Raw genomic sequence first — 113,059 nt, 5'->3', positions numbered from 1 at the left:
ACAGAGACATAGGGGAGGTGCGGGGCCAGGTGCGAGGAGAGGATGTGATAACCCGGAATTTGGGTGATAAAAGGAGGAATTGGGGACAGTTCCTGTAATTCTGTTCTGGAGTGACTGAGTGTCCTTCGAAAAATGGAAAACAGCCAAAACCGGTTTGGCTCAATGGATAGAGCGTCAGCTTGGGGACTGAAGGGTCCCGGGTTCAATTCCGGGCAAGGGCATGTACCTTAGTTGCAGGTACTTTGGTTGCAGGCACATACCCAGTAGGGAGTGTGCAGGAGGAGGCTGATCGATGTTTCTAACTCTCTACCCCTCTCTCTTCCTCTCTGTAAAGTCAATTAAATATATATTTTGTTTTAAAAAAAAGAATTTATTGCCAAGACCGGTTTGGCTCAATGGATAGAGCGTTGGCTTGGGGACTGAAAGGTCCCGGGTTCGATTCCGGTCAAGGGAATGTACCTTGGTTGCGGGCATATCCCCAGTAGGGGGTGTGCAAGAGGCAGCTGATCCGATGTCTATCTCTCATCGATGTTTCTAACTCTCTATCTCTCTCCCTTCCTCTCTGTACAAAATCAATAAAATATATTTTTTAAAAAGAATTTATTGTTATTTGTAGGATTATTAAGCTGCCAGTGCCTCAGTCTCCTCATCTGTAAAATGGGAAGAATAACATTCATCTCACGAGTTTGAGGATTATCTGAGGTGACACTTGGAATCCGTCATCACCAAAATAGTTACTAAAGTCACCTGGCCAGGTGGCTCAGCTGGCTGAAGCGCCATTGCGCACACCCAAAGGCTTCCAGTTCGGTTCTGTATGCCTAGGCGGCAGGTCTGATCCCCTCCAACCCCCCTGCCCCCTCCATCTCTCTCCCTCTCTGTCTAAAAAGAGTCAATACAGGTATATCCTCGGGTGAGGATTAAAAAGGAAACATTTGGGCTACTCTCCTGTTTTCTCTTCCTTTGCTTTTTAGTTCAACTTACATGTTTTCAATTCCCCAGTAAAGGGTGAGCCCATGGAGCCCTAGGCCCCTCTCTCTCTCTCTCTCTCTCTCTCTCTCTCTCTCTCTCTCTCTCTCTCTCTCTCTCTTTCACTTTCCCCTCCCTCTCCCCCACGACTTTGCTGTGTGGCAGGTGTCCTATGTAATTCCCAGGCCTTGTACCGTGTTTCCCCGAAAATAAAACATCCTCTGAAAATAAGACCTACTTACAGGTTTCCTTCTGAGTGAAATATAAGGCATCCCCCCGAAAATAAGCCCCCCCCCCAGGCTCTGTCTCAGAATGAAAATTAATTTACCGTAAACTGGTCGCTAGAGCCGCCCAACTGGCGTCCAGCAACCATTGAAAATAGAATGGAGAGAAATCAGCGTGGAAACTTTGTGAAACCTAAACGGCAAGAAGTTGTGACTTGGGTGAAGAATTCATGGGAGAAAAATCACTGACCGTTGCATTGCAAATGCACTGCGGGCAGGCTGCCTTGACAAGAAGTGCTCATTTAAAGACAGTGCTAAACATGAGAGATTTGGTCCACTGATTCTGAAAGAAATGGAGTCACAAGAAATTCACCAGGAAATTCAGGAACTGGATCGTTAGGATGATGTTCCAGAAGATGATGACATGATTGTCATTGAATAAATGAGTAAATTCTTGATACTGTAGGATTCACAGCTTGGCTGGTTTGTGTTGACAACTACCATACTACCATACCGTATACAGGTAATAAATTTCCTTTATTTTCATTTAACAATAAATGTGTACCATATTCTTCTTCATGGAAAAATAAGACATCCCCTGAAAATAAGACCTAGCGCATCTTTGGGAGCAAAAATTAATATAAGACACTGTCTTATTTTCGGGGAAACAAGATAAGTAATAAACCTGTATCTTATTCCTGGTGGTTATTGCTGAAGGGTCCCTTCCAATCATAATAAGCACCCAAAGGGCTGGTCCAGTGCCAACATTGGTTGTTGATAGGCTTGTTGTGGGGTCGAATCCTGGAGTCAGAACAAGACCACCAGAGGCTGATGATTGATTTAAAAAAAAAAAAAAAAAAAAAAAAAAAAAGCAGGCAAGGATTTACTGAAAAACTGGCCAGGACGGCCGAGAGAGCACCACACGCAGGTGGAGTGTTACGCCCAGATTTGTGATCCCCAAGGACCACCAGGGAGCCGAGTCCGATGCAATTGCAGAAAGCCTGAATTCCACGCTAGCATGGGCTCTGTCCCACCCACGCCGACAGTGTGGTGGAAGAGAGGCCGAACTTCCACAGGTCAAGGGGTTTTATAGGGGCAGTGATGTCACTGCTTTGGCTGACCCCGATTGGTTGGGTGAGGGCTAGGCTCCAGTTACACAAAATGGAGGATAGCCCTACCCTGCCCCACAGTACAAAATGGAGTCAGGAATTAGCCTTGCCCCGCCCTGCCCTCTCAGAGTCCACAGGACTGTGCCATTTAGACCTTTAAAAGGACTGTAGACAGTCCTTTTAAATATCTAAACCACAAGAATGTTCCTTTGTTCTAAATTCTAAATTCTAAAGGCTGAGAATATCCCGCACATTCTGTTGGACGTTGGAATGTGGCCCTGTCTTGCGAAAGCAGATAGCACAGAAGCAGAGCTGAGCGGTTAATCTCTAAAGGTTATCTACAGTGTCTACCCCTGAAGCCACTGAGTCCGTGGGAATCCATCTCCGGTGGTCCTGGTCCACGGGCACAGGAAAACTGCCTTAGCCTCCAGGTCTCCATCTGGAAACTGAGGCAACTACCCTATTGTTTAAGCAAGTGAGCGAGTGCCGAAGCCGGAATAGCAGGGTTAAAATTCAAATGGCAGTTTTTACCCAAGTATGGTTGCTACCATACTTCAAGGCTGAGACCAACAAACATCTCTTGACAGGTATCCATGGCATTGTGCCCTTGTACCCACAACCAGGACACTGGATTCATGAACATGGTATAGATTTGGGTTTTTTGTTTGTTTGTTTGTTTTTATGTTTTGAGAGAGAGGAAGAGAGAAGGACAGAGACAGAAACATAGATGAGAAACATTGATTGATGGCCTCCTGCACGTCCCTCGAACTGGGGATCGAGCCCGAAACCCGGGCCGGTGGCCTGACCAGGAACTGAACAGCTGACCTCTTGGTTCATGAATCGATGCTCACTTCTGGGCCACTGCCCACTTTTTTTTTTTTTTTATATATATATTTTATTGATTTTGTACAGAGAGAAAGGGAGAGGGACAGAGAGCCAGAAACATCGATGAGAGAGAATCATCGATCAGCTGCCTCTTGCACACCCCCTACTGGGGATGTGCCCACAACCAAGGTACATTCCCTTGACCGGAATCGAACCTGGGTCCCTTCAGTCCCCAAGCCGACGCTCTATCCATTGAGCCACACCGGTCTCAGCAGCTGCCCACTTTTTCATTGGAGTACTGGCTGTGGTTGTTTTGTGGGAGTTTTTTTGGTGTTGAGTTGTACGAATTCTTTATCAATGGTGGATATTCACTCCCCTTGGGTGTGTTGTTGATGAAAATCTTCTCTCGTCCAGTGGGCTGTCTTTTCATTTTGTTGATGACCAGGCATTGTCGCCTGGACTTTCGAACTCACGGGCTGTAAATCAGAGGCCCCCACAGCTCCCTCCTCGGGTTCCATTCATTTGCTGGAGTGTGACGCGCCAGCATGGCCAAGGGAGACCCTGAGAGAGGGCGGCCGAACGGCTTAGGAAAGACGGACGAGAGGAGGAGAGCTGAGTCTGCGTGGGTCACTGCTTCCTGAGAGACGGCGCCAGCGCCCGCACGCCGCGTCTGTATTTCACAGCAGGTGCCTCGCGGCAAAGGAGGGCTGGCCACCATGTTCACAGCGTTCTCGTGGTTTCCATCCTCCTCAGCCACGTGCCCCTGACCTCTGCCAGGCCCACGTCACTGCGGCGCCCGGGGCCACGCGCTCGGACCAGAGGCTCACGCTGGCAGCCCAGCTGCTGGCTGTGGTTGTGCTGAGGGCCCTGCCCTCCACGCTGGACTCACACGTGGCCAGGAGGCCTGTGCCCTCTCCTCAGTCCGAGGCTTGTGAAAGATGAGACAGAGGGCAGAAAACCAGGACACAGGCTTTATTAAAGGAGAAGGACCCAAAAGTTCAGGAACTGTGCCCAAATGGTGTGGTCCAGGGTGACTACCGCTGCCTCTGCCTCGTCTGGGGATGATGGCAGCACTGGGTCACCTCCATGCTGCCACGAATGGGCTCCTCTGGACCATCATCCGGAAGCAGGCGGGCAGGGCTGACGGCCAGTGTAGCTCCTGCCCCAGAGTCTGCTTATCTGCCTCCTTCACCAGCAATGCTGTGGTGGCCACTGCTCGGAGGCACGCTGGCCACCCTGCTGCCACAGGGTCCAGTCTCTTAGCAACAGGTCTCTTCCAGGGACCTAGACCTTTGGCAATGCCCCTTACCTCCCTCATTTAGAGGTGGGACGGCTTAGCGACGTCTGGCAAGGCTAGGGCAGGTGCTGAGACAACAGCCTTCTTTCCATTCATTTGGGGGCAAGAAAAAGAGGGAGAGAGAGAGAGAGAGAGAGAGAGAGAGAGAGAGAGAGAGAGAGAGAGGGAGAGAGAGAGAGACTCATTTGTTGTTCCTCTTGTTTATGCATTCATAGGTTGCCTTTTTTTTTTTTGTCACAAGAAACAAATCTGTATTTTCTCTTACCATGGACACTTCAACAGTGAGTTAGCACAGTTCTGAAAGATGGCGTCCCATCAAACATACACTGCGACCCTGCATCACATGGTTCTACAGTCATAAATACAAGTCACAGCATACATCCGCTACCACTTTTTTAAAGAATTGTTTTAACAGTCAATGTTTTCATTAAATCAAAAGTGGCCCCAGATGTTCTGTCCTCAGAAGAAAAAGTGGAGAATGAAGGTGTCTGCAGTGGGCAGACTGTGTCCCTCCGCGTTCTCACCTCCTCACGTTTGTGCTGCTGCGCGGAGCTTCTGGCTGCGCAGCACTCCGTGTGCGTGTCTCTGGTTATGAAGTGCTTCTGTTGCTTCTTGCTTGTGCCCTGATCGGGGCTCGAACCTGCAACCTTGGGGCATCGAGATGAAGCTCAAACCAACTGAGCCACCTGGCCAGGCCCCATTTGTGATTTCTTGTGAAATATAGTGGCAACCATACTTTGGTAAAAACTGCTGTTTGAATTTTAACCCTGCTAAGTCTGGCTCCTGCCTGATTAAACACGGAATACTTACCTCAGCTTCCAGGTGGAGACCTGGAGGCTAAGGCAATTTTCCCTTGCCTGGGACCAGGCCCACAGGAGAATGATTCCCACTGACTCAGTAGCTTCAGGAGTAGAAACTATAGATAACCTTTAGAGTCTAACCGCTGAGCTCTGCTTCTGTGTTATCCGCTATCGCAAGATAGGGCCACATTCCAATGTCCAGCAGGATGTGACTAGCAACGACCCTTGGGGCTGACCCCAGTCTTTAGAATGTAGTCTTTAGGATTTAGAATTTAGAACAAAGGAAAATTCCTATGGTTTGAACCTTTAAAAGTGGCTGCCTACCCCTGAAACGGTGCAGTCGTGTGGAGTGCACCTGCGTGTGGTGCTCTCGCAGCTGTCCTGGCCAGATATTTCAATAAATCCTTGAATGCTTTTTTTTTTTTTTTTTTTTTTTTTTTTTTTTTTAGAGGATTGCAGGTATTTTAATCTTCTGGAGGGTTCACAGAATTTAGGTATGCAGAACATCTGCATCTCATTTTCATAGGAGTTACATATATGATGAGGTTCAACACAGATCAGCTGAGACTTAGAATGTAGGACTATTTTTTAAGTAAATAAAACAAATTTTCTTTGCAGTATAAAAAAGGAACATAAGCCCCAGCTGGTTGGGCTCAGTGGATGGAGCATTGGCCTGTGGACTGAAGGGTCCCAGGTTCAATTCCAATCAAGGGCATATACCTTGGTTGTGTGCATGAGGCAGCTAATTGATGTTTCTCTCTCAACGATGTTTCGAACTCTCTATTTCTCTCCCTTCTCTCTGTGGGAGAATCAGTAAAATATATTTAACAAAAAGAGCATGAACAAATCCTCATCACATTCTGATGCAATAACAATATTATGAGGAGTACAGAAAAACTGTTTCAAATATTCAGTGATGGGTGGGTTGGCCATATGCCCTGCTTTATCTGGAAAGCCTAGGTTTATGTCTGTTGTCCTGATATGATTGCCCCCTTTTGCTCTTAAAAGTGTCTTGGTTTAGCCGAAACTGGTTTGGCTCAGTGGTAGAGCGTAGGTCTGCGGATTGAACAGTCCCAGGTTCGATTCGGGTCAGGGGCATGCACGTTGGTTGCGGGCACATCCCCGGTACGGGATGTGCAAGAGGCAGCTGGTCGCTGTTCCTCTCTCATTGACGTTTCTAGCTCTCTATCTCTCTCCCTTCCTCTCTTTAAAAAATCAATAAAACATATTTTTTTAAAAAGTGTCTTAGTTTAAATGATAAATTTCATGTTCACCCTATCTATGTTAAATTAGATACGCATCATCTTATATATTGACTGATTAAAATGCTTATTTGCCTGATATACAAAAGCAGAGCTCTAACAAACTATCTGCTTCATTGGAAACTCATTTACCTTTTTAAAGCAGGGCTGCCAGGCCCAAAGCAGCCAGGCCCAGAGCAGCTTGCATGCTTTTTTTAAATTAATCATCAGCCTCTGGTGGTCTTATTTTGAACTCAGGATTCAACCCCACAACACTTGAACCATTTTCCCATGTTGAAGAGGAAAATTGTTAACTTTAAAAAGAAAATTTTTTTGGAAAAAAACAACATTGAAACCTGTAAAGAATTTTTGTGAGTTTATTTGAGTCAAACTGTCAACATATGGCGGTAAGCAGAACCTCAAGTAATTGAGAGAATGCTCCGGAGAATGGCGGGTTACATCGGTATTTATACATTGTAATGGAAGGAGGGACATAGGTGGGTTACATGAAATCCATTGGTGATAGATTAAGGAGGTGGGATAAAGCAAAGCGGAAGATAGGATAAAAAGTAATACGATAAGTAAAAAGTAAATAGATAAAAGTTAAAAAAAAAGTAAAAGGATAAAAAGTAAAAGGAAAATTAGCATGATAATGAAGGGATTAGTGGTATCTGTCCCGGCGCCCAGCACATTAGGTTGCGCCCCAGGCTCTCCAGGAAAAGGGAAGTGACTTTTTTTTATATATATATTTTATTGATTTCTTACAGAGAAGAAGAGAGAAGGATAGAGAGTTAGAAACATCGATGAGAGAGAATCATCGATCAGCTGCCTTTTGCACGTCTCCTACCAGGATGTGCCCGCAACCCAGGTACATGCCCTTGACCAGAATCAAACCTTGGACCTTTCAGTCCACGGACCGATGCTCTATCCACTGAGCCAGACCCGTTTCGGCGAGAAGCGACTTTCATAGATAGGTGCAAAAACACAGACAGGCTCAGTGAAGGTAAAGCTTGACCTTGTCAGTGGAGACACCGGCCTAGGCGTAACTGCCCACGTTCAGTTAAAGTTTATTTTCAGACCACCCTCTGTGGTTCCTTTAGGTCTGAGTTTGCAGGACAGACCGCCATGCAGGCCTCCCCTGAGCTGGTCAGGTCCGCCTGTGGCCCCCTTTTGTCCACAAAATCCTGTCTTCCTCTGAGGCTGGGCGTCTGGGGCCTATGAGTGAAACGCACAAAAAACAGTGAACAGGAGGACAGGCGCACACTTTTTAGTCACAGGTACATGTTCAGGAGTCACAAAGAAGACGCTGTGACAAAGGAAAGAGGTCTGGGCCTCGAGGAACGGGAGCCCGGGAGGGATGGCGGGGCGGGTGAAAGACACAGTCAATTTTATCGAGGTCAGTTCCTACAGGAAATTCAGGCAGAAGTTTCTCCTTCTGGGTACTGAATTGGGGATGGGCACCTTCTTTAAAGAGAAGGCGAGGCTAGCAAACGTCCTGCATCTCGATTCTCACTTGCTGTCAGCTCATAATAATCCTTTGGACATCTTTTTGGGGTGGCATATACTTGTAAAAATTATATATATATTTCTATTGATTTCAGAGAGGAAGGGAGAGATAGAAACATCGATGATAAGAGACCATTGATTGGCTGCCTCCTGCACGCCCCCCACCTGGGGATCAAGCCCGCAACCTGGGCACATGCTCTTGACCATAATCGAACCTGGAACCCTTCAGTCCCAAGGCTGACGCTCTATCCCCTGAGCCAAACAGGCCAGGGCAGCCTATCCTGTTTTTCTCCCCGGTTTTACTGAGGTATTACTGACAGATAAGATATGTACCTTTAAGATGCCGGGTGTGGTGATTTGTTACGCGTATCTGTTGCAAAATTATTACGGGATGGTGTTTTCCCGTCCTCTTGGCCCACGAGCCAGCCAAAGTCGAGTCTTCTTGTAGTCTAGAGCACATGTGTCAAACACAAGGCCCGCGGGCCAAATCCGTCCCGCCAGGCCTTGCAATGTGGCCCGCACCGCGCTGTCATCACTGCACTCCGCTGCGTTTCCATCACAATGACAGTTTATGACTGTTCAGTAAACCATTCGGCCCGCGATTTAGGCTGGATTTTAGATTTTGGCCCCTTCTCTGATTGAGTTCGACACCCCTAGTCTAGAGACTCGGTGGATGAAATTCATGCACGGGCGGGGTGGACGGGGGGGGGGGGGGGGTGTCCCCTCAGCCCAGCCTGTACCAAATCCAATCTGGGACCCCTCAGGGGATATCTGACTGCCAGTTTAGGCCTGATCCCAATCTCTAGATCCAAGACAAATAGTTGTGGATTAGGATCAAAGATCTGACCAATCAAAGATAAGGGGCAGAGCCTCTCGGCTATATAAGTCAACTCAGGGAGAGCACTTTCTCTCTTTGCCCAAGACTGGAGCAGCCTTGGTTCTCAGGGAGAAAGACTGAAGACCTTGGTTCTCAGGGAGACCACCCCAAGGTAAGTTATGGATGTGGTGTGATTATGATGTGTCAGTGTAGGTTCATCTCTGGTTAGGAGGAGGAGGAGGAGGAGGAAGAGGAGGAGGAGGAGGAGGAGGAGGAGGAGGAGGAGGAGGAGGAGGAGGAGAAGGAGGGGGAAGAGGAGAAGCAGGAGGAGGAGGAGAAGGAGCAGGAGGAGCAGGAGGAGGAAGAGGAGGACAACTGCAATGAGGAGGAGGAGTGGAAGAAGAAGAAGAAGAAGAAGAAGAAGAAGAAGAAGAAGAAGAAGAGGAGGAGGAGGAGGAGGAGGAGAAAAGGAGGAGGAAAAGAAGGAGGAGGAGGAGGAGAAGAAGAACAACAACAACAATGACTATGACTATGATGATGATGATGAGGAGGAGGAGGGGCATTTTGATGAGTGATGTTGGTCAGTGGGGAGCCTATGCCTGTGTGAGGGTAGGAAGTATAACTGAAGTCAGCCTACACGAGCCTCCAGTTCCTTTGCCTGCTGCCATGATGCCAAACACAGCACCCAGGTGTGACGGAAGGAAAGTGGTTTATTCGGGTGCCGAAAACCTGAGAGGATGGCAGGCTCATGCCTAAACCATCTCAGCATCTCAGGGCAGGCAAAGGCGTTTCTAAGGGGATCGTGGGAAGAGGGGAACTAAGGAATTCTGGTGACGAGCCGCTTCCCACTTCAGCTCTCCGGGGGTTTGATAATTCTCTTTCCTGTGTGTCAGTGTCTGGCGCTTTTGTCCCTCTGTGGGTTTCCTTGCTGACGCCTGGGGACAGGATGTTGGAGGCCTTGTCTGCCTCGGCTTCTGCTTCACTCCTGTGGTTGGGACCGGCTACAAGGAGAACTGAAACTGCCTCTGCCTGTAACACGCTTAACTACAAAACAATATTTTTAGACTCTAAGTTTTGTTAGGATATTCTTATTTTTAATTCTTGGTAGTTAATGAAATGTTTTTAAAATATATTGTTACTGATTTCAGAGAGGAAGAGAGAGGGAGAGAGGTACAGAAACATCAATGTTAAGAGGGAATAATTGATTGGCTGCCTCCTGGGGAGCAAGCCCACATCGCAGGCATGTGCCCTTGACTGCAATCCAACCCAGGACCCTTCTGGTTGAAGCTCTATCCACTGAGCCAAATAAGCTAGGGCGTGTGAGCTGTTTTTGTTTGTTTGTTTGTTTGTTTGTTTTAATATCCTGTACCCTGTTATGTAATTTCTTCGTTACCACCCTCTTTTTGCCTTTATAATTTTTTTAGTTGCTAGATCAGATGAATAGCTTATTTTAAGCCAATTAGGTCTTCAAATTTATTTGGTTGGATTTTGTTTATTTGTTTTGTGTGTGTATGTGTGTGCATATGTTGCTGTTAATTCTCACCTAAGGATATTTTCCATTGATTTTTAGAGAGTGGGAGGGGGGAGAGACAGAAAACATCGATTGGTTGCCTCCTGCATGTACCTGCGGACTATGCTCTATCCACTGAGCCAAACCAACGAGGGCTGAACTTTGTTTACTAACAAGGTATATATCAATATTAGACAACATGAGCTTTAAGGCAGAATTGCATTAGTAGAAATGAAGAGACATTTCATTGTCTCAAAAAACGTGTATTGGTTTGATATGATCCAAATCCACTTATTTAAGACAAAAACCACGTCTTTAAGAATAAGATTGCTCCCCCTAGCCGGTGTGGCTCAGTGGATAGAGTTTCGCCTGCGGACTGAAGGGTCCCAGGTTTGATTCCGGTCAAGGGCTCATGCCTGGGCTGTGAGCTCTATCCCTAGTAGGCGGCGTTCAGAAGGCAGCTGATCCATGATTCTCTCTCATCATTGATGTTTCTTTTTTTTTTTAAATATATTTATTGATTTTTATACAGAGAGAAAGGGAGAGAGTTAGAAACATCAATGAGAGAGAGTCATCGATCAGCTGCCTCTTGCACACCCCCTACTGGGGATGTGCCCGCCACCAAGGTACATGCCCTTGACCAGAATCGAACCCGGGACCCTTCAGTCCCCAAGCCCACGCTCTATCTATCCATTGAGCCAAACCGGTCCCGGCTCATCATTGATGTTTCTGTCTCTTCCTCTCCCTTCTCTGAAGTCAATAAAAAAATATTTTTTTAAAAATAAAAGAATAAGGTTGCTTTGCTGTCAAAGACAAGGTGTGTCATCTGCTGTCCCAGATGAAGTCTGAGCAGCTCTTGCTGAGCGACTTATCTGGGTTCTTAACTAAAATCCCTGCAGAAGCAGCCACGCCCACCATGCATTCTGGCTGCAGGGACCGAAAATTGGGGAGGACAGGGCTTCTGGGGCCTGAGACTGGGATGGTCACCCGGAGGCAGGGAAGAAGTGGGAGCGCCGAGGGCCTGCGATAGGCAAATCTTCTGGGGCGGGGCTAGGCCCTGCGCTCCCGGAGGTCAAGTCCACGGGGAGGGCAGAGGTGCAGTCCCGGGGGACCCCCTTCCTGCGTGGCTCCTCCTCCCCTTCACCCCTAACCTGTCCGCCTGGAGGAAGGGGGTGGGAAGCAGGTGCGGGGCGGGGAGGGGTGTTTGTACCGGTTTTTTATTTGATTCTTTTGGTTGGTTCGGTTCCAGGGCTCCGGTTCGCCGCTCCGCAACCCTCCGAGGCCGGTGCTGCGCAATGGTGAGTGCGCGGGGCGGGGCGGGCCGGGAGCCGGGTCCCCGAAGCCCGGGAGACCCGAGGGAGCCGGAGCGGCCCACGTGCTGCGCCCGGACCCCCTCTCCTTGGGGCAGGGCGGGGGTGCCACCACCGCGCAAAGCGCCCTTGACCCGGGGAGACCCCGAGGGCCGGGCCGCGGAGCCGGGCGGCTGGGATCCGAACCCTTGGCCCGCGCTGGAGCCGGGTGAGGGCGGCGAGCTGGGCGGCTCCCGGCTCCTCCAGGGACCCGGCTTCGGGTTTGAGTTCGGTCAGACAGGCACGTCCTTCCTTCGGGGGAACGGAGACCCCCGCGGAGGGAGTTTGTAAAAGGACACCCTGAGCGAGGGAGGGCCTGGTTCCGTGGTCAGCAAACTGCGGCTCTTTGGCCCCTTGAGGGTGGCTCTTCCACAAAGCACCTCGGCCTGGGCGAGTCTATGCTGAAGAAGTGGCGTTAGAAGAAGTTTAAGTTTAAAATATTGGCTCTCCAGAGAGATTTCAGTCGTTGTCCTGTTGATATCTGGCTCTGCTGACTAATGAGTTTGCCGACCACTGCCTGCCCCGGTTGCATTGCGCTATTGCGCTCCACAGGAACCCCCTGGCCCAGGGGGCCGGGTCCATCCCTGCCGGGAAGGCTGAAGCCGCTGCTTAGGGTTTATCATCGCGTCTGGCCGTTTCCTTGGAAACCACCAACTCCAGATAGCAGTGGAATGCCGTCCCTTATCTGAAACCTCTGGGCTGGTACTTAGATGCCCGAGGCACGGGTGGTGGGGTGTGGGGTGTCCCTTTCTTACTGATAGGATGGCACCGGGTTTTTATTATATATATGAGAGAGAGAGAGAGAGAGGAGAGCGGAGTCGTGAGGACTACAGGTAGCCATTGACCGACTAGCAGGTTTATTAACTGTCCAATACTTTTTTAAAAATATATTTTATCGATTTTTCACAGAGAGGAAGGGAGAGAGATAGAGTGTCAGAAACATCGATGAGAGAGAGACATCGACCAGCTGCCTCTTGCACACCCCCTTACTGGGGATGTGCCTGCAACCAAGGTACATGCACTGGACCAGAATCCAACCCGGAACCATCCAGTCCGCAGACCGAAGCTCTATCCACTGAGCCACACCGGTTTCAGCAGCACACACAATGCTTTTTATACACAAAACACTGAGTAGGAGGGCTGTCAAGGGGAATGCATTCTTTGTTCCTCTTAATCTCTAAGGGAGAGACGGCAGAAGGACAGATTCTCAGCACAACAAACCTCAGTAAATGGTTACAGACTTCTTGGCAGGCCATGAAAGGTGGCTCTCATCTACTGATAGTCGCCATCCAAACCAGCCTGGGAACGCGGTGTGGGGTAGGGGGCCGGCCTCGTTAGCCCCCTCGAATGGAAGGACCCTGTCAGCTCGCACCCTGTCTCCAACCACCGGCTGCCTCCTGCACACCCCACCCTGGGTGTGGGCCCCACCACCCGGGCCTGTGCCCTGACTGGAAATCAGACCTTGACCTCCTGTTCCTAGGCCAACCCTCAACCCCAGAGCCACGCCTGGCAGGCGGTCTCTTCGCCCTCTTCCTAGGATGTTTCTTTGTCTTCCAGAACTTCAAGACACCTCAGACACCCGTTTGGTGTATGTCCTGCTCCTGGGCCAGCCTTTTCTCTTTGCTTCCTGCTTATTCATTCTCCTAACCATCGTCTCTTCCCGGGAGCGTGGGGGGTTGTGTGCCCATTTCCTTCAGCCAAACGTGTCACATGTCGGGGGAGGGAGATCTGGAGCGCTCCCTCCGAGCCATCTTCTTTGCAGAGACTGGCGGAGTGCTGATGCTGACTGAAAGATGGTAGCAGCCATACTTGGGTAAAAACTGCCATTTGAATTTTAACCCTGCTCTTCCGGCTTCGGCACTCGCTCACTTGCTTAAACAATAGGGTAGTTACCTCAGCTTCCAGATGGAGACCTGGAGGCTGAGGAAATTTTCCTGAGCCTGTGGACCAGAACTACAGCAGATTGATTCCCACGGACTCAGTAGCTTCAGGGGTAGAAACTGTAGATAACTGCTCAGTTCTACTTCTGTACTATCTGCTTTCACAAGACGGGGCCACATTCCAATGTCCCCAGCCTTTAGGATTTAGAACAAAGGAATATTCCTGTGGTTCGGACCTTTAAGAGGACCGCCTACCCCTGGAATGGCGCCGTAGTGAGTGTGGACTCCACCTGCGTGTTTAAAAAATGTGGCTCTCAAAAGGTATTTCAATCGTTGTACTGTTGATACTTGGCTCTGTTGACTAATGAGTTTGCCGACCGACCACTGGGCTAGGGCAAAAAAATATTTAAAAAAAAATATATATATATATATATATAATTTATTTTATTTTTATACTTTTTGTCAATGCCTGTTTTCAAAGTGGCGACCTTCTGGTTCACGCTCTGCTGGCAACTCGAAGCAGTGGAATCGCTAACATCCAGAATCATTCTGTTGGGCGAATGTGCGCCCTCAATTCCTACACTGCTGCCAATTTTGTGCCTTAAACTTTTTCTTTGATGTATCCCCATTAAAAAGTCTATTAGATAAATGATCCTTGTTTCAAGTTGAGTCTGGCTTCACCCATTTTTTTAAATCAGGTAAACCTGAAAAGGAGTGAAAAAAAATTTAATAAATTTTTATTGTTCATATTATTACAAATGTTCCTTCCCCCCACCCCCCCTCATTGCTCTCCTCCACCAGGTTCCCATCCCACCTTCTGCCCTTTCCCCACCCCCCATTGTCCTCATCCATAGGTGCACAGTTTATGTTCAGTCTCTTCCCACACCCCCCTCTCCCCTTTTCCCCAAGATTGTCAGTTCACTCCCCTTCCATACCGCTGATTCTATTATATTCACCAGTTAATATTGTTCATCAGATTTTTTTTAATTTCCTTGGTTTTTAGATTCACTTGTTGATAGTTACGTATTTGTTGTTCATAGTTTTTATCTTTATTTACTTTCTCTTCTGAAAGAACCCCTTCAGCAATTCATATAATTCTGGTTTGGTAGTGATGAAGTCCTTTAGCTTTTTTTTTTATTAGTGAAGCTCTTTATCTGGCCTTCGATTCTGAGTGATAGCTTTGCTGGGTAGATTATCTTTGGCTGTAGGTTCTTACTATTCATCACCTTGAATATTTCTTGCCATTCCCATCTGGCCTGCATGGTTTCTATTGAGAAATCAGCTGACAATCATATAGGTGCTTCTTTATAGGTAACTTTGCTCTTGCTGCTTTTAATATTCTCTCTGTCTTTTGCTCTTGGAATTTTAATTAAGATTTGTCTTGGTGTGGTCCTCTTTGGATTCCTTTTATTTGGAGTTCTGTGTGCTTCTGTAAGTCTAATTCTTTCACCACGTGGGGTTAGTTTTCTGTCACTATTTCTTCCAGTATGTTTTCGGTATTTTGCTGTCTCTCTTCTTCTGCGACCCCCATAATTCTGATGTTGGTTCGCTTGTAGTTGTCCCAGAGGTTTCTTACATTATCTTCAATTTTCTGGGTTCTCTTGCCTTCTTGCTTCTGCAGAGCAGTGTCTTCTGACTCTTTATGTTCCAAATCTTTGACTTGATTCTTGTGATCTTCCATTCTGTTTTTAGGACTCTGTATAATATTTTTTATTTCAGACAATGTATTCTTTATTTCTTGTTGATCCCTTATCATTTCTTGTTTATTCCTTATTAATTCTAGTTGATCCCTTTTCATATCCTCATAGGTCTTATTGACCTTTTCTAGGAAATTCCTGAAAAACCTTATAAGTGTGGATTTGAACTCTATATCCAGGCGCTTTTTGTCCTCCATTTCTTTCGTTTGTGATCTATTTCGTTGTCTCGGCATTTTTGCAGCTTCCCTGATGGGGCGGAGTTTCAGGGTGGAGCCTACAGCCTTGGCTTCCATCAGCCATGCCCTATGTGGTTCCTGAGTCTCAGAAATCCCCAGGGTCCTTCAGTACTCACTGCAAGCACCTCTGGGAGAAAGGTGCCCTCGATTTTTGCCTGCTACCAAACAATCTAGGCTCTCCCCCAATGAGCCCGGAACTGGGGTTCAGTTCAGTTGGAAGTGGAGTTGGAGGTGGCGTACAGAGCAGTCTGTCTCCTTCCCGCCAGGGCAATCCCGAGGCACAGCCAACTGTCCCTTCTCTGCGCCCAATGTGCGAGCCTCCGGGACCTCCTTTCACTGCTCCCCCGGGGTTCCGCCTTACAGCCCAGCTCCCTCTGGATGAGCCTGGGTCCCCTGAGTCTGGCCTAGAACTGGGGTTAAGCGCTGTTGGGTCTGGGGCTCAGCACAGTCTGGAGCTTTTATCTCCTTCCCGCTGGGGAACGCCAGCCAGGCACTCAGCTGCCCCCTCCTCTCCGGCTCCGTCCTCTCCGTGCGCCACGTGTCTCCGTACCTTAGGCTTTTACAGCTCCTCCGCGCCTCCTTCTGGTTTTCTCCTTGCTTCTCGTTGTAGAATTTCCAGTCAGTCCACTTTCCTGTAGTTCTGGGCAATGTCCATTTTATATTTTAGTTGTATGTTATTGAAATTGTTGTGTGCAGCTGCGGCTAGGTGTCTACCTGTGCAGCCATCTTGGATCCTCCCTAGGAGTGAAAATTAAGTGCGTTATCAGCCGCTGAGGTGTGTACACACACCTGGAATAATTACAGAGGCATTATGGGTACTTCAACTGCATTTTCAAGCTTCCAGGAGCATTTTTAGGATGAACTTCCTTTGCACCAAGCTCAGTCTGGCTGAAAGGAAAGAGCCCTCCCCTGAGCTACCAGCTGGGGACGCCTTGTGTGCAGTGGACGGACCTTGCACCCCCGTCTGCACTTCCGTCGTCCTGTGACGCCTTCCCTCTGTGGGTCTGTCCAGGTTTCCCCGTCCCAGGAGCCCACCCTGCTCCCGGGTGACCTCCATCTTAGTTCCTTTGTCTCTGCAAAGCTCCTGTTTGCAAATCAGCTCACATTGAAGGCCCGGGGGCTAGGATGGCAGCATGTCTTTGGGAGGGGACACAGTGCCACCTGTAAGGCCCCCCGGGGAGCCAACGCCAGTGTTTCCTTCCAGGACGAGGTCACCTTCGCGGACGTGGCCTTGAACTTCACCAAGGAGGAGTGGGCCCTGCTGGCCCCGGAGCAGAGGGACCTCTACCGTGACGTGATGCTGGAGAACCTCCGGAACCTGGCCTCCGTGGGTGAGGGGCCCCTCCTGTGCCCGGAGGGGAGGGGGGGGAGGGGATGGGGGCGGGCCCTCCCGGGTTCAGGAGGCAGCTGGAAGGGGCCCGGCTGGTGACCGTCCAGAGACACGGCTGCTGCCGGTAGGCCAGGTCGCCCCGGAGGAACTGGAAATCTGGTCTGCGATGATCAGAGACCGCGCTCTGCGTCCTCAGTCCTTGTCTTCTCGTACAAAAGCATTCAAGCAAGAGATAAATAGCAGCCACAGCTGGTGAGAACTTATTTGCGGGAAAGAAATGCACCCAGAGAGAGTCTATGTGGGGAGACTCAGACAGCCAAAAGCAAACCTAGGGGCCCGCTGAGGCCCTTCTGTTGGCAGGCAATGCTCTAACCACTGAGCAACACCAGCCAGGGCTGAAATCAATTAAAATATATATATATTTTTTTTTTTTCATTGATTTTTACAGAGAGGAAGGGAGATGGGACAGACAGTTAGAAACATTGATGAGAGAGAAACATTGATCAGCTTCCTCCTACATGCTCTTGCCTGGAATCGAACCTGGGAACCTTCAGTCCACAGGCCGACACTCTATCCACTGAGCCAAACTGGTTAGGGCTGAAATCAATTTTTTTTAAGCATGTTAGCCTGGCTAGTGTGGCTCAGTGGTTGAGAGTTGTCAGCCCATGAACTAGGACAGTGGTCGGCACACCACGGCTCTGTTGACTAATGAGTTTGCCGACCACTGTCCTAGTCTGCCCTTTACCTCTTTGCACACAATATGCCACAACTGCCTACTCCTCACAGCTGCCCACTACACGGTAACATTTAGCCTAGCCCACTGGTTGGCAAACTCATTAGGTTAACAGCGGTTTGCCATTCACTGAACTAGGAGGTCGTGGTTCAGTTCCCAGTCAGGGCACATGTCTGGGTTTTGAGCTGAATCCCCAGTAGGGGGCCTGCAGGAGGCAGCCCATCGATGTTTCTCTCACAGATGTGTCTACCCCTCTCTCTTCCTCTCTCTAAAGTCAATAAAAATAACTTGAACGCTTCTTAGGAAAGGAAAGAAGCCCGCACGGCCATTTACCTGTTCGACCCTCTCCAGCCCATCTTTACTTTCAACAAAGAGCGTAGCTTCTGCCAAAACCGGTGTGGCTCAGTGGATAGAGCGTCGGCCTGCGGACTGAAAGGTCCCAGGTTCGATTCCGTCAAGGGCATGTACCTTGGTTGCGGGCACATCCCCAGTGGGGAGCTTGCAACAGGCAGCTGACCGATGATTCTCTCTCATCGATGTGTCTAACTCTATCCCTCTCTCTTCCTCTCTGTAAAAAAATGAATAAAATATATATATTTTAAAAAAAAGAACTTAACTTCTGTGCCCTGTGTTTTAGGCAAGGTGATTGGACAGAAAACCAAAGACACAGCCCCCCAGCAGGACAGTCTTGCTAAGAACACACTTTGTGAAGCCAGCGGAGTGTGTTTGACAAGGGACAATCCCACATCAGGAGGAGTCCGCGCAGAGGAGCCGCACCGGCGGAGGGGGCCGGAGGCGGGGCGCGTGGCGGCTGCCCACGAGGGAGACGGCCGCCTGGTGCAGGTCCCTGAGGCCGGGGAGGACCCTGAACCCAGCTCAGAGTGGGTGCCGTCACAGGGAGACTCCCCAAGAAGACACACCCCTCCAAATACTTCCCCCCCAAATACTTCGGATCCACATTGCGCCTTCAGGAGGAATCGCAAAACCTCTGGGAACAGCCAGGACGACAGAGGACGGTGGCAGGGCATCCGGTCAGCTCCACGGGTGAGAACTCCGACAGGGCGGCCATCGGTCACACGGGCCAAGGATCGCAATCACGTGCTTCCTGCGCCTGATAAAGCATTTCGGGGGGTCCCTGTCTGCGAATGGGGCCTGCCGGGGAACGTCCTCCCGGAAGGCTGCGTCCTTGGGGCGCACGAGACTCGCGTTCAAGAGCAAGCGTTCAAGGCCGAGGAGCTTGCAAACATCCCCCGGGGGACCTCCACGCCCGCCGGGCAGGTGCAACCTGGCACAGCGCCGACCAAGACCCAGGATAATCACGGCGGGAAAAGCTTGGCCCGCGGTCCGCACGGTGCCGGGCCCCGCAGCAGCACGCAGATGGGAGAGAAAAACTACAAATGCCGGGATTGTGGGAAGTCCTACATTTACCGCGCCTTCTTCCTGAGACACCTGAGCCTCCACACCGGAGAGAAGCCCCACGTGTGCCAGGAATGCGGGCAAGCCTTCCGCCACTCCCTGCACCGCGACCGGCACGCCCGCAGGCACCTCGCGGAGAAGGCCCACGCGTGCGCGGAGTGCGGGAGGGCCTTCCACAAGGCCTGGAAGCTGGCCGTGCACACGAGGCTGCACACGGGAGAGAGGCCCTACCGGTGTGCGGAGTGCGGGCAGGGCTACACCAATAGCACGTCCCTCCGGTGCCACCTGAAGAAGCACCGCAGAGAGAGGCCGTGCTCGGAAGGACAGGGCCGTGCAGAAGGCTTTGCTTTTCTCAAAATCCTGAAAGAGCCCTGACCCGTGTGCCTCCGTGGATAGAGGCGTCGGTCTGCGGACTGAAGGGTCCCGGGTTCAATTCCGGTCAAGGGCACGCACCTTGGTTGCAGGCACATCCCTGGTGGGGGGTGTGCAGGAGGCGGCTGATCAGTGTTTCTCTCTCATCGATGTTTCTAACTCTCTCTCCCTCTCCATTCCTCTCAGTAAAAAGTCAATAAAATATATATATATATTTTTTTTAAATCCTGAATGAGTGGGGAGGACATATTGGAAGGGAGCTCAACAAGTTAACGGATAGGGGAAAGTCTTCCGTTGGCTCTTGCATCGTACAGACATGGGGAGTTTCACACTGGAAAGAAAGCCTGTGAAGATACGATACTGAAAGCTTTTAACCTTCATCTTTTCCCCCCAGTTGTTGACACCACTGTGTTTCTCTGAAAATAAGACATCCTCCGAAAATAAGACCTACTTACAGGTTTCCTTCTGAGTGAAATATAAGGCATTCCCTCGAAAATAAGCCCCCCCCCAGGCTAAACATGAGAGATTTGGTCCACTGATTCTGAAAGAAATGGAGTCACAAGAAATTCAACAGGAAATTCAGGAATCGGATTGTTATGATGATGTTCCAGAAGATGAGGACATGATTGTCATTGAATAAATGAGTAAATTCTTGATACTGTAGGATTCACAGCTTGGCTGGTTTGTGTTGACAACTACCGTACTACCGTACCGTATACAGGAAATAGCTTTCCTTTATTTTCATTTAACAATAAATGTGTACCATATTCTTCATGGGAAAATAAGACATCCCCTGAAAATAAGACCTAGCGCATCTTTGGGAGCAAAAATTAATATAAGACACTGTCTTATTTTCGGGGAAACAGGGTATTACAGATGTCTCCCCTTTGCTCCCCTCTACCCACCAGTCCCTGGTCCTCCCCCAACTCCCACCCCAGCCTTCACCACATTGAATCCATGGTCTGTGCCCATGTACATAAATGTTCTTTGGCTAATTTCTTCCAGTGCCCCCACCTCCATCCCCTCTGGAGATCTGTCCATCTATTCCGTGCACCCATGCCTCTGGCCCTCTTTTGTTTGCTGGTTTATTTTGTTCATCAACTTCCACGTATAAGAGAGATCACACAGTGTTTGTCTTTCTCTGACTGGTTTATTTCGCTTAACAATCATCTCCAAGTTCCTGCAAGCTGTCATAAATAAGATTTCCTTTTTTACAGCTGCATAGTATTCCACTGAGTACGTGTACCACAGCTTTTTTATCCACGCACCTACTGATGGGCACTTGGGCTGTTTGCAGATCTTGGCTATTGCAGATAGTGCTGCAGTGGACAGGGGTGCATGCTTTCTTTTGAATTAGCGTTTCAGGTTTCTTTGGCTATATTCCCACAAGTGGATTCGCTGAGTCATAAAGCAGTTCTATTTTTTAAAGAATATATATTTTATTGATTTTTTTTATAGAGAGGAAGGGAAAGGGAGAGAGTCAGAAACATCGATGAGAGTCGTCGATCAGCTGGAAGGAGGGGGGTTGGCAGGGTTACTTGTTCTTTTTTGCTGCCCTGTGGGTCACCTTATATATATATATATATATATATATATATATATATATATATATATATATATATATTTGATATTTTACAGAGAGGAAGTGAAAGCGATAGAAAGTTAGAAACATCGATGAGAGAGAAACATTGATCAGCTGCCTCCTGCACACCTCCCACTGGGGATGTGCCCACAACCAAGGTACATGCCCTTGACCGGAATTGAACCTGGGACCTTTCAGTCCGCAGGCCGACGCTCTATCCACTGAGCCACACCGGTTTCAGCTGTGGGTTACCTTTTAGTTAAGTTTCCTGTAAGAGAGCCTTGTGTACTCACTGTAGATACTGCAGACACTGCCGATAAAACCACCATTTCTCCTGATGGGAACTATCGAAGTGGAATCGCTGGATTGTACGATGCACATTGTGTGATCCGTACAAGAGTATTTTGCACAAACCCGGATTGTATGATTCCATTTCTACGGAATTTTCAGGAAAAGGCACATCTTCAGAGATGAAGACAGAGCAGAACCCGCTCAGGGCGGGACACGGGCGCCACCTGGCGGCGGATCGCTGTAGGCCAGCGCGGCCGGAACCGGAAATATTTGCTTTAGGACAAAGGGAGTGACTCCCCGAGGTGAAAGGCCAGTTATCTGGAAATCAGGGTACCAAGCGGGGAGCCCTGGACCAGCGGCTTCCAAACTGTCCTGAGGAACATCCCGAAGTCATTTCCCATCAGCAACACGGTTTCGTGAAATGCCACCCTGCCCTGCATCATGCTTTTTTAATTCTATTTCTATTTTTATTTGTTTATTTTAAAATACATATCTGCCCGAAACCGGTTTGGCTCAGTGGATAGAGCGTCGGCCTGCAGACTGGAGGGTCCCAGGTTCGATTCCGGTCAAGGGCAGGTACCTTGGTTGTGGGCACATCCCCAGTGGGTGGTGTGGAGGCGGCAGCTGTTGGATGATTCTCTCTCATCGATGTTTCTCTATCCCTCTCTTCCTTTCTGTAAAAAATCTATATATTTATATTGATTTATAAAATAAATTTATATTTATAAAATAAAATACATATCTTCATTGATTTCAGAGAGGAAGGGGGAGGGAAAGAGTGATAGAAACATCAATGATGAGAATCATTGATTGGCTGCCTCCTGTACGTCCCCTATTGGAGATCAAGCCAGCAACCCAGCCATGTGCCCTTGACCAGAATCGAACCTGGGACCTTTCAGTCCACAGGCCAATGCTCTTTCCATTGAGCCAAACCAGTTAGGGTTCTATTTCTATTTTTAAATGCTGGCTAGCTGAGTCTCCACTGAAAAGGCAAGATAGTTTCCATTGTCCTAGATCATCCCTGCTCACAAATGATGGAAAAGGGCTGGTACTCAGACCACGCCCCCATGACATTTCTCAGGATTCACTGCCAGCTCTGATTTCCGAAAGAGGAACTGAGCTCAGAAAGGTGAAGACACTCAGCCAAGGCCACACAGCGTGCATGTCGCAGTGCCTGTCAGCCTCCTTCCCAGGGAAATCACGAAATTCTCTAGGTTTTAGTGCTATTGAGTATAATTTAAGTCAGTCTTTTCTCCACTTTTGCCAATAAGATTGCATTGTGTGGGTCAGCTGTTTTCTTACACTGTATATATATATATAAACTAACTAGAGGCCCCAGTGCACCGATTTGTGCACATTGAAAGGAAACTAACTCGAAGAAATATTTTAGAGGCCGGGGTGGGACGGAGGGAGATTGGCTGGCCGCTGGGGAGGAACCATGATATGTTGGCACCAGGCCATCTCGCTCAGTCCTGACCAGCCAGACCCCAGCAGCAAGCTAACCTACCGGCTGGAGCATCTGCCCCCTGGTGGTCAGTGCACATCATAGCGACTGGTCAGATGGTCGAACGAACAGTTGGACACTTAGCATATTAGGCTTTTATTATATAGGATGGCGTTCCAGAGGTCCGGTTCGAAAATGCAGGTCTTCGCGAGGAACAAAAGGAATGGGAGGTGGCTACTGTTACACCCCAGGAACGGGTCCACACTACAAATCAGGACTTTTCCCCAAAGAGCCCGTTGTTACGCATTTACCGGCAGACCACTGGATAAGCTTTACCTGGTCGGAGGGTCAGGTGAAGGGAGAGCAACCCGTTTGTCTGACAGGTGAGGAAACACTGCTTAATTTGTTGTCATCACACTCAGAATCACAGACGTGTTAGCATTTACTGCGTGCACCGATTCTTTTCATTTTCAAAAAAATTCCTCGGAGGTACGGACTGTTATGGACCCACTGGAGGAGAAGGGGACCCGGAGCATTACCTCCTGGATTGGGATGGGTTCTCCGTCTTGATTTGGTGGCGTTACATGTCCACAGGGTGTCCTGGCAGGTGTGGCTGTTGGTTGGGTGTTGTCTGGTGCCAGTTCGGTTCCCGGCCAGGGCCCATGCCTGGGTTACATGCTTGACCCCAGTGGGGGAAGGGGGTGTGCAGGAGGCAACCAATTGATGTTTCTCTACCACATCAATGTTTCTCTCTCTCTCCCTTCCTCTCTCTCTAAAAATCAAAACTATTTTTTAAAAATGTGTGACAGGACATCTGACAATGGCAGGAAAGCGTTACCTGTGACGTTGGAATCCTCACTCCCAAACCGGCCCACAGCAGGCAAGGGACACAATCTACCTTCTCTGTGACCCGGGGGCAGGCCCAGGGCATCCACAAACATCCATTTTCCTCTCCTTCCAAACAGCACTTCCCACCACCCTTCGGAGTGGTGTGGTCACCTGACCTGCTGGGGTCAATACCTGTGGGCGGACGTGATATGTGTGGTGTCCAGGCCGGAGACTGAGAAGTCATGGCAGCTTTGTCGTTTTCTCTTTCCCAGCGACAGCCATTGGGACACCAGATGGGAGGAGCAGAGCCCTGAGCTGACCCCCAATAGGCCACCAACTCTGGCCAGTAGTAAACCTTTGTTGCTTTAAGCCACTGAGATGCTGGGGTTGTTTGTTACTGCAGCAAAACAGCCTATCCTGACTGATACAGTGCCCAGCTCTCAGGAGAGCCTGAAATGGGGAGGCCTCAACAAAATGAATGAATGAATGAATGAATAGGGCCATGAGTTTCCCCCTGGGCTGGAGCTCAAGAAACAGCCGTGTCTAGATTCCTCTCTCGCACAGACACTTGTTACCAGGCTGGGGTAAAGTTGGGCTCTGCCCTTTATTTCCTGAACTTTCTGCCCCGGTTGATTCTTTCCTCGGGCTGGGTACTGGGGGCTCACGGGAAGGGCGAGGAATGGGGAGCTACCGAGACAGGGACCTCGGCCGGGAGAGCCTGGGGAATGGAGATGAGAAGGAACTAGAAACAGGGAAGCAGAAACAGGAGGAGGGAGGAGAACCGGAGAAGTCGGCAGAGATGGGGAGAGGGGCGGACTTTGGAGGAGACAGACACACTGCGAATGGGAAACCATTGCGAACAGGAGCCGGGGAGACAGAGAGGGAAGGCAGAGCGGGAACAGAGAGAGAAACCGGGAGGCAGAGGAGGTGAGGGAGAGCCGGTGGCAAAGGGCCGGGTGGACACGAGCAGAGGTGGAGCTGGGAGAGGAAGGTGGAGTCGCAGGCACAATGGCGGCGGAGGGGGGCAACAGGGGGCAGAAACGCTCGGGTCGCCCTGCAGAGAGCAGGGAGGGGGTGGGTGGCCGGCTGCAGCCTCAGGACTCCTGGCTGACCGCGCTGGAGGCGGGGCCCGGGCTGGAGGCGGGGCCCGGGCTGGACTCGGAGCCGGTGCCCCTGCTGGGCAGGCCGCCCGCGCTCTCGGCGCCGCCGCCGCTGGAGCCCAGGTAGCCGCTGGAGCCCAGGTAGCTGCTGGAGCTGACGGGCCGGAAGGCCACGCGGCCGCCGCTGGAGGCCTGGCTGGCGGGGCCCGCCCCGCCCGGCTCGCCGAAGGTGACGTGGCCCACGTTGGAGCTGGGGGGGCGGCTGGACACCAGGATGCCGTTGGCCCGGTGGCCCAGGCCCGACGGGGGCCCGGTGCTCGGGCTCCGGGAGAGGGCCAGCGGGGTGCCCGAGCTGGCCCTGTGGGTGGCCGGGAGCGGGAGGGGCGGGCTGCTGTCCATCTTCTTGGCCATCTCCATCATCTCCTTCTGGTGCTGCTCCCGCACCAGCTCCCGCGCCTCCATCTGGGGCGGGGCGGGGGGGGGGGGGGGGTGAGTGAGGCCCCAGGAGGCTGAGCCCCGCCCTCGCCAGCTCAGGCGGCCCGTTCGTTCTCAGTTCTCACCGACTTCGTCACGTAGCTCAGCAGCTCCTCCTTGCTCAGGGGATAGTCCTCTTTGCCCTCAAAGCCCGGGGGCTCCTCCCTAAAGTAGGGGCGCGGCAGGAAGGGGCTGCGTTCTGCACCCACACGGGGCGGACGGCGTGACCCGTGGCCGCGCTCTGTCCGCGGGACGGCCCTCCTCACCCCCCCTCTGGTCCCCGAAGCGCCCATCCCATCCATCACCTGCTCCCCCAGAGCCACAGCCTCCCTCTGGTCCCAAAGAGCCCCCTCTGCACCCCCCCCCCCCAGGCTCCTGCTCGCCGTCGGTCCCGTTCCCCCCCCCCCCCCCCCGGCGCTTACAGGTTGTCGGGGAGCTGGGGCGGGGCCACCTTCTTGGGCTGGTCCTCGGGGCTCTGGCCCAGCACCGTGAGGGCGGCGATGGACAAGCTGGACACGGTGAAGCTCTGGAGGGGGGAGCGGGGGTGAGCCCAGGCCCGCCCCCGCCCCCGCCCCCCCCCCCCGCCCCCCGCCCCCCCCCCCCCCCCCCCCCCCCCCCGCCCCCCCCCCCCCGCCCCCGGGCTGGGGCTCCCGGCCCCACCTGGGCGTTCTGGTAGGCCTGCACCGTCAGCAGCTCCACCAGCCGCTTCTCGATGAGGCCCAGGAAGAGGCCGATGTCGCGGTCCCGCATGTAGGTCTTGACCCCGAGGAGGTCGTTGATGATGGTGCTGTCGCAGCGGGCCTTGGCGAAGAGCTGCTGGATGGCTGCGGGGGGCAGGGGGCGGGGGACAGGCTGTCCAATCCGGTGCCCGCCGGGGCCAGCCCTCTCCCCGCCCCAGTCCCCAGGCCTCTTCTGTGGAACCGCAGCTGGAAGGCGTCCCCACGGGCTGGGCGCCGCGGAAGGCGGACCGAGAGGGAGGCAGGGACAAGCGGAAGGCACCCTCCCGGGGAGACCCCCACACACAGCTCAGGGACGGCCCAGCCCCCATCGGTTCAGAAGCTCAGGGCCTCTCCAAAGAAACGCCCGCAGGCGGCCGGCTCTGTTTTCTTTTTCTTTTCTTTTTTCTTTTTTTAATTTCTTCTTTTTTAAAATTTTATCTTGGCTTTGTTTTCACACCCAGGTGCCTGAGACCGCTGGGGTGAGCCATTATCATGACCCACCGGGAGGAGGGCGGTGCGGGGTGCTATGTCCCGTAGTTAACTGCTGCTCTGCTGTTCATGAAGGCACCGAGGCTCAGCGAGAAAGTCTGCACCGGCCCTGGCCGGGTGGTCCCATGGTTAGCACACCGTCCCACACACCATGAGGTTTTGAGTTTGAGCCCGGCCGGCCGGCGGGCCAGCCTGCTGGGGAGGTTGAGGATTGGCCTATGAACCAGCAGGTTATGGTTGTATTCCCAGCCAGGGCACAGGCCCGGGTTGCAGGCTTGATTCCCAGTGGGGGGCATGCAGGAGGCAACCAATCTTCTCCCTTCCTCTCTGTAAAAATCAATAAAATATATATATATATATATATATATATATATATATTGATTTTTTACAGAGAGGAAAGGGAGAGGGATAGAGAGTTAGAAACATCGATGAGAGAGAATCATCGATCAGCTGCCTCTTGCACACTCCCCACTGGGGATGTGCTCGCAACCCAGGTACGTGCCCTTGACCGGAATCGAACCCGGGACCCTTCAGTCCCCAGGCCGACGCTCATTCCACTGAGCCAAACCGGTTTCGGCAACATACAATATATATATATGGTTGCAATTTGATCCCTGGTCAGGGTGTGTATGGGTGATGATCACTAGATGGATGGGTGGATGGATAGATGAATACTAGTTGAGTGGATGGATGGATCAATACTAGATGATGGATGGATGGATGGATGGATGGATAGATGGATGAATACTAGATGGATGGATGGATGGAAGGATGAATGGATATTAGATGGATGGATGGATGGATACTATAGATGGATGATGGATGGATGGCTGGATCAATACTAGAGGGATGGATGGATAGATGGATGAATACTAGATGGATGGATGGAAGGATGAATGGATACTAGATGGATGGATGGATGGATGGATGGATACTATAGATGGATGATGGATGGATGGATCAATACTGGTGGATGGATGGATACTGGATGGATGGATAGATGGATGAATACTGGATGGAAGGATGGATGGATGGATGGATGATGGATGGATACCAGATGGATGGAAGGATGGATGGATGGACGGATGGATGATGGATGGGTGGATGATGGATGGTTGGATGGATGGATGGATGATGGATGGGTGGATGAATGAATACTGGATGGATGGATACCGGATGGATGGATGGATGGATGGATGATGGATGGGTGGATGATAGATGATGGATGGATGGGTACTAGATGGATGGATGATGGATGGATGATGGATGGATGGATGGTGGATATGCGGAGAGTGAGTGAGTGCACAGGGTAACACCTGGAACTCTCCCAATGGCCAGCAGAGGCCTGGCCCCGCCGCGTGCTCATCGCGTGCGCCCCGGTGAAGAGGCGGCGCAGGTGCTCACCGGTCTTGAACTTCTCCACCTGCTCCCTCAGCTTCTGGGCGCGGGCCTCCAGGCTGTCGGCGTCAGAGCGCAGCTCCGCTATTTGCTCCAGCACCGAAGCCTGCAGCTCCTGTTTCAGCGAGCGGCGGGCGAGGTGGCCAGTGTGCACCGTCTTCATGGCCTCCCGCATCTGCGGGCGAGGGCGAAGCTGGGCCGGCTGCCCGCGGAGGAGGGGGCGGGGCCGAGGCCAGGGGCAGGGCTCCGGACGGACAGGCGGACGCGCGGGCCTTACCCCCCGGATCTCCTCCCGCAGACGCTCCAGCTCCGAGTTCTGCTCGTTGATGAAGTTGAACTCGGCGAAGTTGCGCTCCTCCACTGGGCGGGGAGGGGGGGTCCGGGACACAGAGTCAGAGGCGCGGGAGATACAGAACCAGAAGCGAAGAGGAGCGGGGCTCCGGACAGAGAGGGGGGTGCTGAGAAAGACAGCACGGAGGCGAGACGGAGAGACAGAGATGGAGAGACACAGATAGAGACAGAGAGACACAGACAGAGAAAGGGGACGCAGAGAATCAAACGGAGAGCCAGAGCGAGAGAAAGAGCCGCAGAGAGAGACACAAAGACCCAGAGTAGATGTGAGGGAGACAGGCAGGCAGCGGCGGGGACACAGGGGAGAATCAGGGTGAAGGGGGCTGGGGAGATTCGGAGAGCGAGGCCCGGGCCCAGGAGCAGGGCATGGGGGAGGCAGGAGACAGGCCAAGCCCAGAGAAACCCAACAGAAACAAAAAGACAGCCGCCACACAGTCCCCGGTTTGATCCTGGCCAAGGGCACATGCCCAGGTTGTGGGCTCCATCCCCAGTCGTGGGGGGGGGGGGGGGGGGTGCCCGAGGCAGCCGATCCATGATTCTCTCTCATCATGGATGTTTCTATATCTCTCTCATTTCTTCTCTGAAATCAGTAAAAATATATTTAAAACAAAAACAAGACAAAAAATAAAAAATAAAAAAGACAGCTGCCGAAACCGGCGTGGCTCAGTGGATAGAGCGTCAGCTTGCGGACTGAAAGGTCCCGGGTTCGATTCCGGTCAAGGACATGTACCTTGGTTGCGGGCACATCCCCAGTAGGGGGTGTGCAGGAGGCAGCTGATCAATGATTCTCTCTCATCGATGTTTCTAACTCTCTATCTATCTCTCTCTCTTCCTCTCTGTGAAAAATCAATAAAATAAAAATAACAAATAACAAAGACAGCGATACAGCCACGGAAGGGACAGAGATGCAGAGGCGAGGGGACAGGCAGAAGCAAGAGGAGTGGGGTGGCGCAGAGGCGGCCACAGGAGGAGGTTGTGGGAGCGCCCGCTCCTCCCCGCGGCGGGCGGAGGGTCCCAGGGCCGTCGGGGACCAGGCACAGCGGGGTGCGCGGGCCGCGACCGCCCCCTCCCGGCAGCGCGGGCACTCACTCTCCAGGTACTTGTTCACCAGCAGCTCCGGGTCGCTCTCCCCCGTCAGGTGGTACAGTTTGCTCAGGGTGTCCTCGTACCGCAGCACCAGCCTCTCCTGCGACGTCTTCCGCAGGCTCTCGGCTGGGGGCACGGGGCCGTGAAGGTGAGCGCCCCCCCCCCCCCGCGGCCACTAGCCCCAGGGCCCCTGCTCCCCGGCGCCCCCTGCAGGCCCGGGCCGTGCGCCCTGAGAACCGGAGACGGGCGCCCGCCCCGCCCTCTCCGCGGCCCGGCCTGGGGGGAGGGGGGGAGGGGGGCGCAGAGCGGGCGGCGGCCTCACCGCGCTTCTCGCGCTTCTCCAGGACCACCGGGTCCGCCTGCCGGTCGTGGTTCTTGAGCTGCAGGAAGCTGTGCAGCTGGTCCAGGTGCGCGATCTGGCGCTGCAGGATCTGCACCTCCGTCTCGTTCTGGACGCCCTCCTTGTCGGCGCGCTCCCGCAGCATGCTCATCTTGCTCTTGGCCTCCTCCCTGCGCGGGGTGGGGGGTTCAGAGGCGGGGTTAGAATCAACCTGGGGTCCCGGGGACCGGTGGGTGGGCGCAGTCTGGGGATAGGCGGGGTCCACCTGGGGTCCCAGGGGTGGGTGGGCGCAGTCTGGGGTGCGGGGTGGATGGGCGGGGTTCCACCTGGGTCGCAGGGGGGGTGGGCGCAGTCTGGGGTGCGGGGTGGAAGTGGGCGGGATCCACCTGGGGTCGCAGGTGTTGGGTGGTCGCAGTTGGGATGCGGAGGTGGATGGGCGGGGTCCACCTGGGGTCGCAGGGGTGGGTGGGCGCAGGCCCTGGGATGCGGGTGGATGGCGGTCCCCACCAGGGGTCCCGGGGTGGGTGGGCGCAGTCCTGGGATGCGGTGGATGGGCGGGGTCCACGCAGGGGTCCCAGGGGTGGGTGGGCGCAAGTCTGGATTGCGGGGATGGGCGGGGTCCACCTGGGTCCCAGGGGTGGGGTGGGCGCAGTCCTGGGAGTGCGGGGTGGATGGGCGGGGTCCACCTGGGGTCGCAGGGGTGGGTGGGCGCAGTCTGGGATGCGGGGTGGATGGGCGGGATCCACCTGGGGTCGCAGGGGTGGGTGGGCGCAGTCTGGGATGCGGGGTGGATGGGCGGGGTCCACCTGGGGTCGCAGGGGTGGGTGGGCGCAGTCTGGGGTGCGGGGTGGATGGGCGGGGTCCACCTGGGGTCGCAGGGGTGGGCGGGGCAGACTCAGTGTACTGTTCCCCTGAGGTCACAAAAGACAGAGAACTTTCTAGGTTCCCGAGGAGGGGCAGGAGTCGGGCCCGGGGGTGCCAGGCCCGGTAAGGGGCTGACGGCCTTGCCCACGAGCTGACCGTGGAGACAGTGACGTGAGTGGAACCGGCGTGGCTCGGGGAGCCGCTCACGTCGGCTCTGAGGCTATGGGGCGGGGCGGGCGCCTCTGCCTCGGTCCCGGGGCGGCTGTTAAGCTGCTAAACGGGGTCGGAGGCCGAGCCTGAGGCCGCCCGGAGCCGCGCGGGCTTCCAGGCGCAGGGACCGGGCGTCCCCTCCCCGCCGCGCCGGGAGCCCAGCCCCCGGCCTCTGCGCGGGAAGGAGCCTTGTGGCTTCTGCCTCGAGGTACAAACCGGCCCTTTGTTCTCTCCAGAGCCACTGAGCCGCTGCCTGAACCTGCGTCTCCCTGACTGCACTCCTTCCGCTCACAGAAAAGCTTCCTGCTCTTTATTACCGCCTGCACCCCCTTCTTTGGCTGGCCCCCCGGGCAGGGCAGGGCCCCCGCGTTATGGGGGGCGCCTGGCACGGGGGCGGGGGCGGGGGGGAGAAGGGAGGGGGCAGGCTGGCGATACAGTTAGACACTCAGGCCTGGAAGGGGACAGCCAGGTGATGAGATCAGCGAGCTGGAGTGTGTGTGTGAGGGGGGGGGGGGGGGGGGAGGGGGCGCGTGCAGTTGGAAGGGGCTGGGCCGCCCAGGACCTCATTTCGGACAGGTAGGTGGTGTCACCAGCACTTGTGCACACACCCTGCTAGGACTCTGGGGCCCCTAGAAGCCTCATTCCTGAGCCTCCCCTGGCTGCACATCTGAGAAGGTAGCTTCTAAGCTACTTTTTATTTTTTTTAATTTTTTATTTTTTAAATATATATTTTATTGATTTTGTACAGAGAGGAAGGGAGAGAGATAGAGAATTAGAAACATCGATGAGAGAGAGTCATCGATCAGCTGCCTCTTGCACACCCCTACCGGGGATATGCCCACAACCAAGGTACTTGCCCTTGATCGGAATCGAACCCCGGTCCTTTCAGTCCCCAAGCCGACGCTCTATCCATTAAGCCAAACCGGTCTCGGCTATTTATTTTTATTTTTTAAAATATATTTTACTGATTTTTTACCGGGAGGAAGAGAGAGGGGTAGAGAGTTAGGAACATCCGATGAGAGAGAAACATGGATCAGCTGCCTCCTGCACCACCTCCCACTGGGGATGCGCCCGCAACCAAGGTACATGCCTTTGACAGCAATCGAACCTGGGACCTCTACCCACTGAGCCAAACCGGTTTCAGCTCTAAGCTGCTTTTAAAATTTTATTTATTTAGCTCTGGCCAGTTTGGCTCAGTGGATAGAGCGACAGCCTGCCGACTGAAGGGTCCCCGGTTCGATTCTGGTCAGAGGGCTCCATCCCCAGTAGGGGGCGTGCAGGAGGCAGGCGATCAATATGATCTCTCATCATTTGATGTTTCTCTCTCTCTCCTCCCTTCCTCTCTAAAGTCAATAAAAATGTATTTAAAATATAAAATAAAAATGTATTTACTTATGTGTGAGAGAGAAACATTGGCTTGTCGTCGCGCTTGGTTATGCATTCATTGGTTGCTTCTTGCATGTGCCCCGAATGGAGGTCAAACCCACAGCCTTGGCGTAGCGAGACGACGCTCTAGCCACCTGACTACCCGGCCAGGCCGTAGCTGCTAGACTTTTACATGTAGCCCAGCCACCTGTGCGTGCAGAGTGCCCGGTCGTACTTCGCAGACCACAGGGTCAGAGTCGGAGGGGTCGGTGGGAGCTCCGTTCCCACCTCCACGCCTTTGCCCAGAGCACCAGCTTCGTGGCTCTGTTCAAAGTCCTCGAAGGCTTACTCTGTCACCCTCCTCCCGGAGGCTCCGGGCATCCCCAGCCCAGCTCGGTGGAGGAGGGTCCACCTATGAGCCAGGAGGTCACGGTTTGACTCCAGGTCAGGCCCCAGGCCCAGGTTGCAGACTTGGTCCCCAGTGTGTGGGGTGTGCTGGAGGCACCCGATCAATGATCCTCTGTCCTCACTGATGTCTCTCTCTCTCTCCCTCCCCCTTCCTCTCTGAAATCAATAAAGATACATTTACAATAAAAAAAATAAAAAATAAAGCCGGCAAGTTTGTCTGTGCCTCGGGACACCTCCCAGAAACCACAAGACAGACGTGGCTCCGGCCGGAGGCAGGAGGAATCAGGAGCCACCACCGTCAGGAGGAAGTCCCGAGGCAGGAACGGGGTCCTGAGAAGAGGCAGGAAGCCATCTGGGTGCAGACCCCAGGGCGGGGGCTCAGAAGGCGCTGGGTCTGAGGGAGAGGGAGGGAGAGGGGGAGGAGAGGGAGAGGAGGAGGAAAGGAGAGGGAGAGGGAGAGGGGGAGGAGGGAGAGGGGGAGGGGGAAAGGGAGAGGGAGGAGAAGGATAGGAAGGGGGAGGGGAGGGAGAGGGGGAGGAGAGGAGGGAGGGAGAGGAGGAGGAGAGGAGGGAGGGAGAGGGGGAGAGGGAGAGGAAGGGGGACAGGGAGAGGGAGAGGGAGAGGAGGGAGAGGGAGGGGGAGGGGAGGGAGAGGAGAGGAGGGAAGGAGAGAGGGAGCCCAGGAGCAGCAGGAGACGCAGAGGCCCTGTCTCAGGCCACCCTCTCAGACTGATCTCACACCCCCTCCCCACCCCCCGCAGGACCCCGCCCCCGGCTTCTGGCAGGGCCGCCAGAGAAAGGGCCGCCTCATGAAAAGCAGTATGGGCTCTGATGGCCCATTTCTTGGGTTCAGAACCATCACCACCACCCCCCACCACCTCCCAACTCACACACACACACACTGCCCGGTGGAAGCGCGGCCTACCTGATGGAGTAGGCGGTGATGGAGGAGACGGTGAGGGCGCTGAGCGTGTGCCGCATCAAGTGCATCTCCTGCGGGAACAAAGCGGAGGGTCTGTCCCAGGCCGCCCGTCTCCCCGGAGAAGCAGAGTCCCGCGCCCGGGGATGCGGAGCTTCCGGACCAGGGGCTGCGGGGCGGGCAGCGGGCGGAAAGCCCCGCGGAGGAGCGGCTGCCGCCGAGGGCTGATCCCGCAGCGGCGGACGCCTGAGCGCGCCGACCTCGACCTCTGCTGCTCCGGCTCAGACATCGGTGTGTGTGACGTTCCTTTTTTATTTTTTTATTGATTTCAGAGAGGAAGGGAGAGGGAGAGAGAGACAGAAATATCTGTGATGGGAGAGAATCAGGGATCCGCTGCCTCCTGCACGCCCTCCCCTGGAGATGGAGCTTGCAACCCCAGGCATGTGCCCTTGGCCGGAATCGAACCTGTGACCCTTCAGCCCGCAGGCCGACGTTCTGTCCACGGAGCCAAACCAGCCAGGGCTGTGTGTGAGACTCTCACCGTGTGACCATACTCGTCGGTTTTCTGCTTCCACAGAAATGTCTTTGCAGTTTATGAGTAAAAAGGGATCTTTCCTGAGTCAGAAGGGAGGCAACGGTTTATTTCTACACATGCACAACGTGTCCATGCATTCTTGCATGTACAATGTACGTAGACACACACATACTGGTAACATACACACTCGTGTGTGTACACAGTATGTCATGTGTGTATTAGTAAGACACAGGTAGCCCTGGCCAGTGTGGCTCATTGGTTGGGTGTCGTTCCACGCACCTAAAGGTGGCAGGCTGGATTCCCGGTCAGGGCACGTGCCCGGGGTTGTGGGCTCAATGCCCGGGAGGGGGCGTGCAGGAGGCAGCCGATCAATGTTGCACTCTCACATCCATGTTTCTCTCTCTTTCTCCCTTCCTCTCTCTCTAAAAATCAATAAGTGATTTTTAAATAATAATAATGCACAAACATGCACGCATACATACATAACCATGTACACACTGCATACATACACATTGTATACATGTACACGCACACACATTTACTTTTGCAAAAAGAAACCCAGGAGGGCCGAAGCCGGTTTGGCTCAGTGGATAGAGCGTCGGTCTGCGGACTGAAAGGTCCCGGGTTCAATTCCGGTCAAGGGCATGTGCCTTGGTTGCAGGCACATCCCCGGTAGGGGGTGTGCAAGAGGCAGCTGGTTGATGTTTCTCCCTCATCAACGTTTCTAGCTCTCTATCTCTCTCCCTTTCTCTCTGCTAAAAATCAATAAAATATTAAAAAAAGAAAAAAGAAAGAAACCCCGGAGGGGTAGCCGGAAGCCAAAGGGCCTGGGCGGGAAGACATGGAAGACGGGGGAGGAAGTGTTTGGGTCTGGGATGCCTGTTGGAGTGATTTTGGTTTGGGAACCCTGTTCCAGCTTTACACATCCATAGAGAACACTAAGCCAGCAAGGATGGGCGTGAAATACAACCTAAAACTGGACACAGCTGAAGCAAACGAGCCCCGCTGTATATCAAAGAGCATCTACAATATATATAGACCAGTTGTTATGACAGGCACTGACCACCAGGGGGCAGATGCTCAACCCACAGGATCAGGCTCCCTCCTGTCTGGATCGGGGCTGTGAGGACTGAGCCAAAACCAGCTCTCCAACATTCCCTGAGGGTCCTAGGTTCCAAAAGGGCGCAGGCCAGGCCGAGGGACCCCACCAGAGCATGAATCCATGCACTGGGCCTCTAGTAACCACACAAAAGACAAAAAGCCGCAGCTGGTGGCTCGGTTGGTTAGAGAATCATCCCGCACACCAAAACAGTTTCGCTGAAACCGGTTTGGCTCAGTGGATAGAGCATCAGCCTGTAGACTGAAAGGTTCCAGGTTCGATTCCTGTCAAGGGCATGGACCTTGGTTGCAGGCACATCCCCAGTAGGAGGTGTGCAGGAGGCAGCTGATCGATGTTTCTCACTCCCTATCCTTCTCCCTTCCTCTCTATAAAAAAAATCAATAAAATATATATTTTTTAAAAAGTTTTTGGTTCAATTCCTAGTTGGGGTGCATACAGGAGGCAACTGATTGATGTCTCTCTCTCTCTCTCCCTTCTTCTCTCTATCAAAATCAATAAAAGCATATTCCTGGGTGAGGATAAAGGGTGGGGGAGGGGGAGGAAATGGCCTTGTTTTTAGGAAAATACACACTGAACTTAGAGACACAGTGTCTGCCTGCTGTGTGCCCTCCAATAGTTCCGCCGATATAAAAATAAGCTGTTTCCAGTAAAGATAATAATTACACAGAGTAGATGCGGCAAATGGCGGGCCTTGGTGAAGGAGAAGTAGCTCTTTGTCCTATTCCTGCAGGGAAGGGAGCGGGGAGGGAGGGAAGAAGAGAGGGAGGAAGGGAGGGAGGGTGCAGGGGGGAGGGAAGATTCTCCAAAGGACTTCAAAGGTTACTGAGAAACCCAGGGGATGCACATGGTTTGGCTGGCTCCGCGGTTGCCCCGGGTGATAATAGTCTAAATGACATCTCTCAGCGTTCCGGTCCCCGTTCCCTCAGAACGTTAAGTAAGCCGATGGCGTCGTCCGTTTGGTACCGGAGGCCGGAGCGCTAGGAAGCAGCCCTTCTCCCTGGTGGGCCGGGGGCCGGGCCGGGGGCCGCTGACCTTGTGCAGCTTGCGGTTCATGTTCAGATAGTGGTTCCTCTGGACCAGCAGCAGGTCCAGCTCCTCCCGCAGGGCCGCGTTCCGGACCAGCTGGATGTCGAAGCGGCAGGTGACCTGGGGGTGGGGGAAGGGGAGGGTCAGGGTGCCGGAGAGGGTCTGAGGCCTGGCCTGCCGCCCTCCTCCACACTCAGACAGGAAGCCCCCTTCCCACGGGGGCGTCCTGAGAGCATCGGCCAGCCCCTCCGTAAGAGCCCAAGCATCAGCCGAAACCGGTTTGGCTCAATGGATAGAGCGTCGGCTTGGGGACTGAAAGGTCCCGGGTTCGATTCCGGTCAAGGGCATGTGCCTTGGTTGCGGGCATATCCCCAGTAGGGGGTGTGCAAGAGGCAGCTGATCGATGACTCTCATGGATGTTTCTAACTCTCTATCCCTCTCTCTTCCTCTCTGTCCAAAATCAATAAAATATATATATTTAAAATAAATAAGTAAATAAATAAATAAATAGTATCTCTTTAAAAAAAAACAAAAAAAAAAAAACAGCCCAAGCATCAGTTTCTTTCCCCCGGGGGACCCTCCATCCCTCTGGGATCCCGTCTCCTGACCCCCTCGGGGAGCCCAGCACCCAGGCCTCCCTGGAATCTGCGTGGCCCCCTTTGGCCCCGCCCCCCATTCCCAGGACTTGACCCCATGCTCATTCTTCCCCCAGCCCCAGAGGTCAGGCCTGGGAAGAGCCACGAGGCCGACCCTCACCCTGTCCAGCTGGTCTTCCACGATCTTGATCTTCTTCCGAGTCTTGGCCTTCTGGCCCAGGAAGACCCCGGGGGCCCTGGGGTCCTTGCCGCTGGCAAAGAGCCGGGCCTCCCACTCCTGGATCTGGCGGGCAGAGGGCGGTGCCTGAGTGCGGGCCGGATGCGGGAGAGACGGAGACCACGGAGACGAAGTATGGTGGCAGCCATACTTGGGTAAAAACTGCCGTTTGAATTTTAACCCTGCTGTTCCGGCTTCGGCACTCGCTCACTCGCTTGAGCAATAGGGTAGTTGCCTCAGCTTCCAGACGGAGACCTGGAGGCTAAGGCAGTTTTCCTGTGCCCGTGGGCCAGGACCACCGGAGATGGATTCCCACAGACTCAGTGGCTTCAGGGGTAGACACTGCAGATAACCTTTAGAGAGTAACCGCTCAGCTCTGCTTCTGTACTATCTGCTATGGCAATATAGGGCTCATTCCATTGTCCCCTCTGGGCTGTTCCCAGCCTTCAGAATTTAGAATTCAGAACAAAGAAACATTCCTGTGGTCTGGACCTTTAAAAAGACTGCCTGCCCCTGGAACAGTGCGGTCGTGTGGACTCCACCTGCGTGTGGTGCTCTGGCGGCCGTCCTGGCCAGTTTTTCCATAAATCCTTGGCTGCTTTTTTTTTTTTTTTAATCAATCATCAACCTCTGGTGGCCTTATTTTGAACCTTGGGTTCGCGACCCCACAACAGGAAGGAGGTGCGGGGGGGGGGGGGGGGCTGAGTGCCCTTCTGTGGACAGCCCCCCGCCTTCCCCGGGGTTCTGGCTCCCAATCACAGAGTGCCACCCTGCCAGCCCAGGACCCAGCGTGGCGCGGTCACAGGGACTGGCCGCGAGGAGAACATGTGACCCGGGCGGAGCCAGCCAGAACCCTTTCCTGGGATTTGGGGGAAACGTGTGAGCTGGGGGGATGGCCCCTCAGGACTTGCCGCTGTCACCGTCCCCACCGCACCGAGCATCCTGGGACAGCGAGGCCAGCAGACAGAGCGGAGGCTGGAGGCGGAGATGGCGAGACCCAGCCCTCCTGCCCGCAGAGTGCGCGGTCTGCTGCTGAACCCCGCTTCTAGGCTGTCCTCCCTTCGCTACCCACCTCCACTGGCTCGGGGTGTGCTGCCTCCCCAACTGCACTGGAAGCTCCGAGGAGGCCAATGTTTGTCTCTTTTCCTGCCTGACACACAGCAGGTCTGAACAAAACGTGCGGACTGCGTGAACTCACACGCTGCCTACGGCTGTGCGCTAGGCTAGGTTGCCCGTGTCCCGCAGAATTTATGTGTCGAAGAGACCTCGGAAGTGACCTCAGCCGGAGCCAGAATCGCTCAGAGGTACGAAAGCTAAAATGAGGTCCTGAGGGCGGGCCTCATCCAATAGGACTGGTGTCTTCATAGAAAGGAGACATCTGGCCCTGGCTGGTGTGGTTCAGTGGATAGAGCGCCGGCCTGCGGACTGAGGGGTCCCAGGTTTGGTTCCGGTCAAGGGCACATGCCCGGGTTGCGGGCTAGATCCCCAGTGGGGGCTTAGGGTAGGCAGCCGATTGATTCTCTCTCATCATTGATGTTTCTCTCTCTCTCTCTCTCTCCTTCTCTCCCTCTTTCCCCCTCTGAAATCAATAAAAATGTCTATGGGGGGGGGGAGGCATTTGCACACACAGACAGGCACAGGGAGAATGACAGGTGAGCACATAGGCAAAGACCAGGGTGATGTTCCCACTCACCAAGGAACGCCGAAGGCTGCCAGCAAACCGCAGAGCCGGGGGAGAGGCACGCACCGGATCCTCCCTCGCAGCCCTCAGCAGAAACCCATGCTGCCGACACCTCTATCTTGGACTTCCGGCCTCCAGTACGGAGAGACAATCCATTCCTGTCATCCCACCCGTCAGCGCTGCAGCCAGCGCCCAGGGGGCAGCACGGGGCGGGATCTGTTGTCCAGGGAAACGCACGGTCAGGGCCAGACACCACGGGAACTGCGAGGTCAGGGCAGGGCAGTTCGCCGGCTCCACAGGAGCTGGTGCTGTGGTTATCTTGAGGATGTCACATCTTTGTGAAACTGTCTCTTTAATTTTTTAGAAAATTCTTTATTGTTGCCCTGACCGGTTTGGCTCAGTGGATAGAGCGTCGGCCTGTGGACTCCAGGGTCACAGGTTTGATCCCGGTGAAGGGCATGTACCTTGGTTGCGGACACATCCCCAGTAGGAGGTGTGCAAGAGGCAGCTGATCGATGATTCTCTCTCATTGATGTTTCTAATTCTATCCCTCTCTCTTCCTCTCTGTAAAAAAAATCAGTAAAATATATATTTTTAAAAATCTTTATTGTTGCAAATATTACCTATTTTTTCTTTTCCCTCCATTGTTCTCTCCCAGCCTGCCCCCAGCCCCCAGCCCCCAGCCCGGCCTTCAGCCTTCTGTTGTCTGTGTCCATTGGTTCTGCTTATATGCATACACGTTCTTTGGTTGATCTCTTACCCCCTGACTCTCCACCCCACCCCCCTCTCCCCTGCCTTCCCTCTGAGGTTTGATGGTCTGTTTGAAGGTTCCGTGTCTTGGGGTCTGTTTTGGTTCATCAGTTTGTGGTGTTCATTATATTCCACAAGTGAGGGAGATCCTGATACTTATCTTTCTCTGATTGGCTCATTTCACTTAGCATAATGCTCTCCAGGTCCATCCATGCTGTTGTAAATGGTGAGAGTTCCTTCTTTTTGCCATTGTGTAGATGGTAAACTTAGGCTGTTTCCAAATCCCAGCTATTGTAAATGGTGCTGCTATGAACATAGGAGTGCGTATGTCCTTTCTGATTGATGTTTCTGGTTTCTTGGGATATATTCCTAGAAGGGGGATCACTGGGTCAAATGGGAGTTCCATTTTCAGTTTTCTGAGGAAGCTCCACACTGTTCTCCACAGCGGCTGCACCAGTCTGCATTCCCACCAGCAGTGCCCGAGGGTTCCTTTTTCTCCCCATCCTCGCCAGCACTTGTCGTTTGTTGATTTGTTGATGTGGGCCATTCTGACAGGTGTGAGATGGTACCGCATGGTTGTTTTGATTTGCATCTCTGAAATGACAGGTGATTTTGAGCATGTTGTCACATGCCTCTCGGCCTTCCGTGTGTGTGAGACAGTTGGTGGTAGTTGCTGTGATAAAAATCAAATACCCCAAAAGTGTTACCATTGGGAGAAACTGGGCAAAATGCACAGAGACTCTCTCTGTGTTATTTCTCCCACCTGCACATGGAGCCACAGTGACCCCAGTAAGATTTTAAATCTTTTAGAGCGAAAGCACCGCACAGACGTCGACAGAGAAATACAGTGGCCTTGTCTGATCCGACTTCAGCACCAATGGGCGTGAGCATGCCTCGGGCAGGTAGCCATGGCTTTGGAGGATGAAACACAAACTATTTTCTTTTTTTTCTTTTTCTTTTTTTTTTTTTTTTACAGAGAGGAAGGGAGAGGAATAGAGAGCTAGAAACATCGATGAGAGAGAAACATCGATCAGCTGCCTCTTGCACACCCCCTACTGGGGATGTGCCCGCAACCAAGGTACGTGCCCTTGACCGGAATCGAACCTGGGACCTTTCAGTCCGCAGGCCGACGCTCTACCCACTGAGCCACACCGGTTTCGGCGAAACACAGACTATTTCCTAATGGTCTCCAGGTTGTGAGGACATGACCACTTACTGGGTTGGCTGGTCCAAACTACTTAAATGGGATGGGCCCCTGGGGACGGCACTTGGGGGCTGATGGTTCCATATTCAGGAATTTCTTGAGCTACATGGCTGGCAGCTTGACACTGAGTGTCCTTCTCTATATCTGCATAACAAATTAACACAAACTCGTTATCTCCAAGTTTCCACGGGTCAGAGGCCGACACAGCGCAGCTCCATCCTCTCCTCGGGCTCTCACAGAGCCGCCATCCAGGTGTCCGATGGGGCTGTGGTCTCAGCTGGGACTCGCCCGGAGCTCGGTGGCAGAATTCAGTTCCATGCGGCTGTAGACTGTGGTCCTCAGCTTCTAGGAGTCCTGGGAAGGTCCCTGCCCTGTGGTTCTCTCCAAGGCCCGGTGCACAGAATCCATGCATGGGTACAGTCCATAGTCCTGGCCTGCAATCAGGGCCATCTTTCCGGCTGCCTGCAGCCGGCCCCACCCCCCACCTCCCACTGCCACTCACCCCCAGCTCCCCGCTCCTCACCAGGTGCTCGGAGCCTACCGACCATGGGCAGGAACCAAGAGGTCAACCCTGCCCCCACCGCAGGTTGCCCTCTGTGTGTGGGGTGACTGGCAGGATGGGGGCCTTGGCCTGGTGCCACCCCCTCCCCCCTGCTACCCACCCTCGGTTTCCCATTCACCATTGGGAGCCAGCCGGCTGGGGGAAGCGACTGAGAGGTGGCCAGTGTGCCTCATAATGACTGGTCCAGTGGTTGATCTGGTTGTTCTGCTGCTAGGGTCAATCTGCATATTACCCTTTTATTATAGAGGATTACATTTGAGGATAGGCATGCCCTGAGATCCAGGGCTGCAGCCACTGGACACAGTCCCCGGAAAGCAGTCTTGGGATCCAGGAGGCTATAATTTGGCACCACGTTCACGTAACTCTGTAGAAGGATGGAGGACAAGGAACAACGGCATCTTAGGAGGATAGCACCAAACACATCTGTGTTGAGGGTCCAGGGCTGCTGCTCACACCTCCAGGTGGCTGATCCCACATGAGTGGGCAGGTGTTGCCTACCCTGGCTTAGGGAAGCTTCATGCACAAGAGGAACCATCTCTCTCACTCTCTTTTTGATCCTCACTCAAGGATATTTTTCATGGATTTTTAGAGAGAGTAGAAGGGAGGGGAGAGATAGAGGGAGAGAAACATCGATGTGAGAGACACACATGGGTTGGTCACCTCCCACACATGCCCCCAACCATCGCCAGGATTGCAACTGAGGTATGTGCCCTTGACCGCAATCGAATCTGCAAATCTTCAGTCCGTGGGCCGATGCTGTATCCACGCAGCCAAAAGGGCTCTGGCGAGGAGCCACCTCCTGAGGGTAGCTTCCCAGCCCGGCCAGGAGCACCCTCAGTCGTAGGAAACGCCCCACAGAGAAATGAGGTTTCTATTCAGTCTCAGTCACAGGGGCCCGGGGGACCCATGAACCCGCTCACAGTCCTTCCCGGGGTTATTTTAATAATGAACATTGCTGCCTGGGAACACAGCTGACATCCCCTATGTACCTTAACCCAGTGGGTTTCCATGGAAACGGTGCTGGAAGAAAGTAAACCAAAGTCATCTTCCAGAAGAAAAACAGGGTTATCTGTTGGGTTTTTTCCTCCCACCCAGCAACTACACTTCTGAGGGTAGGTACACTTCGGGATCCGTGTGAAAGGATGTTGACAGAAGCATTATTCATGTAACCATCTTCAAACTGGAACCAACCAAATGCCCATCGCTACTGAGTGAATGAATACATTAATGAAATAGTACACAACAGCAAAAAATGAATGAGTCACAATTATCACAGGATGCATTTCACATTTGAAAGAAGCAAGCAGCTGAAACCTGTTTGGCTCAATGGATAGAGCATCGGACTGCGGACTGAAAGGGCCCAGGTTAGATTCCGGTCAAGGGCATGTACCTTGGTTGTGGGCACATCCCCAGTAGGGGGTGTGCAAGAGGCAGCTGATCGATGATTCTCTCTCATCGATGTTTCAACTCTCTATCCCTCTCTCTTCCTCTCTGTAAAAAATCAATAAAATATATTTTTTTAAAAAAAGAGAAAAAAAAAGAAAGAAGCAAGCAAACTATGTAGGTAGCATTATTTCATTCAATTTTTAAAGATATATTTTTATTGATTTCAGAACGGAAGGGAGAAGGGGAGAGAAATAGAAACATGCCCTTGGCCAGAATCGAACCAGCCAAACCGGTTTCGGCTCAACAAATATTTCTTGAGTGCTTACTAAGTGCCGGGCACGGTTCTAGGTCGGTGCTGAGCACACAGCAGTGAACAGACAAGGGCCCCGCTCTCCTGTAATTTATGTTCTACTGGAGAGGCAGGTAACAAGCCTGATGAAAGCTGAAGGAAGGATTTGTTCAGAAGAACTCACCCCCTGAATCCAGCACAGAGAGACAAAAAGATAGGGAATATGGAAGGGTGCTTAACAGACATTGCAGATAGAGCGAGTTTAAGTATATATCGAATAAGAGTTTAAGAAGAAAGAGAATGGGGACGGGGGTAATGTGTGACAAGATAGTACCTGATAATATTCTGGAACCAATGAAAGAACACATCTACAGATTCAAGGATGTCATAGAATCCAAAAACCTGGAAAACTGGCAATTTAGAATTCTATAACCAGTGGAAATATCACTCACAGACCGGAGAGCAGAATAGACACTGGCCAAGAAAAACATAGAGTGAGACATGGCCTCTCGCCTAAGGCTTGTGTGTTGTATGACTCCACACGTGTCTTCGACAGAACCTAGACAAGCTGTTTCTAAATGTTTACTCTCAGTTTTGGGACCGATCACATCAGAGACTGATGACAATCATTCAACTGGTACCAGTTCATAGCACCAGTCTGTACAGGCATAAAAAATGTATTTGATAAAATTCAGCATGTACATTTATGTTAAAAACTCTCGGAGAGCCAGGAATAAGAGGAAGTTCCCCAAATTTGATAAAGATTATAAGGCATCTACAGCAAACATCATATTTGATAGTGAAACCTACAAACATTACTTTTGAGATCAGTAACAACATAAGGATGTCCAAATAGCATGACTTCTATGTAACATTGTACTGGAGATTTTATCCAGTGCCATATGGTAAGGAAAAGAAAAAAAAAATAAGTAAAGACTGGAGATGAAGACATGAAATAGTCATTATTTCAGATGATATATTTGTAGAAGACCCAAAAGAACCTAAAGCTAACTTATAATTCACAAAGTATAATACCCTGGTTGGGCCTGACTCTGGTGACTTTCCATGGGAGACTAAGGATAACCAATCAAGCCGCCAACATCCACTAAGCCACTGAACTACCAAGAGGCAGTCAAAAGTTTGGTGTGTGGGAATCCAGATACAGCTTCCAGCCCTGGCTGGTTTGTCTCAGTGGATGGAACGTCAGCCTGCGGACTGAAGGGTCCTGGGTTCAGTTCTGGTCAGAGGCATGTGCATGGGCTGCAGGCTCAAACCCCAGTAGGGAGCGTGCAGGACACAACCAATCAATGGTAGACAGAATAACACCCCCCCCCCGAGATGTCCATATTCCAATCCCTGTAACCTGTGACTATGTGACCTTAAATGGCAAAAAGGACTTTGTGGAGGTAACACAGTTGGGATGCTGGGATGGGGAGACCATCCAGGATTATCGGGGTGGGCCTAACGTAATAACAAGCGTTCTTGTACGTGAAAGAGGGAGGCAGGAGAGTCAGAGTCAGAAAAGGAGAAGAGATGATGAAAGCATAAGTCAGAGGGAGACTCCGCTGGTCATAAGAAAAACTCAACTGGCCACGGATGGCTCAGCAGATAGAGAGAGGATAAAATAAAATAAATAAAAAAGAAGATAAAGAGAGGAGCCCTGAATCAGTGGACACAGGTGGCCTCTCTGGAAACCAGAAAAGGCCAAGAAACAGATTCTCCCTGAAGCCTCCAGAGGGAGCACAGCCCTGCGGACATCCCGATTTTAGTCCTGTGGGGCCCATTATGGACTTCTGTCCTCAAGCGCCATGAGATCATTGTGTATTTTTTTAAAAATACATTTTATTGATTTTTTTTTTTTAGAGGAACTGAGAAGGAGAGAGAGATAGAAACATCAATGATGAGAGAATCATTGATCAGCTGTCTCCTGCACGCCCCCTACTGGGGATGGAGCCCGCAACCCAGACATGTGCCCTTGGCTGGAATCCAAACTGGGACCCTTCACTCCACAGGCCGACGCTCTATCCATTGAGGCAAACCAGCTAGGGTTGTGCATGATTTTTTAAAATATATTTTTATTGATTTCAGAGAGGAAAGGAGAGGGAGAGAGAGATAGAAACATCAATGATGAGAGAGAATCATTGATCGGCTGCCTCCTGCACGCCCCACACTAGGGATGGAGCCCACAACGTAGGCATATGCCCTGACCAGGAATCGAACCGTGACCTCCTGGTTCATGGGTTGATGGTCAACCACCAAGCCACGCCAGCTGGGTGATGTGTATCATTTTAAGCCATCCAGTTGATGATAATTTGTTACAGCAGCAATAGGAAACGAATGCAGACCACCAAGACACATACATTTCAACTTCCCGTTTGTGATCCCATGTTGTGCAAGAAATCCCTTAGTCTAGCCCACATGTGTCAAACACAAGGCCCGCGGGCCAAAATCCGTCCCGCCAGGCCTTGCACTGTGGCCCGCACCGCGCTGTCATCACTGCACTCCGCTGCGTTTCCATCACAATGATAGTTTATGACTGTTCAGTAAACCATTCGGCCCGCGATTTAGGCTGGATTTTAGATTTTGGCCCCTTCTCTGATTGAGTTCGACACCCCTAGTAGCCTAACCACTTTTGTTGTTGTTAATCCTCACCCCGGGATATTTTTCCCATTGCTTTTTAGAGAGAGTAGAAGGGCGGGAGGAGGAGAGGAGAGTGAGAGAAACACTGATGTGAGAGAGACACATCAATTGGTTGCCTCCCACTCTCATCCCAATGGGAGCCAGGAATCAAACCTATACCCCAAGTCTGTGCCCTTGACCGAGAATCAAACCTAAGACCCTTTGGTACAGGGGCCAATGTTCTAACCACTGAGTGACACCATTCAGGGCGCAAGCGACGTTTTCGTGGAGTAGAGAAAAAAAAATGACAATGAATCCCACAGAGAAAAAAGCATGATTTGACTAAACGTTGATTTCAGATGCATATCTGCGTGTATGTTTATAGCTACATGCATCTGTGCATGAGTCACAACTGCTTATTGACACACTGGGGCAGTGGTCAGCAAACTCATTAGTCAACAGAGCCAAATATCAACGGTACAATGATTGAAATTTCTTCGGAGAGCCAAATTTTTTAAACTTACACTTCTTCTAATGCCACTTCTTCAAAATAGACTCGCCCAGGCCGTGCTATTTTGTGGAAGAGCCACACGCAAGGGACCAAAGAGCCGTATGTGGCTTGCGAGCTGCACATTGCCGACCAGGGAACTGGTGGACTTCCTTGCTGTAGGCCCCTTTCACCCTCCATCACTGTCCCTGCCGTTAGCTCAGCTCCCAATGCACGGAGGGCGGGGCCAGGCAAGGTCATAAAAACGTGAACGAACACTTGGCATGGAAAAGTCCAAGGTCAAATAGCAAGACCTTGAGACAGGTGGGGTTGGACACCTGGCTAGACCTCGCTCCATGACCAACGCCCTCTTCTGGCAGATGAAGGAACTACACCCCAGAGAGGCCAACCCTTGCCTGTGGGCACACAGCTCTGCGGAGGCAGGTTTCCCCTCCGCTGCCCCAGTCTCCGGAGCACCTGAGACTGTGCTCCTTCCTAAACACCCACATGCCCCCCGGGAGCCCCAGCACCACTCTCCCAGGCGCCTGCTCTCCATGACCCAGTTTTTCGGAGGAGGAAGCTGAGGCTCAGAGCGGCGAAGGCATTGCCCCTAAGTAGGATCCACAGAGCCTGGTCTCAGGACCCACCTTCTTGTCCAGGGCTCGGGTCTGCTCCTGCAGCTCCTTGACCTCGTCCTGCACCTGGGCCCGGCACTTGAGCAGGTGGCTCATGTTCTCCAGCCTCTGGCTGTCCCGCAGGCGCTTGACCTGGCTCTGGGCGATGCCGATCTGCACCTGCAGCTTGTTCCGCACGTCCTGCAGGCGCTGGATCTCCTCGCTGCCCCGGGAGGGGGGGGGGGGGGGCAGCCAGCAAAGAAGCAGAGCTCAGCATCAATAGAGGCCAGACACATTGGGCCTGCCTCCTGCTGGACCCACGATTCCGGCCCCCAGCCTCTTAACAGCCCCCTCCCCACACTCACACACACACACACACACTCACACACACACGCAGGCATTTGGCTCACAGTTGCTTATTGATGCGCTGGTGAACTTCCCTGTTGTAGGCCCGCTTTTCAACATCCATCACCTTGTACTGTCGCTGCAGTCGGCTCAGCTCCCAGTCCACTGCGGGAGGGGCCAGGCAAGACACTCAGCAGGAATCCAGACCCTGCCCCTCTCGCACCCCCTAGGAATCCTGGATCCCTTAGGATCTCACAAGCTGCAACTCAACTGAAGACCCAGTCTCCAGCACCCCTCTAGGACTGCCTCAAGCTTTCTTTTATTTATTCATTTTAATTTCCTCCCACCTAGATTGTGTGCAGATTATTTTTTTAATAAATCTTTATTGTTCATATTATATAAATGAGGAAATATTCCTCATTCCCGCCCCCTCCCCTCCATTGCTCCCCTCCACCTGGTTCCCACCCCACCCTCTGCCCTTTCCCCACCCCCCATTGTCCTCATCCATAGGTGCACAGTTTATGTTCAGTCTCTTCCCACACCCCCCTCTCCCCTTTTCCCTGAGAATCGTCAGTTCACTCCCCTTCCATACCTCTGATTCTATTATATTCACCAGTTAATATTGTTCATCAGATTTTTTAAATTCCCTTGGTTTTTAGATTCACTTGTTGATAGCTACATATTTGTTGTTCATAGTTTTTATCTTTATTTACTTTCTCTTCCGAAAGAACCCCCTTCAGCAATTCATTTAATTCTGGTTTGGTAGTGATGAAGTCCTTTAGCTTTTTTTTTTATTATTACTGAAGCTCTTTATCTGGCCTTCGATTCTGAGTGATAGCTTTGCTGGGTAGAGTATTTTTGGCTGTAGGTTCTTGCTATTCATCACTTTGAATATTTCTTGCCATTACCGTCTGGCCTGCATGGTTTCTGTTGAGAAATCAGCTGACAATCATATAGGGGCTCCTTTATAGGTAACTACCTTCTTTGCTCTTGCTGCTTTTAATATTCTCTCTTTGTCTTGGAATTTTAATAATGATGTGTCGGTGTGGTCCTCTTTGGATTCCTTTTGTTTGGAGTTCTGTGCACTTCCTGGACTTGTAAATCTAATTCTTTCACCAGGTGGGGGAAGTTTTCTGTCACTATTTCTTTCAGTATGTTTTCGATATCTTGCTCTCTCTCATCTTCTGGGACCCCCATAATTCTGATGTTGGTTCGCTTGAAGTTGTCCCAGAGTTTTCTTACATTATCTTCAATTTTCTGGATTCTCTTGTCTTCTTGCTTCTGTGGAGGAGTGTCTTCTGGCTCTTTATGTTCCAAATCTTTGGCCTGATTCTTGGGATCTTCCATTCTGTTTTTAGGACACTGTATAATATTTTTTTTATTTCAGACAATGTATTCTTTATTTCTTATTGATCCCTTATTATTTCTTGTTGATCCCTTATTAATTCTTGTTGATCCCTTTTCATCTCCTCATAGGTCTTATCGACCTTTTCTAGAAAATTCTTGAAAAACATTATAAGCGTGGTTTTGAACTCTATATCCAGTCTCTTCTTTTCCTCCATTTCTTTTGTTTGTGATCTATTTCCTTGTCTCGGCATTTTCACAGCTTCCCTGAGTTGGTAGGGTGGCTTTGTGTGCTAAGGTGTCCTATATGGTTTAGTGGGTCAGCCTCCCAGTTACCTGAGGTGTCAGTCTTGGTGCCCTTTGTGGGCTGTGTGTGCAGTCTTGTTGTTAAGCCTTGCTTATTGTTGGTATCACTGGGAAGTGTTGATCTCCAAGCCAATTGGCTATGAGGATCCTGTGCGAAGATTATTTGTTTTCCTCAGTTAAATAAACAAATATTTAGGTCACCGAGGCCTAACACCAAATATTAGAAATTGTCAATTTTATCACTCCTCCTTTTTGTCGGTTTTGGCCAAAGAGTGAACGAATCCTTCGGTTGCTTTGTAACAAGTTATTGTGGAATATGAACCAATTTATTCTCTCTTATATTTTAAATGTTCCTCTTTCTCACTCCCACCCCCACCCCGTCCCCGGAATTAACGAAGTTAAGCAAAATAATAGAGGGAAAATACCATTGCTAAGCCCATTATATGTTTATAGTGAATTAAAGCTTTTGCTCTGGAAGTGTCTAATCAGCTGGTATAATTATTGTGGGATGTGGAAAACTGCAGGCTCGAGGTTGTGGTCAGCTTTGTCCCGCATCTTAAGAAAAGTTAAGTGGTTTTGCTGTAGTTTGCCTCAGGCTTTCTTACCCCTTCCTACTCCCCTGTACCCCAAGCTGACCTGGAGACTTTACCCACTAAGCCCACTAGAGGGCGCTCCCAGAAGGCCGGGCAGTCCTCAGGGACCCACCTCACAAGACTGGAGCTTGGGGGAGCGGAGGAAGGTGACCAGGGCTGCATTCTTGCTCCCTCCCTCGCCTTCAGCCTTCACCGCCCAGCCATCCTCAGTTCCATCCTCCCGCCTCCTCCTTCTCAGCCCATCTCCTAGGCCCAGACCTTATTCCCTCCTGTCTGGGCCATCACCCCAGCCTCCTCCCTCACCTCCCACACTCCCCTCCCACAGCCCCAGAGGGCCTTCCTACAACCAGAGCGGACCATGCCTCTTCCTTGCTCCAGCGCCCTCAGGACCAACTCCTAGCCCCTCAGCCTGGTGTTCCAGGCCCCACATGACCTGACCCTACCCTTCTCTCCAAGTCTCCTCCACCAGTTCGCCGCCTACCACACCTACCTCGGCCCAGTGGTTCCACACACACCCCCACCCCCACCCCGGGACCATTTGGCAATGTCTGGAGACGGGTTTTTTTGTTGTTGTTGTTTGTTTGTTTGTTTGTTTGTTTTTAGAATGCCCAGTTTTATTTATTTATTTATTTATTTATTTTTAATTCTTTATTGGTTATGGTATCACATAATTGTCCTCATTCCCCCATTCCCATCCCAAACCCCTCCCTACCTATGCCCCCACCCCTCTGTTGTCCATGACCATTAGCTAGGCCCATACGTTTGTTTGTTTGTTTTTTAAATATATCTTATTGATTTTTCACAGAGAGGAAGAGAGAGGGATAGAAAGTTAGAAACATGAATGAGAGAGAATCATTGATCAGCTGCCTCTTGCACACCCCCTACTGGGGATATGCCTGCAACTAAGGTACATACATGCCCTTGACCGGAATCGAACCGGGGACCTTTCAGTCCGCAGGCCGACGCTCTATCCATTGAGCCACACTGGTTTTGGACGGAGACGTTTTTGATTGCTGCGATGTGGGGTTGGGGGCGGTGCAAAGCGTTGCTCCTGGCATGTAAGTGGGTGGAGGCAGCTCCCAGCACCAAGGACAATCTGAGCACAAGTGCCAGCAGTGCAGAAGCTGTAGCCGCTGGCTGCTCTCTCTGCTGAAACTCTCCCCTTCTTCTCCCCTTCTGGGGAGCTCTGGGCCCCACTCACACGTCCCCTCCTGCAGGAAGTCCGCCCGGCCCACCCCACTCCAGGCTTTTCCCCGTACCTATGCCCAGCTCCAAGTCCATGCTCACACATGCGCTGCCCCCACTAGAGGGCGCTCCTGGGAGGCCTCCCTATCGCCACAGCCCTGCAGCACAGGACCCGAAACCGGGGAAACTAAGGGGAAGAATGAGAAGAATAAGGAGCGTGGGACTTACCTACTCCTTCCTGGAAGACCTCGCTTCCTTCCTCGGAGCGGGTGCTCATTGCAGCCATCTTAGCCAAAGACTGCGTATCCTGTAGAGGCGACACAGGACCCACCCCTTCAGACAGAGAGTGGGAGAGGGTGGGGAGGAGGTGGGCAATGAGCTAGGGACTAGGAATGAGAAGGTCACCCCAGAACCAGCTCCGGCCGCTCTCTGACTCTCAATTCCTCCCACGGATTGGAGGGGGACACCTCTCAGGGCTCTCCCCACATTCCTCTCAACCTCCTGTCTCTTACATTCTGTCTTGCATCACGGCTCGGACTCTGGCCTCTGGCAGGGTTACAGGTCCCCTAGGCTTTCCTTTTTCTTTTCTTTTTTTTAATATATTTTTATTGATTTCAGACAGGAGAGGGAGAGACAGAAACATCAATGATGAGAATCATTGATCAGCTGCCTCCTGCCGCCCCACCCTGGATAGCGAACCCACAACCCAGGCATGTGTCCTACAGGGAGTGGAACCGTGGTCTCCTGGTTCATAGGTCGACCCTCAACCGCGCCTGTCGGGCGGTCCCCTATGCTCTCCTCTAGGCGGGCTGTTTGGGGAGGAATCACAGAGGAAAGGGAACCCCGTGCAGAGTGAGGCCCAGGCCCTACCTGGTGGAATGCCTAACTTGTCCGGCCGTGGTGCTCCTAGCTCACTGTTGTGGTTTGGTTACTGGGGAGATAAGGGGCCAATGCGGCCTGAGGACAGCGGCAGGGGAGGGACCAGGACCAAGGAGAGGACGTGGGAGGGGAAACTGGAAGGCGTGGCCCCGGAGGCAGCGAGAAGACAAGCGGGGATCTACGGGGTTTTGAACTGGAGCCCGGAGAGGGGCGGTGCCCGCAGGCGTTGAGGGGCAGAGCTGGGTTGAGGAGAGGGACTGGGAGTGTTGACGGGCGGGGCCGGGATGGGTTGAGGGGCGGGGCTGGGATGGGTTGAGGGGCGGGGCTGGGATGGGTTGAGGGGCGGGGTTGAGGTGGGTTGAGGGGCGTGGCTGGGTGGTTAGGGGCGGGGCTGGGTGAACTGAGGGGCTGGGCTGGGCTGGGTGGGTTGAGGGGCGGGGCTGAGGTGTTGAGGGGCGGGGCGGAGCTGGAGGTGCGAGGGTTGCGCGGTTCGGGCTGGGGGCAGGGTACCTGAGGAGGGCGGGGCGTCAGGGGCCAGCTAGGGAGGGGCGTGCTGGAAGAACCTGCGAGGAGCCCAGCGAGAGGACGCTGGAAGGACTCTGGTTCCCAAGACTTGATGGGACGGGGCTAACCGGCCGGCGCTCTGGCTGGACCTGTGGGTGGTCGGAGTGGCCAACCTGCGTGCGCGGGCCTGGGAAGCCGGGTGTGTGTACCCGGGAGTGGGAGGCAGGAGCTGAAAGAGCCTGCGATGGCAGGCCTGAGAGGGAACCGTCTGGGAGGCTCTGCGGCAGCCGAGAGAAGCGTGTCTGAAGCGAAGGCCACGTTACCCTGAGGACTCGTTAGCAAGGAGGCGGGGCCGACGCCCGTTGTGAAGGAGAGGAACGCTCACTACCTCAGGGCCTCGCAGAGGCTCACCACGCATGCGCGGCCAAGAGCCTCCAGAGAAACCGCCAAAACCCGTTAAGGCCCAGGCTCCGCCCACTGAGAGACGGAAGTGGGCGTGGCCTCTCGCACGCCACGCCAGCCCCCGTGGTCCGGCCACGCCCCTAGCAGGACACGCCCCCTCAGCGGTCTGCTGCTGCCCACGTGGGCCTCCCCCGAGCGGGCGGGCAGTGGGCGAAGCTCCCTGCAAGCTGGGTGTGCCTGAAGCTGCGGTTTCCTGTGGGAGGAAGCGGCTCGCGGGCACTCAGCTCTGCACGCAGCGTTGGAGGCCCAGGAAGGGGAGATCCCTCCACCGCTCTCAGATCCGCAGACTCTTCCCCTTGCACAGGGCCCTAACATGGGGGACCCCCTGAACAACCCCAGGATAGCAAGTACCGTGCTGATACCATTCAGGGAACTTGATTCAGAGCGCTTGCCCCCTGTTCTCCACCTCCCCCCGCTCAAATTTCCATCTCCCTAACTCCTGGTTTCTAGACTCCTCCCCAGGCCTGGTGCAGCCCCTTGGCCCCCTTTGCCTGCACTCCCTGAGAAGCATGTGACCCTCTAGCCCCCAGTTTTTCCCTTAGTGACCCAGGCTTTCTAACTTGCTTGAGGTTCTGAGTTCAGACCCCCCAGTTTCTCTCCTTCTGAAAGACAGATTTAAGACTACCCACCTATTCCCTGACACCAGGGACCCTCATTTTATACTCCAACGTTTTCGTCTTGGGACCCAATAATGTGCCCCTTTCCCAGATTCTCAAGACCTTGATCTAGGATCCCCCAGTACTGAATCCACTCAGGCCCCCAATACCTGGTATAACTAACACATACAATAGTGTTTATGATGTGCCAGCACTACTCTAAAAACTACCCTATGATGCACTCACTATTATCCCCATTTGACAGATAGAAAAACTGAGGCAGAGAGAGGTTATTAGTCATTTGCCCGAAATTACCGCTAGTGAGTAAAGCATCTTGGATTTGAAGCCAGCCAGTGTGTTTCTAGAGTCAATGCTGTACTGGCACCCCAGCTTCCAAGTCTCCCCAAGTACCCACCCAATCACTAACGTGCCCTCAGGAAGCCCACTGACCAATCTCGCTCCCTCCGCCAGCTCTGGCCCCATCAGATACCCAGACATGCTATCATCCCGTTTCCTTCCGGTCATGCTATCATCCCATTTCCGTTTTCCAGCTCTCGGTTTCATATCAGAACCCCTGTCCCTCACTCTTTCACCATCACCCAGCTCTTCTAAGAAACCCAGAAACATAGAAACCATCCCACCCACCCACAACCAATCACCCAGGAAACAACAATAAGAGTTCGCGTTAAATCGCTAGTACCGCACTTCTGTTTAAAACCTCCCGGTGACTTCTGATTGCACTTAGAATAAAAATCCAGACTCCTCCCCTAGCCTTCAAGGGCCCTCTTTGATTCCCGCCCTGCCCTCCCTCTGGCTCCCCATATCCCAGACACACTGGCCCTTCTGTCTGCTCCTCTAACAACCTGCGCTTGTTCTCAAGAGCCTCTGCGTGCGCTCTCCGCCCGCCTTCAAACGGCTCCTGTCTTCGGCCTCAGCTCAGATGCCACCTCCTCGGCCCGTCACCCTGTGTAAAGATGCCTGGCCCGTCACCCTGTGTAAAGTAGGGTCCCCTCACGCTATCATTGTCTCCATCACTCTGTTTTGTTTTGTTCCCTTCAAAGTCTTCATCGTTGTCTAAATGTCTCGTGTATTTTTAAAACTATATATTTTATTGACTTTTTACAGAGAGGAAGGGAGAGGGATAAAGAGTTATAATAGAAACATTGACGAGAGAGAAACATCCATCAGCTGCATTCTGCACACCCCCCACTGGGGATGTGCCCGCAACCAAGGTACATGCCCTTGACCAGAATCGAACCCGGGACCCCTGCGTCTGAAGGCCGATGCTCTATCCACTGAGCCAAACATATTAGGGCTGAAACGTCTCTTGTGTGTTGGTGTTTTCTCTTTATTGTCTGTCTCCCTCCGCTAGGAAGGTAAGCTCCACAGTAATTAATCATCGGCTCACATCTGTTTTGTTTTGTTTTTGGTTTTTTTTTTGTTCATTAACTCCTGGTTCATAATAGATATTCAATAAATGTTTCATGGAGAAAGGAACGAGTGTGTTAGGTGTGTTAATGTACTGGTATTATCTTACTCGTTTAGATTACGTATGGGACTTATTATTATCAGTATTAGTGGATTGTCAGTATTAGTAGTATTCCTACACCCGCAGGTTAGGAAGCTGAGGCTCAGAGAGTGGGCATCATTGGTCAAGGTCACCCCCTCCTCCCCCGCCCCCAGACAGGAAATGATGGTCTTAACTTCCACTGCCTGCTCCCTTCCACAGCTCCCCACTTCCACATTCCCCATCCCCTGGCCACAGCCAGGGCGCCAAATCCACCAGTCCTCAGCCCACTCTGCACTGCAAGAATCTGGGCTCCTCCTCAGACTCCCATCCCTCCGAATATCCAGTCCTAAGGCCGATCAAGGAAAGCAGACATCCGGTCCCAGGTCCCAGGACCAGACCCAGAGCGGAGGCCTGAGAATCTGGCCCTCCCAGCCCCGCTGCCCCACCCCAGGGCCCCTGCTCCTCTCCGCTCCCTCCCAGGACATCTCATCTCAGCCCTGGGAGGGAGCCCCGAACGATTCGCTTGTGGGGGCAGTGGGCGGGCCCGGAGAATGAAGAACCAGAGAGCCTGGGCCCTCCCTCTGGCTGCAGACCTCAGCTGGGTGCGGTGAGGGTGGGTATTAAAGGGTCGGTATATATACTGAGAGGAGCAGAGGAAGAGAAACCAGGAGAGTGAGGAGAGCGAGAAGGAAAAGGTATAGGCCAGTGAAGACAGGATAGAACGAGGGAGCTGGAGGAAGAGAGAGAGAACGGGTTCTAGGATTGGAGGGGAGAAGGACGGAGAGAGCCAGAGAGGAGAGAGAGGGAGGGAGGAAGGCGGCGAGGGAGGCGGGGGCCCGGGCGGGTGGAAGGAGGGAGGCGAAGGGCGGGGCACGGAGGCCCAGGCGAGGGACAGACTCCAAACTCTGACTTCTTCTGCCGCTCTGGGTAAGTTTCCAGTCCGTTATCTGGGCTGGGATTTCTTTATTTACTTGGGAGTGTGGCCTTTCGGGAGGGACGCCCCCATGGAAGTACTTTTAGTGTCAGAAATGACCACTTAGCCCTTGGGGTGCAGATTCAGGAAGGGGTGGGGCCCAGCAAGGTTTTGGGTGTGTGTGTGTGTGTGTGTGTGCGCGCGGGGTTCTCAGCAGAGCCCTTCACCTGATAATGTCCTGCAATGTTACACCCCCACCCCCCATGTCCACTCACCCCTGAGGACCCCGAGAGCGGGACTTTGCATGAGAACACCCCAAGTCTGGGCTACCTCCAGGCCCCCTCCCCTTTCTGGGCACTGAACGGTGAAGGGAGGCTGGTTCCTCCTTCTCACACCTCTCCCCCCAGACACAGGTCCTTGTCCATTTCCCCAACAGGGTGCCCAGCAGGCACCCTCCTGGCAGCAGGGTGGGGCGGAGACCTCGTGGGCACAGCCAGGGACTGGGGTTTCCCTGGTCCTCGGAGGCTGGAGGGTGGGATGAGTCACCCATGATTCACCCGGAACCCCTCCTCCCCTGCCCCCCCCCCCAGAGAGGGGTGGGGTGAGTCAAGGATGCCTGACTCTGGGGGCAGCCCGCCTGCAGCTTCTGGGGAGTCTGGAGGGGTTGCAACTTGCATGTCCGTAGCCTGGCCCAGGCCGGGGCTCTGGGGACACGGAGTGAAGCACATCGCGAGTTCCCATCATTCCTGGCCTCTGGAGCCAGTCCCCGGCCCTCTCCCGCCCCTGGGGAATTCGGGCTCCCCGGCTCCCAGCCTCCTCTTCCCTCACACCCCGGGGTCCGGAACCAGCCCCTCTCTCCACGAGGATTTGGGCATCTCACTCCTCCTCCCCACACCCCCGTGCCAAGCTCCTGAAAGGACCATCTCCTGACGTCCCCTTCCCCAGGCTTCTGCCGCAGCCATGTCGCTCCTCCTGGTGGTGGTCTCTGCCCTTCACATCCTCATCCTCATCCTGCTTTTCGTGGCCACTTTGGACAAGGTAAGCCTGCTCGGAGCAGCCCGCCACACCCCTCCTCCACAGGCACCTGCCCCCTTCCCCTTGCCTCTGCCTCTGATGCTTCCCCCTTTCCCCTTCCCTTTCCCCTTTCCTGCTAAACCCTTGTTCTGCCCCAGGGCAGCCCCTTCTCGGCACCACAGCCTTCCTCTAAGCCTTCCCACCGGCCCCCTGGCCTCGCCCACGTCCCCACGCCCGCCCCTGTTTCTCTGCCCACCCCAGTCCTGGTGGACCCTCCCCGGGAAGGACTCCCTGAACCTCTGGTCTGACTGCACGTGGAACAGTGTCAACAAAACGTGGGACTGCAGTGATGTCAGCGAGAATGGTGAGGGGCACGGGGACCGGTCTGCCAAGGGGAAGGGGAACCCCCAGTCGCTTCCCCTCCCGGGGACCAAGTCTCCGAGTGCTGAGGGAGTGGGGCCGATGGAGGGCCCCCCAAGTCTCGATGGCAGGGAGCAGTATGCTTCTGCTCTAAAGAGGATACGCTAAAAGCCCCCCACCTTACGAGTCAGAAAGCGTGGGGGGCCCACACTGCCGGTTTAAGAAATCGGGAGGTTGTTCCCATGATTCCGAAAAGATAGGATTACGTTTCCAAAGTTCTAAGCACCAGAGGACGGTGTTCGGAATGGATGGCTGGGACCGACGTGTCCGAGTTCCAAGAGGGTGGGGCTGGGACCACACTGTTTTTAAAGAGGCGGGGCCAGGGCCAAACCCTCCCCTGGCTCAGGGGCAGATGCCCGTGTGTTCTAAAGAGGGGCACGTTGCATCTATAAACATCTCTAAGTCAGAAGGAAGTGAAAGATGAAATGCGTTCCCCCTAAGAGCAAAGCAAGAATTTCTGTTCTCTTGGCTTAGGCCCAGGTGTTGTACTGGAGGTAGCCAACGTGATAAGGCAAGAAAAACAAATAAAAAGCAACAAGATGGAAGTAACCATGTTTCTATTCCCAGTGGGCGAGTTTCTTTTCTTTTTTTTTTTCCTTTAATATATTTTATTGATTTTTTACAGAGAGGAAGGGAGAAAGATAGAGAGTTAGAAACATCGATGAGAGAGAAACATCCATCAGCTGCCTCCTGCACACCCCCTACTGGGGATGTGTCTGCAATCACGATACATGCCCTCAGCCAGAATCGAACCTGGGACCTTTCAATCCACAGGCCAACACTATTCACTGAGCCAAACCGGTGTTGGCCCAGTGGACGAGTTTCCGTAGAAAATCCTAAAGACACTGCAGAGCAGCTTCTGAAATTGACCGGGGGATTTAGCAAAGCTACAGGGATGGACGATGTTGCTGTGATTTTCCTACGCATCCAAACCCGTATCTAGGCTCTAGGTTGGGGGGAGGAGGAGTGGAGAGGGTTGTGGAGATGATGAGCGAGCAGGCGGAGCTGGACCTGGGCCTCGGTGACCTCCACTCCGGTCTCTTCCCCGTCGCAGGCTGGCTGAAGGCCGTGCAGATCCTCATGGTGCTCTCCCTCATCCTCTGCTGCCTGTCCTTCATCCTCTTCATGTTCCAGCTCTACAACATGAAGCGAGGGGGGCTCTTCTACGCCACGGGCGTCTGCCAGCTGTTCACCAGTAAGCACTGTTCCCTGGGAACTGGGGGGAAGCGAGGGGGCCCATCCGGATGCTGGGCACCCTGAGAATGGACCGCTGGTACAAGGAAACAATTCTCAACGGCCCCCGTCCCTGGACCCCCGCTGTCCTTCAGGGACTCCCTGGTGGTTTGGGTCGCTGAGTCATAGGGGGGATGGAACTTGGGGCTTCCGGGAGCCAGGGCTGAGGAAGGCGATGGGCAAATGATGGGAATCCCAGAGATGGAGGCGGGCCTAGGCGGGGATAGGTGGCTGATGAATATCTCAGAACTCTTGAGTCATCAGAGCAGTCTTGTCATTATAATGGCCGCCAGCTGCTGTTTCTGGTGGACCTACTGTGTATCAGACACTTCAGGGAGTTTTATGTACTTTTCCTTTTTTTTTTTTTTTTTTTTTTTTAACACTTCAAGTGCAAAAAGGACTAAGTTAATCATAGTCCGAAATATGGGGAACATTGTCTAGGTTCCTGCAAAGCCCGTCTTGTTTTATTTGTTTTTTATTTTTTTAAAATATATTTTTATTGATTTTTTTCAGAGAGGAAGGGAGAGAGATAGAGAGCTAGAAACGTCGATGTGAGAGAAACATCGACCAGTTGCCTCTTGCACACCCTTGCACACCCCCTACAGGGGATGTGCCCGCAACCAAGGTACGTGCCTTTGACCGGAATCGAACCCGGGACCTTTCAGTCCCCAGGCCGATGCTCTATCCACTGAGCCAAACCGGTTTCAGCCCGTCTTGTTTTATTAATGCACTCTTTGCACACCTGGCTGGTAGACCTTCAAAAATATTCCCTGGATGGACGAATGAGTTGTTATTACCGACCCATTTTTATGGATAAGGGGACCCAGGGATCCAAGTGCCCAAGGCCAGTCTGCAGCAGCCTGGTTGCGCAGAGCTGGGGAGGGAGCAAACCACAACTCCCACAGGCAGGCAGCGGTGCTGCCCATTGCCCTCCGGTGGCGGCCACTTTGCCCCGGGGGTTGCTGGGATAGGCAGTCTTCTTGGCTCCTGTCTCCCCGCAGGCCTGACAGTGTTCACCGGGGCCCTGATCTATGCCATTCATGTGGAAGAGATCCTGGCGAAGTACCCGAAAGGGGGCAGCTTCGGTTACTGCTTCGTCCTGGCCTGGGTGGCCTTCCCGCTCGCCCTGGCCAGTGGCATCATCTACATCCACCTTCGGAAGCGGGAGTGAGCACTGCCCGTGGCCTTGCCCTTACGGCCCTGCCCACTCCCGCCCCTTCAACTCACCCCACCCGCCTCCAGAGAATAAAACCGTTTAACCACCTGCCTTTGCTCCTTCCTTCCGCCCTTCCTCCTCCAGGGACCGGGCTGCTGAGGCACCCTGAGAATGGACCGCTGGGACAGCCCACCCCGCAGTGCTGCCTCCAGAGTGATTTCTTACAGAGAGGAAGAGAGAGGGAGAGAGAGGGATACAGAGTTAGAAACATCGATGAGAGAGAGACATCCATCAGCTGCCTCCTGCACACCTCCCACTGGGGATGTGCCTGCAACCACGGTACATGCCCTTGCCTGGAATCGAACCCGGGACCTTTCAGTTCCCAGGCCGATGCTCTGTCCACGGAGCCAAACCAGTCTCGGCCCCCAGGTCCCTCTAAACTCGGACATAGGAGCCCGAGGTCCCAAGGCCACGGGCCCTTCCATCTCAAGTCTCAGGGTTCCTCTCGAGTGGAGCCTTCGGACACCGGTTTCCGGGGAAGAACGGGAGTCTGGTCTCCAGTCCCCGCTTCCGTGTGTAAGGGGCGCCCTCGCTCGTGGGGCAGGGCCTGGGTGTTGTTCTAGATGGCAGGCCTCTCTCTGGCCTTCCTCTGGGAAGACACGTTCCCATGTCCCTCTTAGGACGAGGCCTTTCCTCATTACAACCCAACCCTCCCCAGATCCTCTTCCCCCTCATCCCCAAGGGCTGCCTCTAGCCCGGACACCTTAGTAAAAATCAGATGGCACCCTCACAAACCACCCCCTCATCCATCCAGAGTATTAGACAAGATTTATTCCTTTGGGAGAGGGACACGGATAGACCAATAAATATCGCACAGGCCACTGGTGGAGGGAGGGTCCGAGCGAGGTAGTTTCTGTAGAAAGGGGGGCACAGGGCAGGGAAGGCACCTGGGGTTGCCGGCCTGAGCGGAACCGCACCCCGGGTGAGGCGGCTCCTCCTGGCCCACCGCTCCTGCGGGCACCAGCTCCCAGCCCTCAGCCTGGCAAGCTGGCCCGCGTGGACCCCGTGGCCTGCCCTATAAGCAGAGCGAGTGGCGGGAAGATCGGGTTTCTCCTAGGAATTGTGATGGTTGCCATGCAGCGACAACTGGGCGCCCAGAAGCCTCCCCGCCGAGGAGTCTGGCTCTCGTTGGCTGCGCTCCGCCTGGGTGAGCAGGCTGGGCATCGTGCCCAGAGCAGGCTAAGAAGACAATGATGCATGGCCTGGGGAGGCCACAGCCCAACGGCCGCACCAGGTGGTCAGCAGGGTTAGCAGCTGTGATTGGCTGACTTCCCCATCGGCCGAAACCACACTTCGTTGTTTACAGCTGGGGCGACGGAGGGGAGTGGGGGTTCAGAACCGAAAACCTTCCCTCAGAACGGCAGTTCACGGGGGAGTGGGGGGAGCAGTGCAGTCTGTCTTGAGTGGGGGCTTTGTTTTCAGGACACAGTGTAACATCGGAAACTAGAGCAGCAAGGTTTCGGAGCGGTGATGAGCAGTTTGCCCGGAGGAGGCGGGCTCAGCGGCTGACCAGGTGGCCGGGCGGGGCCGGGCGGGGCCGGACCTAGAGGCCTCCCCCCGGGTGGTCATGCGGGGCGGGGCCTGTCGGGGGAGTGTCTGTGGCCGGCGGGTCCAGTTTGGGGAAACCCGAAGGCGGGAACGTGCCCATGCTCTCCGCCAGGGCCTGCAGGTGGCCCAGGGCCCGAGCTGCGTTGAAGGTCACGGCACAGCCCGTCTGGGTCAGGAGCCAGTTCTCTACCTCCGCCTGGAGCCACTGGGAGGTCTCTGTGGGGGGAGAGGCAGTGTGAGGTCAGAGGGGCCTGGAGGGGGGGGGGGGGCAGGGAAAGGAAGGGCCTGGGCTTGGGAGGGGCTAGGAGGGGAGGGGGACAAGGCCTGCAGGGGAGGCTCTGGACCTCACATGTGGGGCCAAGCCAGGAAGGCCTGGGGCTCCTGTTGGAAGGGCCAGGGACAAGGGTCTCCCTCCTGTAGGGAAAGTGGAGGCTGTACAGGAAGTATAGGGGGGCGGGACTGGGGCCCTGCCACACAGAGGCTGAGGCCAGGAAAGGGAGGCCTCCCCTGGCGGGAAAACCACGTCCATCAAGATTGTAAACTGGCAGACCCAGAGAAAGAGAAGCAGCGATCAGACTGTCAGACCTCAGAGGGAAGGGAGGGGAGGGTGGGGGTAAGAGGGAGAGATCAGCCAAAGGACTTGTGTGCATGCAGATGGGCCTAGCCAGTGGCCATGGACAACAGGGGGGTGGGGGCATAGGTGGGGAGGGGTTTGGGATGGGAATGGGGGCATGAGGACAATTATGTGATATTATAAAAAATTAAAAAAATATATTGTAAACTGGGCTCAGGGGTCCCGTCTGCCGGGGCCGGGGTCACCTGGGAATAGGTCAGTTCGCCATCTGGAGCAGGGAGTGGGGGCGGGCGGCGTGGGGAGGGTGCCTCCCGGGGGCAGGTCCTTGGGATCCAGGGGAGTCTGTTTCGGGCAGGGCTGGTGGGAGCCGCAGGGGTGGGGGCGAAGGGGTCCGGGTGGGGGGAAGGGGCGCCCCGAGGTGGGGTCCTACCTTCGGGCGAGCCGCCCGCGCCACGGGGCCGCCGAGCCAGGAAGCAGCGCGCCAGCAGCGCCTCCTTGGTGTGCTCGTCCTGCGCGCGCAGGGCCAGCGCGCTCAGCAGCTCCGAGTTGTTGGACGTGCTGCGGTAGTACAGCATGTGCGCCAGCTCCAGCGCCTGCACGCTGCGCTGCTGCCCGAACATCTGCGGGCGGGACAGCGCGGCTCGGACCCGCACCCGCACCCGCACCCGCACCCCTCCGCCACTCTCCCGCGGGCGGACTCCTGAGCCCTCCCCAGATCTGCTGGTTCAGGTCCCCAGGACTAGGGCCCGGCTATTTGTATATTTTATTTTATTTTATTTTATTTTATTTTATTTTATTTTATTTTATTTTAAATATATTTTATTGATCTTTTTACAGAGAGGAAGGGAGAGAGAGAGCTAGAAACATCCATCAGCTGCCTCCTGCACACCCCCTACTGGGGATGTGCCCGCAACCAACGTACATGCCCCTGACCTGAATCGAACCTGGGACCCTTCAGTCTGCAGGCCGAGGCTCTCTCCACTGAGCCAAACCAGTTAGGGCTATTTGTATTTTTAAAATATGTTTTTATTGATGTCAGAAAGGAAGGGAGAGGAAGAGAGAGACAGAAACATCAATGAGAGAGACTCATTGATCGGCTGCCTCCTGCACGCCCCCTACTGGGGATCGAGCCCGCAACCCAAGCACGTGACCTTGACTGGAATCTAATGGGGACCCTCCCGTTCTCAGGCCAAAGCTTTATCTCCTGAGCCAAACCAGCTAGGATCCGCTATTTGTACTTTTAATCTATTCGTTCTTAACCCGATGAATCTGAGGCCTCTAACAATATTTTGCAGCCGCTGCGCAGGTATGCTCATCGGAACCATGCATTAATGGATTGGTTCAACGATTTTCAAGCAATACAGCTTTAGCCTTGGAACTTTTGCTACAATTATTTTTAAGTCCTTATCTTTTGGACAAATACTAAAGTATTGAATATTTGCAGCTGCTATGCTAGGATTTGCTTCCAAATAACTCAGTAGTGAGAGAGCAGGATCTTTAGGTAAAACGTGACGGACTATTGCTAATTGTAGATGCCGGATGTTGGCTACATGGGATCTCATCATATAATGTTATTTCTGCATTTTAAAAAACTTTTCCATAATTAAAAAAAAAGGTTTAGCCTTAGCTGGTTTGGCTCAGTGGACTGAAGGGTCCTAAGTTGGATTCCAGTTCAAGGGCGCATGCCCGGATTATGGGCTCGATCCTCAGTAGGGGGCAGCCGATCAATGAGTCTCTCATCATTGATGTTTCTATCTCTTCCTCTCTGAAATCAATAAAAAGGTTTAAAATAGTAAATAGTAAAGAGAAGTGCTAACAGACAAAAACACTCAAAGAGCAGCCCTGCCGGGGGGCTCATTGGTTGGAGCATCCTCCATACACCTCAAAGGTTGCAGGTTCAATTCCTGGTTAGGTCACATACTTAGATTGCAGGTCTGACCCCCAGTGCACATGTGTCGGAGGAAACTGATGAATAACTGATCAATGTTTGTCTTTCCCTTCCTTCTTCTCTCTCTAAAAATAAATGAAAACATACTCTTGGCTCTGGCCAGTGTGGCTCAGTGATTACAGCATTAGCCGTACACTGAAGGGTCTCAAGTTTGATTTGCAGTCAAGGGCATGTACCTGGGTTGCAGATTCAATGCCTAGCCCTGGCTGGGGTGCGTTTGGGAGGCAACCAATCCATGTGTCTCTCTCACATCTATGCTTCTCTCTCTCTCTCCCTCCCTCCCTTCCTCCCTCCCTCCCTTCTCTCTCTAAAAATGGAGACAATGTCCTTGGGTAAGGATTAACAGCAACAAAAAAGAAAGAAAACATATCCTTGGGTGAGGATTTAAAAAATAATATTCAAAGAGCAAGCAGCTTTGAGGGGAGGAGAGAAGGGCAGGCCTGGGCCCCGGTGTCTGTTCCCTGCGCCCGTCCCATTCTCCAGCCCCTCCTTTTCTGGTCACCTATCCCTGTCCTGTCCCTCAGGAGGGGACTGAGAGCCACCGCGCCTCAGGGCTTACACTGAAAACCATCACCAAACTTCTCCATTCAGCCATCAGCTCCAGGCTGCCGCGTCCTTGAAATGCGTCTTGACTCTGCCCCCTACTGGCTGTGACCCCCCTGGGCAAACACCCAGGACAGGCAGATGACAGGAAGTGCTCAGGAAGTCAAAACTCAGTTCCCGAAACCCTAGGCACAGAGCCAGCGCCCAGAAGAGCAGTTAAACATCAGCTACTACCGACTATTCATCCACATTACTGACTGCTCATCCCCGCCAGAGTGCTGCTCATCTTAGGCCGAGGCCCAGGTAAAATGCTTCGAGTCAGCGCCCCACCCCCTCTTCCCCCCTCCACCCCCGGAGAAACCGTGGGCCTGGCCTGCATGCGGGCTGTGGCTCTTCCTCCGAGCACAGCAGCTGGCGGTGCGCCTGCGTTGGAACGAATTGCCATTCCTGCGGCTGAAGGCGAGACGCAGGGCTGGGCCCGGCTGACGTGAAAGCACACCGGGTCTGTCTGCGCCTGCAGAGCCGAGGGGGCGAATTCTCCCGGGTCAAGCGAGCCGGTCACGCTGCTGTCCGCACACAGATGCGATCTGACAGTCTGACCGCTCCCCGGAGACTTCTCCCCTGCACCTGCAGGTGCCCTTCACACTCACCAGGGCCCACACTGAGGACGGCCGTCCCCGAACCCCGGCCCAACCCTCCCTCCTCCCCTGGGCTCCGTATCTGGGGTAACCCCACCAAGTATCCAGTCACAGGCCAGACCCCTGGCACTGTCCTTACCCACCGCACCAGCCTGTCAGTCCCTGGCCGGTCCTCCTGTCTTCTCTGCCGTTCCTTCCTCCCCAGCCTCCTCTCTGTCCTCTGTCTCCCATTCCAGTCTGTCCCTGCACAGCTCCAGAGGCGACCCTGCTCCTCCGCTGCTACCCGCACCTCCCAGGGCCCCCAGGGCCCTCAGAGCTCCTTGGCCTGGCCCCGGGTGTTTCTCCCACTGGCCTCCCCTCTCTCCCCTCTGAGTGCAGTCCCCACCCCGAGCACGCCTGCTCTCAGGCCTCCGAGCCTGGAACAGGCCACGCCACCTCTGGGCCATTCTTAGAAAACACTCATGCCTCAGAGAACCTTACAAGCAGCAAGAGAAAAACAGCTAGTTACCTACAAGGGAGCACCCATACGACTCTCAGCTGATTTCTCAACAGAGACCATGCAGGCTAGAAGGGAGTGGCAAGAAATATTCAAAACGATGAACAACAAGAACCTACAGCCAAGATCACTCTACCCAACGAAGCTGTCATTCAGAATTGAAGGTCAGATAAAGATCTTCACAGACAAGAAAAAGTTAAAGGAGTTCATCACCACCAAACCAGGATTACATGAAATGCTGAAGGGTATTCTTTAAGAAGAAGAAAAAGGTAAAGGTAAAAAATTATGAACAACAAAAATACATCAAATACATACCTACCAACAAGTGAATCTAAAAATCAAGCAAATAAAAACTCTGAAGAACAAAATGGACGGGTGAATATAATAGAATTGGGGACATAGAAAGGGATTGGACCAACAATTCTCAGGGGGAAGGGAGTCTGAGGAGTGAGGGAAGAGATTGGACAAAAATCGTATACCTATGGATGAAGACAGGGGCGGGGGTAAGGGTGCGGGGTAGGGTTGGGAATCAGATGGAGGGGAGCTATGGGGGGAGGGGAGAGAGGAACACCTGTAATAATCTGAACAATAAAGATTTATTATTTAGAAAGAAAAAAAAGAGAGAAAACACTCATGCCTCAACGGCCAGGGTCAGGGAGGACATGCTTCCCACAGATGAGCAGCGTGTGCCCGCGTCCCTGAAGGACCCGCTTCTGCCTCCATCGGGCATGTGGCAGGGTGTGGGGTGCCGGGCACCACCCCCTCAGGGCAGGACCCGCCTGACGTGTCTCTGGGGCACCAGCTCTGCCGCCCCCCCCAGGCTGCCCAGGGTGCTCTGTGCTCTGACACCCACAGAGAACCAGGGTGCGGTGGGGAGTGAGAGGGGACGTGGGGGCGGGGGAGCACAGAAGCCCCTGGCTGCCGGGAGGCTAGGAAAGCTTTCTGGAGCCTCTGAGCGGTCAGCCCAGGAGGGGTAGGACATGTCAGCAGGAGGAACAGCACATGCAAAGGGAGAGAAGGGAAGGGAAGCGGGGGAGGGTGCTGCCAGGATACTGGTGGGGCTGGAGCATGGAATGGTGCCACACGGATGAGGGGGGAGCCAGGGACTCTGGTGCTGGGTTGTGAGCGGGGGAGCAGGGCCGGCCTGGGCCACCAGCATGGGCGGGAGGAGACCAGGGAGGCCGGGAGGAGGGTCTGTGCTGGGGCTGGAGCCGAGGAGAGGAGACGGCACAGGGACGAGGGAAGCAGGAAGGAGAGCCTGGGACGGATGGGCTGGAGGCAGGGCCAGGGCAACGTCAGGGGGCCAGCAAGTGAGCGGGGGGCAACAGGGCCCCCTGCAGATGGAGAAGCAGTGGGCAGGGGGCCTGGCGAGCTGGCCGCTCAGGGCTGAGACAGAGCACCCAGCCAGGGAGGAAGAGAGCTGCTGAGGGGAAGCAGGAAGTGGCTGAGCTCTTCCAGGGAGAGAAAGCAGCAAAACTGGCCTCTCGGGTGTGTGATCGGAGAGCCTGTCCCCGGATGGGACTCCAGAAGAGAAGGGGCTTCGGAAGACACAGATGCTGAACCCGGGGGCGGGGGGGGTGGTGCGCGACTAGAGAGGCTGAGGGGGCCATGTACGGCCTGGAGGCTCAGCCGGGGCGTGGGAAAACACTGCACAGATACATCAAATAACTAGTGAGCCCGGGCCGGGCTGGCTCAGTGGTTGACCATTGACCCATGAGCCATGAGGTCATGGTTCGATTCCCGGTCAGGCCCATGCCCTGGCTATGGGCTTGATTCCCGGTAGAGGGCATGTGGGATGCGGCCAATTGATTCTCTCTCATCACTGATGTTTCTATCTCTTTCTCTCTCCCACTCTGAAATCAATAAAAATATACTTTAAAAAATAACTAATTAATTAATTAACTGGTGAACTGAGTTTTAAACTGGGCCTTTCAGAGACCCAGGGTCAGCCACTCCCTCATGCTTACAACCCTTCCCCGGCTCCGGCTGCCCAGACGATAGAACCCGGGGCCTCTCCCTTGGCACCCGGGGCCCCTGCCACTTCCGGGGTCTCCCTTCTCCGCTCTGCGCTCTGGACCGAGTCCTGGGAGCTCCCCCAAGCCCTGCTCGCCTGGCCCCTTCTCCACCGGCTCAACCCTCTCTTGCAAAGTGGTCCCTGGTCCTAGGATTGCTCCCTGCGCCCTTCCCCGGCCCTCCCCCCTCCCGGCAGCAGAGCAGGCTGTTATCTGCGGAATTTATGACCCATCTTCCTAGCAGCCCGTTGGGATGGCTGCAAACAGCTTGCAAACCAATGAACCGACTAGCCAGTGATCGGGCACAACAGCCGCCTGCCAGTGCGCACTCCCAGGGCGAGTGCCAGCCGGGGCGGGGAGGGGGGGTAGGAGGGGGGGGAATGTCAGAACCAGGCAGCCCCTCGGGGGCCCCTCGGCACTGAGACAGGACACAGGGCTCAGCCATCAAAGCTCAAGTTGGGTGCCAGCCTCCACCTGTCCTCTGGCCTCAGATCCTTAGATGGTGAACCACCTGCGCTCCGGAATAGCTGCCCCGCACGCACACGTGGCCGAGGCGAGGGGAGCAGGTTAAAAATAGCTTCCCGGCCCGGGACCCGTTTAGCTCAATGGATAAGAGCGTCGGCTTGGGGACTGAGGGGACCCGGGTTCGATTCCGGTCAAGGGCATGTACCTTGGTTGCGGGCATATCCCCAGTAGGGGGTGTGCAAGAGGCAACTGATCGATGACTCTCTCTCATCGATGTTTCTAACTCTCTATCTCTCTCCCTTCCTCTCTGTACAAAATCAATAAAATATATTTAAAAAAAAAAAATAGCTTCCCGGGCCCCGGGCCCACAGACTCCGATCAGTGATTTGGGCTGGAGCCGGAGAAGCTGCACTCATATCCGCTCCCCCCGCCGGGGGCTCAGCTGGTTGAGCAGCATCCCGAGCACCGAAGGGCTGCCAGTTTGAATCCCAGTCAGGACACAGGCCGGGGTTGTGAGCTCAGTCCCAATGTTGTTTTTTTTCTCTCTCTCCTTCCCCCTTTCTCTCTAAAATCAATTTAAAAAAAAAAAAAAAAGCATATTCAAAAAATAAAAATAACACAGTTACCCTGGCCCTGGCTGGGCAGCTCACTGGTTAGAGCATCGTCTAGATACGCCAGGGTTGCGGGTTCAATCCCAGGTCAGGGCACACGTTCAAGAATCAACCACCCGGACCCATTTGGCTCAGTGGATAGAGCGTCGGCCTGCGGACTGAAGGGTCCCAGGTTCGTTTCCGGTCAAGGGCATGCACCTTGGTGGCGGGCACATCCCCAGTGGGGAGTGTGCAGGAGGCAGCTGATCGATGTTTCTCTCTCATCGACGTTTCTAACTCTACCCTCTCCCTTCCTCTCTATAAAAAAATCAATAAAATGTATTTAAAAAAAAAAAAGCATCAACCGCCAAAACCGGTTTGGCTCAGCGGTAGAGTATTGGTCTGCGGACTGAAAGGTCCCGGGTTCGATTCGGTCAGGGGCATGTATGTTGGTTGCGGGCACATCCCCGGTAGGGGGTGTGCAAGAGGCAGCTGGTTGATGATTTTCTCTCATTGACGTTTCTAGCTCTCTATCTCTCTCCCTTACTCTCTGTGGAAAATCAATAAAATATATTTAAAAAAAAAGAATCAACCAGTGAATGCACTGATCAGTGGAACAACACATCAACGTAGTTCTCTCAATCAATCAATCAAATAAAAAATATCTATTCCTCAAACAGCTCCCTGGTGGTAGTGACACTGGCCAGAATGGGAAAGCCCGCACTCAGGACGCTATTTCCCAGGTAGTAATAATAACAGCGGCAACAGCCAACGCGCAGGCAGCACCTTCTGTACTGAGCGTCAGGCTCTGCTCCCGGCACCGTATGCATCATTAATGCAACCCCACAACAGCCCTAGGAGTTAGCTCCCACTGGCACCCCCACTCTGCAGATGCGGGAGCGGATGCACAGAGAGGTTAAGCGTCTTATTCAAGGTCACACAGCCAGAAGTCGGTGGAGCTCAAGTCACAGCCAGGCAGTCTGGTTCTAAAACACAACCTTCACCCCGTCACTAAGGGCCGCTCGGCGAGTAGCTGTGAACACAACTGTAGCGCCTACCACACGCCAGGCACTGTGCCCAGTGCTCTTCACGGCTTCGCTCACTTAATCCCCATAACAAACCTGTGGGGGGGTCTCACTGTTACCCCCATTTCCAGATGAGGAAACTGAGGCACAGAGAGATCAAGAAACCTGCGCAAGGTTGCAGTGAGTAAATAAGGTAGAAAAGGAAGAGAGGAGAGGAGAGGAGGGGAGGGGAGGGGAGGGGAGGGGAGGGGAGAGGGGAGGGGGGGGGGAGGGGAGGGGAGAAGGGAGGGGAGAGGAGAGGAGAAGGGAGGGGAGGAGAGGGGAGGAAGGAAGGAAGGAAGAAAAGGAAGGAAATGGGAAGGGGGGAAGGGAAGGGAAGGGAAGGGAGGGGAGGGGAGGAAAGGGGAGGAAGGGAAGGGAAGGGAAGGGAAGGGAAGAGGAGGGGAGGGGAGGGGCGGGGAGGGGAGGAAAGGGGAGGAAAGGGGAGGGAAGGGGAGGGGGAGGAGGTGGAGAGGGGGGAAGAGGAGAGGGGGAGAGGGGGGGGGGGAGGGGGGAGGGGAGAGGAGGGAGGAGAGGGGAGGGAGGGGAGGGGAGAGGAGAGGGAGGAGGGGGGAGGGGGAGAGGGAGGGGGGGAAGGGGGAGGGGGGGGGGGGAGGGGAGGGGGAGGGGGAAGGAGGGGAGGGAAGGGAAGGGAGGGGAGGGGAGGGGAGGGGAGGGGCACCCCACGAGGCAGGACCAGCACATGAAATAGGTGAAAACAGGGGGCGCCAGACCTTCCGGCCGAGTGCGGAGCAGCAGGCCCGCAGGCCAGGGTGGCGGCTCACCTTGGAGGCCCGCACGCCCATGAAGGCGGCGAAGAAGAGCAGCAGCAGCGAGGTGCCCATCTTCAGGTCGGTGAGCACCACCATGCCCACGTTGACGAAGACGGCCACGCCCGAGACCACCAGGAAGAGGTTGAGCAGGGTGCGCTGCAGCGCGGACGTGCGCACCTTCAGCTCCGGCAGCAGCTGCTCCAGGCCCTCCAGCGGCGTGTCCTTGAAGCTCTTCAGCACCAGGTGCCCCCGCTTCGTCCGGGCCGCCAGCACCACCCGCTTGAAGTACCGCCTGGCGACAGACGGGGGCCGCGGTCAGCACCGCCCAGGGCCTCCAACCCAGGGCGCTCGCTCGGCTCTGCCTCACACAGCCAATTTATTTAGTTATTTATTCACTTATGTATGTATGTATTTATTTATTTTATTTATTTTTTCACAGAGAGGAAGGGAGAGGGATAGAGAGCTAGAAACATCAATGAGAGAGAAACATCGATCAGCTGCCTCTTGCACACCCGCCACCGGAATCAAACCTGGGACCTTTCAGTCCGCAGGCAATGCTCTAACCACTGAGCCACCGGCCTCGGCCATTTTAATTTTAAAAATATGTATCTTTATTGATATCAGAGAAGAAGGGGGAGAGAGAGAAACATCAATGATGAGAGAGAATCATTGATCAGCTGCCTCCTGCACGCCCCCTACTGGGGATCGAGCCTGCAACGCAGGCATGTGCCCTTGGCTGGAATTGAACCTGAGACCCTTCAGTCCGCAGGCGGATGCTCTAACCACTGAGCCACGCCGGCCAGGGCACCGTCATTTTAAAGGCTGCTTCGCCGTGGTGGGCGGGAAGTCAGCTCTGAGCTCAGAGCCCAGCAACAGGGGATCAGGTACATAACACAGTCCCTACGATTGGACGCGGGGTTGCTGCTGATGGCATGCACTGGACAAGAGGAGCTGAGCAAAAAGCTTTTGTTCAGTTCATTGTCAATGTCAGACCCCGCATCTCTCGCCGTGGCTGCTGGGAGCCAGGCAGTGCCGTGAGGCCACAGAATGGGGCCCTGTGAGCAGCGGGAGAGACGGATGAAGCACACACTGCGAGTGTCACTGCCTCCTTGGAGGAGAGTCCTGGAAGGGAATCGCTGGTTTGGGGGAGGTAAAGGGTTCTTTGGCTTTTGTTTCGGTTTGGTGTTTTGGATTCGTGACCATATTTGATAAACTGATTTCCAGAAAGACTGGGCCGTGGACAGGCCCAGGGGCTGGCCGTGAGAGGTCTGGCTCTCCCGAGTGGCTCCTGTGTTTGAGTATCCTGTTAAAAAAGTGACATTAGCCCTGACCGGTTTTGCTCAATGGTTAGCACATGTGTCAAACACAAGGCCCGCGGGCCAAATCCGTCCCGCCAGGCCTTGCAATGTGGCCCGCACCACGCTGTCATCACTGCACTCCGCTGCGTTTCCATCACAATGACAGTTTATGACTGTTCAGTAAACCATTCGGCCCGCGATTTAGGCTGGATTTTAGATTTTGGCCCCTTCTCTGATTGAGTTCGACATCCCTAGGTTAGAGCATCGGCCTGCGGACTGAAGTGTCCCAGGTTTGATTCCAGTCAAGGGCATGTACCTTGGTTGCTGGCACATTCCCAATAAGGGGTGTGCAGGAGGCAGCTGATCGATGTTTCTCTCTCTTTGATGTTTCTAACTCTCTATCCATCTCCCTTCCTCTCTGTAAAAAATCAATAAAATATGTTTAAAAAAAAAAAAAAAGGTGACATTACCAGGATCTGCCTGCGCCACTTCTCAGAATGGCTTTCCCGCTCTGAGCCCGGCTTGCTCATCTGGAAAACGGGGAGAAGTGTCCCTACCTTTTCCCTTCCCCTGCGAAGTCTAGTTCCTACTTTCCCTTGGGAAGAACAAGCAGCATTTTCCTGGACAGTGTGGCTCAGTGGTTGAGGGTCGACCCATGAGCCAGGAAGTCACAGTTCAATTCCGGGTCAGGGCACATGCTCAGGTTGCGGACTTGGTCCCAGTGTGGGGGTTGCAGGAAGGAGGCAGCAGCCGATGGATGATTCTCTCTCACCAGTGATGTCTCTCTCTCTCCCTCTCCCACCCTCTCTGAAATCAATAAAGATATATATATTTTCAAAAGAAGCTGCATTGGGATGATTCACCCCTCCCCCTTTCCCGACTTTCCACAGGGCCCAGGCCTCCAGAGCCAGACCCTGAGCTGTGGGTCCCGGTCCCTCTCAGCTCTAACCTTGGGCCCTCCCGCTGCGGCCGGGGAGCAGGGCTGCCTCACCTCTCTGCAGGGGTCGACTTGTAGAAGAAGAAACGCTTGGAGCCCGCGCTGGTCAAGCGAGGCATCTTCCCGACCCTCTGGCCCAGGGCCCAGAACTGCATGTAGATGTACTGGTCCAAGTTGATCGTCACCTGCCAAGGGGGACACGGGATGCTCAGCAGCGAGGCGTGGGCTGGAGCAGGCGTCTTCAAACTACGGCCCGCGGGCCACATGCGGCCCGCAGAGGAGTCTGATCCGGCCCGCCAGGTTTTTTGGGCAGTGAGCGCAGCCGAGGTGTTACTGTAGGAATTAGTAGTTCATATAGTCCGGCCCTCCAGCTCTCTGAGGGACCGTGATCTGGCCCCCACTTTAAAAAGTTTGAGGACCCCTGGGCTGGAGTCTGAGTGCAGGGCACTCACACTGGCAGCCCCAGCTCCCCGCTCCCCCCGATCTCAGTCCCCCTGCCCCAGGCTGTCATGCCCCAGTGTCCGGGCAGAGCAGCCATGCACGGTCATGCCTGTCAGACACTGCACAAGGGTGTGCCATCTCAGCTGGCACCACTCACAGGATGGTCATCAACACTGACTTTAAGCCACTCCATTATTATTATTTTTTTTAAAGATATTTTATTGAGCCGAGACCGGTTTGGCTCAATGGATAGAGCATCAGCTTGGGGACTGAAGGGTCCCGGGTTCGATTCCAGTCAAGGGCATGTACCTTGGTTGCGGGCACATCCCCAGTAGGGGGTGTGCAGGAGGCAGCTGATTGATGACTCTCTCTCATCGATGTTTCTAACTCTCTGTCTCTCTCCCTTCCTCTCTGTACAAAATCAATAAAATATATATATATATATATTTTTTTTTTAAATATATTTTATTGATTTTTTTACAGAGAGGAAGGGAGAGGGATAGAGTGTCAGAAACATCAGTGAGAGAGAAACATCGATCAGCTGCCTCCTGCACACCCCCTACTGGAGATGTGCCCGCAACCAAGGTACATGCCCTTGACCTTTCTGTCTGCAGGCCTACGCTCTATCCACTGAGCCAAACCAGTTTCGGCTCCATTATTATTTTTTAAAAATATTTTTGAAATTGATTTCAGAGAGGAAGGGAGAGGGAGAGATAGAAGCATCAATGATGAGAATCACTGGGTGTCTCCCTCCTGTACGCCCCCTGCTGGGGACTGAGCCCTACATCCAGGCATGTGCCCTTGACTGGACTCAAAACCTGGGACTCTTCATTCTGTAGGCCAGCGCTCTGTCCACTGATCTAGGGCTACTTCATTATTTTATAAAGCAATTAAAGGAGGAAATATATTGCCAATTAAACTATATCACATCACCACTTACATATAAGTCACATTCCAATTTCCGAGACAATAAAATAATTTTTAATATATTTTATTGATTTTTTACGGAGAGGAAGGGAGAGAGATAGAGAAGTAGAAACATGGATGAGAAACATGGATCAGCCGGGACCGGTTTAGCTCAGTGGATAGAGCGTCGGCTTGCAGACTGAAAGGTCCCGGGTTTGATTCCGGGCAAGGGCATGTACCTTGGTTGCGGGCACATCCCCAATAGGGGGTGTGCAAGAGGCAGCTGATCGATGATTCTCTCTCATCAATGTTTCTAACTCTCTATACCTCTCTCTTCCTCTGTGAAAAATCAATAAAATATATTAAAAAAAGAAAAAAGGAAAAGAAAAGAAAAAGAAAAAGAAAAAGAAAAGAAAAAGAAACATGGATCAGCTGCCTCCTGCACGCCCCCTACTGGGGATGTGCCCCAACCAAGGTACATGCCCTTGATTGCAATTGAACCTGCGACCCGTCAGTCCGCAGGCCAAACTGGTTAGGGTGACAATAAAATATTAAAAAAAAAAAAAAAAAATACATCTTAAAGTCCAAAAATGTGGAACTTTGGAAAATGTTAGCATTTTCATTATAATTTTGTTGACTTTGAGAATGAGCATTTTGTATTGTTTATCATTACAATGTTCTGGCAGCTGGTAATAAAATCTTTAGTTCTAAGAAGATCCGTATTTTGTGACACTTTCCCAACAGAGGGCAGTGAAGGGACCTGGGAAAGCGGTGTCTTTTTCTAATTCACCAAAGGTGCCCCATGGGCAAGTGTCCTGTGTCCAGGACTCCAACTCCCAGCAGCGCCTGCCTCCCCCAACGGCCCGCCCCTGCCCCAAGGCCTCCTGGGAGTGCTGGTTCTCCCGGGAAGACAGGTACCTGGACCTCGTCCTGAGGGTGGTGGACCACGAGAGCGTAGGCCAGGGTGTCCTCGGAGAGTGGGGAGAAGTTGGCCTGGGCCAGCAGGGGCTCCAGCGCCAGAAGCACCTCCTGCTCATTGGACAGGCGCTGGGGGTCCGTGAGCGAAGGCTGGTCCAGGGTCTCCCTGTCCGGGTTGATGGGGTCATATAAAGCCTGAGGAGAGGGTCAGAGAGAAGAAAAACAGGCTAGGTCACAGTGCGAGGGATCATGGGTAAACTTCATGATGCTCCCGGACCCATCCTTTAAATGATGGGGTACCCCAGGGCTTGGCTCTGGGCCCCTCTTCCCTCTCTCTCTTCACGCCTGCTCTAACAGGCCTCGCCATCCCCATGCCTTCAGACACCTTCTCTGCGGATAACCGCCCACTCACCTCTCCAACCTGGACCTCTCCTCCAAGCTCCAGACTCAATACCCACCTCCAGAGCATGAGCACTCAGTCCCCTGTCCTCCCACAGGAAGGAGAGTAAAGGTGGCCAGGGACTGACTGCCCAAATAAACTACATTTCCCAGCTTCCCTTGAGGTAAGGTGTGGGCAGGGGGGACGAAGGCCATAGAATGGGAACAGAATTGATGGGTGCACCTTCCCCCTCAATTCTTTTTTTTTAAATATATTTTACTGGTTTTTTACAGAGAGAAGGGAGGAGGATAGAGAGTTAGAAACATCAATGAGAGAGAAACATCAGCTGCCTCCTGCACGCCCCTTATTGGGGAATGTGCCCGCAACCAAGGTACATGCCCTTGACTGAAATTGAACCTGGGACCCTTCAGTCCACAGGCCGACGCTCTGGCCACTGAGCCAAACTGGATAGGGCTCTCCCTCAATTCTTGTCCCCGCCCCCCCCTCCCCAGAAACTCCCACTCTTTTCTGCTTCTGCTAGCTGAGAACACTGTTCTACCTATGACCCAGTTCTGACCACACAGAGGTGAAGACAATGCCCTAAGCAGTGGTCGGCAATCGCATTCGCCAACAGAGCCAGATATCAACAGGACAACGACTGAAATTTCTTTGGAGAGCCAAAAACCAGCTTTTGCACATGGGCCACAAAGTTTCACTCGCCCTGTACGTGCGTGCCCGCATGTGGTATTTTGTGGAAGAGCCACTCTCAAGGGACCAAAGAGCCACATGTGGCTCTCGAGCCGTGGTTTGCCGACCATGGCCTTGAGGGATGGCAGAGCAACAAAATGGAAGGAACCTGGGTCCCGGCATAAATGTGTGTGGAACAAGGTGACCTATGCACCTTGGCCCATTTACTCCAGGCTGTTAAATGGGAGGGAAATCATCTCCACCTCCTTTAAACCATCTGATTCTGAGGTCTGCTTGTTACAGCAGCTAAGCCTCTATCACATGTGTCAAACACAAGGCCCGCGGGCCAAATCCGTCCCGCCAGGCCTTGCAATGTGGCCCGCACCGCGCTGTCATCACTGCACTCCGCTGCGTTTCCATCACAATGACAGTTTATGACTGTTCAGTAAACCATTCGGCCCGCGATTTAGGCTGGATTTTAGATTTTGGCCCCTTCTCTGATTGAGTTCGACACCCCTACTATGAACTGATATAAACTCTCTACTTGACAATTGTTTCTGGATGTCTCAATCACCTCGAATCCAATACGCCACGCCTACAGATCACTACCACCTCCACCACCACCACCACCCCAATTTCCAAACTTTCAATAAAACCACCATTTTGGATTTCCTGTCTCAAAGTTTTGTGGAGCGAATGCGCGTAAAGGACCCCTGGCGTCCCGACCAAATTAAAATGTAGGGAGCCTTTAAGTCACCGGCCGGCTGACTGCTCTCTCCACGCAGCCCTGACCCCTTGTGTCCGACCGTATTTATACCCATTCACTGCCTCCTGTTTTTGCAGAGCAAACAATTTTAAAACAATTTGAACACAGTAGTTTTTCTTGGGTAAAGTCAGCATGTCATGTATAGGGTCCTGGCGCCTGGTAGGGTATCTGCATTCTGTTATCAGGAAAGTTGACAGGGATCTGTCCTGTAAGGCTATCTTGTTAGCTGCAGCTGGGATTTATGGCCACGTCGACTAGGAGAGAGCATGCTCAGAAATCCCTACTCTCTAACAAAACCGGTTCCCCTCAATCATCCCTGGCTTCTTCCCTGAGTGCCAGACTCTTAGATTCAATGATATTTTTAAAAAATATATATTTTATTGATTTTTTTACAGAGAGGAAGGGAGAGAAATAGTCAGAAACATCAATGAAAGAGAATCATCAATCAGATGCCTCCTGCACAACGCCCACTGGGAATGCGCAGGCAACCAAGGTACATGCCCTTGACCGGAATCGAACCCGGGACCCCTCAGTCCACAGGCTGACGCTCCATCCACTGAGCCAAACCGGTTTCGGCAGATTCAATGACCTCTGACGTCTCCGCCTGGATGTCTAGTGGCACATGTCCAGTGGGAGGAATGAGCGGGCGATGATTCGGGGTGGGGAGGCCCAGGGCCTCAGACAATGGAGCCGGGTGATGCAGGGAGGGTCATGCCCAACGGATCCTCTCCTGAACTAACTCCCGGGGGACGGGGCTGGGGAGGCCAGGACGGGAGGCCAAAGCAAAGGCCGTGTCTCAGTCCCTCAGCCCCGGCTGACAGAGCAGGTCCCACCAGCCACATCGAGACTCCGTGCCCAGTGCCGAGCTGCGGTTTGAGACTGAGGGAACCTCAGAGTTGGAGGAGAAAGAAATCTATATTCTTTTAAAATATATATACATTTCCTTATTGATTTCAGAAGAAGAGAGAAGGAGAGAGAGATAGAAACATCAATGATGAGAGAGGATCATTGATCAGCTGCCTCCTGTGTACCCGCTTCTGGGGATCGAGCCCACACCTTGGCCTGTGCCCTTGGCTGGAATCGAACCTGGGACCCTTCAGTCGGCAGGCCGATGCTCTATCCACTGAGCCGAACCGGCTAGGGCAAGAAATCTATATTCTTCAAACATCCACCGCGAGCCAGATTCCTCTCTGGGAATTCCACCTTCACCAGGGCTTCACGCCTGGATGTCAGGTGACCCTGGCTGCTCTCTCCCCTCAAACAGTAACACCCACCCCCACCCCTCACCCCCACCTCCCGGTTCCAGCTCCATGCAGATCACCCCTTCTCCCAGCTCTCTCCCCGTCCACACCACCGTAGCCTCCTCCTGCCTGGGTGAGGTCAGCCTCCCCAATGGCCTCCCCCAGCCCTTCTGCCCCCACCCCTGCCCATCTGTTTCCTACTCAGCAGCTGGGGACAGCTTAGCAAGCGACAGTAATAACAGAATGGCGCACATTAAGCAGCACTTACGGGTCAGGCACCTTCTTATTAAAAAAATATATATTTCTATTTATTTCAGAGAAGAAGGGAGAGAGAGACAGAAACATTAATAATGAGAGAGACTCATTGATCAGCTGTCTCCCACATGCCCCTCACTAGGGACCGAGGCCGCAATCTGGGCATGTGCCCTTGACTGGAATCGAACCCGGGACCCTTCAGTCTGCAGGCCGATGCTCCATCCACTGAGCCAAACCGGCCAGGGCATCAGGCGCCTTTTGAAGCATGTTATACACATTCCTGCAATGTGAGAATGGTGCTTCCGCTATCCTCGCTTACAGATGTGGAAACCGAGGCACAGGAAGTGATGGATCAGGAATCACAGATCCACGTCACTCTCCTGCCCGGACCCTCCCCCGGCCCTCCGAGGAGCAGGCTCTGCCCCGGGGCCTGCAAGCCCCCCCCCCCCAGCCTGACACCACCACCCCCGGCCCCTCAACACCAGCGGCACTTGCATTCCTTCCTCGGGCCCGGGACTTGGCGTATGCTGTTGGGACACTCTCCAGGGCCCCTCCCCGCCTCCTTCCCTCCCACTACTGAGCTTCTCCTCCTCCTCCTTTGTTCCCGCTCCTCTGCCCTCCCTGGAAGCTCCCGCCGTGCGGCCGGGCGGCCGTGCACTGTACAGAGGGGCCAGGCCTAAGAGGCACCACTGTAGATGCTGGAGACCTGACCTTCATCCTAACCGTCACCCTTTCGGATGGAGCTTCCTGCAACGGAGCTCCCCACAGCGAGGGGAACGTCTGGGTCTGCACCCCATCAGGGAGCCACCGGTCACAGGTGGCTGGCTGCTGGGCACCGGAAACGAGGTGACAGCTACTGAAAAATGACTTTTAAAATCTTATTTATTTTTAATTATCCCAAATGCAAAGAGCCATGTATGGAGAGGGCCTATCCTACTGGACTGCCTCTGGCCAGGGAAAGGGGTGCCTTTTCCTAATTTGCACTCAGACCCGGCACAGAAGCCAAGGTCAGCTGTCATGGCTCTCCTTGGAGCTCACAACCTGCACGTGTCCCTTCACTGGGAAAGAGCGCCTCATTCACGGCCGTTGCCACCGCCTGACTTCGATCCCCGAGGGCAGGGCGCAGGCTCCAGCTGGCTCCCCAGTGAAGCCCCAGCACCTGGCACCGGCTCTTCCACAAACATCTGCCGGAAGAATGAAAAATGTTCCTGGAGCCCGGCCGGTGTGGCTCAGTGGTTGAGCATCGACCTATGAACGGTTCCATTTCTGTCGGGTCAAATGTCCTAGTGGTGGGCGTGCAGGAGGCAGCCGATCCATGATCCCCACTGGGGGGCGTGCAGGAGGCAGCCAATCCATGATCCTCTCTGATCAGTGATGTTTCTATCTCCCTCTCCCTTTCTCTCTGAAATCAATAAAAATACATTTAAATAAGAAAGAAAAACGCCCCAGGTCTTTGTGGCAATTGCCATTTTCTATCCCCCAGCATTCCCTTGGGGCCTCGAACCCCATCCACCTCCTCAGGACGCCCGGATTTGTCTCCAGTCCAGACTCACGCAGCAAGAGCCTGCTCAGCACTTCCACGCGATGGCCAACCGGCCTCTCAGTGCCTCGGCCTGGATACCCAACGTCATCCTCTCAAACTCACTGTGCACTCTACGTCCCAACTGGGGTCCTGAAACTCCTCCCCACACCTGCTCCTCCCGCCATCCTCCCCAACTCCGAAGAGGACAAATCCATCCTTCTAGGTGCTCAGGCCCAAAGTCGGGGTCATCCTGGACACCCTTCTTTCTCACACATTCAACGCATCAGCATTGAGCCATCACGTTCGAAACAGATCCAGAATCCAACCACTTCTCAACCCTTGTATGAGTCACCCATATACTCTGGATAGTTTAAGAGCTCCCAGCTCCCATCCTCCATCCCATCTATGCTCCACATGGCCACCAGAGGGCGCCTGCTGTCACCTGAGTCCACTCATGTCCCTCTTACGTTTACAGCCCTCCTGTGTCTACCGCCTCACTCCGTGTCCTCACCTGTGTCCCATAAGGCCCTGCGGGATCTGGCCCCACTCCCCACCCTGCCCTCACCGCCAGCCCAGTCTGCCTCACTGGCTCAGCCTGAGGCCCCGCCCACTTCATGGCTGCTCCTCCTGCACTCCTGCTGGGCCTTGGCACTTACTGTGTCTGCAGCTCTCCAATGGCTCTCTCTCGCCTCCTCCAGGTCTCTGCTCAAACTCCAGCCCCTCAGTGAGGCCGTCCCTCATCTCCATACCTAAAATTGCAAAACACTTCTGCTTTCTTTTCCTCTTTAATTACTTACCGGGTCTAGACAAAGATACAATACAGGACACCGAGTTAAATTTGATCTGCAGATCAATGACAAATAATTGTGCAGTTTAAGTATGTCTCGTGCAATATTCGATATGCACGGGACATCATCAGACTTAACAAAGTGTTCATAGCTCATCTGAAATGCAGCTGTAACTGGGTGGAGAGGGTTGAGTGGTGTCCCCTAAAAATTCACGGCCTCTGGGAACCTGAGACTATGTCTCATTTGCCTGGAGTTTTTGTGGGTTTTTTTGTTTGTTTTTTAAAATATATTTTCTTGATTTTACCCAGAGAGGAATTGAGAGGGATAGAGAGTTAGAAACGTCGATGAGAGAGAAACATGGACCAGCTGCCTCCTGCACACCCCCCACTGGGGATGTGCCCACAACCAATGTACATGCCCTTGACCGGAGTCGAACCCGGGACCCTTCAGTCCCCAGGCCAATGCTCTTCCACTGAGCCAAACCGGCTTTGGCTGCCTGGAGTTTTTTTGCAGGAGTAATTAAGATAAGAATTGAGGTGAGATCATCCTGGATTGAGGCGGATCCTAAATCCAGTGAGGGTGTCCTTATAGGAGACAGAGAAGGGCACAGAGATGCACAGGGAGGCAGACGATGTGAAGATGGAGAGGGGGTGATGTGGCCACAAGCCAAGGACTGCCAGCAGCCACCAGCGGCGTAAGAGAGAGACCTGGGGTGGTCTCCCCCTGAGAGCCAGCAGCGGAAACTAACTCTGCCCACGCCTTCCGGACTCCCGAAGGAGGACAGAACACGTTTCTGCTTTTTTAAGCCACCCAGTTCACAGCAGCAGAAACAAATGAATAAACGGGGCTTCCTGTACTTTACCTGGCGACCCTGTCCTTCGCATTCAGCCTCTCTTATTATCCCATTTCCCTTCTTCCCTTTGTTGAGGGCCTGTCTCCCTCACTAGAACATGACCAAACGAGGCAGATACACACATATGTCAGGCTCGCTGCTGTGTCCTGGGGCCCAGAACACACTAGGTGCTCAATGCATACATACTGAGAAAATTCAGCGAATGAATGAATGAACGAGGGGGAGGAGGGTCGGAGAGAGGTCACCTCCCACGGTCACCTGCGTGACTAGTGAACAACGCCAGCTTCTGAACTGGGGATGTTCCTATTCTTTTCCCGCCCAGGCTGCTTCCTCAAGGGACTGAGGTCACCAACAACTGGTCACCCGATACCTCATCCCTCTCTGGTGCTCCCACTCCACCCTCTCAGTACCTCAGTTTAAAACCTCCGGCTGGTGTGGCTCAGTGGGTTGGGCGTTGTCCTATGCACCGAAATTCCTGGATTCCTGGTCAGGGCATTTGTGCCCACTTGTGGGTTCGATCCCTGGTAGGGGGCATGCAGGAGGCAGCTGATTGATGTTTCGTGTTCACGTCCATGTTTCTCTTTCTCTCCCTCTCTCTATTTTTAAAAAAGACTTTAAAATCTCCTGCTTCAGTGGGAATATGCATCCTCACTGATTATTCTTTCAATATAAATGTTTATATATTATATATTAAAATAACAACAACATGCCAAAACCGGTTTGGCTCAGTGAATAGAGCATGGGCATGTGGACTGAAAGGTCCCACGTTCGATTCCGGTCAAGGGCATGTACCTTGGTTGCGGGCAAGTCCCCAGGAGGGGGTGTGCAAGAGGCAGCTGATCGATGCTTCTCTCTCATCGATGTTTCTAACTCTCTATCCCTCTCTCTTCCTCTCTGTAAAAAAATAAATAAAACATATTTTAAAATAAAATAAAATAACAATAAAAACAAAAAACCTGACTCCAGAGGCCACAAGTGCCCAGGGAAGAGCTTGGGGGCGGGTGGAGTGGCGTCCACCCTGGCTCTGCCGCCTGGGAACTGGGCGACCTTGGGCATGTCCTAGGCCCTGCGGGGCCCCGGTTTCTGCCTCTGCCAAGGGGGCTGATGGCAGGAGGAGGCGCCACAGAAAGGAGCCGGTGAGCCCAGTGCGCAGTGAGTGCTCAGCAAGGAGGCCACTGTCCGCTGCTGCTGTTCAAAGCAAAGAGGGGACCTGCAGGAGGGCGAGGCAGTGTGCAGAGGAGGGCTAACTCAGCAGGCCAGCAAAGGACAGGCCCCTGAAGGGGCTCCTGGGGGGGAACCTTGGAACGCTCTGCCTGATTAAAGTGTGGCTCAGTTGGTTGAGCATCGTCTAGACTCGAGCACAAGGAGGTCACCAGTTCAATTCCTAGTCAGAGCACATGCATGGGTTGTGGGATCGATCCCCAATAGGAGCATGTGGAAAGCAGCTGATCGATGTTTCTAACACCTTCTCCCTTCCTTTCTCTGAAATCAATAAAAACATGTATATTTTTTTGCCGAAACCGGTTTGGCTCAGTGGTAGAGCGTCGGTCTGCGGACTGAAAGGTCCCGGGTTCGATTCCGGTCAGGGGCATGTACGTTGGCTGCGGGCACATCCCCAGTAGGGGGTGTGCAAGAGGCAGCTGGTCGATGTTTCTCTCTCATCGACGTTTCTAGCTCTCTATCTCTCTCCCTTCCTCTATGTAAAAAATCAATAAAATATACTTAAAAAAAATTTTTTTTTCACTTAAAAAAAAACAAAAAAAACATGTATATTTTTTAAAAAGTGTTTTGGCCCTGGCTTGTGTGGCTCATTGGATAGGGCGTCAGTCTATGGACTGAAGGGTTCTGGGTTCGATTCCAGTCAAGGGCAAATGCCTGGGTTGCTGGCTCAATCGCCAGTGGGGGGCATTCAGAAGGCAGCCAATCAATAATTCACTCTGAAATAAATAAAAATATATATTATTTTAAAAGTGTCTTGGGCCCAGATGAGATGGCTCATGAGCATCGACCTATGAACCAGGAGGTCACAGTTCAGTTCCCAGTTGGGGTACACGCCCGGGTTGCAGGCTCAATCCCCAATAGGAGATGTGGAGGAGGCAGGTGAGCAATCGGTCTCTCTTATCATTGATGTTTCTATCTCTCTCACTCCCTTCCTCTCTGAAATCAATTTTTAAAAAATGTTTTTAAAAAGAGTCTCTTGGGCCCTACCCGGTTTGATTCAGTGGATAGAGCGTTGGCCTGTGGACTGAAGGGTCCACGCTTTGTTCTGGTCAGGGGCACATGCCTGGGTTGTGGGCTTGATCCCCAGTAGGGGGCGTGCATGAGGCAGCCAATCAATGATTCTCTCTCATCGTTGATGTTACAGTCTCTCTCTCTCCCTTCTTTCTGAAATAAATAAAAAAATATTTTTTAAAAATAACAATAAAGTAATAAAAAATGCCTTGGTTTGCCCAGGGCCTTGGGCCACACTGGATGTCTATGCTAACAATGTGGTCGATGGTGGGAGTCTTGGGTAAGGTGACCAGACGTCCCGATTTTTAACAATTTGTCCCACGTCCTGCGGCGTTTTAAAAATCGGGACTGTCCCGCCAAAAGCGGGATGTCTGGGCACCTCAGTCTTGGGCCATGAGGCAGTCTGACCGCTGGAGGGGCTGGAGACTGAGTAACTAGGATAGTGACACAGGTGGCCTGCCAGGCCTATATGACCAACCGCCAATAAAACCCGGGTGAGCTTCCCGGGCTGGCAGTCCTCCATAGGCGCTGTCACACATTGTCGGTGGGAGAATTCAGGGCTGTTCTAGAGACAATACTGGGAGAGGACAAGTGGCAGGTCGGGCCTGGGCTCCTCGGGGCTCTGCCTGTGGCCTTTTTCCTTTGCTGATTGTGCTCACCATCCTTTCACTGTGAAAAAACACCACTTCAAGCATAACAGCTTTCCTGAGCTCTGGAAGTCCCTCTAGAAAATCAATGAATTTGAGGGTGGTCTTGGGGGACCCTCAGCCCAGGCAGGGCCCGGGAGGAGGAGGAGGAGACGCCTAAGAATGTCTCTTCTACTTCTCTGGGGTTCTGCTCCTCTCTCTGAGGCTCCTTGTCCACCCTCCTTCCTGGTTCCAGTTCCCCTTCCTGATCTCAAAGCTGGCGCACCCCGGGGTTCGGCTAATTCCCCTCCCGGTACCCTTTAGTGCCATCTCCATCCTCCCGGGGCTGCTTCTCAGCCCAGATGCTCCTCCCTTGACCTCAGACCCCACATTCAAGTCCATCTCCCTATCTGCCTGACAGGTGGCTCAGTTCCCAAGTCCAAAGCTGGCCTCTCCAATCTTCCCGCAGATCTGCCTCTCGCCCCTGCCCCGTCATCCGTGTCTCAGAAAATGGCAGCTCCGCCGAAATCGGTTTGGCTCAGTGGATAGAGCGTCGGCCTGCGGACTGAAAGGTCCCGGGTTCAATTCCGGTCAAGGGCACGTACCTTGGTTGAGGGCACATCCCCAGGAGGAGGTGTGCAAGAGGCAGCTGATCAATGATTCTCTCTCATGGATGTTTCTAACTCTATCCCTCTCTCTTCCTCTCTGTGAAAAATCAATAAAATATATTTTTTAAAAAAAAAGAAAAAAAGAAAAGAAAAGAAAGAAAGAAAATGGCAGCTCCATCCTTCGGGGAGCGGGCCAGAGCCTCTGGAGGCGCCCTGGACTCCTCTCTTCCCTCACCACCCGGCCCACACAGCTGAGTGCTGCGGCCTGCCAGCTATTACCAGCGCCTGCCCACTTTTCACCACTTCCCCGGCTATTACTCTCGTCGGAGCCGCCATTACCTCTCTCCGGGACAAGCATAATAGACTCTTTACTAGACCTCTCCGCCTCTGACAGTCTGTTCCCTACGCGGCAGCCAGAAGGATCCTGTGAACAACTAAATCGGTTCCTCCTCGGCTCAGAGCCCCCCTGTGGCTCCCGGCTCACTTAGAGTAAAAGCATTGTCCTCCCCGTGCCCCGCAAGGCCAGGCACAGTTGGCCCCCACTCTCTCTCTGCTCCCACCTTCCGCCTCTCGCCCTCCCCTCCAGCTACAGCTGTCCTTTTGCTGTTTCTCCCACACCCCAAGCCTTCTCACCCCAGGACCTTTGCACGTGCCTCTCCTTCTGCCTGGAATGTCCTCCCCAGACAGCCATCACGCAGGCTCCTTTCTCTTCACTCAGGCCTTAGCTTGCCTGTCACCTCCAGGAAGCCCTCCAGGACCACCCTGTCTAAAACAGACCCCCGTCTCATCCCTGTCAGACCTGCTTCAACCTCCGCTTCATGGTTCTTCACAGCACTTACCACTCCGGGTATCAGATTTCCTATTTACTTATTATTGTACCTCCCCATCTGGAATGCCGGCTCCTGGAGGGTGTGGCTTTTCCGGAACTGTTCCCTGCAGCACCCCCAGGGCTTAAGGCAGGGCCAGGTTCCACGTAGGTGCTCAGAGGACTTTTGTTGAATGAACGGCTGGGCGGGAGGGGCCCCGCCCTCACCTGCAGCCGGCTCAGGATCTGGTGGTAGTGGTACAAGGTGCAGAGGTCCACGTGGGCAGAGAACTCCTCCAGGGCCGCCTTCTCCGCAGGACTGGAGTGGAATTCCTGTTACCTCGGGAAGCAAAACGGATCGTTAGGCCTCTCTCCCCTTCCTCCATGGGAAGGAATTCTTTCAATAGCAGCCCACACCGACAGTCAGAGCTCTGGGCTTTTCAAAATTTTGTTTATGTTTGGGGAAGGGTGTCCATTATATTGACCAAGAAACTGAGGTAGCCTGGCACAGTAAAAAAACAGGTGACTGAGAAAGCTGAGAGCTCGAATTTGCACTTTGACGCTGACTTGCCAACATTCACACAGTGCTTACTGCGGGCCAGGCACTGCTTGCCCACATGAGATGCCAGGCCAGTGGAATTATAACCCCACTTCTCAGAGGGGGAAAATAAGGCTCAGGAAGTCACCCGCTGAGGACCACAATGTCTAGATACAGAGAGACTGAAAATCCACTGTAGGCCTGTCTGACCCCAGAGCACCCATATTGAACCAATTATGTATGCTTGTCACTTCCCTTCTATGCCGCAGTGCCCTCATTTATCAAACGATGGCGGTAACTCTCTTATTGGGTTGTTCTGATGATTCAATACAGGGAAAATGCTTAGCACGGTGCCACACAGTAAGAGCTCACACAGTGTGATAATAATTATGATGATGCTTTCGTAGGTATAATTATCATTAGATAGTAGTAATAGTAATGATGATGATGATGATTATACACATTTTGCAAAGGGGAAAACCATGCCCCGAGAGTGCTTGTTCAAGCCTCAGAACAAGCTATGGAGTCGAAATCGCTGCTACAATTTGCATCTCAGAGGTCTTCTCCCCCTCCCCTATGTTCCGATTCACTTCCCGCCCACTAGAGACTGCAAGGGGAATAGGTACTACAACTCCCAGGAGGGACCGGGGCAGCCCTCTATAGCATGCACGGCCCTGCCGCCGCAAGGCCTGCCGGGAGTCGTAGGCCCCAGGCGCTTGAACCCCGGACGGGTGATACCTGTATCAGGAGGCGGAGCAGCTGCTCCTTGGAGAGTGGGATGAACCGCTCCTGATACTGCTGCGCCCAGTCGCGGGGCTCCGTGGGGTTCCACATCCTGCGGTACTCCCCCATCTTGGCCGCCAGCGAGGACAGGGCCCGGGTGGGCCCCAGGAGCTCGGGCAAGGCTGGCCATCTTCGGACCCAGGATGCCCAGACACCCCGGGTCACATGCAACATGGCCAGCCCCTGCGCCCGGAGCCTAAACAAGGGAAATGGGTAGGGGAGGGGGTCAAAGGACGTCGGGTGGAAAAGCGCCCTCTCCCCCTCCCTGTCTCAATCTCCAGGAGCTATTCCTAACCCCAGGCGGGGCGCAGAGCCCGCCCCCCCTTCTCGCGGGTCCCCTCCCACATTGCTCAGTTTGACCTGGGTCCCAGGGAAGGGTCAGAGGGCTTAGGTCCTGGGGCGTTTTGAGGGCCTGGACACCCTGTCGTGGTACAACTGGTTTCTGCGGGGGTCTAGGCGATGAGGTGGGTCCTGGGAGCTTAGGAGACGCTCGAAAAGGCTGCACTGAGGGTGCAGGGCCGTCCTGCCCGGGCCATGCAAGCCCCCCCTCCCTCCCCTCACCTTAGCCAACGCTCGACTGTCATTGAGCCTCCTGCGCATGTGCAGGGAGGCTTTCTGGTCCCCCAAGACTCGGCTTCACCCAGCAGGAGGGCGCATGCGCAGAACCCGGGTCACTGAGCGCGGTCCATTTCTTCCTGCTGGAAGCCGTCTCAACTGCGCACGGGCGACATGCCTGCTTTTCTCCCCGACTGGGCTGGTTGTGGGCGCGCGCATGCGCCGCAGGGATGTCTCCTTGTCCCCGCGCCGCAAAGAGAAGGGGACGCGGCGGGCGCGAGACTCCCGGGAGCGCCGGGGCGGGGTAGGGGCCTCCCCCCAGCCTCCCCCGGCGCGCGCAGCCCGCCAACTGCTGGCGCCCAACGTCCGCCGTGGCCACGCCCCCGCTCGTGTCCGCTACTGAGTGGGAGGGCAAGGGGCGGGGGCGGGGCTTGGGCGCAGCCAATCAGCTGCGGAGGAGCGAAAAAGGCGGGAAAAGGCGGAAGCAAAAGAAGCCTGAGGTGGCGCAGGGACCGGGCTGGGGAGGGTGGGCGAAAGGATGAGCGGGCCCCCAGGTGACGCAGGCCGGGCCTCAGAGTAGGGGTGACCCTTTGTCAGGCGGTGTCGCCCCCCACCCCCCAAAACCTCACCACCCCCATTTCACGTCCTTAAAGGAAAGACCCTGATTCCAAGAAGGTAACCGAGTGCGGGGGGGCTGGGCCTCCTCAGTTCTAAGCCCAGGCCCCCACACGTCTGAGATCCAGGCCCCCCAACTTTGAGAAAACGCCCTTTGATGAAGGTAGAGCTGGATGCTAGGTGGAGGCCTGTCAATGCCGAGGAAATGACCCCGATTCCTAAGGACACCCTCATATGTTCCCTGTTCTACCGGGGGTCTCCGTTATGGACGCTGACACCCCACACCTGAGAGGGATCCCCCTGATTCAGGTCTTCCAGTGCCTCAACTCCCTGGAAATGCCACTGTGTCCTCTCCGGGGGGGAACACAGTCCTTCAAAGGGGCGCTGTGCTCCCGTGTCAGTGTCGTGACCCCAATACCCCAGCCCTCTCTCCACCCCTTCTCCCTGCCTGGGATTTCCTCACCAGCACCTCCCCCTGTGCCCCCCAGGTGTCCCCTCACCTGGTGACCCGACCTCTAGAATTTTCTGGACCCCCTTTACCCTGCACCCCAACTCATGGGACCCTCGGCAAACCTCTCACCCTACACCCCCAGCTCTGGAACCTTCAGCAGCCCTTGCACCCCATGCCCCAACTCCTAAGAACCCTACCAGGCCCTGCACCCCACGCAACCCTATTCCGGGGACCCCCAGCTCTCATGCCCCTTCTCCGGGGACCCCCACCCCAGAAGTTCCTTCACCCCATGCCTCTGACCCTAACCTCCCCCCACCCATCTTGTCGTGGAGCAGCCGAGCCCCAGGGTGAGCCTGGAGCCCAAGGGAGCCAGCAGAGCAGCCCCACTCCCGCCGCCATGCACATCCCAGAGAGCCTGCAGGACCTGGCGGACAGCAATGCCGTGCAGTTCCTGAAGCGGCCGAAGACGGTCACGAGGATCTTCGCAGGGGTGAGCCCCCGGCCCGGCCCAGTGGCCTGGGTGCAGGAAGCCCGGCTCAGCCCACAGACAGAGCGCGGGGTGTGGGGACAGGAGGGGCCGGAGGGGGAAGGAGCCAGAGGCAGCTGATAGCGGGGTCACCTGGACAGAGCACCCGCCTGCAGGCCCTTCCTCCTCTCATGGAAGAAACGGCCCTGCAGAGCAGGTGCTGGGAGCCCCATTTAAATATACTTTATTATTATTATTATCATTAATTATTATTATTACTATTATTGAATTCGGAGAGGAAGGGAGAGGGGATGGAGCCACAACCCTGGCATGTGCCCTTGACCGGAATTGAACCCAGGATCCTTCAGTCCTCAGGCTGACGCTCTGTTCACTGAGCCAAACTGGCCAGAGCATGAGCCCCATTTTGGAGCAAGGAAAACTGAGATCAGAGAAGTTGAATAATTTTTGTTGTTTAGTTTTCTAAAATATATCTTGACTAAAGGGCCCAGTGCACAAATTTGTGCACCTTGAAAGGAACTGTGGGCTGCTAGGCTGCAAGTGAGCACAGGGGCAGGTCCCCACCGGGCCCCTCCCACCGTGAGCCCAGGTCCCCGTCTGCCAGCAGCCCTGCTCCCGCCACTGTGGCTCCCGCGTGCGGACAGCACTGGCCCTGCTTGCACACACTGGCGATGCGGAGCAATCGGGGCCGGTGCCAGCAGCGGTACAAGTGGCAGCTGCCGCCCCGATCGCCCCTGCGGAGTAGGGAGAGGTGTGGAAGTCCTCAGGGGCCGCGTACACCCCCTGACGATGCTGAGCAAGTAGGACTGGTGCCGGGCGGGAGCGGAGACTCTGTGCTGAGGTGTGAGCGGGGTCAGTGCCGCAGCAGGTGGGAGTGCTGGGTGGGACTGTGACAGCAAGAGTGAAGGATTATCATATATATATATATATATACATAATTGATTTTTAAAAATATATATTTTATTGATTTTTTACAGAGAGGAAGGGAGGGAGATAGAGAGAGAAACGTCGATGAGAGAGAAGCACCAACCAGCTGCCTCTTGCACACCCCCTTCTGGGGATGTGCCTGCAACCCAGGTACATGCCCTTGACCGGAATCGAATCTGGGACCTTTCAGTCCGCAGACCGACGCTCTATCCACTGAGCCAAACCGGTTTCGGCTATAATTGATTTTTTACAGAGAGGAAGAGAGAGGGATGAAGAGCTAGTATATTTGCACATTTGGGTTTTATATATATATATATATATTTTATATATATAATATATATATATTTTATAATATATATATATATTTCAGAGAGGAAGGGAGAGAGAGAGAGACATATCAATGATGAGAGAGAATCATGGATCGGCTGCCTCCTGCAGACCCTCCACTGGGGATCGAGCCTACAACCCAGGCATGTACCCTTGACCAAAACCAAACCTGGGACCCTTCAGTCCGCAGGCAGACGCTCTATCCACTGAACCACACCAGTGGGGTCCATGTGACTATTTCCACTTAAACTTGTTAAAATACAGTGTCCCGTTCCTCAGTCACAGGGGCCACATGTCAGGTGCCCCACAGCCACAGGGGGCTGGTGGCTGGCTTCCTGGGCAGATGGAGGACATCTCCATCATGGCCACCGGTGCTGGCTACCTACGGTCACACCCAGAGGCAGGGCCCGGACTCAGAAGGGGGTCTGCGAGGTGCCAACGCCTGTTTGTCTGTTCGTTCTCCCCGTCAGAGGAGGGACGAGGAGAGCGGCAGTGGCCGGGGCCTCAGGGCCGGAGTGGCACACAGAGGCGGGATGAGAGTCTGTAGCGTAGACCGGAGATACCAGGTGCTGGGCGGGCACTGGGCCGGGCACGGTGCCAGGCAAGGGTTTTACAGGCCTGCATTTAATCCGCACCCCATTCCCCAAGAGTCGCGACACCTGGGCTCAAATCCACATTCCGCACAAACTCTGCTGGGTGGCCTGGGGCCAGTCACTGTCCCTCTCTGGGCTCCAGGCAGTGCAGCCTCTGTTCCTCTCCTTTGACAGAGCTGGAAACTGAGGCCCAGGGAGATGGCGAGACACCATCGGGGTCATGGGGGCAGGTGAGGGCCCTGGGTCAAACCCAGGGACCTAATCCAGAGTCTCCCCTTGCGACCCCTTCCAGAGCCTGTGGTCAGCAGAGCCTGCAGGCCTGGCTTGGAGTTCCTACTGGGTCCCCTGCAGGTCCATGGAGGGTGGCGGACGCCCCCATTTGCCCGATGTCATGATCCACAGCACCCCCTTTTATTTTTATTTTTTAAAATATATTTTATTGATTTTTTTTTACAGAGAGGAAGGGAGCAAGATAGAGTTAGAAACAAATATGAGAGAGAAACATCGATCAGCTGCCTCCTCCACACCCCCTTCTTGAGATGTGCCCGCAACCAAGGTACATGCCCTTGACCAGAATTGAACCCGGGACCCTTCAGTCCGCAGGCCGACGCTCTATCCACTGAGCCAAACCAGCTAGGGCACACAGCATCCCCTTTTATTCTCAAAAGCACCCGGTTTTGTTTGATAACATACCAAGTCCCCCTCTGCCCATGACCTTGAGCAAGTGCTTGATTCCTCTGACCCCCTGTACCCTCGTGTGTGAGACGTGGGCCCTCCTATCCCGCCCACGGGAAGGACTGCGGTGGAAACGAAGCAGGTTAGCGTCCCTAAACTGATAAACACGGGCCCGGCAAGTGGCCAGCTTTTGCCAAATAGCGATTATTATTGGGACAAATTATTACTTGTGAGCGAGGAGAGGGATGGGTTTGGGGGGGGGGGTGGCGCCCCCTAGGGTGACGGGGACTTGTGTCCACTGCGGCTCTTGGCCAGGGGAAGAGGAAGCTACGAATCCCACCTCCTGGTTCCAGGGCATTGTCACCCCTGGTTGACCCAAGGGGAAGGTTGGTGACTTGCCCAAGGACATCACGCAGCTGGTGAACGGAGCCGCACACTTCAGACTTCAGGAGGAAGGGCGGTGGTGAGGGAGGAGGAGGCCCAGCTGGTGCGGACGGGTGTGTGTGTGTGTGGAGGGCTGCCAGCCAGAATATTCGCTCACAGACTTTGCCCGCAGCCTGCATCACCTCCCTCCCGCCCGGCTCCCCTTCGCCCCTGGCTGGCTCCTCGGAAGGGACTCTCTGGGCAGCTGGCTCTTGACTTGGCCGCCGCCTGCCAGCTGGTGCCTTAACTGATGAATCTTTGCTCCCTCCCCGGGGACCGGCCAGAGAGGGCGCGGAAGGAGGTTTGGCCTCGGGCTTCCGAGGGCTCAGGTCCTTCTGGCCGGGCAGAGCCACCTCCCCGCACCTCCAGTGCCACAGCCCAAGGTTGGGGGGTGGTCAATGCACAGACATCCTCCCCCCCCCCAGTTAGAAATCAGGAGGGCTGGGTCCCCATCCCTGATCCCCCACTGACTGACCTTGAGAGGACACTTGGTCCCCTCCCTGGGTGAGTCCTCCCCGCCTCACCCTGCACACCCCCTCCTCACGGCACGGAGACAGACTGGGAAACTGAGGCTCCAAGAAGTGAGGGGTTCGCCCGAGGCCACACAGCTGGCAGAGGCGGCCGCGTCTGGCTCTTTGCACGCCACCACAATGGCTTCCATTTGTCACCGGTGCAACAGGGATGGATCGGTAGCGGCTAGCGTGTGGCGCTGGTGTGAGTCTCGGGGAGGTGATGCAGGTAACACGGATACAGGCGCAAACGATCGATGGGCCTGCTGGTCCTTGACTTGGCTCGCCCGAGACCATCAGGCAAGATGCCCCCCTCTCCAGCTCCCCTTTAAGGATTGGGTTCTTCATCCTGAACCAGATGGAGGCAAACCCCCTGAGCAATGCCGCCGAGCTGGACAAGAAGAGGGACTCGCTGCCGTTGTCATTGTGGTTGTTGTTGTTATTATTCAGCGAAGGCAGGACAAAGGATCACAGAGGAGGAACAGGGGTTCTTCTGTTCAGGGGTTCTTCTGTTCAGGGGTTCTTCTGTTGCCCTCCTGGTCCCCACTATGAAGGTCAGGGCAAGAGCGCTGAGAAGGAAGGCCCAAGGTCATTCCCTCTTTCACACACATCTGCTGAGGTCCATTCTGGTGCTCGGTGCTCGGGATGGAAGGGTCCAGAAGGAGTTCAAATCCAAATGGATTCCCCCTCCCAGCTGGTGTTGCTCAGTGGTCGAATGTCAACCTACGAACCAAGAGGTCACCAGTTCGATTCCCAGGCAGGGTGCATGCCGGGTTGTGGGCTCCATCTCCAGTAGCAGGTGTGCAGGAGGCAGCTGATCAGTGTTTCTCTCTCTCCCTCTCCCTTCCTCTCTGAAATCAATGTAAACATTTTTTTTTTAATGGACTTCTCTTACCCCACCCTCCCCTGGCTCTGGTCCCAGCCAGCACTGCCACGCCCATCAATCCCCGTGGCCTGTTTGAGGTCCTAAATATCACTGGGTCCCTCAGAGCCCCAACCTCAGCTCAGCACTCAGCACCCCTCGCCTGGGCCTCCCCACCAGCCTCCCTGATCTGTTGGCTTCTTGTCTCACACCATCCGAGCCATCATGACCCTGCAGATTCGCTCTGGCTCCCGGGTCTGACCCCGGCCATCCCCGGCTCAGAACCTCTCCATGCCTGTCCTTGAGTCCAAGTGAGAAATGTCGCTTTCCCCGGCTCCCAGTACCAGACCCCTCGGTCTGGCTCTGGCGTTCAGTCTCTGAGCCTGGGCCCCTCCCCCTTTCCCAGCCTCCTCACCCGGCATCCTTCTCATCCAGTTTCGCTCCGGTCCCTGAAGGAGCCCCACTCCGCAGCAGCTGGCTTTAGCACACAACGGTGTGCCCTGCCTGGCCTGCCCTTCCTCCCCCGTCGGCCTGGAAGACGCCTCGCTCTTTAAGATGCAGTTCAGATCTCACTCCATTTCCTCCTCAAACCAGCCCCACGACTTCAGTTCCGGCTCAGACCTTGAGTCTCTCCCTGACCCCCAAGCTCAGTCCCCTCCCAGCCTCCAGTCTCCAGTCTCACCCCCTCCGGTCCACCTTTACGCGGCCCCAAAGGGGTCTTCAGGCACCCAGAGCCGCCCGCGCCCCTCCGGTGCCCGGAGGCCTGCCGTGGCTCCCTATCGCCCCCCTGGCAATCTCCCCATTTTGAGCCGCTGCCTTTCCCACCTCCCACCTGCATCACTCCTCACAGCCATCACCTCTTCCCATGCCTTCCTAGATCCATCCCCCCCCCCCCCCCCGCCCACCCCATAGTGCACGGGTTCCTTCCATATCCGGTGTGGACCCCCCCCCCCACGCTGCATTGCGATGGCCGGCAGAATAACTGGGACATAAAGTTTTCACTGGGTGGCACTGAGGAACCTCGGCCCTCAGGCGCCTGGCCCAGCCGGAGGCATTAAGGCAGGGGCTCAAGGCAGACTCAGAAGCCAGACAGCTCGGTCCCAACCCAGCGCTGCCGCCTGCTAACTGGGTGGCACTGGGTGATCCCTCGCCCCTCTGTGCCTCAGTTCCATCACCCAAAACACGGGGCCGCTGGAAGTACCCGCACCCCGGGGTGGCCGTGAGGACGGCGCAGGCTGGTGCGGGTGGGGTACTCGGTGGCGCTTAACAGACGCCTCGGGTGACGAGCGTGGACGCAGATGGTTGTACCGGAGCGCACTCCGTGAAAACAACAAACGTTCCTGTGTGTTAGATCCTGTGTGTTAGATCCTTTCTCTCCATTCTCGTCTGCATTCGGGGAGTATCTCACACACGTATTGTAAAAGCTGAATAGGGATTAGCCGAGCGGGGCAGGAGGAGGGAGTCGCAGGAAGAGCTGGAGGCAGAGAATCTTCACGCTGCCAACACTGAGCTGCCACTGCGTCCCGGGCACTGGGCGAAGCATCCGATGTTGGTGCCTGGGTTTGGTGGCAAGGTCCCTGACCGAAGGGGCAGGGGTGAGGCGAGGTGAACGGGGAGACCACAGACAAGGCTGTGGCTGTGGCCAGGGCCCCGGGGGGAGAGGAGGCCCCAGCTGGGATGGACGGGAAGGTGGTTGAGGGGCAACAGCAGGAACAGGGCTTGGAGGCTCTGAGGACCGGCGGGAGGGAGGGGCCAGAGCTGCCCACGTGGATGGCAGGGTCCGGTCTACAGAAGGGGGGCCCAGGGGCCACCAAAGGGTTTGGGCCCTGGAACCTCTCCCGCCTCCGCAGATCTTCGCCCTCATCGTCTTCTCCTCCCTGCTGACGGACGGCTACCAGAACAAGACGGACTCCTCGCAGCTCCGCTGCGTCCTCAACAGCAACAACGCGGCCTGCAGCTTCGCCGTGGGCGCCGGCCTCCTGGCGCTGCTCAGCTGCCTGGCCTTCCTGGCCCTGGACGCCCACGAGGGCCACATCGCCTGCACCCGCTTCCGGACAGCCTTCCAGCTGCTGGACTTCATCCTGGCCGGTGAGCCGGGACCGCGGCCCACTGCCCCCGGCCCCCAGCCCCCAGCCCGCCCCAGCCCGGGGACCCCAGCACCCGCCCTCCCCGCCCAGCCGGCCACGTGGAACCCAGAGCGCTGTCCCGCCCTCCTCACGCTCACTGCGGGTTCCCGCCCTGGGAATTATCACTCTGTCCTTTAGACTCCGCGTAAGGGTCATCTCTTCCGATTCCCCGGCCCCATTCTAGAAACCGCCCTCTGCTCACCCGCCCTTCCTTCTCCTCCTGCTCCTCCTCCTCCTCCTGCTCCCCTCCTGGGAGGCCCTCAGTGGGCGCTGGGTCCATGCCCTCCGAGAGAACTTCCTGTTGGGGAGGGAAGTTCCTGTTGGTACCTGCGCTTCCCACACAGGAGCCGCCGGCCACACGTGGCCCCTGAGCACTTGAAGTGGGACCATGGAGCTGAATTTTTAAAAATAGGTTTTCATTGATTTCAGAGACGAGGGGAGAGAGAGAGGGAGAAACATCAATGATGAGAGAGAATCATTGATCGGCTGCCTCCTGCAGGCCTCTTCCTGGCGATCAAGCCCAAAACCTGGGCATGTGCCCTGGACCTGGAATTGAACTGACGCCTCCTGGTTCATGAGTCGATGCTCAGCCACTGAGCTGCACTGGCCGGGTAGAGATGAGTTATTTTGACTTTGATTTTAATTGATGGAAATGTAAACAGCGCAGCTCCACTCCAGCCGGAGGGAGAGGCCCTTTCCAGGCCAGTGGCCCTTCCTGAAACAGCTCTCCTCCCCCCGCCCCCTTCTCTCCTGCACCCCCAGTCCTCTGGGCAGGCATCTGGTTCCTGGGTTTCTGCTTTCTGGCCAACCAGTGGCACAACTCGCCACCCAAGCAGTTCCTCCTGGGGAGCAACAGCGCCAAGGCCTCCATCACCTTCGTGTTCTTCTCGGTCCCCATCTGGGTGAGGAGGAGCCGTCCCCGGGCACCGGGCACCCTCTGCAGTGGGGGCGGGAGGGCCAGCCCATCCATCCTCCTGCTCACTCAGCCCCCCGGGCTTCCGCTCGAACTTCGCTGGCTCCCAGGCAAACCGGAAAGAGGGTGTCCCTTCCTCCGGGCGGACACGGGCCTGCCTTAGGCCTTGGGGGGGTGGGGGTGACCACTGAGCTGGGTGACCAGCGAGCAGTGGGCCCAGCCGCACCCTGCGTCTCCCCCCAGGCCAGGCCCCAGCCCTGGTCCCTCTTCCTCCCGCCCAGCCCCAGCCGGCCTCCAGCACGCCCCTCTCTGCCCGCAGATATGCCAGGCCTACCTGGCCTTCCAGGACCTCCACAATGACACTCCGGTCCCCTACAAGCGCTCCCGGGACGAGGGGGGCGTGGTGCTGACCACCCTCTCCCCGCCCTCGGCCGCCAGCCCCATCAACACGCCTGCCACTGGCCCCAGCTGCGTGACTTACGCCAGCTCCGCCATGTCTCCCTACATGACCACCGCGAAGGTCCCCCGCCTCGCCATGATGCCCGACAACTAGCCCCCCATCGCCTCAGTAAAGAGCTCACCTCCCTGCAGGAGGGCTTCTGAACACGGCCCTCTGTCCTGCTCGTGTCTGTGCCAACAAGGTCACCTCAGGGGTCACCCCAGGGGTCCCTGCCACCTCTGGGCCCTCCATCTGGGTGCCACCGTGGAAGCTGCACATTAGAGGTGGGGACAGGACAGGGACATAGCTCCTCCCATTAGCCCTGGGGGGCACGGGCATGCGGTCTCCCGCTGTGCAGCTGAGGAAGTTCAAGTTCAGAGAGAGCCATGGGAATCAGGGTCAACACTGGGACCAGTCCTGTTGCTGACACCAAAGCCCAAGCTCTTGTACCCACTCCAGGGACAAGGCTGGGGTCAGGGAGGGGAGATCCTGACCTTCACATATTTGGAGGGTTGTGGGGGAAGAGGAAGGGGCTTTATGCTAGAATCCCAAGTTCATGGAGGACTCACACACAGGCCACAAAGCGCTCCTGTCTGTACGACCAAAAAGGTAGTCCCCGTGGGTGAGGCTGCCATTAAGTGCACAGTGGGGGGAGGGGCCGTGGCTAGGAGGGGAGCACCCACACTCGGTGCCCACATTCGCCACCCTGGGCCTGGGGTGCCTAGAGCAGCTCTGTGCCATTGAATATGCAGGCCACAGGGCGTGGGATTTTTTAAAATATATTTTTATTGCTTTTAGAGAAGAAGGGAGAGGGAAAGATAGGAACATCAGTGATGAGAATCATTGATCTGTCGGCTGCCTCCTGCACGGCCCCCACTGGGGATGGAGCCCACCGCCCCAGGCAGATGCCCTCGCCGAGAATCGAACTGTGATCTCTTGGTTCATAGGTGGACACTCAACCACTGAGCGACACCGGCCGGGCAGGGCATGGAATTTTAAATAGAAAAGTAGAACAAAACAAGTGAAATTGATTCTCACATATTTTATTTAACCCAGTATACCCAAAATATTATTTCACAATGTCATCAGTATAAAAAAAAATGACCCGGTATCTTACATTCCCTCACACCAAGTTTACAAAATCCTTTGCATATCCACTTGGACCCCCCCATTTCAAGTGCTAATGGTCACATGTTGATGGGACCACATTGGACCACGCAGCTAGAAGCTTCTGGGTTTTCTAGAACAGTCGGACATTATGCGCATTTTTTTAATGTTATGCAGCCAAACAAAACACACTCACGCGAGAGTCTCAGTGGCCCGCAGGGCATTCATTTACAAACTGCACAAAAGCATGTGAATTGGAGGGGTCACACGTGGGCTCCGTGGTCCCTTGGTGAGGTGTCCTATGTGGCAGGCCCCGTGCTCCGATCCGGGGACACAGAACAGGCCGGTCCCCGTGGGCACGGGGAGAAGTGGCAGAGGTGGGTGGAGGGCCGCGCTGTGACAGGGACAGGGGCGGGCGGGAATTCTAGTCCCCATCCCGTGGCCAGCTGGACAAGCCGGGCCGTCTCTCTTAGCTCATCCGGGCTGACCCATGTTGGCTGGAAAGCTAGGGACTGGGACCCATGACAGCGATGGCTTTCCAACCGCTCGCATTCCGAGAGGTGCCGCTTCCAGCCCCAAGGCCACCCCCAGCCCTGGTCCCGCTTCCCACCTTGCCTCATCTACCAGGAGGCTGGGCAGCATCCCTCTAAACAGGAGGTCCCTGGGCTTAAGAGAGAAAAACGTAAATGGTTGGAATGCCCCACAGCAGCGACTAAACACAGGCTCCAGCGTGAGGAAGCGGGGCACAAACCCGCCCCTGCCGCCGGCCCTCCAAGCCCCGTCTCCTCCTCCGGGGCCCCCTGCAGGGGAGCAGAGGGCCCGGGGGCTCCTCCATGGGACCCACGTGGCCTGGCACTCTACCGCCTCCTGAGCTTCCAGAGCCATCCCCCGGAGACCTGGGGCGGCGAGGGGTCTCAGCAGACGTCCAGGGAGTCTAAAACCGGGGCCCAGCTCCCAAGCTTCCCAGTGCCAGGCAGGGGAGGCCACGGAAGGAAACGGGCCAGGTGTCAAGCCCTTCTGGAGGGAGGCATGGAAACTATCTCCCTTTCCTTTTTTTATATGTTTTATTGATATTTTACAGAGAGGAAGGGAGGAGAGAGAACCATCGATGGGAGAGAAACATCGATCAGCTGCCTCCTGCACACCTCCTACTGAGGATGTGCCCGCAACCAAGGTGCATGCCCTTGACCGGAATCGAACCTGGGACTCTTCAGTCCGCAGGCCGACGCTCTATCCACTGAGCCAAACCGGTTAGGGCTCCCTTTCCTTCTTACTCCACAAACACAACCAGAAAACAATGTGTGAGGCCTGCAGTGAACGGCAAGGACCCTCAGCCAAGCCCTGGGCTGAGCAGAGAGCTCACATCCACCATTGAGCCCAGCCACTTGCTGCCTCGCGGGAGGGGGACCAGCCATTGTCACCCTGATGGGATTCTTTTCAAGAAAAGCCAGAAATTCAGATTTTCGTGCGAAACTGGTTTTTAAAGACTGGCAACTGATTCCTTTTTTTTTTTTTTTTTTTTTTGGTAAGAAACAGAATGGCTCAAAAAATGCCAGATGAGGGTGGGACGGGGCTGCCTGGTGGTGACCCCGAGATTCGGAGAACAGCCAGCGAGGGTCTGCACTGCAGGGTTTTTTTTTTTTCTCCAAAGCATCTCCCCCCGTGACCCCGTGAGGACTCAGGGAACGGCTCAGAGTCTCAGGGAACCCAGTTCCTCGTCTTCCTGCCCCTCCCAGGCCTCAGCCGCCTTCGGACGGTCAGCAGGACAAAGCAGAAGCAGACAGGGGGCTGGGGCGGGACCCCACAAACGCCAGAGAGAGGGCAAGCAGTAGCAAAAGAGAGGCATCATTTTCCTCGGTTTATTTCAAGAGAACAAAGAATCAACCATCAATTCTGTACAAAAACATGGTAGCAGAGTCACGGCGACCCTGGAGCCAGCCCCCAAACGCCCCCAAAACGAGGACGGGACTGAAAACCCCAAACCCTGGGGAAAATTATCAAAAATCGGGCAGACCATTCCTCCCCTCCTTTCCCCAGCCCAGAAGTTGGGGGGCAGGGGCTGTGTCCCGGGTGGGAAGTCAGGAAGGCCGTGCAGGCAGATTTAGTGTTTGGCAAACAAGGGGCCTGGGGGTAGGATCTGGAAGGGAGCTAAGGGGCTGGGAGAGAGAAAAGCTCTCCCACCTCGGCCCCTCCCCCAGGATACTCGGGACGGTTTATAAAAATCAGGGCCAGAAAGTAGAAGAGAAAGGAGTCATCAGAATCAAAAACTAAATCGTGGAAAGATTTTTTTTTTTTTTCTTTTCTAAAAGGCAAAAAACTACAAACAGCCCAGGTCCTGAGCTCCCCAAGTCTTGGGTCCTCCACCCCCCCTGAGACCCGGCAGGAGGAAGATGGGGCGTGGGGGAAACGGTTCTTAGAAAAAGGTCACCCCTGGACGGGAAGGCTCTTCGTCCCCCATCGCCTTCCTCGGCCTCCCTCCGCTGCCGGGGAGAGGGACGGCAGGACCAGGGCTACGCCGGCAAACTCAGCTTCTTCCCCTTCAGAACTGCGAGGAGAGAGAGGGCAGGTCACCGTGGGCCGCTCGGAGGGACAGACGCCAGGAGGGCTGGCCCGGACCCCAGATTAGAAACCAGGGGGATGGGCCCGAGTCACTGTGGGGTGGGGAGCAGGGACCCTAATCTCGTCCTAGGGGCTGAGCAGCGAGGCGAGAGGAGGCCCCATTTCTGCTGGTGGTGGTCCCCCTCCCCCCGCCTTGGAGGACTCTGGCTGGAGGCCTTGGCGCGTCTGGAGAGGGAGCTGGGGTCAGAGGACGTGGCGGGGCTGGCCGGGGAGACCAGCCCGAACCGGAGATCCCAGGGCTGCCTCCAGGCCTCTGTGCTCCCGCCCCCTCTCTCCTGCACACGCCCTGATTCCTCAGGTCTCTGCTTCTGTCACCACCTCCAGCAAGAGGCCGCCCCCGAGGCACCTCCTCACCCTCCACCGCTGCTCACACCCCTGGTTTCCTTCTGGGGTGGCTCTCCACGCTCCCTGCAATCATCGCCCTTTGCCTGTTCATTCACCATCGCCCCCAACTAGAATTGTAAGGGGGGGTGAGGGGAGGGGAGGGCCTCGTCCATCCTTTTCCTACTGTGGCACAGAAAGTGCTCAATAGATTTCTTGGTTGGTTGAATGAATGAATGAATGAATGAATCGATCAATCAATCAACGTTCCCGGGCCTGAGTTCCCTGAGGGTGAGATGAAGATCAATGAAAAAAGACAGAGGCCTTCCTTTCTCCGAGCACTGCGGGGCCTGGGGACATAGGAATTCGGAATTTTTTTTTAGGGCGTGAGACTGAAATGCTACGGATCTGGGATCTCACGCAGGCAGAGGGCTTAAGACAAATTGCAAAAGAGGACAAGTCTCTTGCAATTTGCCCCCCTCTCTCTGTCCTGTCTCCTCTTCCCAAAATGCTCCCGGGCTGGGGCGGTGGGGGGAAGAGGGGGGGCAGCCTGGTCTCCCTATGGTCCCAGCAGGAAGCACCTGTGTGGGGAGGAGGCCCCTGCTGCCTCGCCACCTCCCCTCAGACATGTGGAGGGCCCCCATTGGTCCTTAGGGAGGCCGGGGCTGGGAGGCTGAATGCCTAGAAGGCGGGGCACCTGGGACCCTGGGGCCTGGGAGAGGAAGCGGCCCCTCCCCTGAGCGGGTGATGGAGGGAGAGAGCTGGGGAGGGAGCAGGGCCCTCCCGCCGGCCCCCACCCCGCAGCTACCTTTGGTGATGTAGAGGTAGAAGAAATCGCAGTAGAGGACCGTCTGGACCAGGCCGGCCACGATGGCGATGAGATCGAAGAAGCCCTCGAAGTAGTAGCGCCAGATCCAGTTGAAGAGATAGAGCGTGCGGTACACGCCCAGCGCGAACAGGTAGTGGCTGGTGATGGTCTCCGCCTCGCCCGTCTTGCTCACCATGAAGAGCTGCGGCAGGATGGCCACCGACTCCAGGTAGATGGAGAAGGTCCAGAGGATCTGCAGGGGCGGGAGGGAACACAGGTGCAGACAGGGATGTGGGAGAGAGAACGGACAGCAATGCCCACAGGCACGTCCTCTGTGCCAGACAGCGCCCTGCCCGCGCCACGTGTATTCTCATCTCATTCTCAACAACCCGTGCTGGAGCTGCTGCTGGGAGCAGCCCGTTGGGGGCAGAGCGGACCCGGAGCAGGTCCTGCGTCGGTGTGCATGGGCACTTGACAAAGCCAGACCAGGGTGCACCTCGGCTCTGAGCCTTCCCTTCCATGAGACTCTGGGCGCGAGGCCCAGATTCCCCAAACCGCCGCCTAGCTCTGAAACGGAGATGATGTCCCCTGCCCCTGTAGAGGCGGCATTCTACGTACAATCTTCAGGGACGTAAATCAGACCTGGTCACTCCCCGGCTTAAAACCATCCAGTAGCTTGCGGGGCCAGCGTGGCTCAGAACAGAGAGTCCACCTACGCACCAGGAGGTCACGGTTTGATTCCCAGTCAAGGGCACACGCCCGGGTTTTGGGCTCAACCCCCAGTGGGGGGTGTGCAGGAGGCAGCCAATGGATGATTCTCTGTCATCGTTGATGTTTCCATCTCTCTCTCTCTCTCTCTCCCTCTCTCTCTGAAATCAATAAAAGTGTATTTAAGAAAACAACAACCCCTCCAGTAGTTACTTCTTATCACAACCGGAATAAAATCCAAATCTAACCGGGGTCTTCGAGGCCCTCCCCGATCCAGCCTCTGCTCCCGCCCCCTTCCCGAGATCTCAGGGCTGCAGCCAGGCCCTCCAACGCGCAGGCTCCTCCCTGCCCCAGGACCTTTGCACCTGCTATTCCCTCAGCTCTGCCTCCTCCGCCCCCTTCCAGGCTCAGCTCATCAGTCACCTCCCGGGAGACGCCTTCCCTGACCATCGCCCCCCAGCACTGGCACATCACCCATCTTATCTTTCCTGGCAGCGCAGACCGGAGCGTGAGTCATGAGGCTCAGAGCCTTCATCTTGTTCACCCCATGACCCACCCACCGTTGGCACTGCGCCTGGCACATATCCGACGCCAGGCTGAACAGGTGATGAATGGGAGTCGGCTCCACGTGCTTGTCAAGGGCCACCATTCAGGGACCAGTGACAGCTACCACTCGTGAGCAGGACAGGGCACCCTGGGAGGGGGACAAAAACCTGCATACAGACTTAACCAGTGTGGCTCAGTGGCTAGAGCGTCGGCCTACGAACTGAGGGGTCCCAAGTTCCATTCTAGTCAAGGGCATGTACCTTGGTTGCGGGCACATCCCTAGTAGGGAGTGTGCAGGAGGCAGCTGATTGATATTTCTCTCTCTCATCGATGTTTCTAGCTCTCTATCTCTCTCCCTTCCTCCCTCTGTAAAAAAATCAATAAAAAATATTTTTTTAAATAACATGTGCTCATAGAGCATTCAGCGTGAGGCGCTGCTCCCCGTACCTCGCAGGCATTCACAAACTCCTGCCTTCACCCTATGAGCTAAGTCCTATTCTTATCCCCATTATACAGATGAGACTGGGGCCCAAGGCTGCACAGCTGACATGTGAGTAGAGCCCAGGCAGTGAAGCTCAGTGGTTGCACGGCGATTCCAGTCAGGGCACATGCTGGGCTGTGGGCTCCATCTCCAATGTGGGGCGTACAGGAGGCAGCCGATCAGATCGGGATTCTCTCCCATCATTGGTGTTTCTCTCTCTTCCTCTCCCTTCCTCTCTGGAATCAATACAAATGGTAACTTTGGCCAAAAAAAAATTTTTTTTTAATTAAATAAATAAAATGTGGGTAGATTCCTCTCCAGGGAGCTGGACTCCAGGGCTTGCTCCGATAACCACCCAGAATCCTCCAGGAAGGCCCTCACAGTCAGCTTAGAGAGAGGTTCAGAAAGGTGACAATTAAATGGGTGCACACCCCACTGTCAGCCCTCTGCACCCTGCCTGCGCCACGTGTCTTCTCCTTTCACCCCCAGCAAGGACGGGACCTCCATTTCTCCCTCCATTATGATTTTTCTCCGGGGGGGGGGGGGGGAAGAGCCTCGTTGTACAGACGAGGAAACCGAGGCTTAAGGCGTCTCACTGAGGCTTAAGGAGCCTCATCTGCACAGCCAGGCCCCTGGAAAAGAACCACAGCATGGGGGGAAATGGGAGATCACATTCTCATCGTGTTCATTGTTATCTACTCACAGCATCTGGATTTTTTAAAGAATATAATTTAAAAACCATTTGTGAGCATTCAGGACTTTGGTTTAAATCCTGCAAGCTCTCTCCTGAGCCTCAGCTTAGTTCCCCCAAAAATGGGGATAAGGATGTCCTTTCTCCCGGGTGGCTGAGAGGTCAGACTGGAGATGGCATGTGTAGAATGGCCAGCATGGAGCTGGACACACAGTCAGTGCCAATACTTTGCCCAAGTGAACTCCCCCCTCTGAGTGAAACAAACAAAACAAAAAAACTGGCCTGGATGCTGATCTGGAGCAAGCCACACTGCCACTCCCAGACTCAGTCTCCCCCTCTGCGAAATGGGCGCAGGTTGGGTGAGTGCTCCCAGCAAGGTGGTGGTGACGTGTCTGCAAAGCCCAGGGCCTACCGCCCAGCCCAGCGTTCCTCCCTCAGCCCGGTGCCGCGTCCCCCCGACATTGCTGGGGTCCGGGGGCCAAAGCCACCCTCTGTCCGATCCGTCAGGCCTGCAGGGCGCTTTAGGAATCTATTCTGAATCCGTGGCCAATTTTTGAAAACGAGATCTTGCAGGGAAACTCCTGGCTTGTGGCTTCTGTTGAAAACATCAGCCCATCCGGCCACTCGGGGCCAGCTTCCTCCGAGGCAGGAGGAAGGCAGGGTGAAGCCTGCCGGGCCTCGGGGCCAGGAGAGCGCAGGCTTCACACACACCCTCCCAAAACCCCGCCCGGGAATCTGCGCAGGTGCCACCAAAACGCCACGGAATAAACGCGTGGCAGCGGACGTTTAGGAGTAAAAGGATCACCCTGGTGCCAAATAGTTGAGTCCCTGAAGAAACATGAACACGGAACTTCCCACCCAGTGCCAGACACTGCTCTGTCGATACCAACCACTCAGTAGAACCTCTGAAGTAGAAACGGATCATCCCCATTTTACAGACAAGGAGACTGAGGCGCGGAGAAACTGGCCTGCCCAAAGTCCCAGCTACTAAGTGGGCCTCGAATCTCCACTCTCTGGTTCCAGAGTCCACGTGTTTCGCCGCTAGGCAACGCGGTATACTCTCAGTAAGTCCTCCCGTGACCTGACCACTCGATACATCAGAAAGCGGAGGCACGGAGAGGCCAGGGCACACGCCCAAGGTCACGCCGACAGAAAGCTGCCGACCTGGAATCCCAACCCAAGCAGCCCGGCTCCTGAGCCCCCGTTCACGAGGCTGCTGACCTCGGACGAGTCAGCGAGACTCCTTAAGCCTCGGTTTCCTCGTCTGTACCACGAGGCCCCTGGAAAAGGAACGGGTTAATGGACACGGAGTACTGAGAGCAGCATCCGGCACACAGCGGGTGCTGCTGCTGCTGCTGCTGCATGAACATCATCCGATTCCAGAGCCCACGCGCTGAACTGAGTCCTAAAATAAGGAAGTTTGAGCAAATCTCGCAGAAGGAAGCCTTTGAGGACCACTGTCCATAGCTAGTTCCACCACAGCCCCCCCCCCTACACACACACACACACACACCACCCCAAAGGCCCTCCCAGGCAGCCTACCTCGAGCGGGGTGAAGTCGTGGTTGACCAGGAATGCCAGGATAGCTGTGGGCACCACGAGGAACTCCACCCGGAACGTGTCGTGGTTCCCGTCGTACGTGGCTTTGAACTTGCTGTAGATCATCCAGACTGTGGTGAAGGAGCAGGCGATGTAGACCACCTGTGGAGGGGGGAGGAGGAGGGAGGGGGAGGAGGGTGCTTCAGCTCCGAGCACCTGCACCCCCAACAGGCTGGGGCCCAGGAGCCTGGAACCCCAGCCCCTTCTCCCTCAGACCCAAGAACCTCAGCCCCTGTCACCTCCTCCCTCAAATCCAGGATCCCCCTCCTCCCCCAGGAGGGCCCAGCAGGTGGGCATGGCCTTACCTTCATGCATGTGTTGTAGAGGGAGATGTAGTTGGTGAAGAGGTCCAGGTAGCGGGCGGTGAAGACCACGGCAAACAGGACCTGGCTCTTCCCCGAAATCCCTGCGGCGCAGAGAGAGTGGGGGGCGTCAGAGAGAGAGGAGCCGGGGGTGGGGGGCTGCCTGGGGCAGCTCTGGGGTGCACCGGTCCCTGGAGGCCTGCCCTGTCCGCCCCGCCGGAGCACAGCCCTATCCCGGCCCACAGCCAGGGGGCAGCCGGCCCCAGAGCTACTCCAGCCCGAGGCTCCGTCCCGAGCTAGGCCTCACGGCCACCCGGAGCCCCCTCGGGGGTCCTCCCAAGTCCAGGCTCCAGGTGGGGGCCTCGGGGGAACCCCACTTGGCCTCGGTGTGCCCCCCAGAACCGGCCGCCTCCCTCCCGCTCTCTTCCCGGCCGCCAGGGTCCACGTCACCAACTCCCAGCCGCCTCCCTGCGGGCCCCGGGCCACGGCTCCCGGACCCGGGCCGCCCGCAGCGGGGCCGGGGAGGCTGCACGGGGTGCCTGGAGCCGCCCCCACCCAAGTGCGCGCACCCCTAGGCTGGGGGTGGGGGGGAGCTGACCCCCCGGTGACCCGGGACCTGGAAGAGGGGATCCCCAGCGGGCGGGAGGGGGAGGGACCCGTCCCCCCCACATGGCCTCCACCCTCCCCCGCGTCCCGGGACGCCCCCCGCCGCCCCCGCGGGCGTCTCACCGGCGCACGAGCGGGACTTCCAGATTTTGAGCAACAGCAGGATGATGGCTAGGAGGTGGGAGAGGTCTCCCAGGAATCGGAAGAGATTCATGGCTGGGGCGGGGGGCTCTGGCAGGGCTGGCGGGGGCTGCCCCCCGGGGCTGGCTGCAGGGCGGGAGAGGGGCCCTGGGTGGGCTCCGCTCCTGGCGGGGGCTCTGGGAGGGGGAGCCGAGGCGGGAGCGGCGGCGGAGCCGGAGCTGGGAGCTGGGACGAGGCGGGAGGGGGAGGGCCGGGGCGGGGAGGCCCCACCCCGGAGGGCGGGGCCCGGGCTCTCTGGCGCCCCCTGCCGGCGCCAGCCTGCTGGCAGGGAATGCGCCCCCAAGGCCGCCGCCTGCTGGATGTGTGCAGGTGGAGGGGGTGGGGGGGTGGGGGGGTCTTTGGGATCTGAAACTCCCAAATCTGGCCCCTGCTCCCCTAGGCGGTCTGGGCCCAGCCCCTGACCTTGACAGCGATTGGGGAGGCTGAGCTCTGAGCTCTCACAGTCCCAGGCAGGGACCCAGAGGCTGGCTCTTCATGGGCCTCCAGCCCGAATGCACCCAAAGGACAAGAAAGCAGCCCCCAGCACCCCCCTCAAACCCAGGAGTATGGGCCCCCGGACCCCCGCCCACGGCTCAGGAGTCCAGGCCCCAGCCCTGTTCCTTGCGTCTCACCTCCACCATCTGGTGTTACGAGCACCCTAGACCCAGGAATCTAGGGGCCCGATTCCTGCCCCCCTCTGAGACCCACAGTCTCTTCCTTTCAAAAACATAAGCCGTCGCCCCTGCTCTCCCAGACCCTGGAGTTAGGGCATTCCCACAGCCCTGGCTCCCGCCCCAGCTCCAGAACTGCCCCCCCCCCACACACACACACACACTTTCTCCTCTCCTCTTCTCTTCTCTTCTCTTCTCTTCTCTTCTCTTCTCTTCTCTTCTCCTCTCCTCTCCTCTCCTCTCTCTCTCTCTCTCTCTCTCTCTCTCTCTCTGCCTCTGCCCTCAGGAGCCCAGGTGTCCTGTGCCATACGCCACCCCAGCACTTGATGGAGGTGCCGGGCCAGCCTCTGTAGCGGGGAGGGAGGGAGCTGGCCTCGGAGGGGACCTGCCGGGCTGTGTCTACAGGGGGCAGATGCCGCTTTCCTCTGCTGTCTGGGCGCCCACAGGTGACCCCGGCCTAGGCCCCTCAGTAAAGGAAGGGGGACAGAGGCTTCCTCAGAGGAAACCATGAGCCTTAGACCAGGGGACCCCTGAGGGGCTCACATTGTCTGAGGGCTTAAAAGGGACTCGGGCCAGGAGGAGGGGCCTAAATTACTGGGTACCATTGGAGAAGGGACCAGGGGCTGGACCCCTGGGTCTGAGGGAGGAGGGCTGGGGGCCTGGACCCGTGGGTCTGAGGGAGGAGGGCTGGGGGCCTGGACCCCTGGGTCTGAGGGAGGAGGGCTGGGGGCCTGGACCCCTGGGTCTGAGAGAAGAGGGGCTGGAGCCTGGACCCCTGGGTCTGAGGGAGGAGGGGCTGGGGGCCTGGACCCCTGGGTCTGAAGGAGGAGGGACTGTGGGCCTGGACCCCTGGGTCTGAGGGAGGAGGGGCTGGGGGCCTGGACCCCTGGGTCTGAGGGAGGAGGGGCTGGGGGCCTGGACCCCTGGGTCTGAGGGAGGAGGGGCTGGGGGCCTGGACCCCTGGGTCTGAAGGAGGAGGGGCTGGGGGCCTGAGTGTGAGGGAGGAGGGGCTGGGGGCCTGGACCCCTGGGTCTGAGGGAGGAGGGGCTGGGGGCCTGAGTGTGAGGGAGGAGGGGCTGGGGGCCTGGACCCCTGGGTCTGAGGGAAGAAGGCATCAGCTACCTGGAGTCCTAGGTCTGGGCAAGGGGCCTGGGGGCCTGGATTTTTGGGTCTTGGGGGAGGCGGGGCCTGGGGGCCTGGACCCCTGGGTCTGAGGGAGGAGGGGCTGGGGGCCTGGACTCCTGGGTTCGAGGGAGGAGGGCTGGGGACCTGGACCTCTGGGTCTGAGGGAGGAGGGTTTGGGGGCCTGGACTCCTGGCTCCATGGAGACCTACTTTGCAGGCCCGGCCTTCTGCATCCACACCGGCCTGGCGCTGGGTCCTGGCTGTGGCCTCGGGCCTCCTGCTTCTCAAGCCTCCAAGTGGGAGGGGAGGGGGGGCTGATCCCGGGGTCCCAAGCTGGTATCTCAGCGCCAGATCCTGAGTCCCTGCCTCCCCCCCCCCCGCCCCTCCTCCCTTTTACCCGCGGCCCCCGCTCTCCTGTCCCGGAGGGAGGCAGCGGCTGGAGGCTGGGGTGGGGGGCACCCCTGCCCCGCCCCGGCAGGAGGAGGGGTCCCCGGGAGGCCGAGAGGGGGCCGGGGCGTCTCCGGCAGGGGCGGACGGGGACTGAATATTAATCGCATCCCCAGTGAGTGTGTGTGTGAGAGAGAGAGCGAGCGTGCGGTCCTCCCGCTCCGGCTCCCGAGCCCGGCCGCCGCCGCCCGCCGTCCGCCGCCTCCCCGCCCGCCGCCCCGGCCGCCGCCGCCCCGCTCCGCTCCGGTCCCGGCGGGGGTGCTGGCGGGTCCGCCCGGCCCCCAGGGGTCTCCCGAGCGTCGGCTCCGGGTGAGGATCTGCGGTCCGGGTGTGGGCTGGGCTGGCGGAGGGGGGGTGTGTCTGAGGGCTGCGGCGGCGGCGGGAGGGAGGAGGGCGGCGAGGAGGGAGGGTCTGTCTGTCTGTCTGTCTGCACCGACCCTGAGCCGCCCGGTGGGTGTCGTGGGTCCCCCACTCCCCCCCCCCCCGCCCTCTCCACCGGCCCCGAACCGAATGGATGGTGTGTACCTGGGCTCCGTGCCTCCTGCCTGCGTCCGCCCGGCGCCCGGCTCCCCGGCCGCCTGTGTCCTGCTGTCTGTCTGTCTGCCTGTCTGTCTGTCTGCCTGGCGCACAGCCCCTGAGGCAGCGGGCCGGACCCCGGGGTGTGAGTGTGAGTGTGTGAGTGTGAGTGTGTGTGTGAGTGTGTGTGTGTGTGTGTGACTGTGTGTGTGTGTGTGTGTGTGAGTGTGTGTGTGTGAATGTGTGAGTGTGAGTGTGAGTGAGTGTGTGAGTGTGCCCCTCCCCGGGCTCCGGGTGCTGGAGGGAATCCCGGGGAGCTGAGGGAGTGGGGGCGCGGGGGGCGCGGGGCGCGGGGCGCGGGTCTGGGGGCGGCCAAGCGGAGAAGGGCCAGCAGCTCCCGGGCACGCAGCCTCCCGCCCCTCGCCGGCCGCCGGCTGCAGAGGTGACCCAGACAGGCAGGCAGGCAGGCAGACGGACGGACAGACGGACGGACAGGCGGACAGACAGGCAGGCAGACGGATGGACAGGCAGACGGACTGGCAGACACAGACAGGTTGGGGGACAGGGCGGGGGAGCGGCGCGGAGGGCACAAAGGGGGGGTGCGAGTGAGCCGGGGAGAGGCGGGACTGGACACATGGACCGGGGGGAGGAGCCGGGGCTGAGGCGGCGGAGGGGGGCACCCCGGGTGGGCGGAGGGGGATCCCCACGGGGTCCGGGGCGGCGAGAGGACACCCCGACAGCCTCCGCAATGTCCGGGGCCCAACTTCCAGCGCAACATGTGTAGCGGCGTCCTCGCCTAGCCGGGTGGCCGCAACCTTGGGGGACAGACCGGGCAGGACGGGCCGGGAAGAGGGAGAGCCGCGCCGGCCGCCGCCGCCCCGGGCCTGCCCCCCGCGGCGCCCAGCCCTCCGCGGATCTTCGGGTCGCTGGACTCCGGGTTCCGGTCTCAGCCCCCCAGCATTCCCCACGACAGATCAGGGTCATGAAAAGGTAAGTCCGGGGCCGGGGATGCGGGGGTGGGGGTGGGGACGTGGACCCCCAGATCCAGCGCAGGGAAAGTTGGCCCGGGCCTCGGGGAAGGAGGGGGTTGGAGAGTGGTCTTTGCCCCCCTCTCTCCCCCTGCACCCCAGCTGCCTTGTCCCTTGGGGACTCTTCCCTGTCCTCTCTCTCTGAGTCCCCTTATTCCTGGTCTCTTCAGCTCAGACTTCCTACCCCCCTCCCCATTTCGGACACCTGGCTCCCTCTCCCCAGCCCCACCTACCTGACACCCCACATGCCGCCCCCCCCCCTCTCCCCATCGCCCCTTCCCTCCGCACGCCCCGTCCCTCCGCATCCCTCTCCCCCCTCCCGGCCTGGCCCTCTCCCTCGCTCCTCCCGCGCTCCCCTCCCTCCTCGGAGCTATGAGTCTGCTATTAATACCCCTGCCAAGGACCTTGAGGGCGTCCGGGCCGGCACCCCTCGCCCCTGGCTGCCACCCCTTCCTCAGGGTCCCCCAGTGCCCCCCCCCCCCGCCAGCCTGGGGCCCCGGGGCTGGGAAGGGGAGGGGATGGAGATGTAGGTGCGGGAACGGGAAGGGAGCCGTCTGCAGCACGACCGAGGGCGGGCGGGCGGGCGGGCTGTTGATCCAAGTGGCCTCTCTCCTCTGTGATGGATTTGGAGCGGGGGTTGATGGAGAGAGGGCGCCCCAGGAATCTCTGGCAGCCTCCTTCTCCTCCTCAGCTGGGGTCAGGCTATGCCGTAGACAGGACAAGCTGGCAACTGGGAAGCCTGGAGCCGGGGGGTGCCCGGAATGTGTGTGTGTGGGGGGGATTGATAGGATCCGAGACAAAAGGGGGTCCTTCAGGGAGGAAAGGGCCCTGGGCCTGGACACCTGGTTTGGGGTGGGCGCAGGGGAGGCTGGGTGCCTGGAGCCCTGAACCCAGGCCGGAGGGCCCGGGCCTCCCGGGTCCTGGGAAGGGAGGGAAGGGACGGGGCTGAGTGCCTGCACCCCGGGTCCTGGAGGGAGGGAGCCAGGCTGGGACTCGGGGCCGCCTGGGAAGTTGGAGGGGAGGGCTTCTGGTCTGGGCGGGAGGAGGGGACGCCCCAGTCCCGGACTGGGCTGTGGGCAGGACTCCCTCTGGCCTCCTGGGGGTGGGAATGGGGCCTGGGGCGGTGGAGATTGGGGGCCTGGATGATATGACCCCACGGGGGTGCAGCTTCTGAGGACTGGGGTACCGCTGAGCCCCCTGAGCCTGGGTACCGCTTCTCCGCCCCTTCTGAGCCCACAGGGGAGCAGACCGAGCATCCAGCTCCTCAGAAGGGCCTCGGTGGGAGCAGGACCCTGGGGCCAGGCAGGGGTGTGTGGGGAGGGGCTAGGCCTGAGAGGTAGAGGAGGGGCTGAGGGCTGAGCAGCCACCAGGAACGGAGGCGAGCGAAGTGTTAAGCCCGCAGGGGCCAGGCCACAGCTGCGGGTTATTTTGGGGTAGGGGTGGCGGCTATTCTGAGCACTGAGTGAGCCAGCTGCTTGGGGAAGGGCAGAGGAGAGGAGGGACCTGGGGAGCTAGGATTTGGGGGGGACAGGCATGCTATGAGCCCCCCCCCCTTCAGGGAAGACAGTGGCCCAGGATCTCTGGGCAGGTGGGTGAGGTGGGGGCGGGGCCTCTGGGCAGGGGAAGGGGCTCTGGGCCTCTCCCCAAGCCAGCTATCAGTGGGGTAGACAGGCCTGTGCTGCCATGGCAACCGGACAGGAGCCTGATTGACAACCAAGATAGAACCCTCCCCTGTCTGGACCCTCACCCCTGCAGGAAGCCCCCAGTGTGGGCTGGAATTCCTCTCTGGGAACCAGGAGTCCGGGCCCCCCCAATGCCCGCCTCCCTCAGACCCAGAAGCCAGGAGTCTGGGCTCCCAGCCCGCCCACCCTGGGGAAGCTAGCATTCAACAGGGACAAGGGCAGAGACGATATATTGTATTTCTTCTCATTGACAAAATTGCTCTGGGTGGGGAGCCAGGGACCCCCTGTCCCCCCACTCTGGCTCTCCACAGCTGTGTCCCCCCTACCCGCCCCCCACCCCCGCAACCCCACCGCCACCCTGGGCCATGTTCTTTCTAGCTCTCCCTGAGAATGGGGGGCACAGGGGCAGCATTACGGGGACCAAAGTGGGCTGGGGGCTGAATGAGGGGTGAGGTCAGGGGGGCCTTCTCTCCTTAGGATGCCCCACTAATTTTTTTCTGCTCTTTCTCTCCCCCTACACCCCTGACCCCCTTTTTCCCTTTCTCATCTTTGTCTTCCTTTTATTTTCTGATCCCTCCTGCCATTCGCCTTCCCGGCCTTCCTTTCATGTCTGTGCTGGGCACCTCCCTGGCGGGGGTCTTGATCTCTCTGCCTTGCCTTGTTATTTCTGTCTGCCTGTTTTCTGTCTGCTCCGCCCGCCTCCCCGCTCCATCTCTGCCTCTGCCCGGTTCTCCATCACTGGTGTGTGCTCGTCCGTCCCGGGTGGCTGTGGGTCTCTGTCTCCCTCCATGTCTTCCCGTTCTTTCTCTCTCTCTCTCTCTCTCTCTCGGTCCAACTTTCTCGTCTCTCTTCTCTCTCCGGCCTCCCTGCGTCCATTGTCCATCGGCATCTGTCCTTGGCTCCCTGATACCCCTCCGTTTGTCACCTGTTTGTCTTATCTCTCCACCTCATCTCCCCACCTCATCTCTGAGCCCCTCCACCCCTGACCTTCCATCTCTCTCCTTATTTCGGTCGCACTTTCTCTGGGACTGTCTCTCTGTCTCTCCATGGTTTGCATCTCTCTTCCCATCATCTCCCTGGCTCTCTCTCTCTCTGGCTCCCATTTTGATCCCATCTCTGTGGGTCTGTTTCCTCGTCTGTCCTGTCTCGTGTGATTCCTCCCCATCCGCATCTCGGTCTCTTCCCCACCTGTCCCCATTCCCCGGCTGTCCCCGGGTCTCTCCCCGTCTCTGACTCCCCCATTTTCCTCCGGTCTCTGCATCTCTCCCTCCCTCTATCTCACTTTCCTGTATCTCGTCCCCCTGTCTCTGTCCTCCTCCCGCCCTGTCTCTCTGATTTGTGTCTTTTTTTTCTGCTCTTGGTGTCTCCCCGTCTCTGTGTGCCCGCTTCTCTCCTTGCCCCCGGTTCCCTCCTCGGCCCGGAGCGCAGAGGCCGCCCGGCGGGGCCCGCAGGCGATGCGCGGAGCCGGTGGCCCCGGCGGCCCTCGGGGCCCCGCTAAGATGCTGCTGCTGCTGGCGCTGGCCTGCGCCAGCCCGTTCCCGGAGGAGGCGCCGGGGCCGGGCGGGGCGGGCGGCGGGCCCGGCGGGGGCGCCGGCGGGGCGCGGCCGCTCAACGTGGCGCTGGTGTTCTCGGGGCCCGCGTACGCCCCGGAGGCCGCCCGCCTGGGCCCGTCCGTGGCGGCGGCCGTGCGCAGCCCGGGCCTGGACGTG

The 113,059-nt window shown here is 55.5% G+C and overlaps 7 protein-coding genes across 7 annotated transcripts in view; 4 read left to right on the top strand and 3 right to left on the bottom strand.

Moving 5' to 3' along the window:
* The first annotated feature begins 16,590 nt into the window (after positions 1–16,590).
* Positions 16,591–19,311, top strand: ZNF114 (zinc finger protein 114). Its single transcript, XM_036432651.1, has 4 exons — positions 16,591–16,620; positions 16,662–16,788; positions 18,272–18,401; positions 18,492–19,311. The coding sequence occupies exons 1-4, from the start codon at positions 16,591–16,593 to the stop codon at positions 19,309–19,311; spliced, it is 1,107 nt and encodes a 368-aa protein (XP_036288544.1).
* A 3,515-nt stretch (positions 19,312–22,826) lies between these two features.
* Positions 22,827–51,032, bottom strand: ODAD1 (outer dynein arm docking complex subunit 1). The gene is made up of 15 exons (XM_045579766.1): positions 50,905–51,032; positions 50,263–50,341; positions 46,672–46,771; positions 46,295–46,484; positions 36,613–36,735; positions 35,863–35,976; positions 33,182–33,249; positions 29,393–29,580; positions 29,074–29,196; positions 27,911–27,993; positions 27,640–27,808; positions 25,688–25,851; positions 25,450–25,553; positions 25,114–25,192; positions 22,827–25,015 (listed from the first exon to the last, which is right to left on the bottom strand). The coding sequence occupies exons 2-15, from the start codon at positions 50,318–50,320 to the stop codon at positions 24,548–24,550; spliced, it is 2,031 nt and encodes a 676-aa protein (XP_045435722.1). The 5' UTR covers positions 50,321–50,341; positions 50,905–51,032; the 3' UTR covers positions 22,827–24,547.
* Positions 51,033–54,608: 3,576 nt separating this feature from the next.
* On the top strand, positions 54,609–58,829 carry EMP3 (epithelial membrane protein 3). Its single transcript, XM_036432623.2, has 5 exons — positions 54,609–54,912; positions 55,844–55,936; positions 56,174–56,276; positions 57,387–57,527; positions 58,567–58,829. Exons 2-5 carry the CDS (start codon positions 55,859–55,861, stop codon positions 58,734–58,736), a joined length of 492 nt encoding a protein of 163 aa, XP_036288516.1. The 5' UTR covers positions 54,609–54,912; positions 55,844–55,858; the 3' UTR covers positions 58,737–58,829.
* Positions 58,830–59,530: 701 nt separating this feature from the next.
* On the bottom strand, positions 59,531–86,905 carry TMEM143 (transmembrane protein 143). Its single transcript, XM_036432650.2, has 9 exons — positions 86,577–86,905; positions 85,971–86,211; positions 84,923–85,027; positions 73,933–74,127; positions 71,722–71,852; positions 69,445–69,724; positions 61,334–61,523; positions 60,347–60,545; positions 59,531–60,314 (listed from the first exon to the last, which is right to left on the bottom strand). The coding sequence occupies exons 1-9, from the start codon at positions 86,597–86,599 to the stop codon at positions 60,200–60,202; spliced, it is 1,479 nt and encodes a 492-aa protein (XP_036288543.2). The 5' UTR covers positions 86,600–86,905; the 3' UTR covers positions 59,531–60,199.
* On the top strand, positions 86,743–96,077 carry SYNGR4 (synaptogyrin 4). The gene is made up of 5 exons (XM_036432621.2): positions 86,743–86,874; positions 87,972–88,126; positions 94,287–94,524; positions 95,325–95,464; positions 95,795–96,077. The coding sequence occupies exons 1-5, from the start codon at positions 86,745–86,747 to the stop codon at positions 96,026–96,028; spliced, it is 897 nt and encodes a 298-aa protein (XP_036288514.2). The 5' UTR covers positions 86,743–86,744; the 3' UTR covers positions 96,029–96,077.
* A 2,789-nt stretch (positions 96,078–98,866) lies between these two features.
* Positions 98,867–106,000, bottom strand: KDELR1 (KDEL endoplasmic reticulum protein retention receptor 1). Its single transcript, XM_036432622.2, has 5 exons — positions 105,826–106,000; positions 105,100–105,200; positions 104,738–104,896; positions 100,770–101,022; positions 98,867–99,566 (listed from the first exon to the last, which is right to left on the bottom strand). The coding sequence occupies exons 1-5, from the start codon at positions 105,914–105,916 to the stop codon at positions 99,532–99,534; spliced, it is 639 nt and encodes a 212-aa protein (XP_036288515.1). The 5' UTR covers positions 105,917–106,000; the 3' UTR covers positions 98,867–99,531.
* A 3,264-nt stretch (positions 106,001–109,264) lies between these two features.
* Positions 109,265–113,059, top strand: part of GRIN2D (glutamate ionotropic receptor NMDA type subunit 2D) — a 45,867-nt gene continuing 42,072 nt past the window's right edge. Inside the window, exons 1-2 of the mRNA XM_036432614.2 lie at positions 109,265–109,630; positions 112,779–113,059. The exon at positions 112,779–113,059 is cut by the window's right edge and continues 213 nt beyond it. Of these exons, the coding sequence (XP_036288507.1) occupies positions 112,805–113,059 (255 nt within the window). The 5' untranslated portion in view covers positions 109,265–109,630; positions 112,779–112,804. The remainder of the gene's footprint in view (positions 109,631–112,778) is intronic.

Source organism: Pipistrellus kuhlii, unplaced genomic scaffold, assembly GCF_014108245.1.
Source record: "Pipistrellus kuhlii isolate mPipKuh1 unplaced genomic scaffold, mPipKuh1.p scaffold_m20_p_114, whole genome shotgun sequence".
NCBI classification, from domain to species: domain Eukaryota; kingdom Metazoa; phylum Chordata; class Mammalia; order Chiroptera; family Vespertilionidae; genus Pipistrellus; species Pipistrellus kuhlii.
Note: the sequence above shows the minus strand (reverse complement) of the source record. Positions and strands in the feature narration are given on the sequence as shown.

Excerpts from the sequence above, each read along its gene's own strand:
- ZNF114 (XM_036432651.1), top strand. The coding sequence starts at position 16,591 with ATGTCTTTGGGAGGGGACACAGTGCCACCT. Across the intron at positions 16,621-16,661 it reads GAGGGGACACAGTGCCACCT|GACGAGGTCACCTTCGCGGA; the intron begins GTAAGGCCCCCC and ends GTTTCCTTCCAG. Across the intron at positions 18,402-18,491 it reads GACCCTGAACCCAGCTCAGA|GAGGAATCGCAAAACCTCTG; the intron begins GTGGGTGCCGTC and ends TTGCGCCTTCAG.
- ODAD1 (XM_045579766.1), bottom strand. The coding sequence starts at position 50,320 with ATGGCTGCAATGAGCACCCGCTCCGAGGAAGGAAGCGAGGTCTTCCAG. Across the intron at positions 35,977-36,612 it reads TGGAAGACCAGCTGGACAGG|GTCACCTGCCGCTTCGACAT; the intron begins GTGAGGGTCGGC and ends CCCCACCCCCAG. Across the intron at positions 25,554-25,687 it reads AGGCCTACCAGAACGCCCAG|AGCTTCACCGTGTCCAGCTT; the intron begins GTGGGGCCGGGA and ends TCCCCCCTCCAG.
- EMP3 (XM_036432623.2), top strand. The coding sequence starts at position 55,859 with ATGTCGCTCCTCCTGGTGGTGGTCTCTGCCCTTCACATCCTCATCCTC. Across the intron at positions 55,937-56,173 it reads TCGTGGCCACTTTGGACAAG|TCCTGGTGGACCCTCCCCGG; the intron begins GTAAGCCTGCTC and ends TGCCCACCCCAG. Across the intron at positions 56,277-57,386 it reads CAGTGATGTCAGCGAGAATG|GCTGGCTGAAGGCCGTGCAG; the intron begins GTGAGGGGCACG and ends TCCCCGTCGCAG.
- TMEM143 (XM_036432650.2), bottom strand. The coding sequence starts at position 86,599 with ATGACAGTCGAGCGTTGGCTAAG. Across the intron at positions 86,212-86,576 it reads ACAGTCGAGCGTTGGCTAAG|GCTCCGGGCGCAGGGGCTGG; the intron begins GTGAGGGGAGGG and ends TCCCTTGTTTAG. Across the intron at positions 60,315-60,346 it reads ACAGGCCCCGCCCCGCATGA|GCCCGGCCCCGCCCGGCCAC; the intron begins CCACCCGGGGGG and ends AGGTCCGGCCCC.
- SYNGR4 (XM_036432621.2), top strand. The coding sequence starts at position 86,745 with ATGCCTGCTTTTCTCCCCGACTGGGCTGGTTGTGGGCGCGCGCATGCG. Across the intron at positions 94,525-95,324 it reads GCTGGACTTCATCCTGGCCG|TCCTCTGGGCAGGCATCTGG; the intron begins GTGAGCCGGGAC and ends CTGCACCCCCAG. Across the intron at positions 95,465-95,794 it reads TCTTCTCGGTCCCCATCTGG|ATATGCCAGGCCTACCTGGC; the intron begins GTGAGGAGGAGC and ends CTCTGCCCGCAG.
- KDELR1 (XM_036432622.2), bottom strand. The coding sequence starts at position 105,916 with ATGAATCTCTTCCGATTCCTGGGAGACCTCTCCCACCTCCTAGCCATC. Across the intron at positions 105,201-105,825 it reads GAAGTCCCGCTCGTGCGCCG|GGATTTCGGGGAAGAGCCAG; the intron begins GTGAGACGCCCG and ends TCTGCGCCGCAG. Across the intron at positions 104,897-105,099 it reads TCTACAACACATGCATGAAG|GTGGTCTACATCGCCTGCTC; the intron begins GTAAGGCCATGC and ends CCCCCTCCACAG.